General features: G+C 45.7%; 1 protein-coding gene and 1 pseudogene across 1 annotated transcript; both read left to right on the forward strand.

Annotated features, from left to right (window-relative positions):
• Positions 1-712: 712 nt before the first annotated feature.
• On the forward strand, positions 713-104,828 carry LOC144674236 (EVI5-like protein). Its single transcript, XM_078535670.1, has 7 exons — positions 713-754; positions 75,694-75,865; positions 79,300-79,489; positions 86,053-86,277; positions 90,336-90,410; positions 92,437-92,562; positions 104,692-104,828. Exons 2-7 carry the CDS (start codon positions 75,738-75,740, stop codon positions 104,779-104,781), a joined length of 834 nt encoding a protein of 277 aa, XP_078391796.1. The 5' UTR covers positions 713-754; positions 75,694-75,737; the 3' UTR covers positions 104,782-104,828.
• A 2,352-nt stretch (positions 104,829-107,180) lies between these two features.
• Positions 107,181-107,351, forward strand: LOC144674237 (U2 spliceosomal RNA; annotated as a pseudogene).
• The last annotated feature ends 36,828 nt before the right edge of the window (positions 107,352-144,179 follow it).

A 144,179-nucleotide genomic window follows, 5' to 3' on the forward strand; every position in this document is an offset into this window, starting at 1 on the left:
TTAGGTAAGGGACAAAGGGTATAAACGAAACCTATCCTGCCCATGTTCAGTGGTTGGTGGGTACATTGTGGACTAAACCCTGACTGCTTTCTCCCCCCACTGTAACCCTCTGTACTGACCCATTCTGTTCATACTGTACAATAAAGGATTCTGTAATATTCCTGTTACCTTTGGTGTCTGGACCACTCACTGGAAACTCTCTGTGGCTCTGAATTGGCTGGCAGGGGACCAGCACAATTAGTCAAAGGCTTTGACACTCTGATTTTTCTCTTTGTGTCTTCCAGTCCTTGATAGTGCCACCGCCCCCTCCCATCCCTCATTCCACCTCCACCATTTTGAGGGAACGCCTGGTGTCTGCTGGCTGATGGGAATCTATTACACTCTCCACGTTCAGCATTCAATCTTTTTAAGGGCTATTGGGAACTGCCGTGTGTTCTAATTTTATAATGGGCAGTTTGAGCGATGAGCTGTTAGGTGCAAGTTTTCAGGCTGGTTTTCTCCTGTGAGCTATACTATGTGTTGTAATTCTAAAAGCTGCATTTGTGTAGCAGTTTAGTACACCTGTGTGGAATGGAAAATGACATTATTGCACACATTCTTTATTGATGCTCCCTCAAACTCCTCATAGTAACTAAGTCAACTTGATTTCTTGCAGCTTTTCCCTGTGGTTGAGTCCTGGGGGCAAGACCTGGTTTTCCGATTTCAAGCTTCGTATGTTGGGAAGCTGGACAGATGTGAATGTGGAGTCTGTATGGTGAGTGAGCAAGTACGTTTCTGACATGAGCAGTGTTCTTTTTGTATACATGGATGACAGGAACCAAACAGAAGAGGTACCAGCGATCAGTCACAGTTCAGACCGTAACACCAAATGGTACCCATAATTAAAATAGATGGGCAGAGAGTTGTTTACAGCTCACCTCTATTTGTATAGATTTAATGAACTGCCACAAATCCTGTGTTTGATTTGAATGTTCAAACCTTGTCTGATGTTTAGAGAGCTTCCAGTTTAGAGAGCTATTTATCACTAGCTTTATTGAGCTTATTTTCTTGTGATGCTGCCCATAGTCAGTCAGAGGATGTTTCAGAAGGACAGGAGCTTTATACCATATGTGTTCCTGTAAGGGTCTGAGTTGTGTTAGCGATGCCCCACTTGAGTCACTTACGTGCTAATTATTTTTGAGCAGATTCTGCAGAACATTAGAGGATTCTAAATGACTCCTGAAGTTAATGAATTATTTTCTACAGGTGGGAATTATTCTGTACTCTGGAGTAATTGGTTGCTTTTCTCTGACATTCTCTGACTCTGATGCACTATTTGTCATTGTCTTCAACCTGCTGCCTTTGTGGCCGGCCATACAATGCTTTCCTATTGTCATTTCCCTTGGTTACACTTTTACCTACCCTGAAGTAAGAGTGAGCATCTTCAGCACTGGCTTCTCTTCCTATTCCTGTACCATACTTAATATTTTCCAATAATGTGTCCTTGGACCCCTTCTCTTCCTTCTCTACACACTGCACCTTGATTACGTAGCCTGCAGGCGTGGGGTTATAACCTTGGTAACCTATACAACTTGAGTTTGAGTGACCTGTATTCTATCCATTACATAGGTTGCCTACTTCCACCTCCAAGAACTATCAGCTTATGTGCCCCTGAAATCTTTATCACCTCCAGACTCAATTATTTCACTGTACTCCTAGCCCACCTGCCATCTTCTACCCTCCATAAACTTCATTTCATCTGAAATTCTGCTGCACTATCCTGTCTTGCTTGCCCAGTACCCTGACCCGGCTGACTCTTTAGTGCCTCAGTTTTAAAATTCTGAACCTCATGTTTAAATTTCTTCATGGTTTTGTGCCTCCCTATCTCCGTAACCTACTTCAGCCCTAGACCCATCTTTCATTCCCGAACTCTTTGTTCTCCTGACTCTGGCCTCTTTTGCACTTCCCCCTTGATTTAGCCCACCATCGGGAGCTGTGCCTTCAGCTTGTAGTTTATCAGGTAGACACGTGCAACAGCTTTCTTAAAACTTAAATCGGGGAAAAAGAATCCCATGTATTTCAAGGTATTGTCATGTTGTATGTTACTTTGTCCATCACACTAGAGAGAGACGGTGGATTAATGGTAATATCACTGGACTAGTAACCCAGGCTAATGCTCTGGGGACATGGGTTCAAATCCCGCCATGGCAGCTGGTGGAATTTAAATTAATTAAATCTGGAATTGAAAACGACTCTCAGTAATGGTGATCATGGCAACTATCACTTGTAAAAACCCATCTAGTTCACTAATGTCTTTTAGGGAAGGAAATCTGCCATCCTTGTCTGGTCTGACCTACATGTGACTCCAGGTTGACTCTTAACTGCCCTCTGAAATGGCCAAGCAAACCACTCAGTTCAAGGGTAATTAAGGATGGGCAACAAATGCTGATTTGCTGGTGACGCCCACATCCCATGAAAGAATAAATGAAAAAAAAACACTAGAACCATTACAAATACTTGCCGTTTGTACCCTACAGCTCAAGCCTGTCAACTTACAAGGAATAACAAAATTGTATTGCTGGTTGATTTTCACAATTCAAGCTGATATAACATGAGCATTTGACACACCCGCTATTCATGGCATTAACATGCAAGTATGTAATGGGAAGCATAAATGTGTAATAAATATATTGAAAATGGCCTGTTGCCCCAGGAGGCCTGAAATCATGTGTCATGACTTTAGGGAATGCTTGCCCATTATTAAGTTGATTTCTGTAAATGCCAGCTTTCTTTTAAGATAGGCTATCGCTCGGACACAAACTATCAATCCCTCGTCGGATTAAAGATATGGAATTAGTCAAGGCTTTCGAGATATGTAGAGACATGAATGATCAAATTCACCATTAAATGATGTAGGTTCAGTGAGATTGTAGGGTTCTCTGGTACAACTGGAACAATGTAAATCATAAAATTTGACATCCTTGCAGAGATCATTGACTTCTCTTGAAGGTGCAGCAGGTGGTAAAATTTGTAATAGAGCCAGGAATGAAATAACTTTGAGGAGAATTATTTTATGGTAACTGTGGCTAAAATTATTTTTGTGCCCCTGGTTTGTTGATATGAGGGGGGTGTGGTATTGTCACTGGGCTAGTGCTCCAGATTCCCAGGGTAATGCTCTGAAGACCTGGTTCAAATCCCACCATGGCAGATGGTGAAATTTGAATTCAATAAAAAATCTGGAATTAAAAGTCTAATAATGACCATGAAACCATTGTAGATTGTTGTCAAAACTCATCTGGTTCACTAATGTCCTTTTAGGGAAGGAAATCTGCCATCCTTACCTGGTCTGGCCTACATGTGACTCCAGACCCACAGCAATGTGGTTGACTCTTAAATGGCCTAGCAAGCCACTCAGTTCTGATGGGCAATAAATGCTGACCCAGCCAGCGATGCCCACAACCCATGAACAAATTAAGAAAAATGAGGAGAAATGTTTTCACGCAGCGAGTGGTTAGGGCCTGGAATGTGCTGCCCGAGTGTGTGGTGGAGACAGGTTCGATTGAAGCATTCAAAAGGGAATTAGACTGTTATCTGAGAAGAGAATGTGTAGGGTTACGAGGAGAAGGTGGAGGAATGGCACTAGATGAGTTGCTCATTCTGAGAGAAGGCGCAGACACGATGGGCCAAATGGTGGTTTCCTGTGCCATAATAATTCTGTGGTATGTGGGGCTGGCAGGGGAATAATTAATTTTTTTTATTGGCCCATTGACATCGTATTTTGTGATGTGAGCAAGTTGAGTTAACACCAGTCTAGGTTCCTTTTCCTACTTCCCTTGGGGAATGTCTGGTTTCCTTGTGGTGACTAGTGGTGATTGGGCATGTGAGATATCAGAAGTACAGTATTAATACCTTTCTTCAAAATAAACAGTTTTACTGAAAATTGGGAAATAGAGTTATAACTTCTGAATTCATTGCATCTGCCAAGAATGCAATCTTGAAGTAAAATTTCTATTTCCCACAATTAAAAATGAGCTCTTTGCCCTCTTCTTTTAACATGCAATTTAATTGTTGCTACCTTTGAATTGTTTTACATAAGAAACATAACATAAGAAATAGGAGCATGAGTAGGCCATTCGGCCCCTCGAGCCAGTTCCGCCATTCAATAAGATCATGGCCGAATCTGATCGTGGCCTCAACTCTGCTTTCTTGCCAATCCCTTGTAACCCTTGACTCCCTTATAGATCAAAAATTTGTCTAACTTGGCCTTGAATATATTCAATGACCCAGCCTTCACTGCTCTCTGGGGTATAGAATTTCAGAGATTAACAACTCTTGAGAGAAGTTGTTCCTGCTTGCCTCTAAATGGAAACCTCTTGTTCTGAAACCGTGCCCTGTAGTTCTAGATTTTCTCACAAGGGTCCTTTCAGCCTCTACCCTGTCAAGCCCCTCAGAATCTAGTCTGGTTTTAATAAGATCACCTCTCATTCTTCCTAACTCCAATGAGTATAGGCCCAACTTGCTCAACCTCTTCCCATAAGACAATTGTTTCATCCCTAGAATCAATCTCATTAACCTTTGCTGAATTCCCTCAAATGCAAGCATATACCTCCTTTGGTAAGGAGATCAAAACTGGTTGCAGTACTCTAGATGTGGTCTTGCCAACGCTCTATACAAATGTAGCAAGGCATCCCTACTTTTATAGTCTGTGCAATAAAGGCCAATGTCCCATTTGCCTTCCTAATTACTTGCTGTACCTGTATGCTAACTCTTTTATGATTCATGTACAAGGGCATCCAGATCCCTCTGTACCACAGCATTCTGTAGCGCCTCTTCATTTTAATAATATTTGACTTTTCTATTCTTCCTACCAAAGTGTCAACCTTGAAATTTCCCACATTATACTCCATCTGACAAATTATAGCCCACTTACTTCACCTATGTCAGTTTAGAGACTCTTTGTATCCTTCTCACAACTTGCATTCCTACCTATCTTTGTATCACAAGCAAATTTAGCTGCAAGACAGAAGGTCCCTACATCAAATGCATTAATATAGATCATAAATAGGTCCCAGCACTGATCCCTAGAATTCCACTAGCCACACTTACCAACCTGAACATGACCCATTTATCCTGACCCTCTGTTTCCTGTTAGTTAACTAATCCTCTATCCATGCTAATATATCACCCCCAATATCATGAGCTCTTACCTTGTGTTGTAATCTTTTATGTGGGACCTTTTTGAATGTCTTTTGGAAATCTGAATACACTGTCTACTGGTTCCTGTTTGTCGACCCTGCTTGTTGCATCTTCAAAGAAGTCTAAATTTGTCAAACACAGTTTCTTTTCATAAAACTATATTGACTCTGTCTGATTTGCATTATGATTTTCTAAATGTCCTGCTATTATTTCCTTAATAATGGATTCCAACAGTTTCCAAATGACTGAGCCAGTTAGCCTAACATCTTAGTTTCCTGCTTCCGGTCTCCCTCCTTTCTTGAATAACACTATTGCATTTGTGGTTTTCCAATCCACTGGGACCTTTCCAGAATCTAGAATTTTGGAAGTTTGCAGCCAATGCATCCATTATCTCTGCAGCCACTTCTTTTAAGACCCTAGGATGCCGGCCATTGGGTCCAGGGGACTTGTCAGCCTTTAGTCCAGTTAGCTTTTCTAGTACTTCTCTAGTGATTGTGATTGTTTTAAGTTCCTCCTTCCCTATTCCTCTTGATTTTCTACTAATATTGGGATGCCTTTGGTGTCTTCAATGGGGAGACGGGTATGCTTTCCAGGTCTTCAATGGGGATACGGGTATGCTTTCCATGTCTTCACTGGGGAGACGGGCATGCTTTCCATGTCTTCACTGGGGAGACGGGCATGCTTTCCATGTCTTCACTGGGGAGACGGGTATGCTTTCCATGTCTTCACTGGGGAGACGGGTATGCTTTCCATGTCTTCACTGGGGAGACGGGTATGCTTTCCATGTCTTCACTGGGGAGACGGGTATGCTTTCCATGTCTTCACTGGGGAGACGGGTATGCTTTCCATGTCTTCACTGGGGAGACGGGTATGCTTTCCATGTCTTCACTGGGGAGACGGGTATGCTTTCCATGTCTTCACTGGGGAGACAGGTTCAAAATACTTTTTCAAAATCTCAGCCAATTCCTTGTTTCCCATTATTAACTCCCCAGTCTCATCCTGTAAGGGACCAACATGTAGCTATTTTCCTTTTTTATGCTTACAGAAGCCCTTACTGTCTGCTTTAATATTTTTTGCTAGTTTATTTGCATTCTAATCTTTTTTTAAGTGTATTTTGCTGATTTCTAAAGTTTTCCCAACATTCTGGCCTACCACTGATCTTCTCAGCATTATATGCCATTTCTTTCAATTTAATATCATCTTTAGCTACTTCAGTTGCCCACAGATGATGCATCCATCTTCTAGATGCTTTCTTTCTCGATGGAATATATCTGAGAGTTATGAAATATCTGCCACTGCTTCTCTATCATCTTGCCTTTTAAATTACTTTCCTAGTCTTTTTGAGTCAACTTTATCTTCATATCTTTGTGATTGCCTTTATTTAAGTTTAAGACACATTATTTTCAGACCCAAGTTTCTTACCTTCAAAATGAATGTGAAATTTTATCATGTTATGACCACACTTGGCTTGGAGGATCCTTCACTGAGACCATTAATGAATGATCCTGTCTCATTACACATTACCATCTATGCTTAAAATACTGTTGCCTGGCTGGTAGCAGAAAAATATTGTTCCAAGAAACTGCCCCGAATACACTCGATGAACTCATCCCCCAGACTACCTTTGCCAATTTGATTTGTCCAATCTATATGAAGATGAAAACCTCCCAAGCTGATTGAGGTACCTTTCTTGCAAGGGTTCATTATCTTTTGATTTGCACTCTCTCTTACAGCATAGCTGCTGTGAACCTTAACCTTGTGCCAACAGACAATGCTGAGATTGAGCTTTTTTGGAGGCATTGTACGTGTTATTCTCCTATCAGTTTATGGGGTAGTGCATTATTACACCACCCTACAGGGTTGCTGTTTTGTGGAAGGTTGAATTGAACTGCAAGTTAAGAAATGTGCAGTTTACATGGTCTTTGTGGGATTTAGGGTGAAATCAGTGGCCGGTTCTTCGATGTGTTGTGTCATGAAGCTGCACGTCAGGTGGTTGCTCCTACCACAACCCTGAGCCAGCAGTGGTAAAGTCTAGACCATAAATAGCTGCATGCGCTGATTGGGCCAAGTGGCCTGTTTCTGTGTTGTATATTCTGTCATTTTATGCCTCTGTAACACAGTAGCCTGGACTAATAATCCAGAAAAGGTGAGATATAATTTGAATGTGGCAACTTGAAAGTTTGAGTTAAGTTTAAAATAATGCTGGTATCAGTAAAAGTGAGCATGTTGTAAAAAGCCAGTGAGTTCAATCATGTCCTTCAGGACAGGAACCTGAGGTGAATTTGATCTCATATAAAGAGAGAAAGTGAATTTATGTTGCAACCTCAATCTTTTGAAGCTCTTTCCAGGCAGTTAAGTGTAATCACTGTCATCATTTACATTGACAACTACCAATTTTCACATCCACAAACAAATGAGATTAAAGAGCAAATCTCAGTCTCGGTGATGTTGACAAATTGATGTTGGCCAGGGAACTGGGAGACCTTCCCTTCATTGTTCAGGTAGTGCCATGGCATCTTTTACATCTACCTGTGAGGGCGGACTGGGCTCTCTGTGACATGTCATCAGAAAGTTACCCTCCTGCATTGAGGTGTCAGTTTCAATTAGGTGCTCAAGTCTCAATAGTAGGGCTTGAACCCAGAACCTGCTGATCCAGGTGTGTGTGTTACCATTGTTTGGAGAGTTACACCGGTATATTGGTGGAAGCTCTCCATCGTAGAGGTGACAAATCTGAAGGTAAAACAACTGAACAATGCTGTGAAAGCTAACAAGTGCTGTTAGTGATATAGAATGAGTAGTTTTATTTATTGTGTAATCCCCACGCATGACAGGGAGCACATCAACGTCTAATGCATTTAAAACAAAACAATTATTCTGCAAAACTACTGTGACACACGCAGAATTTTTCTGTTGGTTCCTCTGTGGTAATGTCCATGATTTACCACAAAGCTGCCATTGTATACTAACTGGTAACTGTTTATTCACATCTGAAATTTAGAATAATTAGTTCCATTACAAGAAGTCATAAAAGTAGTTTTCTATACCAGTGAGCAGCCTCAGAGTAACACTAATTCTGTCTCCGAAATGGTCCATCTCAAGTGATTTGTTGCTTCTAGCCTTAGTAAATTAAACTCTAGTGGCCACCAGTACCTTGAAGGATCACTTTTCAGATTGACGGCGAGTTCTAATTCATCAGGTATCAAACATTTGAAAGTAAGATCTGATGCAGATAAAAATACACGAACACGCGAATGCTGAATGGAGGTTAGAAAGAGTGCTCTGGGTCTAGATAGTGTGCCTGGGTTGCAGCAGTGTGTTTGTGTGCATTGTCAGATGGAGATGGGGTTGGAGCAGTGTATTAGTGTGATGTGCAAGATAGGGACTGGGTTGGGGCAAAACAAAAACAGAATTACCTGGAAAAACTCAGCAGGTCTGGCAGCATCGGTGGAGAAGAAATCAGTCAACGTTTCGAGTCTTCATGACCCTTCGGCAGAACTGTCGAAGGGTCATGAAGACTCGAAACGTTGACTGATTTCTTTTCCGCCGATGCTGCCAGATCTGCTGAGTTTTTCCAGGTAATTCTGTTTTTGTTTTGGATTTCCAGCATCCGCAGTAGCTTTTAGTTTTTTGTTTTTATCACTGGGTTGGGGCAGTGTGTTAGGGTGCAAAGTCAGATGGGGCCTGGTTGGAGCAGTGTGTTTGTGTGATGTTAGATTGGTCCTGGGTTGGAGCAGCGTGTCAGTGTGCTGTGTTAGATGGGGTTTGGGTTAGGTCAGTGTCCTGTGTAGATGGGGTCTGTGTTAGGGCAGTGTGCTGTGTTAGATGGGGTCTGGGTTAGGGCAGTGTGCTGTGTAGATGGGGCCTGGGTTAGGGCAGTGTGTCAGTGTGCTGTGTTAGATGGGGTCTGGGTTAAGGCAGTGTGTCAGTGTGCTGTATTAGATGGGGTCTTGGTTAGGGCAGTGTGTCAGTGTGCTGTGTAGATGGGGTCTGGGTTAGGGCAGTGTGTCAGTGTGCTGTGTTAGATGTGGTCTGGGTTAGGGCAGTGTGTCATGTTAGATGGGGTCTGGGTTGGGGCAGTGTGTCAGTGTGCTGTGTTAGATGGGGTCTGGGTTTGGGCAGTGTGTCAGTGTGCTGTGTAGATGGGGTCTGGGTTAGGGCAGTGTGCTGTGTTAGATGGTGTCTGGGTTGGGGCAGTGTGTCAGTGTGCTGTGTTAGATGGGGTCTGGGTTTGGGCAGTGTGTCAGTGTGCTGTGTTAGATGGTGTCTGGGTTAGGGCAGTGTGTCAGTGTGCTGTGTAGATGGGATCTGGGTTAGGGCAGTGTGCTGTGTAGCTGGGGTCTGGGTTGGGGCAGTGTGTCAGTGTGCTGTGTAGATGGGATCTGGGTTAGGGCAGTGTGTCAGTGTGCTGTGTAGATGGGGTCTGGGTTAGGGCAGTGTGTCAGTGTGCTGTGTTAGATGGGGTCTGGGCTATGGCAGTGTGTCAGTGTGCTGTGTTAGATGGGGCTGGGCTATGGCAGTGTGCTGTGTAGATGGGGTCTGAGTTGTAGCAGTGCGTCAGTGTGCGGTGTAGATGGGGTCTGGGTTAGGGCAGTGTGCTGTGTAGATGGGATATGGGTTGCAGCAGTGTGTCAGTGTGCTGTGCTTGATGGGGTCTGGGTTAGGGCAGTGTGTCAGTGTGCTGTGCTAGATGGGGTCTGGGTTAGGGCAGTGTGTCAGTGTGCTGTGTTAGATGGGGCCTGGGTTAGGGCAGTGTGTCAGTGTGCTGTGCTAGATGGGGTCTGGGTTAGGGCAGTGTGTCAGTGTGCTGTGTAGATGGGGTCTGGGTTAGGGCAGTGTGTCAGTGTGCTGTGTAGATGGGGTCTGAGTTGTGGCAGTGTCCTGTGTAGATGGGGTCTGGGCTAGGACAGTGTGCTGTGTAGCTGGGGTCTGGGTTAGGGCAGTGTGTCAGTGTGCTGCGTTAGATGGGGTCTGGGCTAGGGCAGTGTGCTGTGTAGCTGGGGTCTGGGTTAGGGCAGTGTGTCAGTGTGCTGTGTTAGATGGGGTCTGGGCTAGGGCAGTGTGCTGTGTCGATGGGGTCTGTGTTGGAGCAGTGTGTCAGTGTGCTGTGTTAGATGGGGTCTGTGTTGGGGCAGTGTGTCAGTGTGCTGTGTTAGATGGGGTCTGGGCTATGGCAGTGTGTCAGTGTGCTGTGTTAGATGGGGCTGGGCTATGGCAGTGTGCTGTGTAGATGGGGTCTGAGTTGTAGCTGTGCGTCAGTGTGCGGTGTAGATGGGGTCTGGGTTAGGGCAGTGTGCTGTGTAGATGGGATATGGGTTGCAGCAGTGTGTCAGTGTGCTGTGCTTGATGGGGTCTGGGTTAGGGCAGTGTGTCAGTGTGCTGTGCTAGATGGGGTCTGGGTTAGGGCAGTGTGTCAGTGTGCTGTGTTAGATGGGGCCTGGGTTAGTGCAGTGTGTCAGTGTGCTGTGTTAGATGGGGTCTGGGTTTGGGCAGTGTGTCAGTGTGCTGTGTAGATGGGGTCTGGGTTAGGGCAGTGTGTCAGTGTGCTGTGCTAGATGGGGTCTGGGTTAGGGCAGTGTGTCAGTGTGCTGTGCTAGATGGGGTCTGGGTTAGGGCAGTGTGTCAGTGTGCTGTGTAGATGGGGTCTGTGTTAGGGCAGTGTGTCAGTGTGCTGTGTAGATGGGGTCTGAGTTGTGGCAGTGTCCTGTGTAGATGGGGTCTGGGCTAGGACAGTGTGCTGTGTAGCTGGGGTCTGGGTTAGGGCAGTGTGTCAGTGTGCTGCGTTAGATGGGGTCTGGGCTAGGGCAGTGTGCTGTGTAGCTGGGGTCTGGGTTAGGGCAGTGTGTCAGTGTGCTGTGTTAGATGGGGTCTGGGCTAGGGCAGTGTGCTGTGTCGATGGGGTCTGTGTTGGAGCAGTGTGTCAGTGTGCTGTGTTAGATGGGGTCTGGGTTAAGGCAGTGTGTCAGTGTGCTGTGTTAGATGGGGTCTGTGTTTGGGCAGTGTGTCAGTGTGCTGTGTAGATGGGGTTTGGGTTGGGGCAGTGTGTCAGTGTGCTGTGTAGATGGGGTCTGGATTAGGGCAGTGTGTCAGTTTGCTGTGTTAGATGGGGTCTGGGTTTGGGCAGCGTGTCAGTGTGCTGTGTTAGATGGGGTCTGGGTTGGGGCAGTGTGTCAGTGTGCTGTGTAGATGGGGTCTGGGTTGGGGCAGTGTGTCAGTGTGCTGTGTAGATGGGGTCTGGGTTTGGGCAGTGTGTCAGTGTGCTGTGTAGATGGGGTTTGGGTTCGGGCAGTGTGTCAGTGTGCTGTGTAGATTGTGTCTGGGTTAGGGCAGTGTGTCAGTGTGCTGTGCTAGATGGGGTCTGGGTTAGGGCAGTGTGTCAGTGTGCTGTGTAGATGGGGTCTGGGTTAGGGCAGTGTGTCAGTGTGCTGTGTAGATGGGGTCTGGGCTAGGGCAGTCTGTCAGTGTGCTGTGTTAGATGGGGTCTGAGTTGGGGCAGTGTGTCAGTGTGCTGTGTAGATGGGGTCTGGGTTAGGGCAGTGTGTCAGTGTGCTGTGTTAGATGGGGTCTGAGTTGGGGCAGTGTGTCAGTGTGCTGTGTTAGATGGGGTCTGAGTTGGGGCAGTGTGTCAGTGTGCTGTGTAGATGGGGTCTGGGTTAGGGCAGTGTGTCAGTGTGCTGTGTTAGATGGGGTCTGAGTTGGGGCAGTGTGTCAGTGTGCTGTGTAGATGGGGTCTGGGTTAGGGCAGTGTGTCAGTGTGCTGTGTTAGATAGGGTCTGGGTTTGGGCAGTGTGTCAGTGTGCTGTGTAGATGGGGTCTGGGTTAGGGCAGTGTGTCAGTGTGCTGTGCTAGATGGGGTCTGGGTTAGGGCAGTGTGTCAGTGTGCTGTGTAGATGGGGTCTGGGTTAGGGCAGTGTGCTGTGTAGATGGGGTCTGAGTTGGGGCAGTGTCCTGTGTAGATGGGGTCTGGGTTAGGGCAGTGTGCTGTGTTAGATGGGGCCTGGGTTAGGGCAGTGTGTCAGTGTGCTGTGTAGATGGGGTCTGGGTTGGGGAAATGTGCCAGTGTGCTGTTTAGATGGGGTCTGGGTTGGGGCAGTGTGTCAGTGTGCTGTGTTAGATGGGGTCTGGGCTAGGGCAGTGTGCTGTGTAGATGGGGTCTGGGTTAGGGCAGTGTGTCAGTGTGCTGTGTTAGATGGGGTCTGGGCTAGGGCAGTGTGTCAGCGTGCTGTGTTAGATGGGGTCTGGGCTAGGGCAGTGTGCTGTGTCGATGGGGTCTGTGTTGGAGCAGTGTGTCAGTGTGCTGTGTTAGATGGGGTCTGAGTTGGGGCAGTGTGTCAGTGTGCTGTGTAGATGGGGTCTGGGTTGGGGCAGTGTGTCAGTGTGCTGTGTAGATGGGGTCTGGGTTAGGGCAGTGTGTCAGTGTGCTGTGTAGATGGGGTCTGGGTTAGGGCAGTGTGGCAGTGTGCTGTGTTAGATGGGGTCTGGGTTGGGGCAGTGTGTCAGTGTGCTGTGTAGATGGGGTCTGGGTTAGGGCAGTGTGCTGTGTAGCTGGGGTCTGGGTTAGGGCAGTGTGTCAGTGTGCTGCGTTAGATGGGGTCTGGGTTAGGGCAGTGTGCTGTGTAGCTGTGGTCTGGGTTAGGGCAGTGTGGCAGTGTGCTGTGTTAGATGGGATCTGGGTTAAGGCAGTGTGTCAGTGTGCTGTGTTAGATGGGGTGTGGGTTTGGGCAGTGTGTCAGTGTGCTCTGTAGATGGGGTTTGGTTTGGGGCAGTGTGTCAGTGTGCTGTGTAGATGGGGTCCGGATTAGGGCAGTGTGTCAGTGTGCTGTGTTAGATGGGGTCTGGGTTAGAGCAGTGTGTCAGTGTGCTGTGTAGATGGGGTCTGGGTTGGGGCAGTGTGTCAGTGTGCTGTGTTAGATGGTGTCTGGGTTAGGGCAGTGTGCTGTGTAGATGGGGTCTGGGTTAGGGCAGTGTGTCAGTGTGCTGTGTTAGATGGGGTCTGGGTTAGGGCAGTGTGCTGTGTCGATGGGGTCTGGGTTAGGACAGTGTGTCAGTGTGCTGTGTTAGGTGGGGTCTGGGCTAGGGCAGTGTGCTGTGTCGATGGGGTCTGTGTTGGAGCAGTGTGTCAGTGTGCTGTGTTAGATGGGGTCTGGGTTGGGGCAGTGTGTCAGTGTGCTGTGTAGATGGGGTCTGGGTTGGGGCAGTGTGTCAGTGTGCTCTGTAGATGGGGTTTGGTTTGGGGCAGTGTGTCAGTGTGCTCTGTAGATGGGGTTTGGTTTGGGGCAGTGTGTCAGTGTGCTGTGTTAGATGGGGTCTGGGTTAGGGCAGTGTGCTGTGTCGATGGGGTCTGGGTTAGGACAGTGTGTCAGTGTGCTGTGTTAGATGGGGTCTGGGTTAGGGCAGTGTGCTGTGTAGATGGGGTCTGGGTTAGGACAGTGTGTCAGTGTGCTGTGTAGATGGGGTCTGGGTTGGGGCAGTGTGTCAGTGTGCTGTGTTAGATGGTGTCTGGGTTAGGGCAGTGTGCTGTGTAGATGGGGTCTGGGTTAGGGCAGTGTGTCAGTGTGCTGTGTAGATGGGGTCTGGGTTGTAGCTGTGCGTCAGTGTGCGGTGTAGATGGGGTCTGGGTTAGGGCAGTGTGCTGTGTAGATGGGATATGGGTTGCAGCAGTGTGTCAGTGTGCTGTGCTTGATGGGGTCTGGGTTAGGGCAGTGTGTCAGTGTGCTGTGCTAGATGGGGTCTGGGTTAGGGCAGTGTGTCAGTGTGCTGTGTTAGATGGGGCCTGGGTTAGTGCAGTGTGTCAGTGTGCTGTGTTAGATGGGGTCTGGGTTTGGGCAGTGTGTCAGTGTGCTGTGTAGATGGGGTCTGGGTTAGGGCAGTGTGTCAGTGTGCTGTGCTAGATGGGGTCTGGGTTAGGGCAGTGTGTCAGTGTGCTGTGCTAGATGGGGTCTGGGTTAGGGCAGTGTGTCAGTGTGCTGTGTAGATGGGGTCTGTGTTAGGGCAGTGTGTCAGTGTGCTGTGTAGATGGGGTCTGAGTTGTGGCAGTGTCCTGTGTAGATGGGGTCTGGGCTAGGACAGTGTGCTGTGTAGCTGGGGTCTGGGTTAGGGCAGTGTGTCAGTGTGCTGCGTTAGATGGGGTCTGGGCTAGGGCAGTGTGCTGTGTAGCTGGGGTCTGGGTTAGGGCAGTGTGTCAGTGTGCTGTGTTAGATGGGGTCTGGGCTAGGGCAGTGTGCTGTGTCGATGGGGTCTGTGTTGGAGCAGTGTGTCAGTGTGCTGTGTTAGATGGGGTCTGGGTTAAGGCAGTGTGTCAGTGTGCTGTGTTAGATGGGGTCTGTGTTTGGGCAGTGTGTCAGTGTGCTGTGTAGATGGGGTTTGGGTTGGGGCAGTGTGTCAGTGTGCTGTGTAGATGGGGTCTGGATTAGGGCAGTGTGTCAGTTTGCTGTGTTAGATGGGGTCTGGGTTTGGGCAGTGTGTCAGTGTGCTGTGTTAGATGGGGTCTGGGTTGGGGCAGTGTGTCAGTGTGCTGTGTAGATGGGGTCTGGGTTGGGGCAGTGTGTCAGTGTGCTGTGTAGATGGGGTCTGGGTTTGGGCAGTGTGTCAGTGTGCTGTGTAGATGGGGTTTGGGTTCGGGCAGTGTGTCAGTGTGCTGTGTAGATTGTGTCTGGGTTAGGGCAGTGTGTCAGTGTGCTGTGCTAGATGGGGTCTGGGTTAGGGCAGTGTGTCAGTGTGCTGTGTAGATGGGGTCTGGGTTAGGGCAGTGTGTCAGTGTGCTGTGTAGATGGGGTCTGGGCTAGGGCAGTCTGTCAGTGTGCTGTGTTAGATGGGGTCTGAGTTGGGGCAGTGTGTCAGTGTGCTGTGTAGATGGGGTCTGGGTTAGGGCAGTGTGTCAGTGTGCTGTGTTAGATGGGGTCTGAGTTGGGGCAGTGTGTCAGTGTGCTGTGTTAGATGGGGTCTGAGTTGGGGCAGTGTGTCAGTGTGCTGTGTAGATGGGGTCTGGGTTAGGGCAGTGTGTCAGTGTGCTGTGTTAGATGGGGTCTGAGTTGGGGCAGTGTGTCAGTGTGCTGTGTAGATGGGGTCTGGGTTAGGGCAGTGTGTCAGTGTGCTGTGTTAGATAGGGTCTGGGTTTGGGCAGTGTGTCAGTGTGCTGTGTAGATGGGGTCTGGGTTAGGGCAGTGTGTCAGTGTGCTGTGCTAGATGGGGTCTGGGTTAGGGCAGTGTGTCAGTGTGCTGTGTAGATGGGGTCTGGGTTAGGGCAGTGTGCTGTGTAGATGGGGTCTGAGTTGGGGCAGTGTCCTGTGTAGATGGGGTCTGGGTTAGGGCAGTGTGCTGTGTTAGATGGGGCCTGGGTTAGGGCAGTGTGTCAGTGTGCTGTGTAGATGGGGTCTGGGTTGGGGAAATGTGCCAGTGTGCTGTTTAGATGGGGTCTGGGTTGGGGCAGTGTGTCAGTGTGCTGTGTTAGATGGGGTCTGGGCTAGGGCAGTGTGCTGTGTAGATGGGGTCTGGGTTAGGGCAGTGTGTCAGTGTGCTGTGTTAGATGGGGTCTGGGCTAGGGCAGTGTGTCAGCGTGCTGTGTTAGATGGGGTCTGGGCTAGGGCAGTGTGCTGTGTCGATGGGGTCTGTGTTGGAGCAGTGTGTCAGTGTGCTGTGTTAGATGGGGTCTGAGTTGGGGCAGTGTGTCAGTGTGCTGTGTAGATGGGGTCTGGGTTGGGGCAGTGTGTCAGTGTGCTGTGTAGATGGGGTCTGGGTTAGGGCAGTGTGTCAGTGTGCTGTGTAGATGGGGTCTGGGTTAGGGCAGTGTGGCAGTGTGCTGTGTTAGATGGGGTCTGGGTTGGGGCAGTGTGTCAGTGTGCTGTGTAGATGGGGTCTGGGTTAGGGCAGTGTGCTGTGTAGCTGGGGTCTGGGTTAGGGCAGTGTGTCAGTGTGCTGCGTTAGATGGGGTCTGGGTTAGGGCAGTGTGCTGTGTAGCTGTGGTCTGGGTTAGGGCAGTGTGGCAGTGTGCTGTGTTAGATGGGATCTGGGTTAAGGCAGTGTGTCAGTGTGCTGTGTTAGATGGGGTGTGGGTTTGGGCAGTGTGTCAGTGTGCTCTGTAGATGGGGTTTGGTTTGGGGCAGTGTGTCAGTGTGCTGTGTAGATGGGGTCCGGATTAGGGCAGTGTGTCAGTGTGCTGTGTTAGATGGGGTCTGGGTTAGAGCAGTGTGTCAGTGTGCTGTGTAGATGGGGTCTGGGTTGGGGCAGTGTGTCAGTGTGCTGTGTTAGATGGTGTCTGGGTTAGGGCAGTGTGCTGTGTAGATGGGGTCTGGGTTAGGGCAGTGTGTCAGTGTGCTGTGTTAGATGGGGTCTGGGTTAGGGCAGTGTGCTGTGTCGATGGGGTCTGGGTTAGGACAGTGTGTCAGTGTGCTGTGTTAGGTGGGGTCTGGGCTAGGGCAGTGTGCTGTGTCGATGGGGTCTGTGTTGGAGCAGTGTGTCAGTGTGCTGTGTTAGATGGGGTCTGGGTTGGGGCAGTGTGTCAGTGTGCTGTGTAGATGGGGTCTGGGTTGGGGCAGTGTGTCAGTGTGCTCTGTAGATGGGGTTTGGTTTGGGGCAGTGTGTCAGTGTGCTCTGTAGATGGGGTTTGGTTTGGGGCAGTGTGTCAGTGTGCTGTGTTAGATGGGGTCTGGGTTAGGGCAGTGTGCTGTGTCGATGGGGTCTGGGTTAGGACAGTGTGTCAGTGTGCTGTGTTAGATGGGGTCTGGGTTAGGGCAGTGTGCTGTGTAGATGGGGTCTGGGTTAGGACAGTGTGTCAGTGTGCTGTGTAGATGGGGTCTGGGTTGGGGCAGTGTGTCAGTGTGCTGTGTTAGATGGTGTCTGGGTTAGGGCAGTGTGCTGTGTAGATGGGGTCTGGGTTAGGGCAGTGTGTCAGTGTGCTGTGTTAGATGGGGTCTGGGTTAGGGCAGTGTGCTGTGTCGATGGGGTCTGGGTTAGGACAGTGTGTCAGTGTGCTGTGTTAGGTGGGGTCTGGGCTAGGGCAGTGTGCTGTGTCGATGGGGTCTGTGTTGGAGCAGTGTGTCAGTGTGCTGTGTTAGATGGGGTCTGGGTTGGGGCAGTGTGTCAGTGTGCTGTGTAGATGGGGTCTGGGTTGGGGCAGTGTGTCAGTGTGCTCTGTAGATGGGGTTTGGTTTGGGGCAGTGTGTCAGTGTGCTCTGTAGATGGGGTTTGGTTTGGGGCAGTGTGTCAGTGTGCTGTGTTAGATGGGGTCTGGGTTAGGGCAGTGTGCTGTGTCGATGGGGTCTGGGTTAGGACAGTGTGTCAGTGTGCTGTGTTAGATGGGGTCTGGGTTAGGGCAGTGTGCTGTGTAGATGGGGTCTGGGTTAGGACAGTGTGTCAGTGTGCTGTGTAGATGGGGTCTGGGTTAGGGTAGTGTGCTGTGTAGATGGGGTCTGGGTTGGGGCAGTGTGTCAGTGTGCTGTATTAGATGGGGTCTGGGTTGGGGCAGTGTGTCAGTGTGCTTTGTTAGATGGGGTCTGGGTTAGGGCAGTGTGCTGTGTAGATGGGGTCTGGATTAGGACAGTTTGTCAGTGTGCTGTGTAGATGGGGTCTGGGTTAGGGCAGTGTGCTGTGTAGATGGGGTCTGGGTTGGGGCAGTGTGTCAGTGTGCTGTGTTAGATGGGGTCTGGGTTGGGGCAGTGTGTCAGTGTGCTTTGTTAGATGGGGTCTGGGCTGGGGCAGTGTGTCAGTGTGCTGTGTAGATGGGGTCTGGGCTGGGGCAGTGTGTCAGTGTGCTGTGTAGATGGGGCCTGGGTTAGGGCAGCGTGCTGTGTAGATGGCGTCTGGGCTGGGGCTGTGTCAGTGTGCTGTGTAGATGGGGTCTGGGTTGGGGCAGTGTGTCAGTGTGCTTTGTTAGATGGGGTCTGGGCTGGGGCAGTGTGTCAGTGTGCTGTGTTAGATGGGGTCTGGGTTGGGGCAGTGTGCTGTGTAGATGGCGTCTGGGCTGGGGCTGTGTCAGTGTGCTGTGTAGATGGGGTCTGGGTTGGGGCAGTGTGTCAGTGTGCTTTGTTAGATGGGGTCTGGGCTGGGGCAGTGTGTCAGTGTGCTGTGTTAGATGGGGTCTGGGTTGGGGCAGTGTGTCAGTGTGCTTTGTTAGATGGGGTCTGGGTTGGGGCAGTGTGTCAGTGTGCTGTGTTAGATGGTGTCTGGGTTAGGGCAGTGTGCTGTGTAGATGGGGTCTGGGTTGGGGCAGTGTGTCAGTGTGCTGTGTAGATGGGGTCTGGGCTAGGGCAGTGTGCTGTGTTAGAAGGGGTCTGGGCTAGGGCAGTGTGTCAGTGTGCTGTGTAGCTGGGGTCTGGGTTAGGGCAGTGTGCTGTGTTAGATGGGGTCTGGGCTAGGGCAGTGTGCTGTGTTTGATGGGGTCTGGGTTAGGGCAATGTGCTGTGTTTGATGGGGTCTGGGTTAGGGCAATGTGCTGTGTAGATGGGGTCTGGATTAGTGCAGTGTGCTGTGTTTGATGGGGTCTGGGTTAGGGCAATGTGCTGTGTAGATGGGGTCTGGATTAGTGTAGTGTGTCAGTGTGCTGTGCTAGTCGGGGTCTGGGTATTTGCAGTGTGTCAGTGTGCTGTGTAGATGGGGTCTGGGCTGGGGCAGTGTGTCAGTGTGCTGTGTTAGATGGGGTCCGGGTTTCAGGCAGTGTGTCAGTATGCTGTGTAGATGGGGTCTGGGTTGGGACAGTGTGTCAGTGTGCTGTGTAGATGGGGCCTGGGTTCGGGCCGTGTGCTGTGTCGGGGCCGTGTGCCGTGTGGGGGCCGTGTGCCGTGTGGCGGCCGTGTGCCGGGCTAGATGGGGTCTGGATCAGGACAGTGTGTCAGTGTGCTGTGTCTGATGGGGTCTGGGAAGGGGCAGTGTGTCAGTGTGCTGTGTCTGATGGGGTCTGGGAAGGGGCAGTGTGTCAGTGTGCTGTGTCTGATGGGGTCTGGGGCAGTGTGTCAGTGTGCTGTGAGATATAGATTCTGGGTTGGGGCAGTTAGTGTGCTGTGTTAAACGGGGTCTGGCTTGGGGCGGAGTGTTAAATGACGTCTGACTTGGCGCTGTGTATTATTGTGCTGTGTTAGATGAGATCTAAGTTCGGGCAATGTGTCAGTGTGCTCTCTCTGGGCAAGAAAGCAAATTTGGTTTGAATTTTTATCCGTTCACTGTTTTGCATGCACATTAATCAAAGGTAGATTGATGAAGTTTAGATGGTTATATTCATTCTCGATCTCCCAGGGTCAACCTTGTCTAACTTGTGAAATAGTCAAATCTATGCTGGTGTTTTGCACCGTAGGTGAAATAAAGGTTACTGTTGATTATATATTTTTTGTTGTCGATAGTGCTGGGCCCATGGTCATGCTTGTGGTGTAGGGAGTTTGCACAGTGTTCTGGCAAATATTCTTCCCTCAATAAAACTACCATTTGTAGTTGAATTCGTTCAGTTATTGTGGGATCTTGCCATGCATAAATGTTCTGTTAATTTTTCTTAAATAACAGTCACTGCGCTTCAATGTTCTTTAATCATCTGAGCATGCTGATACCTGAGATGCTGAAGGCTCTGGATACTGCAAAGGCCATGGGTCCTGGCAATATTCCAGGAATAGTACTGAAGGCTTTTGCTCCAGAACTTGCTGCAGTCCTAGCCAACTGCAACACTGGCATATACTCGGATATGTGGGGAATTGCCCAGGTATGCCCTGTATACAAAAAGCAGGACAAATCGAACCTGCCCAATTACTGTCCCTTCAGTCTACTCTCAATCTTCAGTGAAGTGATGGAAGGGGCCATCAGCAGTGCTATTAAGCAGCACTTTCTTAGCAATAACCTGCTCACTGACGCCCAGCTTGTGTTCCGCCAGGGCCACTCATCTCCGTTACAGCCTTGGTTCAAACATGGACAAAAAAGCTGAACTCTCGAGGTGAGGTGAGAGTGACTGCCCTCAACATCAAGGCTGCATTTGACCGAGTGTGGCATCAAGGAGCCCTCGCAAAACTGGAGCCAATGGAAATCAGGGGGCAAATTCTCCGCTGGTTGGAGTCATACCTAGCACAATGGAAGATAGTTGTGGTTGTTGGAGTCAGTCATCTCAGCTCCAGGACATTACTACAGGAGTTCCTCAGGATAGTGTCCTCGGTCCAACCATCTTCAGCTGCTTCACCAATGACCTTCTTTCCATCATAAAGTCAGAAGTGGGGATTGTAGGGGGTGGTGGTGTGTGTCAGCTTCACCTCTGACTTCTGAGTGGTTCGAATCGCTCCCACTCCCTGGGTTCTAGACCTTGGACTTATTTGGGGGTTGTGACAAAGTGCAGCAGACAACTGGTTTTGGTGCAAGCAAAAAACTGGGTTTATTGAAGTCACATATGAATTTATAACATTAGGATTACACTGAGATTATACAGACCTACAAAGTACACTTAGTTAAGAATGGGGAACACACGGCATAACAAGGGAAAATCACGCTACTAATCCCCTTACCCTTGTCCCACCCCCAAAACCTAACTAAATTGAACTGGGAGAGGTCAGGGATCATGCTCACCAACCAGGATTCCTTGACAGTTCTAAATCCAGCCAGGTAAGCCGGTTGCAGTTTTGGGGTACGCTCTTTGTGTCCTCTGGGGCCTGCCGTCCCCACGTGGTCCTGGTCTGTGGAATCTGCGAAAGTTCTTCAGTTGGGTGGAGGGCGCGGTTCTGGGTGGTCGATCTTCGTGGAGGACTACGCCTTGTCTTCGGTTGAGCCTGCCACCCTATGCCCCTCGCCGTGATGTTGCCTGCGGACCTGCAAACCTCCAGATCTCCTTCCTCCGCTTGGCTCAGCTCCCTGCTTAAACTCGGCTTCAACCACTCCCAACTGCTCAGTGCCCTGTGTCAGCTTTCAAAACTGCTCACCCTTCTGTGTCCCTGCCCAAAACAAACACTTCAGATCTCCTGGCCCAGTTATACTGTTTTTTTTCGAATTTCTTATCTCAATCCAAATCAAGGTTAGTTCTTTGTTTGATTTTGGTGGGCTTCCCCAGGTGATTGTTGTCTTGTTGTTTTTAATGGGCTTGCATGATGTTTATCATTGTCTTCCTGCCCCCGTAACTAGTCTTGAACTGAAAGCCATTGTATATGTGGAGTATTGATGGGTTTGCATAATTGCATTGATTGTGGTCTTCCTGCCTTAGTAGTTAGTAGCGATTATTTATGCAAGATTTTAATGGGCTTTAGTTTAAGTCTTTCCCTGGGTTGATTGCTTTAAAGGGAAGAATGCGTATTCTGTCCCCTCAGTCCAAAAGTCATATCCTTGTTGATATGAAAAATGTGGGAATTTTGAGAACCCTTCAGGATATTCGCTGATGATTGCACAATGTTCAGCACCATTTGCGGCTCCTCAGATACTGGAGCAGTCCATGTCCAAATGCAGCAAGACCTGGACAATATCCAGACTTGGGCTGACAAGTAGCAAGTAACGTTCGTGCCACAGAAGTGCCAGGCCATGACCATCTCCAACAAGAGAGAACCTAACTATTGCCCCTTGACATTCAATAGCTTTACCATCACTGAATCCTCCACTGTCAACATCCTGGGAGTTACCATTGACCAGAAACTGAACTGGACTAGCCACATAAATACTGTGGCTACAAGAGCAGGTCAGAAGTTAGGAATCGTGCGTCATACAATTCACCACCTGACTCCCCAAAGCCTGTCCACCATCTACAAGGCACAAGTCAGGAGTGTGATGGAACTTGCCTGGATGAGTGGAGCTCCCACAACGTTCGAGAAGCTGGACAATATCCAGGACACAGCCCCTGCTTGATTGGCACCACATCCACAAACATTCTCTCCTTCCATCACTGACGCACAGTAGTAGCATCTACAAGATGCACTGCAGGAATTCACCAAAGCACCTTAGCACCTTCCAAACCCATGACCACTACCATCTAGAAGGACAATGGCAGCAGATAGATGGGAACACCACCACCTGTAAGTTCTCCTCCAAGTTACTCACCATCTTGACTTGGAAATATATCGGCTGTTTCTTCACTGTCACTGGGTCAAAATCCTGGAACTCACTCCCTAATAGCACTGTGGGTGTACCCACACCAAGGGACTGCAGCGATTCAAGAAGGCAGTTTACCAGCACCTTCCCAAGGGCAATTAGGGATGGGCAATAAATGCTGACCCAGCCAGCAAAGTCCACGTCCTGTGAATGAATATATTTTAAAAAATTGGAATCCCAGAGGGTGTGTTGCCAGGGTGAGGGTTATTTCATGGCAGCTGGAGAGGAACTTAGAAAGGGAGGTAATAAATCCTGTGGTTATGGTCCATGTTGGAACAAACAACATAAGTAGGATCAGGAGGAGACCATGTTGAAAGAGCATTCAGAGTTAGGCTCATTATAAGACAGGACCTCAAGGATAATAACCTCTGAATTATTTCCCAAGCCACGTGCAAATTGGCAGAGGAGCAGACAAATCAAGAGCATTAATGTGTAGTTAAAGAGCCGGTGTGGGAAAGAGGAACCCCTTTATATGGGGCGCTGACACCAGTTCGGGAGCGGGAAAGAGCTGTATCAATGGGATGGGCTCCACCTGAACTGGGGTGGGACTCATATCCCAACAGAGAGACTAAATAGGGAGGTGGCAAAAATTTTGAACTAGCAACAAGGGTGAGGATCGATCAGAAATGAGGGCAGCCTGAATGTACACAAAACAGGGCAGGAGAAGACCATAAGACATAGGAGCAGAAATTAGGCCATTCGGCCCATTAAACATAGGAAAGAGTAAAATAAACGAGGACATTGATGGCATGGAGATAGTAAATTATAGAGCAGGAGCCTAAAAAGATGGTTAAATATAAAGTGAAAGGAAATCCTAGTAAAAACAAGTTCATGTCTGTATGGCAATACACACATTGTCCATAATAAATAATTGTCCCGGGGAGGTGTAGGTAATCGTGTTGGGAGGTGCCAGACGTAGTCGGGATTACTGAGTCATGGCTACTGAATGAAGTCTACTGAATCAAGACTGGAATTAAACGTTCCAGGGCATAATATGGTTAGAAAAAATGGAGGGGGAAAATGAGGTGTAGAGTAGCTGCACTTCTTTGGAATAGAAAATATGGACACAGCTATCAGTGAGAAAATAATAGAACCCAAATGGATAGGGGTAAAAGATAAAGGATCAGTCAGACTGATAGGTGTCGTCTACAGACCACCTAATAGTGGAAGGGAAATGGAAGCAGTATGCAGACAAATGAGGAAATTGAGTATAAAAAACATAAAATAATAATTATGGGGGAATTTCAACACCCCTGATGTTAATTGCACAGAAGAAGTAGGTAAAGGGGATCAGGGAATGGAGTTCCTACAATGTGTACAGGATTCCTTTCTAACCCAATAAGTAAAAAGTCCAATGTGGAATGATTTGCTATTGGATCTAACAATGGGCGTGAACCAGAGCAGTTAAGAGATGTAAGAGTAGGGGCAATAGTGACCATAATCCAATATGCTTTAAGATTACGGCAGAGAACGAGGTAAGTGTGATTAAAATCAAGTAAATAGATTGGAGAAAAACTGATTGTGAAGGGCTGAGAATAGAATTTGAGAATAAAATGAGCAACAATATTGGCAAACAATGATGTGGAATCACCATGAGAAACATTTAAAACTATGTTCAACAGAGTGCAGGGAAAATGTATTCAGCCAAAAGGAAAGAACAAACTAAACATTAGTGAGACTCCATGGGTGAGTAAAGACAAAGGAACAATTGAGGGTTAGGAAAGAGGCAAACCTTTAGTACATAGCAGAGTGGTGCCTGGTAAGAAAATATGAAGAAATTGAGAGAGAAGTCAAAAAAAATAATAGGGAAGCCAAGAGGAACTATAGAATTAAATTATCAACGAACATAAAATATATTTTGAAGCACATCAATAAAAAAGGAAAGCTGTGATGGGAATAGAACCATTAAGGCATAGACAATAATATTGCAGGTAATGATGGAGAGGTGGCAGAAAGATTAAATAATTATTTAGCTTTGGTATTTACCAGGGCGATAGAAGATGCAGACCTGACATTGAATGATGAGATGAGCAATGCAATAAGTGCACTTAGAGTTTTTTTTTCAAAACAAGCTGTATTGAACGAACTAAACGCATTCAGAGGAGAAAGCTGCTGGTCCAGATGGATTGCATCCACATATATTGAAAGATTTTGAGAAGAGATAGCAGAGGCATTACTACTCATTTAATTCATTAGAGAAATGTGTAGTGCCAGAGGACCAGCACATGGACAGTAATTCCTATATTTAAGAAGGGGGACAGAAAAGGTCCAGGCAATTGTATATCAGTCAGCTTGATATCAGTGGTAAGAATCCCTTCTAAAGGAGGTAATAGAAGAATATCTAGAAATGAAAAATGTAATAATGGATTTAAAAATTTCAAAAGGGGAAATCTTGCTTCACCAACTTTGATTTTTTTTTGGAGGAGGTAACAGAGTAGACAGTGATAATGTGGTGGATGTAATTTATGTGGCTTTTCAAAAGACCTTTGCTAAGGTGCCCCATAATGGCCTAATGAATAAGATTAGAGAATATGGAGTCAGGGGACAAGTGGCAGAATAGATTACTGGCTTCAAGACAGAGCAAAGAGGGACTAAAGGGTTGTTATTCAAAATGGCAGAGGGTGGGATGTTCTACAAGGATCAGTGTTGGGACCACTGCTGTTCACAATTTACATGTGCAATTTGGGCTTTGGAATCAAAAATACAACCTCTAGTTCATGGATGACTCCAAGTTGGAGGGAATAGTCAATACTGAGGAGGACTGCAACAAATTACAGGAGGACATTAATAAACTTGCAGAATGAACAAATCATTGGCAAAGAAGTTCAACACAGATAACTGAGGCAGTACATTTTGGTAGGAAGAATAGGGAGGTCACTTACTTCGAAGATGCTTTCAATAGAGTGGATACAGAGAGAATGTTTCCACTTGTGTGGAGGAGCATAACCAGAAGCCATCGCTATAAGACAGTCAGCAAGGAGTCCAACTGGTAATTCAGAAGAAACTTCTTTACTCAGAATGGTGAGAATGTGGAACTCGCTACCACAGGGAGTGGTTGAAGTGAATCGCATAAATGCATTTAAGGGGAGGCTGGACAAGCATAAGGGGGAGAAAAGAATTGAAGGTTACCTTGATAAATTTAAATGAGGAAGGGTGGGAGGAGGTTCGAGTGGAGCAGAAACACTGGTTTGTCTGGCCTGTTTCTGTCGTAAACCGTATGTAATCTTATATAATATATATTTTGAGAGAAATTGAAAACTGACAATATGGCAAAAATTGTTCTGATATTTCCAACTTTAACATTCCTCACCTTAATGAGCATGTAAGCACCCCAGACCTTTATTTAAAAAGATAATTTAACCAGTGCTGTCATAGAATGGTTGGTGGGTTTATTTTTCCTGCATTGAATTCATGATGAACTGTTTAACTGCTTGGGAAAGGGATAGAGCGATGATTCTCACTTTGCTTGCTACCTCAAATGTGACAACATGACAACGGAACCTGTCACAGATGTATCTGTCCATGGCAGTATTGGTAGGAGTGACCACAGCAAAGCCCTTGTGGAAAATGTGTCCTAATTTCACACTGTGAACAGCCTCCATTTTATTGTACAGCTCTACCACTGTGTTAAATGGGTTAGATTCAGAACAGATCCAGCAGCTCAAAACTACACATCAATACGTGACAAAATAGGGAGACAATCCTCGTCTTTTGTGCCATTTAGCTCGGTCAGCAGTTGATATCTTCAGCATGTTCCACGCCTGCAGTTACTAGTGTGAGAGAGGAGGCAAGAAAAGTATTTTTTATTCTTTCATGGGATGTTAGCATCACGAGCTAGGCCATCAATAATTGCCCATTCCTAATTGTCTTTGACAAGGTGGTTGTGAGCCGCTTTCTTGAACCGCTGCAGTCGATGTGTAGGTACACCCACAGTGCTGCTAGGAAGGGAGTTCCAGGATTTTGACCCAGAGACAGTGAAGGAACGGTGATATATTTCCAAGTCAAGATGGTGTGTGGCTTGAAGGGAACTTGCAGGTGCGGGTGTTTCAATGTGTCTGCTGCCCTTGTCCTTCTAGGTGGTAGAGGTCACGGATTTGGAAGGTGCTGTCTAAGGAGGCTTGTTGAGTTGTTGTGGCACATCTTGTAGATGGTATTCACTGTTGCCACTGTGCGTTGGTGGTAAAGAGAGTGAATGTGAATGGTGATGGGGTGCTAATCAGGTTGGGCAGTGAGTTTCTTACTGCAGAAGTTCCAGCTTTTGTAGCCACAGTGTTTATGTGGCTGCTCCAGTAAGCTTCTGATCAATAGTAACTCCTGGAATGTTGATGGTAGGGAATTTGACATTGGCAATGCTGTTTAATGTCATGGGTAGATGGTAAGTTCTCTTTTGTTGGAGATGGTCATTGCCTGGCACTTAAATGGCAAGTAACATTAACACCACACATCAGCCCATGCCTGAATGCTGTCCAGGTCTTGCTGCATGTGGGCACAGGCTTTCAGGTCTTGAGGCTACAGATTGTAGTTTAATGCAATTCTGCTGCTAGTCCTCAGCTGCTTATTGATGTGTAGCTTTGCGCTGCTGGATCTGTTCTGAATCTGACCCATTTAATACAGTGGTAGAGCTGTACAATAAAATGGAGGCTGTTCACAGTGTGAAATTAGGACACATTTTCCACAAGGGCTTAGCTGTGGTCACTCCTACCAATACTGCCATGGACAGATACATCTGTGACAGGTTCCGTTGTCATGTACCACAGATCCAGTCTGGCAGTTATATCCTTCAGGGCTCTGCCATCTCAGTCAGAAATGGTGCTACTCATGGTGATGGACTTTGCAGCCCCCCTCCTGGCATGTGTTCTTTGCCCTTACCATCGTCTGTGCTTCTTCCAATTGGTGCTCAACATGGAGGAGTACTGATTCATCAGCTGAGGGAGGTGGGGTGTGGGGTTTTGGTGGGTGGTGCGTAGTAATCAACAGGAGGTTTCCATGCCCATGTTGGACTTGGTGCCATGAGACTTCATGGAATCCGGATTTGATGTTGAGGGCGTCTAGGGTAACTCCCCCCTGACTGTGTACCACTGTGCCGCCACCTTTGGTAGGTCTGTCCTGTTGGTGGGACCAGGACACATTCAGGGCTGGCGATGGAGAAGTCTGGGACATTGGCTGTAAGGTATGATTCGGTGAGCATGGCTGTCAGTCTGTGGGATAGCCAGATGCTAGAGTGGCTAATGACCAAAGTTGCATAGTCGACTGGACTGGGTGTGCCTTTGTTATATCTAGTGCCTACCAGGGTGGCCTGTTCAGTTTTAGTCTACAACCTTTCCCCTGGTTTGATATAACCAAGTGGCTTGCTAGGCCTTTGGACGGTGGTTGAGTTAACCGAGCTGCAGTGGGTCTGGAGTCACGTGTAGGCCAGACCAGGTAGGGACAGCAGATTTCCCCCCGAAGGACATTAGTGACCCAGCTGGATTCTTACACAAATTCAGTAGGTTCATGGTCACCATTACCGAGAGTAGCTTTTCTTCACCCCAGACAGATTTGATGAATTGAATTTATTTCCCAAGCTTTTTGTTTATTTATGGGATGTGGGCGTCACTGGCTGGGCCAGGATTTATTACTCATCCCAATTGCTCTTGAGAAGGTGGTGGGTGAGCTGTCTTCTTGAACCGCTGCAGTCCATGTGGTGTAAGTGCATTCACAGTGCTGTTAGGGAGGGAGTTCCAGGATTTTGACCTAGCGGCAGTGAAGGAACGGCGATATATTTCCAAGTCAGGATGGTGAGTGACTTGGGAACTTCCAGGTGGTGGTGTTCCCATCGATCTGCTGCCCTTGCCCTTCTAGATGGTAGCTGCTGTGGACTCCTAGTAGCCATTGTCTTTCTGGATCCCTGACGTAGTCGAAAGGGCAGTTTCATACTGAGGTTTTAATTGGGGCTAGTTTTTATCTGTCAGAATTTCAAAATTTAACCTGAATCAAACCCATGTCTCCAGCCTAACCTTTCGCTGCTTGTAGGAATGCTAGTCACAGTGTGAATGACCAGATAGAAACATGTCAAATGCTGTCTATACCTTTATTAATCTTGTATCTGAATGACTAGGTTAGAGTAGAACAGAATAGTTCAACTGAAGAAAAATATTTGATTTTTTTTTAAAAATGCTGTAAATGAATGCCTTGCTGGAACTGTCTCTCTCTCTCTCTCTCTGGCACGAGCTGCTTCGGTCCTATACCCTTTGCTTCTAATGTTTTATGTGGATATATATATGTTCATATATATGATTTTATATGTTGGAAGATTTCAATTTTACTCAAATGTGTTGTGGAATTGTAGCTTCCAGTAATAACCTGTTTGAGGGAAAAGAAATGTTACACGTGTATTAATAAATAATGCACAGACTGGCATTATAGCCCTGGCCTCAATTGTGAAGGCTTGGCAATTTATATATGACCTAATGTTTAAATATCAGGAGCACAAGGCAGGACAGTACATATGCAGGCTGTAAAGTTACTGATGTTATGTGTATGCCTGACTGAGACACGTTTGAGAAGTGATTAAAGTATCAATTAGGGAGTAATATCAAATATTACTCACTGCAGACTCATTGACATTCACTGAAATTGGGGGGCAGGGAGGTGGGGGCTAGTGGATTTTGAGTTTCATTGTGAGTGGAATGTAGTAAAGGCCAGCTGTGTCCTCTCAGTGTATGCACTACTGGTGTTATCACTGCCAGTTGGCTAGTTACATCGTCACGTCAGTGGGTCACCTGTCCCTTCAGCCAGTACACGGACAAGGGAAAACACCATGTCTTTGCCAATGGGGATGCAGTATTTTCAGTAGCTCTCACTAAATGCCTGATGTTACTGACTGGTCAGTACACATTATACACGGGTTGAAACTGTCCTCCTCGTATCACTACCACACGGAAGCAAAATACTGCAGAAGCGAAATGAAAACACTTAACGTTCTAAGTCTGTGATCTTCCATCAAAACCTTTCACTGTCCTGCATCGTTGTGCTAGTTTACGGAGTTGATATTTCTTTAGCATTCTGTCCCCCTATTGCTCACTTGTCTAACTTGTAGTCTTCAGCTGCAATGTTACATCCTTGGAGAAGTTCAGATCAACTCAACATGTCATTAGCACTAATTGAGTGCAGTGTAAAAACAATCCTGAGACCTAGAATGAGAGATCCAGACAGCAAAATTGAAATTTTCAAGACGATTTTATGAGGTGAGGGGGCTGAGGGACAGGCAGGTGAATGGAGTTGAGATGTGGATCAACCATGAAGGAATTGAATGGTGGAACAAGCTCAAAGAATTGAACGTCCTGTTACTGCATATGTTTATGGATATCATTGTAACCTCTCAGTATGAGATTTTTTCCTTCAAGAATATACTTTATTCATAAAATACCTAAGAGCATTACAAAATGTTTCAAAATGGCCTTCACAGTGCAATGCTATTCAAATTATCTGCATATATCATGTTACACTCTGAGGTGCTTCAATACAATTGTGAAACGTGTAATATTTAGAGAATACATTCATTGAGGGTCATACAGCAGAGGAGATCGACACAGTTCCAGCCCCTCGGTGCACTTTGGCTGAAAGGCCTTAGACAGCAACCTTTCCCCATTGCACCTCTGCGGTGGCTGAGATACCCTGACAGGGACTGGGGGTCTCGCTGTCACCTCACAGTATGAGATACCCTGACAGGGACTGGGGGTCTCGCTGTCACCTCACAGTATGAGATACCCTGACAGGGACTGGGGGTCTCGCTGTTACCTCACAGTATGAGATACCCTGACAGGGACTGGAGGTCTCGCTGTTACCTCACAGTATGAGATACCCTGACAGGGACTGGGGGTCTCGCTGTTACCTCACAGTATGAGATACCCTGACAGGGACTGGGGGTCTCGCTGTTACCTCACAGTATGAGATACCCTGACAGGGACTGAGGGTCTCGCTGTTACCTCACAGTGTGAGATACCCTGACAGGGACTGGGGGTATCGCTGTTACCTCACAGTGTGAGATACCCTGACAGGGACTGAGGGTCTCGCTGTTACCTCACAGTATGAGATACCCTGACAGGGACTGGGGGTATCGCTGTTACCTCACAGTGTGAGATACCCTGACAGGGACTGAGGGTCTCGCTGTTACCTCACAGTATGAGATACCATGACAGGGACTGGGGGTCTCGCTGTTACCTCACAGTATGAGATACCCTGACAGGGACTGGGGGTCTCGCTGTTACCTCACAGTATGAGATACCCTGACAGGGACTGGGGGTCTCGCTGTTACCTCACAGTATGAGATACCCTGACAGGGACTGGGGGTCTCGCTGTTACCTCACAGTATGATATACCCTGACAGGGACTGAGGGTCCCGCTGTTACCTCACAGTATGAGATACCCTGATAGGGACTGGGGGTCTCGCTGTTACCTCACAGTATGAGATACCCTGACAGGGACTGGGGGTTTCGCTGTCACCTTACGGTATGAGATACCCTGACAGGGACTGGGGGTTTCGCTGTCACCTTACGGTATGAGATACCCTGACAGGGACTGGGGGTCTCGCTGTTACCTCACAGTATGAGATACCCTGACAGGGACTGGGGGTCTCGCTGTTACCTCACAGTATGAGATACCCTGACAGAGACTGGGGGTCTCGCTGTCACCTTACAGTATGAGATACCCTGATGCGGACAGTTCAATCTGTTTTAAGTCGTTCCCTGATCTAATTGTCAGACCCAATGGGATCTGCTAAGTGCAAGTTTTTATGTCCATGTCCTGGCTGGATTGAGAATTCAATGTGTTTTTAAAAAAATAAGAACTCTGTTTTATTCTAGATTCTGTCCCATCCTGGTAAAAGTGACTTCCACATTCATGTTTTACCCCTCTGTCATCTGACCCTATCCAGTGGTTGCCCCTGTTGTACTCTGATTCCCTTCAACCCTATACAAAGTAAGTTCATAGATCTTTGCCTTCCTATGCTTACTTTGGACCCTTTATACCAATTTATTATCTCCGACTTATTAAAAACCCCAGCAGGAACTCTGAGCTGGTTTTATTTTGCCTTAGTGTCCTTTTATTAATTAAAAAAAAATGTATTCATACATGGGATATGGGTGTTGCTGGCTAGGCCAACATTTATTGCCCATCCCTAGTTGCCCTTGAGAAGGTGGTGGTGAGCAGCTTTCTTGAACTATTGCAGTCCATGTGGTGTAGGTACACCCACAGTGCTGTGAAGAAAGGAGTTCCAAGATTTTGACCCAGTGACAGTGAAGAAATGGTGATATATTTCCAAGTCAGGATGGTGAGTGGCTTGGAGGGGAACTTGCAGGTAGTGGTGTTCCCATGCATCTGATACCCTTGGCCTTCTAGTTGGTTGAGGTTGCAGGTTTGGAAGGTTCTGTTGGAGGCTTGATGAGTTGCTGCAGCACATCTTGTAGGTGGCATATGCTGCTTCCATTGCGTGTCAGTGGTGGATGGGGCGCCATTCAAGTGGGCTGCTTTGTCCTGGGTGGTGTTTCTTGTGTTGTGGGAACTGCACTCATCCAGGCAAATGGAGAGTATTCTGTCACACTCCTGACTTATGCCTTGTAGATGGACAGGCTTTGGTGAATCAGGAGGTGCGTTACTCGCTGCAGGATTCCTAGCCTCTGACCTGCTCTTGTAGCCACAGTATTTAAACGGCTAGTCCAGTTCAGTTTCTGGTCAATGGTAATCCCCAGGATGTTGATAATGCGGGATTCAGTGATGGTAATGCCATTGAATGTCATGGGGAGATGGCTGGATCTTCTCTTGTTGGAGATGGTCATTGCCTGACAGTTGTGTGGCTCAAGTGTCACTTGCCACTTGTCAGCCCAAGCCTGAATATTGTCCAGGTCTTGCTGCATTTGGACATGGACTGCTTCACTATCCAAGGAGTCGTGAATGGTGCTGTGTGCAATCAGCAAACATCCCTACTCCTGACCTTATGATGGAAGGAAGATCATTCATGAAACAGATGAAGACTTTTTCTCATTGTCTGCTTATTCTCCAGCTGCCTGCCTCTTTCACTATCCATCCATTACTGTGTTATGCCATCTATCTGTTTTTTGACAAGCAATCAAGTAGCCAGCCATCTGCTTCTATCTGTCATCTCATTTAGCAGGGCTTGTTGATTGATCTCTCTGACTGTTAACTGCTCTGGAAAGGCAGCAGTCTGAAATACCCAAACTTTCAAAACCTGCCATCAGGGGCCCAACAAAGAGTTAACTTTTCTTTTTGGCTGTCACTTTCTAAAACATTTTTTTTGGAAAAATATACTTTATTCATAAAATATCTGAAAGAACATTACAAAACATTTCAAAATGGCCGTCACAAAAAGTGCAATCACATTCAACTTTTCCCCATACAATCAATGAACATTACAGACATTTCAATGTAGCCATTACAGTCAGTGCAATGGTATTCGAACCATCGACATAAATCATGTTGCACTCTGAGGTGCTTCAATACAATTATGATACATTTAGTATTCACTGCATCCGTTCCTTGTGAGTCATACAGCCCGAGGGGTCTGTACAATTCCCAGCCCCTTGGTGCACTATGGCAGAAAGGCCTAAAACATTTCCATCCAGCTATGTCTAAGATATGTTTGTGAGCACAGCAAATTGTCAGTAAGGCTTGGAGACTATTGTCTTGGGCAGGTACTCTGTTAGAGTGTGATTAGTCAGATGTTTTGATTCCAGTGAGGAGATGTTCATACAAGATATCTCAAATATACACAAGTTAATACATGGAAGTGTTAGCCTAACTAGTCCATGACAGCATTTATTCACAAGGAGTAAATAGTCCTGATCACATTTACCCACACTGTTCCCATGTCCATTCAATGCCTTTTCCTTTGACCCTCTAGCCCAGTAGTCAAAGGACCCCTTTTCAAATGGAGTCGCAATTGTAGACCTCCCCCATCTAATCTATAATGCTATACAATACTCATAATGTAAAAGTGCTATAAAGAGTTTTTAACAATGCGTTTAAGAAAACTGGTATTTATATACAAATGCCTGAAATGGGTGTGCCTGTTTCTTCACTGCAGAATCTGTCTATCGTCGGTGTAATGTTTGTCTGACAATGACCCCTGTAAATCCTTCTCCACCTCCAGGCAGGATCTCTGCCTGTCTTTGTTTCTCTCATGGCAGAAAATGATGTTTCACAAATGTATGTTGTTGGGAAAGGTCACAATATTACCATTGCTTCTTTTACTTTGCATTGTTTCTTTTAGGGGAGGCAGTGGTGTTGTGGTAATGTCACTGGACTAGTAATCCAGAGGCCCAGTCTAGTGTTCTTGGGAGATGGATTCAAATCCCACCACCGAATTTGCTGGAATTTAAATTCAATTAACTAATAAATCTGGAACTGAAAGCTAGTCTCCGTAATGGTGACCTTTATCATCGATTGTCGCAAAAACCCATCTGGTTCACTAATGTCCTTTTTAGGGAAGGAAATCTGCCATCCTTACCTGGTCTGGCCTACATGAAAGCCCAGACCCACATGCTTGACTCTTAACTGCCCCCTGAAATGGCCTAGCAAGCCACTCCGTTCAAGGGCAATTAGAGATGGGCAACAAATGCCAGCCTTGCCCGTGATGCCCACATCCCACGAAAGAAAAAGAAATGACCGTTCTAGATCCTTCACAGCAGGAGATGGTTAAAACCAGAAGGTGTTTGCTCCTAAAATTTAATTCTCAGTGAGGACAATTCCTCACAGGACAATTCTATCCGCTCCTCTCCTGTTTCTGCACTTGGGCAACAAGATGGCACAAGTGTTGAATGCTGAATCAGGTCGTATTTAACTGTGTTTCTATTTGTAAAGCAAACACTGAGATGCTCTGCTAAAGTTGGAAGCTGAGCAATGACCCTTCCTTTCACACATTCGACCGTCATTGTGTTTGCATTCAAAAGCTCAGTCAGTCGCAGGAACAGATCTGAAACTCCGTTGCTCAGCCCAGTTTGCCAAACCTCAATTTTCTTCCTAAATGTGGCACTTTTGTCACTTGCTTCAAGAATGGTTGCATTGCTCCCTTGCATTGACAGATTGTGTTTTTCACAGATTAATAATGTCGACAAGTTACGCAACTCCCTTTATCCACAATTAGGGACGTTTTCGATGAATGCAGGATTATGCACAATGAAAAGTCACCAGCTTCCTCTGAAGCTCAAAAAACTTCTTCCCAAGAGGCCTGCCACGAGTTAACCAAAATACTTCAGCGTGAAACCATTTTTCAGATCATGCACCCATCTCTGAACACTGCTTTGAGAACAGGCTTGAAATCACAGGTCTGTAGTTGGACAGAACTTAGAGACTTTACAGCACAAAGGAAGTGGCAGTGCTAGTGAGGAAGAAAGCTGTAGGATGATGCAAAGAGATATCTGTGGACTGGTCAGGTGGGTAGATAAAAAAAGGCAAATGGAATTCAATCCAGAGATGTGTGACGTAATGTATTTTGGGAGGATAAACAAGGCAAGGGATTACACGATAAATAGTAGGATACCCATTATGTCTGTGCCAACCAGAAAAGAAACTAATCCCATTTTTCAGCTCTTTCTCCGTAGCCCTGTAGGTAACAGCTCTTTTAACTGCTTAATCAAGTACTTTAAAAAAAAAAATGTAACAAGGGTTTCTGCCTTGACTGCTCTTTCAGGCAGAGTTCTGGATCCTTACTACCCTCTGATTCTTCTACTAATTAATTTAAATATATGACTTCTCTCTGCTGAGGAAAATAGGTCCTTCCTATCCACTCTGTGCCCCTCATAATTTAATCCATCTCAATTTAAATCACCCCTCAGCCTTTCTCTGTTCCAAAGAATACAGTCCCAACCTATCCAATCTTCCCTCAGAACTCAATTCTCCAGTCTTGCCTACAGAACTTGTGTTTCTAATGTTATTGTATTCTTCCTATAATGTGGTGACCAGAACGATACGCAGTATTCCAGCTGAAGCCAAACTAGTATTTTCTGCAGTTCTAACATAGCTACCCTGCTGATGTCTTGGCGAATAAAGAAAAGTACCTCATATTTCTTAATCACCTTGTCTACCTGTTCTGTGACCTCCAGGGATCTCTTGGACATGCACTTTAAATGTCCCTCTGTTCCTCTACACTTCTCAATATCTGACCATTTATTGTGTATTCCTTTACCTTGTTTGTCTTTCCCCAACCTCTCACTCCTCTGGACTGAACTCCATTTGCCACTTCTGCCCTCCTGACCGGTCCATTGCTATCTTCCTGTAGTTTACAGCTTTCTTCCTCACAATCAACCATGCAGCCTTTTTTGTATCACAGAATCACAGCGCAGAAGAGATCCTTCGGCCCATCGAGTCTGCACCGACACGTGAGAAACACCTGACCTACCTCCCTAATCCCATTTACCAGCACTTGGCCCATAGCCTTGAATGTTATGATGTGCCAAGTGCTCATCCAGGTACTTTTTAAAGGATGTGAGGCAACCCGCCTCCACCACCCTCCCAAGCAGTGCATTCCAGACCATCACCACCCTCTGGGTAAAAAAAGTTTTTCCTCACATTCTTCCCCCCCCCAAAACCTCCTGCCCCCTCACCTTGAACTTATGTCCCCTCGTGACTGACCCTTCAACTAAGGGGAACAGCTGCTTCCTATCCACCCTGTCCATGCCCCTCATAATCTTGTACACCTTGATCAGGTCGCCCCTCAGTCTTCTCTGTTTCAACGAAAACAACCCAATTCTATCCAACCTCTCTTCATAACTTAAATGTTTCATCCCAGGCAACATCCTGGTGAATCTTCTCTGCACCCCCTCCAGTGCAATCACATCCTTCCTATAATGTGGCGACCAGAACTGCACACAGTACTCCAGCTGTAGCCTCACCAAGGTTCTATACAACTCCAACATGACCTCCTACTTTTGTAATCTATGCCTCGATTGATAAAGGCAAGTGTCTCATATGCCTTTTTCACCACCCCACTAACATGCCCCTCCGTATCATCTGTGTTGCTCTTAGTTGAGCCTCCTACATTTGTCTATATCAGAAAAAGCAAGGAATCCAGTCCTGAGCCCTGTGGTATCCCATTAGAAACAGCTGTCCAGTCACTAAAGCTCCCATTGACCATTACCCTTTGCTTCCTGTCACTGAGCCACATTTAGTGCCAACCTGCTACTTTCCCTTGGTTCCCATGAGCTCTTATATTTCCGGTCAGCCTCCCATGTGGGGACACAAATTGTGAAAGCTTTCACAGCTGTATTTAGCACAGCATGTAATTTAGCTTCCATTCTTTTTAAATTATGGGCGTAGTGATGCAACATACAATTTGTGATGATTACCTGTGGGTTTATGGCTCTTGTAATAACACCAGTCAGTGGCAGCACTGTCTGTACAAACCAGAACACTGTTCTCCTACCTAAGTGATTCTGATTCCATGAAATCGCAATAACTTGAATATTTCTTCACCTGCTACTCACTCTGGACTGTGAGCGATGAGGAGGGTGTTAAGAGGCTCCAAGACAATTTAGACAGGTTGAGTGGGTGGGCAAATACATGGCAGATGCAGTGTAACGTGGTAAAGTGTGAAGTTATCCACTTCGGTAGGAAAAAACAGAATGGCAGAGTATTATTTAAATGGTGATAGATTGGGAAATGTTGATGTACAAAGGGACCTGGGTGTCCTTGTACACCAGTCACTGAAAGCAAGCATGCAGGTGCAGTAAGTAGTTAAGAAGGCAAATGATATGTTGGCCTTCATTGCTAGAAGACTTGAGTATAGGAGCAAGGTTGTCTTAATACCAGCTGTACGGGGCCTTGGTGAGACCACACCTGGAGTATTGTGTGCCGATCTGGTCTCCTTACCTAAGAAAGGATATACTTTGAATGGAGGGAGTTCACCAGACTGATTCCTGGGTTGGCAGGATTGTCGTATGAGGAGAGATTGAGCCGACTAGGCCTGTATTCACTGGAGTTTAGAAGAATGATGGGGGTGGGGGGGGGGGCGCGAAATCTCATTGAAACGTATAAAATTCTGGCGGGCTGAACAGACTGGATGCAGGGATGATGTTTCCCCCTGATTAGGGGGCCTAGAGCAAGGGGGTAACAGTCTCAGGATATGGGCCATTTAGGACTGAGATGAGGAGAAACCTCTTCACTCGGAGGGTGGTGAACCTGTGGAATTCTCTACCACAGAGGGCTGTGGAGGCCAAGCCACTGAAAATATTTAAGAAGGAAATAGATGGATTTCTGGACTCTAAAGGTGTCAAGGGGTATGGGGAGAGAGCGGCAGCATGGCATTGAGATAGAGGATCAGCCATGATCGTATTGAATAGCGGAGCCAGCTCGAAGGGCCGAATGGCCTACTCCTATTTTCTATGTTTCTAAGAAAATTTCTCCCAAACAAATGTAATGAACCATAAACGAATAATTGCACCGCCCTACCAACGTCTGTCGTCTCATTGACCTGAATAGCAAACTGCTCGCATTTGTGAAGCCTTTCTGTTGATTGGCATCTCATATCTCTGGAAAGTTCCTCGATTCATCGACTAGCCGTGTTGTTAGAAAGTGGGATGGCCTCCAGCTTTTATGCTGCATCTTCGTGACCCATCACTTTGCAGATTTTTACACCAGCTGGCAAAATTGGCCCTTCCCGATTGTACGGGCTTTCTTGCTTTGAGCAATCTGAAGCACTTTAGAAAGGATGCTTTCAGGGCCTTTTCTGAATTAGATTTACTGATGACTATTGCTTTCTTTCATTCATTCAAGTCTTTATCAATTTACCTTTATGTTCTGATGCCTCGTAGTGAGATATCACTTCAGTTTTGCAGGTTTCGTTCCTTGGTTGGATAAAATTTCTAAGCACATGACAGATTGTAGCCACCCATCACTGAGCTTCATGAATTTAACTTTTATATACCTCTCCTCATACTTTCTGTTCTTTATTTCCTACTACTGGACTCAGCACTGCCCTTGGCTTTAGCTGAAATACTTACAATAGTAGTATGTTTTAAAATAACTTAGTCACACTGTCCAAAATCATGAAGCTACCACGCACTGAAAAATCTTAGTTATGGGCCTCCCACAGAAGGCTTTACTGCTCTTCCTTTTACAGATGACCAGCGACAGCTGGCTCTATTTCACATCTGGCTCTATTCCACACGAACTCTGGCAGCATCTGTGGAAAGAGAGCAACAGAATTAACATTTCCGGTCAAATATGACTCCTCTTCAGGACCCAGATTTCAGACCTCCAGCATCTGCAGTATTTTGTTTATCCTCCCAGCATCCACCCTGTCAAACCCCCTCAGAATCTTATGTTTCACTAAGATCACCTATCATTCTTCCAAACTCCAATGTGTATAGGCCTAACCTGCTCAATCTTTCCTCATAAAACAACCCCTTCATCCCAGGGATCAGCCTAGTGGACATTCTCTGAATTGCTCCCAATGCAAGCATGTCCCTCCTTAAATGAGGAGGCCGAAACTGTGCACAGTCCTCCAAATGAGGTCTCACCAATACGCTGTGTAGTTTTAGCAGTAGTGGTTCCTTACTTCATCTCCCTTGCAATAAAGGCCAACATTCCATTTGTCTTCCTGATTACTTGCTGTTCCTGCACACTAACTTTTTTGTGCTTCATGTGCAGGGACACCCAGATCCCTCTGTACTGCTGCATTCTGTAGTCTCTCTCTATTTAAATAATATTCTGTTTTTTGCTTTTCCTGTCAGTGGTCAGCCTCACATTTTCCCATATTATACTCCACTTGCCAAATTTCTGCCTGCTCACTTAACCTATCGGTATCCCTCTGCAGACCCTTTGTACCCTCCTCACAACTCGCTTTCCTACCTATCTTTGTAGCCAAATTTGTTGCTGATAGAATATAGTTGGTCTCTTCATCAGGTGTCATGGACGCTTTAAAAGGTGTTTTTCAAAGTAGCTGTGAACTGTGTATTTGTGTGAGTGTGCATCTTTTACCCTCGGAGTGATTAATTCAATGTAAAAATAACCCAGCAGCAAAGCCTTTTTACTTAAAAAGTTAGTTTATTTCACTCTACTGCTCTGAAGTTATTTAAAAGGTCAAGTTACAAACAGAGATTAGTTAAAAATGAAGATAAAATGATACTTAAACGTAAATCGAGATTAGTCCATATTCGGCGTAGGCCTGGTTTGTTAAAAGTAGAGGTGCTGTGTTGTCTGAAGTGAAGGTCTTGAGGTTGCAGAGTTGTCTCTGCAGCTGCGATGGCTTCCACTGTTGAATTGCCAGAGGTTGCTTTAACAGCTTAATAAGTGGAACCAGGTGGGGGAGAGAGGGGTTCCTTTAGTTCTCTTTCAAGGAACTGCAGTGTGGCCCTTTTTTTAGCCTAGCTGATTCCAGCAGTTTGGCTGTTCTTATTGGTCACACTCTCCCCGCGTTGAAGCTCTTGTCTGCTTCTCTGATGATGTTTTTTGTCTTTGAGCTTCGTGCCCTTTTCAGTGCCTTTTGCTGGAGCTAAGCTGGCTGCTGCTATGATATGACTTGTACAAAATGCCAAGTCATCTCCTGAATAAGGCATTGACACTTCAAATGACCTTTCTCCCACCTGTGATTCTTGGCTAAAAGCAAAATACTGAGGATGCTGGAAATCTGAAACAAAAACAAAATGCTGGGGAAACTCAGCAGGTCTGACAGCATCTGTGGGGAGAGAAAGAGAGTCCATATTACCCTTCTTCAGAGCGGTTCTTAGCTGTTGTCCTGACCAAGGCACAATTTACATTCTTACAATGAGGTGTCAATGAAACTTTATCTGCTGGACGAGACCGCAGTGAACGATAGTTAAATTAAGGATTGTCTTTTATTTTCTCAGAAGAGGAGACCCAGCCTGGAATGTACAATTCTGTCTGGTAGCTTGAAGCCATTTTGAAACAGTCTTTAAACTCAGTCCAAGGTTTTAATTTAACTTTTAAAACAGTTTTTCTAAAAATTTGTAATATCATAACTGTGCACCATAACAGAAGTTATTAATAAAGATAGAATATGGAACCATATTAATAATCAGGTTTACCAGATTGAAAAGGGGGAACGTATCGCTAAAAAGTAATAGTAGAAAGCTAGATAAACTTATTGAACAAGCTGCTTCTCCTAGTCCAGGTATATGTATGTTCATTACGCTTGCTTCAGTTTCTCAGATGAATTTATACACCATTGAAATGAACATGCATTCTGAACAGACATTCGCTGAGCCCTGTGTACATGATGCTGCTTTGCAATATGAGTCCTGGGGAATGGATAATGAATGGAGGAGAGGACTCTTGGCGCAGGGGACGGAACATCTGAGATTAGATGTTCTTTTAGCCTCCAGTTTAGAGCACTATTGCATGCACTATTCTTTACAGTATTAAAGCTCCCTCTACCCTGTCACAGCAATGTCTCTCCTATCCCACCAGTTGAATTAATCGTAGATTGCAGATATGAAAGAGTCATTCTTATTTCACCTCCCAATCCTCAGGCAATCTTTATTTGTGCTTGTTTCAGGATCTAAATGAAAGCTAATTGGTTTGGAGTAGTGATGTCACATAATTAGGTGGACTGCAGTTAATGTAAATAAACTGATGATTTACATCAAAGGTTCTGATATCTTTTTTTCTCTCCAGATCCCTTTGTTTGGTCTGTGATTGGGGAGGGAGAATTGTACTGTCAAATATATGTGTAAGATGAATGCCAGCTTTGGCTGGTGTAAGGGACGGTACATAAAGAATGTGTGTTTAATCTGCAAAATCTCATCACTTTGCAAAGAAAAAGGCCAATAGGATGAGTTTAAACACGTATATTTCCATGTGGAGCAGGTGAAATTGTGTAGGTCTCAGCTGCACCTTTACATTTTGCCCAAGCTTTGACCTTGTTTCGAGTTAGCTTCCTTTACTCAATCGGCCTCTGTTCAGTGCAGTGTGCCTTTTATGAGAGAGAAACTTCCTATTGGTCAAAGCCAATACAGCAGGTTGCTCAGGTGACTTACCTTTTCATTTTCTTTTTGTTATGCATGTGAATTCCTCAAAACTGCATTGTAGGAAATAACAATGTTCTGTAAAACCATGAAGGACAGCCACCTCTCTGGAATTCTGCTCCCGTACTGTCGAAATCTTTAGATTCTGCTGCTGGTGTTAGTTTACCTCATTATTTGTTCACAATAATAGAATCATAGAATGGTTACAGCATAAAAGGTTGTCATTTAACCCATTGAGCCCCTGCTAAGCCTCTGCGAGAGCAGCTCGCTGAGTCCCACTGCCCTGGCTTTTCCCTGTAGCCTTGCACATTCTTTCTCTTCAGATAATTATCCAGTTCCCTTTTGAAAGCTTCGATGAATCTGCCACCACCACATACTGGGCGGTGCTTTCCACTTGCTGCATAAAAAAGTTTTTACTCATGTCGCCATTGCTTCTTTTTACAAATTACTTTAAATTGGTGCCCTCTGGTTCTGGCCTTTTCCACCAATGGGAGTAGTTTCTCCCTATCTGCTCTGTCCAAACCCCTCATGATTTTAAACACCTGTTAAGCCTCCTCTCAATTTTCACTACTCCAAGGAGAACAGCCCCAGCTTCTCCAATCTATCCACGGAACACAGAATTATTCTTGTGAATCTTTTCTTCACCTCCTTTAATGCCTTCACATCCTTCCTGAAGTGCAATGCCCAGAATTTGGACACAGTGCTCCAGTTGAGGCTAAACCAGTGTTTGTAGAGGTTCCTCATGCCCTCCTTGCTTTTCGCCTCCTATCTCTATCCTTTGCCTCTATTTATGAAGTCCAGCAATCCTGTATGCCCTTTTAACCATTTTTCAGCCTGTTCTGCCATCTTCAATGATTTTGTGCACGCATACCCTCAGCTGTCTCTGTTCCTAGACCCCCTTTAGAATTGTAACCTTTATTTCTTATCGCCTGCTTCATCTTGCTCTTCCTACCACAACGTATCACTTCACACTTCTCTGCATAATTTTTTACATGTCGCATGTCCACCCATTCCACCAGCATGTCCTCCTGAAGCTCATCACAATCTCCAAGGTTCATGTCATCTGCAAGTTTTGAAACTCTGCCTGGTCCACCCAAGTCCAGGCCATTAAGATTAGAACAAGAGAAGTAGAGGCCCTGGTTCTGGCCCCTGGGGAATCCCGCTAACTATTTTCCTCCGACCTGGAAAGCAACTGTTCGCCATTGTTTCCTGTCATTCAGCCAACTTTGTACCCATTGCTGCCACTGTCTGTCCCTTTTATTCCATGGTATTCAACTTTGCGACAAGCCTATTGTGCGGCACTTTATCAAACTCCTTTTGGAAATCTGTATCCACCGCATCAGTTGCGTTACCCTCACCGACTATCCCCGTTGCCTCAACAATCGGAAGGATTCCAGTTGCTGATTTTACATCCAGCGCCCTGCTGGGAAGCCTGTGGGTGTCTGGAAAGGAGATGAGGCTTGGCAGCGTTTGAGCACCGCACCCGAGTTTCAGTTGCCTGTTGCTGCTTCAGCTATAGAGAAGGAGGGGAGGGGGGTGGGGTGCGCTTCAGCAGTGAGAACGTTTCCAAAGAGACATTTAAAAGAAGAGTTTATGGTTTTCAGGGGCTCCCCAGCATGTTGACATTTAGTCTTTCTTCTAAAAGTACAGAAAAAAAAATCAACAGGAAGCCACAAACTGTTTTCTGTTTAATATTGCCTGCTTTAAAACAGCTTTTAGCCTGAATCTGCATAATTCTGTAGATAAAGTGCTGATGAAGTGTTGACACTTGGCATTGTTCCTGAGGCAGCAATTATGAAGCTGTGGAAATGGAGCTCGATCAGGGGCTTATCTGTGTTCTCAGCTCTGCAGGAATATTGCAGTAGACAGAAGATCATCAGCCCATTTGTCGGGGTGGCTGTTGAGTCAATATGCCAGACCTGAAACGACCATGTTCTGATCCACTTCTAACCCATTCCCATTTTTATTTCTTGAATTTTGTTACAAGGAGCCGATGGGGTGTGAATCATTTAGAAGGTTTTGCCTATTTTAAATGTGTGAAATGCTCCAAGAGCAGTAGAGAGAGAGACTGCTGTTTGCTGCTGTGACGAGGAGAGAACATGTCCATTGTACCATATTTTGATGCTTATTCAGCTGCCCCACATTAACTAGCTCACTAGCTGCTTCCAAGCATGTCAACAGCAACCCTTGCTCTGCAGTTCCTTCAACATTTCAATTCAGACATCTGTTAAAATGAAATCTGTGCATTCACCACTGTGTTCCGTCATGCCAAAAATGATACTTTTGGTCATAGTTTCCCTTGTTTTCACTTGGCTTTCTGTGTTTTAAACCCCACACCCAAAATAGAGATCACATCTTTAATTCAGTGTATTTACTTTGAGACAAAATATTGGATTTATGTAGCTTTCAGGTCCTGTTTGAAGGGCGCACAACATTTTGACATACCCCTGTGAAATAATGCCATGGAATCTTTTTACAGGTTTAACATCTCATCCAAAAGACGGCATCTCTGACAGCGCAGCACCCCGTTAGTATTGCATTGGGGTGTCAGTCTTGATTTTTGTGCTCAAGCCCTGGAGTGGGACTTCAACCCACAACCTTCTGGCTCAGAGGGGATTAGTGTATCCTCTCAGCTCTGGTATCAGCCCTGTGAATCTTTTTTGCACCTTCTGCAGTGTCTCTGTATCCTTTTTATCTTATGGAGACCAGAACTGTGCACGAATGTGGCCTAATTATGATACAAATGCAAATTGCTCATCTCTAGACACCTAGTGTTGTATCACACTTTGCTATCTCACCTACATTACTTGCTACTGTAAAATTTATTTCTGAATTTGTGATTGGCTGAGTTATTTTAAGTCACATGAGACATGATAGAATTCTGTGTCGTACCCCAGTAACAAATTTACAGTAAAAGGGTGGGGAGTGTTTAACCTGTGGTGTGCTGCACCCTATTTATGAAACATAAGGTTAAGCTGTAGACCACAGGGGCATTTTCTTCAATAAGTAAGGAAGTATGAGAAATGAGCCTAAATTCTAATGGCTGTGTATCTAGTTACAGATTGCACTGCCTTTTAAAAAGGCTATAGATTTGGGTAAAGGTTGTTAACTTATCTTGCTTGGATCAGGTGCACGGTGTGGTGATCTCTTTAAAAAGGGTAGAAAATAATTTTCCAAAGTTTAAAAATGAGTGAGCGGGGTCATCTTATAATTTTCCAAAGTGGTGGGTTAAAAATTAGTTCCTAGGTTCTGGGGACTTTGCTCTTTGGTTCACCTTTCTTGTTACAAATGTTTATCTGGCGGCAGATCCTTCAGGCTAAGTGTTCAGGAATGGCGCACAGCACCTGGGAGCTGAACTGGTTGAGTTCCTCTGCCCTTTGAGTTTCACTGCACGTTAGCATTTATCTGCCTCCATTTGTTGCGAGACACTTCCACACGGCTGGTTTTCTCCAATTAGAATTCTGGCCTTTTGTCTTTTTTAATGAGTTAATGGGCTGTTAGATGCCCATTTTATAAACTATTTACATTTTAACTTAATGTGAGCATTAAACTATTAGACTTGTTCAATTGGATTCGGTTCAGATTTACAGTCAGCTTGAAATCCTCTTTCTGAATGAATAGATTGAGTGGTGTAGAATGGAGCAAGGAATTAATTTGGAATGACACTCTCGAGACTGTATTTTAGGCTTATGTAACAGTACGTTTAAATCAAATGGCAAGCATCCCATGTGAGAGGTGTTGAATATGAACGCACGTTGTGTCTTGGTTACCCGTGATATGTCTGGAGGGGCTGAGATTCTTGAGACAAAGCAGAGAAGCTTTCTGAGTGTTGGAAACCTGGAATAGGAACAGAAAATGCTGGAAGTATTCCGCAGGCCTGGCAGCATCTGCGGAGAGAGAAACAGTTTGTGTTTCAGCTCGCTTGGCTTTCTGCAGAACTGATGCTGCTGGAGCTGTTGAGTACTTCCAGCATTTTCTGCTTTTATTTGAGTGGTAGGCCCATCGCTGAGTGAAGCACGATGCTGCAATTAAATGTGCTATTTCTGGGGGAAAGAGGCAAGAGAGGGGAATAATTAGTGGTTGACTCGATTTATCAGACAAGAGGAAAGAATAGATGCTAAATTGGATACCCTCACCTGTATTTTGGAAATCAAATGTTAGGACCATGTAGATTTGAGTATTCACAATTAAAACGACTGTATCTAGATGCCTCCCCACTCCAATCCCCACAGCCCTCCTCTTGATTCTGCCTTCACAGTGTCTTTCTCTGTAGTTTCTCCTCCATTTCTTTGCCATTCTTTACAATTACCTGCCCCCTCCCACCTCTGCCCCCCTACTGCATCTGAGCACCTGACTAAGTTCCTCATCCTGTGTTTTGCAAAGTTAACATGGTTCTCTATCCCTACATCCTTTCAGTCTCCTCTGTAGAGTCACCCTCAACTCTCCCATTATTTCCAATTATTTCTCTGAGCCCAGTTTCTTTTCCAAGAGTGATCCAATACTAAGACTACCTTCCTTCACCTCTGAAGTATCACCTGTCACGGGCTCCACCACTCTCCCCGCCCCTGCAGAAACCCTGTCCTCTCTTGTATCGCTTCAAAGTTCGACTCAAGAATGCTCCCCTTGCTGGTTTCCACCATGCACAAATTGCAGCCTATTTGTAGCGCACTGCCACATATTCTCATGTCTACAAAAGCACTGTACTCGCAACATCCAAGTCCTCTGTGTCCCAGTGAATTGATGTTAAAGCCTCTGTTCTCTCCTTTGCCTCCATGTGGACTCCCCATCCTACTAGGGACAATCTCCTTTCCACCAAGCACGTGGCCTGCAAGCACCACCTGCTCTAACAACAGTTTACTTCCATCACTGGCAGTTCTTACTGTTACTGCCCCCTGCTAGGGGATGCCCCCCCCTGCCTTAACCACCCCCATTCTATCACTACTCCCTCCTTGATCTGTCACAATTTCCTCCTTTTCTCAAAAGCTACCTTACAAAGTTTGCTTTGAGCATGCTTTTGTGTCTTCCACTCTTTTTGTTGCATTTTTATTTTGTTACCTATCTTGTAAAGAACCCCAAGAAAGATCCTTCCGTGTATAAAGGACGCTGTAGAATTATCAGCTGCTGCTGCTTGTAGCTACTCCGACCAGGAGATCTGCCATATGGTATGTCACACAATGTCTTGCACCATCCTCTCTCTCTCTCACTCTCTCTCTCTCTCTCTCTCTCTCTCTCTCTCTCACACACACACACACACACACACACACACACACATTGTAGCTCATTGGCAACTAACTTGTCATCAGTATACAATTCAAAATCCTAAATGGCGAGTGATCTTGCCTGGGTGGGAGGGGGGAAGTACGGCCTTATTGCGAATTGGGCAGCTTTTGCACCTTATCGCCACCATGTATTCTTAAGTCATTAAGTTACGCTTAAATTAATTAGTGTTGAGATATTTTCCACTTTTTTGTTTGCGTTGTTTAAAAGCTGGCACCAGAGTGGCGAGGTGCAGTGTTGGCAGCTGGGTGCCAGCACCCCAGTTGGAGCGGTAGGTGTGCCAAGCCTCAGCAGCTGCAACTCCGCCACGATCTGTTATCTCACCTTAATTAATGTGAACCGAGGACTCCGACTCTGACCAAGTGTTGGACGGGTGTTAACTGAAGTAGTTAATGAAACAGGTAAGTGAAGTTAAAGCAAACATTATTACCAAGCTGACTGTAAAAGACACCCAGAGCTGGATCGGAGTGAACTGTTGCCTTTTTATCCAGAAATGTTGAATTTACACCAAACAGATGGAATTAGGATTGTTTGAGGCCAATTAAACAGTTGCAATGATTGGAGTCCATCTTGCTTGCTTCTGTGTGATTCTCTGTTGCTCATGCTGCACATCTCATGCTTTTATGTTTATGGAAATGTGTGTTTACCAGGAAAATGCTGATTCACACTCACTTTACTCTTATCTCTTGTTTTCCAAATGACAAATCAGTTCGCTTATTATCTGCTCTCTTGACTCTGCTCTTGTAGGTGCATATTGGGTTATAGTTAGGTACCGTGCAATTCATCATTTGTTTTGAGTTCTGGGTAGAAAAGTTACTGGGTGAGGGAGTGTAATCCAGGGACCTATGATTTTTGTAAAAGCAAAATACCATGGATGCTGCAAATCTAAAATGAAAACAGAAAATGCTGGAAATACTCAGCAGGTCTGGCAGCATCTGTGGAAAGGGAAAAACAGTTAATGTTTCAGATGCGTGACCTTTTATCAGAACAGGGAAAAGTTAGTATAATAGGTTTTAGTAACTGAAAAGATGGGAAAAATAACTGAAGTGATGTTTGTGATAGGGTACAGGGCACGAGAGATTAAACGATGCAAGGGTTCATGGCCAAAGGCAGTGGTAATGGGGCAAGCTGGGGATATGGTTCGGAGGGACCGGGGCATGCGTTAGAAACTGGAAGGAGCGAGTGTCTATGGTGCAAAGGAAACTGGGCATGTGGGAGCGACGCTCCCTCTCCATTGCGGGTAAGAACCTGGTCATCAGGTGTGAGGCACTCTCGCTGTTGCGGTATGTGGTGCAGGTCTGGCCCATTCCAGACTCCTGCGCGATGGCGATCACCCGAGCCATCTTTTGCTTCATCGGGAGGTCGAAAATGGATCGTGTCCGCAGGGACGCGATGGACAAGCCTCTAGATAAAGGGGGGAAAAACGTGCCCAACGTCGCCCTCATACTGATGGCCACCTTTGTGTGTGGCTGCATCAAGCGGTGCGTAGACCCTCAGTACGCAAACACCAAGTGTCACTATGTGCTGAGGTTCTACCTGTCCCCGGTGTTGTGAAGGATGGGTCTGGCCACGCTGCCGCGGAACGCTCCAAGTAGTTGGACCGTGCCGTACTACTTTTCCCTGGTGGAAACATTTATGCAGAGAAACAGCTTTGACCACAAGTCCATCAGGCAGTGGTTGGCACATCACGTCTTAGAGGCCCTGAGGGATAAGGAGAGGGTGGATCCTGTGGGATGGTTCCCCGAGCAGACTGTCAAAGTCATTTGGCAGAATGCCTCATCGCCAGAACTTTCTAACAAGCACCAAGATGTAGTTTGGCTGGTGGTGAGAAAGGCCCTCCCCGTCAGATCCTTCCTACACGCCAGGAGTCTCACCCCCTCTGCACGTTGCCCTCGAGGTGGCTGTGGTGAGGAAGAGACCATTGTTCACCTTGTGTATTGTTCCTTTGCAAAGAAGGGCTGGAGAGAGATGCAGTGGTTTCTGTCGAGGTTCATCCCGAGCAGTTCTGTGACACAGGACTCTGTGCTCTATGGGCTGTTCCCAGGGACACACACCGAGACAAACATCAACTGCAGCTGGAGGATCATCAACTCGGTGAAAGACGCTCTTTGGTCTGCCCGAAACTTGTTGGTCTTCCAGCACAAAGAGTTGTAGCTGACTGAGTGTTGCGGACTGGCACATTCCAAGGTCCAGGACTACGTGCTGAGGGACGCACTAAAGCTTGGGGCAGCCGCCACAAAGGCGCAATGGTGAAGGGTCGCTGTCTTAGACCTTTCTGCCACAGCGCACCGAGAGACTGGGAACTGTTTACATCCCTCGGGCTGTCCAGCTCACAATGAATGTCTGCATTGAATACTAATTGTATTATAAATGTATTGAAGCACCTCAGAGAGCAACATGATGTATGTTGATAACTCCAGTATCATTGTCTGATTGTCTGTTATGACCATATTGAAATGATTGTAATATTCATTGATTGTATTAAAGCACTTCATGATCCACGTGGCAAAATTGAATCTGATTGCACTTTTTGTGATGGCGATTTAGAAATGTTTTGTAATGTTCTTCCAGATATTTTTTGAATAAAGTACATTTTTACAAAAAAAAAATTTGTAATGGGACAAGTAAAGAGACAAAAGATGTGCCGAGAGGAGGTGTGAATGTCAGGATCATGGGCAACTACCATCTGAAAGCAAAACAGAGTAAAAGAAAAAGCGAAATGAGTGAGAGCGAAACTGATCCAGCAGAGAAAAGGGAAACAAAAAGGGGAGCAAAGGCTATGATTCAACATTGTCAAACTCTGTGTTGAGTCCAGAAGGCTGTGAAGTGTCCAGTCGAAAGATGAGGTGCTGTTCCTCCAGCTTCATTGTTCTCGCTCTCCGGCAGTGTTCCAGAAAGGCCAGAGTGAGAGCAAAGTGAAGAATTAAAGTCACCCAACCTGGGTGGTTTGGTCCCCCCCAGTGCAGAGGAGACCATATTGTGAGCAGCAAATACAGTAGACTAGATTGAAATAAGTTCTAGCAAATCAGTATTTCAGCTTGGAGTGTTTGGGGCTATGGGGCATATTGGAGGAGATTACAGAGCAGGCATTGCCTCTCCTTGCAATGCTTGCATAGCAAAGTGCCATGGGAAAGGGAGGGGGTATTGGAGGGGACTGAGGAGAGGGGCCAGGGTGTCGAGGAGGGAATGGCCCCTTCAGAATGGTGAAAGGGATATGGAGGGGAAATGTGTTTGGTGGTGGCAGAGGATCATCAGTTGAATATGGAGGCTGGTGTTATGCAAGGTGAGGACAAAGAAAACCCTATCATGATTTTGGGAAGGGGTCAGAGCAGAAGCGCAGGAAATGGGATGGACAGAGTCTGGGGCTGTTAACCACAGTGGGGAGAAATCCTTGGTTGAGGAAAAAGGAAGACATCAGAAGCACTAGTATGGAAGGTTGAATCATCAGACCATATGTGACGGAGGCAGAGGAACTTGGAGAATGGAACAGGATTCTTAAGGGAAGCCTGGTGGCAGAGCATGTAGTGAAGGTAGCTGTGGAAGTCAGTGGGCTTATAGTGAATATTGGTAGGTAATTTGTGTGTCTCCTACAGTTCGTGCCCCATTCAGCCAACAATCTGGGGCTCTATAAGTTTGTGGTTCATGCAGGTTTTGTATATACATCAGAGTTAATGTAACATTGTGTTGCACCTTCTTTGTAAAAGTAAATAGAAGCTACTGTTTAGTTCAATTAATACTGTATGGATGTGCCGCTTAATGGGCTTTACACACTCATGATTTAAAACTACTTTTTTAATATAGATTTGCAGTTCCTGTGCATGTGCTCGGTTGCTTTACCCCATCAATTCTGCTGTTACTGTGTTCCAGGCACCATAATCTTTACTTGACTTCTGGTGGCTATTTATGGGGCTGATGCATATTCGTCTCCTGGTGTAGAAAGCACACATGCATTAGTAACGGACTGCTTGCAGAGAATTGCAGAATAATGGCTTCTTTCAGACTGCTTACAATGGTGGTATTTATTGCGTGAGATGGTTGTAATAGTTGTATTGTAAATTGATACAATTGCAAAATTATTTTTGTTCTGATGATTAGAATGCTTGACCCTTGATTGAAATCCCTCATTTTATAGTCATTCCCACACAGGAGGAGGCCATTTGGCCCATTTTGGCTTTTCTTGCAAATCCCAACATTATTCGAGGTGACGTAGTCAGTAACGTGGACGTGGTATTCCTGACTTGAATTTTTACGAACACCATAAGAGTGAATAGGGATGGAATGTTCTAATTATTTGCAGACAGTTATCACTGCTTTAAGGATTCCCACATGTAGTAACTGTGGCGCAGTCGGTAGCAGGCTTGCCTTTGAGTCAAGTTTTTTGGGTTACCACTCCAGGACCTGAGCACAAAAAAAGTCAATGTTGACATACCAGTGCTCTGCTGAGAGTGAAGTTTTCTTTTAGATAAGCTGTTAAATCGAGGCCTCATCTGTCTCCTAAGGTGGACATAAAAGATTCCATGGCACTGTTTTGAAAAAGAGCAGCAGAATTTTTCCCAGTGTCCTGGCCAATATTTATCCCTCAATCACAACTTGCTATGTGCAAATTGGCTGCCAAGTTTCCTATATTACAACAGTGATTACACTTCAAAAGCACTTCATTGGCTGTAAAGTGCTTTGATATGTCTGGTCATGAAAGGTGCTATATAAATGCAAGTTTTAAGTTGCTGAAACTATTCGATCATGGCTGACCTGTTTATTATCTCCACCTGCCCTCCTCAGCCCTGTAACCGTTAATACCTTGGCCTAACAATTAATCAGCCTAAAGTTGTCATTTACAAATTACCCCGCAGTCATTTACAAATATGTTTAAAACCTCAGGCCCCAGTACATATCCCTGGGGTATACCATTATATATTCTGTATATATTCTGTCAACTTGAGATGGAGAATCTCCTTACTCTCTGTCTCCTGCCTCCCACACAGTACTCGGGAATGAGTCACTCGGGACAAACAGGCTGAGCACAAGCAGTGGTCCCTTTAAGATGGAGTGACTGAGCAGCAATCTTAAAGGGACTGCACAGTGCAACAGAAGGGCTTGCACAGCGCAGGGAGTTACAGGGGAGCATTGCTCCTAACCAATTTCCAATGTAAGCCAATGGATTGCCTTCAATTCCAAGTGTTCTCATTTTTAAGCCTGCTATGTGGCAACTTATCAAGTGCCTTCTGGAAATCCAGATAAATAACATCCATAGACACACTCTGATATACCAGGTTTGTTACCTAAAAATTTTGACTCATTTCATTTGGTTTGACTTACCCAAGTTCATGCTAGTTCACTCTGATCAGTTTATATTTATCCACATGCTCAGTCACTCTGTCTCTAATACCAGATTCTAGTAACTTCCTTAAACTGACATTGGACTAATAGGCTTGCATTTTTGCATGTATCTTTCTTATCTTTAAATTTTGTTTTATGTTCATGGGATGTGTGAGTCACTGGCAAGGCCAGCATGTGTTGCCATCCCTAATTGCCCTCTGAGGTAGTGGTGAGCTGCCACATTGAACCACTGCAGTCCATCTGGAGAAGCTACACCCACAGTGCTGTTAGGAAGAGAGTGTTCCAGGATTTTGACCAGTGACACTGTGGTGAGTGGCTTGGTGGGGAACTTGAAGGTGGTGGTGTTTCCATGCACCTGCTGCCCTTGTCCTTCTAGCTGGTAGAGCTTGCAGGTTTGGAAGGTGCTGTTGAAGGAGCCTTGATGAGTTGCTGCAGTGTATCTTGTGGATAGTACAGACTGAAATCACTCTGCTGGTAGTTAACGGGGTGCTGATCTAGCAGGTTGCTTTAACTTGCATGGTGCTGAGCTTCTTGACTGTTGTTGGAGCTGTGCTTATCCAGGCAGGTGGAGAGTATTCCTTCATGCTTCTGACACGTGCCTTGTAGATGGATGGTAGACTTTGAGGAGTCAGTTACTTGCTGCGGAATGCAGAATTCCCAGCCTTCGACTTGTTCTTGTAGCCACGGTATTTATAGTCCAGTCCACTTTCTGGTCAATTGTAACTTCCAGGATGTTGATGGTGGACCTTCAGCAATGGTATGAATGTCATGGGGAGATGGTTTGATTCTCTATAGTTGTATTGCCTGGCGCTTGTGTAGCACGCCTGTTATTTGTCATTTCAGTCCAAACTTGAATATTGTCCAGGTCTTGATGCATTTGGTTACTGACTACTTCTGTATCAGAGGAGTCGTAAATGGTACTGAAAGTTGTGCAATCTTCAGCAAACATCCCCACTTCTGACCTTATGATGGAGGGAAGGTCATTGATGAAGCAGCTGAAGATGGTTGGGCCTAGGACACTATCCTGAGGAACTCCTGCAGCAATGTTCTGGAGTTAAGATGATTGAGCTCCAATGACAATAGTCGTCATCTTTTGTGCTAGGTATGACTCCAGTCAGTGAAGAGTTTCCCCCTGATTCCAATTGACTTACCTATTTTGGGGGCTCCTCGGTGCCACACTCAGTCAGATGCTGCCTTGATGCCAATGGTAGTTGCTCTCACCTCACCTCCTGAATTCAGCTCTTTCGTCCATTTTTGGGCCAAGGCTGTAATGAGGCCTGGAGTCTGTTGGCCCTAGTGGAACCCAAACTGAGTGTCAGTGAGCAGGTTATTGCTAAATAAGTGCTACTTTGTAGCACTGTCGGCGATCCCTTCCATCACTTTGATGATCGAGAGCAGACTGATGGGGCAGTAATTGGCTGAGTTGGATTTGTCGTCCTTGTGGCTTGACCCTTGTCCTTTGCACTCCTCATTGAACCACGGTTGATGGGGCTCCTGGGTATATGTTGAGGACTCCCAGGGACACACTCTCCTGACTGTATACCACTGTGCCGGACATCCAGGGACACACTACACCACTGTGCTGGACATCCAGGGACACACTACACCACTGTGCCGGACATCCAGGGACACACTACACCACTGTGCCACTGCCTCTGCTGGGTCTGTCCTGCTGGCGGAACAGTACATGCCCGGGGATGGTGATGGAGGAGTCTGCAACATTGACTTTCAGGTATGATTCTGAGAGTGCAACCTTGTTAGGCTGTTGCTTGATTCGTCTGTGGGACAGACCTTCCAATTTTGGCACGAGCCCCCGGAGTGAGTGGGGTTGATTGGCCAGGGTTGATTGGCCAGGGTGTGCATTTGTTATTTCTGGTGCCTAGGTTGGTGCCAGATGGCCTATCTGGTTTTATTCTTCTTTGACTTTTCTGTAGCAGTTTGATACAACAGAATGGCTTGCGTGGCCATTTCAGAGGGCAACTAAGAGTCCAACCACATTATGTGGGTCTGGAGTTGCATGTAGTACAGACTGGGTAAGGATGGCAGATTTTCTTCCCTAAAGGGAATGAGTGAACCAGATGGGTTTTTACAATAATCTGGTACTTTCGTGGTCACTGTTGCTGAGTGACATTGGCAGATTTACAATCCATGGAGACAAGTTTCTGAGCCAAGAGTGTTTTGGAAGATTTTAACTGACTCATCAGCAATGTCTTGCCTATTTTAATGTGCCGAGGTTGGAGCCATTGGGTTTCTGGAGATGTGTCTATTTTTAATGTCATTGATTTCTGCATTACCATTTTAACTTGAATTCATCTATGTAGTCCCTTCCCTTGATCTTTAATTTTCCGGTACTTTATCCTCATCCTGTGAAGACCAGTCCAACGTAGCTATTTTATAAATTAGTGCACCTCCTTACGTAGTCTCAGCTACAAGTCTGGGTTTGCAGTTCTGTTCCTTCTCTCAAGCCCCTGTTAGTATAGAGATATTTTATGTCTGATAGTATTGATACACCAGCCAGTGCTGGCTCCATGTTTAATGTCCTTTACTGGCATGTTGCCACCATGTTGATTGTCTGTACTCCGTACACTAGTGTGTGGTGAGGATGCAGAAAGCCTGCTACCTTTACGATGCATACCTGATAATATGTCAGTGTTGATTGCTGTAGTTAGGGTTAGTGTTTTATAGGCTCTCTTGAAGCAGCAAGACTACGTGATGGTTCAGAACTGCTGCCGATTTGCTTCCAAAGTCAGCCTATATCAGCCTCGGCCCTGAGTCACAAACCACAAATTCAGAATTTCTGTACTGGTCTATTGCGGTCATTTTCGGTGGGTAATTCCATCCCCACCGACTGTAAAACCTGACTCGATGTTTATATCTGTGCACTCCAATTGTCTGGATGTGACATGAAAACATAGAGCTATATATCCAAGTTTGCTGGTGGCACAATAAACAGTGTAGCTGGGAGCAGAATTGCAAAGGGCCATTAATAGATTAAGGAACTGGACAAAACTGTGGCGGATCAAATTCAAGGTGGGAAGCTGTGAGGTTATTCATTTTCTATCTAAGAAAGATAGAACAGAGTATTTTCTAAATGGTTAGAAGCTAAGAACTGTGTATGAGCTGAGAAGGATCCAGGTACAGAAATCATTGAGCTGGTGAACAGTGAAAAAGGTTAATATAATATTTAAATTTGCAAATTGAAAATATGATTCCAAGTTTAAAAACATAATAAATGTAGTAACTGCATCCTAGGTTTCTTGGCACTGCACCTCAGGAAGTGTATATTGGCCAGGCCAGATTCACCAGAACTTGGACTAAAAGGTTGTGTAGATCAGGCTTATGATTTCTTGAATGTTGAAGATGTAGGAGTGATCTAAATGAGGTGTTTCAGATGACTAAATGGGTTAGTTGAGAAAAACATTCCTGGAATTGGGTCCCAGCTGCCATTTCTAAAGGTTGACAGAGTCTTTCCGAATCTGAAAATCCAGCTCATGATTCCTGGCATCACCTCTGAACAGCCTAACTCTCTTATTTTAAAATTGTACCTCTTTGTTCTGGACTCCCCACCAGAGGAAAGTTTCTGCATAATGAGGCTTAGCTGATAGCCCAGACATCCGTTAGTCTGTTGAAGCAGTTGCGCCTAAGGGAAAACATTACTTGATTGACAACTTTTTCTCTTAAGTCTATTGCTCAGTGTTTATTTACACAAGATAGAGGTGTCAAGTGCTTGCAGTTCCTACTATTGATACTTTAAAGGTCTGGTTGATTGACACTTTTACAGGGCTGTAGTAAAAATAATTGTTTTTAAGAAAGTTACGAATGAATGACTTTTAAAGCTTTTTCACACTTCACGGGGCTCTCTGGTTCTGTACAGCGTGTGTATTGGGTGAATGGGCACGGAAGTGCTGTAGATTGGCATGGAGGGTACAAGGGGCCTTGGGTAGGTGAAGGGGCATAGGTTGCCATGGGAATGCTTAGAGGGGCATAACTTGGCATGGAGGGTGAGGGGCCATGGGGGATGGGTGGAGGGGCGTAAGTTGGCATGGCGGCTGCATGGGGAGTGTGAGGCGGTGTGTGGGCTAGAGGGTTGTTTTCTGCTTTATTGTTTTTATTACAATTGGGGTGAAGTCCAAGAGCACTGACATGGGCCTTTAAAGCAGTTCATCCAAATGGAAGTGGGTCTGACTCCCAACACCACCCCCCTCTTCATTCCCACCCCGGACAGAAATCCTGCCTTTGCAGGCATTTTCTCCCAAGGCAGCCGGGCCGAGCCGGGAAATTTCCTGAATCCTGTTACCTGCCTCGAGGATGAAAATCCAGCCCCCAGGTTTTCATACAAAGTTGTTGGAAATTTAGAACACTCTCTTTAAGTGGCCTTTTGACTTGAAGGGAAGCATGCTCAAACTGTGCTATGGCTGACCCCTATTGCTGTATTCTCAGTGCTGAGTGTAGTGTAGATCACAGTTAGTTTTAATAACGTCACAAAATTTTTCCTGGTTGATTCCTTATGCACCATTGGCACAAGCCTGGGTCAGATCTCGAGTCTCGGCATATTGGATTCGCTGTGGGTTGGTGAATAGAGAGAAGCTGAATGATGGAAGAGTGCCTACCTTATCGGCTGCTTGAGCAAGTTATTGTGAGCAAGGCGTTTCGACTTGAGGAAAGTTATAGGTCATGGAATAAAAGGGACAGTAGAACATGGATACAAAATTGGCTGAGGGGTCGGAAACAGTAATGGTTAATGGGTATTTTTCGGGCTGGAAGAAGGTTTATAGTGGAGTTCCCCAGGGGTTGGTATTGGGACCCTTGCTTTTCCCGATATATATGAATGATCTAGATCTTGGTATGCAGGGGACAGTGTCAAAGTTTGCAGATGACACAAAACTTGGGAGAATTGTAAACTGTGAGGACGACAGTGTAGAACTTCAGAAGGACATTAACACATTGGTGGAGTGGGCAGATAAGTGGCAGATGAAGTTCAATGCTGAGAAGTGTGAGGTGATACACTTGTGGTACAAAGAACATGATGAGACAGTATAAAATAAAGGATACTATTCTAAAGGATGTGCAGGAGCGGAGAGACCTGAGTGTATATGTACATAAGTCACTATGGACAAAAGAGCTGAACTCTCAAGGTGAGGTGAGAGTGACTGCCCTTGACATCAAGGCAGCATTTGACCGAGTGTGGCATCAAGGAGCCCTCGGAAAACTGGAGTCAATGGGAATCGGGGAAAACTCTTTGCTGGTTGGAGTCATATCTAGCACAAAGGAAGATGGCTGTGGTTGTTGGATGTCAGTCATCTCAGCTCCAAGACATCACTGCAGGAGTTCCTCAGGGTAGTGACCTAGGCCCAACCATCTTCAGCTGCTACATCAATGACCTTCCTTCCATCGTAAGGTCAGAAGTAGGGATGTTCGCTGATTGCACAATGTTCAGCACCATTCGCGACGACTCAGATACTGAAGCAGTCCCTGTCCAAATGCAGCAAGACCTGGGCAATATCCAGGCTTGGGCTGACAAGTGGCAAGTAACATTTGCGCCAGGCAATGACCATCTCCAACGAGAGAGAATCCAACCATCGCCCCTTGATGTTCAATGGCATTACCATCACTGAATTCCCTACTATCAACATCCTGGGGGTTACCATTGACCAGAAACTGGACTAGTCTTATAAATACTGTGGCTACAAGAGCAAGTCAGAGGCTAGGAATCGTGCGACGAGTAATTCACCTCCTGACTCCCCCAAAGACTGTCCACCATCTACAAGGCACAAGTCAGGAGTGTGATGGAATACTCTCCACTTACCTAGATAAGTGCAGCTCCCACAACACTGAAGAAGCTGGACACCGTCCAGGACAAATCAGTCTGCTTGATTGGCACCCCATCCACAAACATTCGCTCCCTCCACCACCAACGCACAGTAGTAGCAGTGTGTACCATCTACAAGATGCACAGCAGGAATTCACCAAGGCTCCTTAGACAGCACCTCCCAAACCTACGATCACTACCACCTAGAAGAACAAGGGCAGCAGATAGATGGGAACACCACCACCTGGAGGTTCCCCTCCAAGTAACTTACCATCCCGACTTGCAAATATATCGCTGTTCCTTCACTTTTGCTGGGTCAAAACCCTGGAAACCCCTCTCTAACAACACTGTGGGTGTACCTACTCCACATGGACTGCAGCGGTTAAGAAGGCAGCTCACCACCACCTTCTCAAGGGCAACTGGGGATGGGCAATAAATGCTGGCCCAGCCTGCGAAGCCCACATCCTGTGAATGAATAAACAAAAAAGTGACAGGACAGGTAGAGAGGTGTTTCTAAAGCATACAGTATTCTAGGCTTCATTAATAGAAGCATAGTGTACAAGAGCAGAGAAGTTATGAACTTATATAGGGTACTGAATATGAACACTAAGCATGAATTCTTAGATGAACACTGGTTAGACCTGAGCTGGAGTGTTGTGTACAGTTCTGGGCACCACACCATAGGAAGGATGTGAACCCATTGGAAAAAGTGCAGAAGAGGTTTATGAGAGTGGTTCTAGGGTTGAGACACTTCAATTATGAGGAAAGATTGGAGAAGTTGGGACTGTTTTCCTTGGAGAGGAGACGGCTAAGAGAAGACTTGGTGGAAGTTTTCAAAATCATGTGGGGCCTGGACAGAGTAGATAGGGAGAAACTGTTCTCACTCGTAAATGGATCGAGAACCAGAGGGCACAGTTTTGAAGTGTTTTGCAAAAGGAGCAAATGCAAGGTGAGAAAAAACTTTTTCACACAGTGAGTAGTTAGGGTTTGGAATGCACTGCCTGGAAGTGTGGTGGAGGCAGGTTCAACTGAGGTATTCAAGAGGGCATTGGAAGATTGTTTCTATTTAAATAATGTGCAGGGTTATGGGGGAAAGGCAGGAGATTGGCACTAAGTTAAAATGCTCAGACAGCTGGTGCAGACACGATGGGCTGAATGGCCGCTGACACCGTAACAATTCTGTGACTCTGATTTGAACAGGAATAATGAAGAGGTGAGGTTTGGATGGGGGATGAGAATGCATTTAAGGACCTTAAGAAGGAATGGGGAATGTTAATAGGTCAAGAGGATGGAGAGGTGAGGCTGTTTTGAAGAGGGGATGATAACAGCAGCTTTTGAGATGAGTGTGGCAATGTTTGAGGAGTTGGGGCTGTTGATATTGACCAGTCGTAGATCAAAGAAATGTAGTTATGTAGTAAGGAGTTGGATTGAAGTTTGTCAAAGTACAAGTCAAGTAGTGGAGATGGATTTCATGGTGGTGAATTTGATGTGGGGGAAGGGTCTTTCTTTGGCTTAAATTTTAAGACTAGGAGAATATGACTACGATGAAGAATTGTTTAGATTTAGTTGAGCAGCAAGAGTGTTTGGACAGAAACTAAACCTGGCAGTATCTGACTGAAGTTGTGTAAGTTTTTCCAACCAGTACCTGACTGACTGACCCCAGTGGATATACAACATCTGGTCCTGTACAATCAACCTATTTCTAACTTGGAGAGTACACAGTGATAATGAATCATTTTGTCTTTGTTAGATTTTTTAATATTCTCTAATCTGCTGCTTGCAATGTCCATAACGTTGTAAATTAGGTTCTGTGAGGTAAGGGTGGGCAGGGGTGGGGTGGGGGAAGGTTATTGGGTGTTAGAATTGTCATTTTTTTTAGTCAAAGGTATAAAAGTATAACTTGATGGAATTTATCTCTAGTTATTCGATTTGTTCATTTACATATTGGCATCGAGATATCTTGGAGATTTACAGCATAGACAAACAATGCATTTATCTTCCATTGAGTGGCTGTTAATCTGATGTGGATGGATATATTTATGTAATGCTTGTTGTTTCTCTGTGTCTTCAAAGCAAGTTGAATGGTACATTTGTGGCTAACATTATACAATCAGTTTATAAGCAGCAGGAACTCTGCACTAACTAAATCAAAGGCCTCAGTTCAGGTTTCACTGTCTTAGGTGAACCCTTTGTTTCATTGGTTAGTGTAGTTTTGACATTTAAAGGAGCATAGTAAAAGTTTGAATTAATTTAAAAATACTTGGATTACTCCAGTGCACTTGAGGTCCAGTTTAATCCCTGTCGGTTTATATGCCTTGGACTGATACAGATAAATATATATTATCAAATGGCAGCATGTGATATGTTTCAGTAAGCTGAATATAGTGTAAGGGTTCTCTGTCTGACCCCTGTGTTTCACCACATTTATCTAGTTATTGAGCAGGTCAAAGTACACTCCGGTTCATAGGGTACAATTTTTGCCTAATGTGCTTATAGTACTCCAGTGGGCATCCTTAAATGATGAGTAATTAGAAGCATTCCTTTCCTGGATTGTCCTGTGTCCAAAGGGAAGTGTGCTAGGTAATGCTTTGGATCAAAGCTTATATTTGTGTTCTGAGTGTTTTTTTTTTGGTAATTCAGAATGGGCAGATGATTAATTAATGGGAGAACTTCAAAACAACTGTCCAGTTAAAAATAAGTCACTGATATCTCCAAGAATTCAAAGTGAACTTTTTAGGACAGACTGTTTGATTTCAACTGAGAGACACTATGGATTTGTTATCATTTCAGCCTTTTAAAATTGCAATGCAGTGTAATTTTAACATCAGCTTGGAAGTTCCTTTCCTATCCAATCTGGAGTAAATGTATTGATTTGTTTTTGGCTCACTCCTGTTCTGAATAATTCAATCTGCAGGTGCAGTCATTCTGGGGAAAAGGCAGAAGAGGCAGAAACCATTGGTCTCTTGAGCTGTCACCATTCAGCCGTTTGGATTCAGTCAGACTGACCACACCATCATTGTAATCCAGAATTGGAAGATCCCCCTTTCCCCCTCCCCCACATCCACTTTCTCTAGGCATGTTTGCTGAAGTGAAGGTGACACTTTTGATTTGGAAGTTTTCTGCTCTTTCTCCTTCGCTCGAGGTGTTCACTTCTTGCTGGTATACTGATCCATAGATGCTGATTGCCCTCGGTTATCTCACCCACACAGCAGTTACTCACTCTGGTGAACCCTTGCAGTCAATGTCTGCAAGCTATTGCAGGACTGGTGTGCGAGGGAAGAGGTGCTTCATTGCTAAAGATGATATGGTTGAGGCTCCTATCCACCTTTATAGCAGGTGGGTCGTGCCCTCCCAAATCTGGGGACTGCAGAAAATGTTGTGCCTCTGTCATTGTGCTGGCTGAGATTCCAGCCCCCCTGCATGTTTAAAGATAATTTATTGTGAATCTATTTAAATTGACTTTTGGCTGAAATCAGGAGCTCAGTGTGTTGGAGTTGTTGGAATGAACTGGTTTGCTCTCTCTTTGTGACAGCATTAATCACTTAACAGAAGCTGTGTTACACATTCAGACTTTGAACCCAATTGGGTGTGAAATGGTGGAAATATGGAGGAAGCAGCACTAAGAAAAGCTCTGCAATAAAAGAACATCCACGCCTGTGATGGTACAAAACTGATTTTAATTCACTGCTGTGAGACAGTGTCACTCCTGCCTAGACTGCGCATGAATTGCTTGCGCTTCAGTGTTTCACAACCTGATATCACGGGTACAGTGTCCTACATAGATCACACTCCAAAGCAGCTGTTCTTCAGCTTGTGTTAGCTGGATATGTGGAGGAGTTTTGCTGCTTCATGTTTGCCAACCTGAAAGTGACAGACTCTCAAAAGGTGCTTATTCTGAACTGCAGTATGAAATCTGCCTGTGAGTGAATTAACAAGCCTATTGCTTAGTCCCTGAAATGAGGAAACTGAAGTTTTATAGGTGTTGATTAAAATGGGGCTGCAGTATCTTTTTCTCTGTGTATTACTAGCTGTCGTCATCCCAGTTGGTTTGTAAGAAAATGCAGCCTGATTACTGGAGCTTTATTGAATGTTGCTTTTGGTACAGTAACAGTGGCATTTCATACAATTCTGTCTTTGACTCAGTGCAGCATTTATATCGGTGCTATGGATTTTGGTGAGTTGAGAGGCCACTTTGAATATAAACTGGCAGTTTGTTGTGGGGGTGGCGGTGGGGGGAGAGAGACTTGATTGAGTGTGGCAGATTTCTGAAGACCTTTAAAACTGACCTGCATCTTTGAGCTGGTGCTGATTGGACAGCTCCTATGAATTTTCAGCCTTCACTGTACTTGCGGTGTTTTGACTTTGGGTTCGGCCCTGCCAAGCTATCCAAGAAAATGTCATTTCATTTGGAAAATTGGGAGATGGAAATGGACTCCTAGCTTTAGAAGCTGTTTCCTGTGAGGCTAGCATTGCACGAGCAGTTGCATCTGCTTGGGTAGGTTAATGGAGATGCTGGTTTTCATAGGTGAACATGGCGCTGTGATCGTACTTCCACCTAATTTAAGTTAAACAGGATGAATGCAAGCGAAAGCACTGGCTTCATCGCTTTGGCACCGAAATTGTTCCTACTTCTCCATGGGCCCAGCTTATTCTGCTGTGATTCTGAACATGTCGTTTGACTGTCCAGACAGTGGCAAATGTTTGGATAGTTCCTTCACTTGTCACCACAATTTCCTGCAGTAAGAGTGTCACTAAACGAGATGTTGAACTGAGAGAACCATATTGAACAAGGTGAGAGGAGACAGTGATGCGTATGAATGCTGGCGGGAAGTTACTGAGTCTATAAATAGTTATATTCACAAAGCAAGGAGCACTGACTAGCAAGCTCAGTGCTTTGTGGGATTTGTTTGAACTTGCGATTTCCATTCGAGTGTGACTGTATTTCTCAGGGGGCGTCTGTGTGTCTGTCTGTGTGTCTGTCTGTGTGTCTGTCTGTGTGTCTGTCTGTGTGTCTGTCTGTGTGTCTGTCTGTGTGTCTGTCTGTGTGTCTGTCTGTGTGTCTGTCTGTGTGTCTGTCTGTGTGTCTGTCTGTGTGTCTGTCTGTGTGTCTGTCTGTGTCCAATCCTACATAGATCACAGGCCCAAATGCCTGAACACATTGAAACTTGCAGATTCGAATATGCTCATAGGCAGTAAAGTAGCTCAGATACAAAAAAGCACTCAAACTAGATATATCTGGTGTTGCTCTTTTATTCCTGTAGTGCTTTGTGTGTAATTTCAACAACTTCATTTATCCAAGTGCCCATTAAGTCTTGGGAGTGAGGTGATCCTCATTGATGGTAGAGGCAGCACCTCAGTGCAAAAGACAAGGCTGGAGAATTTAGAAAAATCTTCAGCTGGAACTGCCAAGTGGATAATCCATTTCAGCCTCCTCCCAAGGTCCCCTGTATTACTGATGCCAATCTTCAGACAATTTGATTCATTCCACATGATATCAAAAATGGCTGAGGGCACTGGATACAGCAAAGACTCTGGGCCCTGACAGCATCCTGGCTGCAGTACTGAAAACCTGTGTCCCAGAACTAACCATGCCTTTAACCAAGCTGTTTCAGTATAGCTACAACACTGGCATCTACCCAACAATGTGAAAACTTGATCGAGTCCCTGGAGAAACATTTGACAAAGGGGCATGACTGATATCCTGGGATATGCTATTTCCCAGACAATGGGGATAGATCAGTGAACATTTCCATGTTCTCTCGCTCTCCTTCTCAGCTTACTCTGATATTCAGGGTTTATTTTATCTGTGCAGTTTTTAGGTTTTATAGATTTGGGGAAAGGTTTCCCTCTGCCCTGGCCCACACCCCACCTCATCCTTCCAGAGCTCAAGTTTACCCAATCTCTTAGCTCACCCTGTTAGCATTTCAGGACTTGTCTTGCTTTTCTGAGTATAGTTTCTAGTGGCTGTTTTTCAACTGCGTAGCGCTCTTATTAAGCGGCAACCAGTCTATATGGGGTCTGCCCAGTGGCACAGTTAGCGCATTGGCTTCCTCATCTATATTTATAGATGGATAAATATAGAATGATGCATGTTTTATATATTGCCTGCAGAGGCTCATTCCAAGCGCAACACAGTTAGTCCCACTCTCTCCCCATACCTCTGCAATTCTTTCTCCTTCAAGCATTTATCCAAATTGCTTTGGAAGGCTATTATTGAATTTGTATTTACCATCCTATCAGGCACATTGACGTTGTCTGTACGTTAAAGTGATGCCTGTAGTACTTCAAGGTCTGTCTGCGTTAATCCAGTTTGTTACTTATATTATTGACTTCTCAACTATCCATTTATCAATATCTGCTGATTTGAAATTGTCAGACTGCTTGTCCAACATTGAGTGCAGAAATTTCCTCTAGATGTTAGGTTAGAGTTAGACTCAAGTCATTGCCTCCAGGTCCTCAGCACCAGCTCAGTTCACTATCCACTGATTCCGTTCCTCTCCCTGGCAACTGACTGAGGCGAAACCAGATTATTTGCAATTGGAGTCATTTTTGACCCCGAGATGAACTTCCGACCGCACATCCACATTGTCACTAAAACTGCCTGATTCCACCTCTGTAAGGTTGTGCGATTCTGTCCTGCCTCAGTTCATTTGCTGCTGAAACTTCATTCATGCTATTGTTTTATCGCTAGACTTGAATGCTGCTAATGCATTCCTAGTCGACCTCCTACTTTTACCTTTGGAAACTTGAGGTTATCCAAAACTCTGCTGCCCGTGTCCTAGCTTGCACTAAGCCCTATTCGGCCACCACCTCTGTGTTTGCTGCCCTACACTGGTTTCCAGTTAAGCAATGACTTGATTTCCCATCCTTGTTTTCAGATCCCTGCATGGCTTCACCCTCCCTCTGTCTAATCTCCTCCAGCCTACAACCTGAGACATCAGCGCTCTCCTAGCCCTGACATCTTGAGCAGCCCCCATATTAATTGCTCCATGCCTTCAGTTGCGGAATTGCTTAACTCTGGAATTCCCTCCTGGATTCTCTCTGCCTCCACCTGTCTTTCCTACTCTTAAGATGCTGTCTAAAACCTACCTCTTTGACCAAGCTTTTGAGCATCTGCTGTAAGATCTTTGTGGCTCAGTGTCAAATTTTCTTTGATGACACTTCTTTGAAGTGGCTTGAGATGTTTTTGTGTTAAAAATGCGATATAAATGGTGTTGCCATGTGCCTTCCCAGTTCCATAACTGATCTAATTCACTTGTATCTTTCATCAATTACCTCACTATCTAAATTGCTTTATTCTTTATTAATTTTTGTGGCAACAGCAAATTCTGACCAGCTTCTTATTTGTTTTGGTTTCTAGGCCAGTTCTGCAGGTTGAAAACAATAGGATTGGAAGCACAAAACCCCATGGGACTCTCCTGTCTTCCTCTTCCTGTTTGATCTATTAACTCTTAAATGTTCTGTTCCTTATTTCAACTAGTTTCATATCCAGTTACAGAGGCTAGGGAGATTTCCCAAGCAGGATGTTCCCCTTCCAGGTCCCCACTGACTGCTTCCCCAAGTATCCCCCCAGCTTGTCCCTCTGAATAAAGGGCATCATTTTACTTGTAACTGACCTGTTTGTGACCTATTGTTGCCTGGATTGGTGTTGCAGGTCTTTTTCAATATGGGTGTATTTTGACTATTTCTGACCCTGCCACCCTCACCCCAGAGCTAACTGAATGTTCCTTTAGAGTTGCTGGTTTCCTCCCTGGTTGTCTCCTCCTTAAGGCATATGCTGTTCACCCTTTGATCTGTATCTGTTGATCCATATCCAAGTTAACCCTAAGCCGGCCCCACCCCAATTTATCGGGGGTCACGGACTATGAAATCCTTTAGGATGCTCTGTATGCTACAGAAATTGGTGAGTTGCTTTTATCCTTTACAGTTGACACCTGTAAGAAATATTCATATAACCTGGAGATATTTTGCTGTCTTTACTACACTGTTGTGCTCACTCTTGCAGATCACCCCCCACCTGATTTGGCCATCTGATTTTTTTTTTAACTGACAGTATTTTTTCCTTAAGTTGTGCCTCTGAAGTACTCCTTCCAAAATGCTCAGCTTGAAATTGTTGCTGTAATAGTGTGCAAACACTTAATATACAGGAATTTGATAATGACACTATTCCTATGATGTTAGGAACATAGGAAGAAGATGTTATGACTCCCGTAGAGACTAATAAATATTTTTAAAAAAGGAATCCCCTTCACGTCAATGGAAAGAAAACCACGGGACAAGATTTCACCTTTTAAAGCTTTTACTGTGACAAGCCAACTAAAATCAACATAATTCAAACATAAATTAGCAAGTGAAGGATATTTAAAAATGAAGTAAATTTCACTTCCAATAGCTGATATGACAAAAATACGCTTCACTAAGTTACAAACACTTGTGTTACTTTGCATGTAAATGTGGTACCATGTGCAATCTTAGTCTTTACAACTGTGCCTTCATTATATAGGATCTGGCAGTTCCCACGCAATCATTTCAGCCTTTGTGTTGCATTCATCCACAGCTGTATTCTATCAGAAGTCACCAGAAATGGCTAACACCGACAAGGTGCTCAACTACAAAGCCCCTCTCATTTGGGTCACAACAGTCTTAATGGCACAGGACCCCAAGAGACCCCCCTTTCCAACCCTTTTAAACAGTCTAGTGGGCTCGAGCAACATCGAAACGGCAGCAATGGGTCTGTCCAATCCACAATTCCTTGCTCTTCCTTTCTTCAGTTCTTTTGGATCTGTTCTGAACTGCCAAACAGAAAACTGATTGAATTGGAGAGATCCTTGCTTGTTTCCCCCCTCAAATTCTGGGTGTGTTCTGAAGTGCCAAACCAAAACACAAGCTGAAGTTTGTACCAACACCACTACAATTAGCTTTTTATTTATCCTTTGCCTTTTAGCTTTTCATTTCCATGGCAACCTTGGGTCAAAGGAGCATTTCTTGGAACCTAATTATCATAATCAGGAAAACAATTTGCCCTGTTTTTCGGTATACTCCCCATTTCACCTTGGTCTTTAAGGGACTATGACACAAAAAGAAAATACAGTCATCACATAGAGGAAAGGCACTCAGCTCCTCAAACCATTCAGTTATGCTTTGGCTGACCTTTATCTCAAAAGACAGGACTACAATAATAGTTATTTCCAAGCTCTCTTTCATTAGTGACCTAGTTCATGTGCACTCTCAAACCTCACATTATTCCTGAAGTGCAGTGCCCAGAGTTGGGAACACTACTCCAGTTGAGACCAAGGAAGAGTTTTATGAAGGTTCATTATAACTTTGCGTTTGTACCCTGTGCCTCACAGAGAACCTAGAATTGATCATCTGCCTATTATCATTACATTTTGTGAAATTCTGCTTGGTGCAGATTGACTGCCATGGCTGTGTTTGCCTACAGTACAACAGTGACCACATCAAACGTATTTCATTGGCATTTGAGGTGACATGAAGATGTGAGAGGCTTTCTGTCAATGAAAGTTCATTATTTCTACTTCATATTTTAATTGTTATAAATTAAGCAGTGAAACCATATAAACTAATGAACTCACGTGAATTGTCAACATGTAAATTGATCAAATTATTGAACAATCAACCACCTATGCAAACATGACTCAGGAAGAGAAACCGTGTATATGGTGAGAAAAGCAATGTTATTACATGAATCACATACTTGTATTTGGTGAACCTGTTTTCTGCTATTAACTAGGTCATATGCTTTCCACAAGGTTTAAAATCAATAGTAAGCTTGGCGGTTCCCACCTAAAACTGTTTCCCTTCAAGCCAAAGCTCCCTCAGTTGTTTCATTCCACTCAGCTGTCTCCTAGGTTTCAGCGCATCGACACTGAGTGTATTGATTTGTCTTTGCCTGGGAATATATTCAGTTGAAGGGCTTAAATATTGATGGAGCTGAGCTTTGCTCTTGTGTTTTAAAAAAAAAATGTTATCAGATTCCCTCACTGAGCTTAGAACGTTTTGAATGTCTGTTGGCCTTTCATTAATAGATAATGGATCACAGAATCTTCACTCTGTTAGCGTAGTATCCACAAAGATATGAGATGCCCCTTGTCGAAAACATCTGAAAACACAGTGTCAATATATATATTTTTGTTAGTGCTGGTTGAAAGAGGATTGTTTGCCAGGACACCAGGAAGTGCCCTTGCTCTGTCAATGTTGTCATGGGATCTTTAACATGAATGACTGGACCAGACCTTTTGGGCCTTGATTTACTGGGCACGGGGGAGAGGAGTTATAGAGGGAACCAGAAGTCTGACCGTCCTAAATGCAAAAACAAAAGGGCTTTCTTTGTGAGGAAGCGGCTAGATTGATGAGCTTGCCTGTGTCTTGGGTGGGGAAGCCTTCAGAAAAGGGTGCAGCCCAGGATCAGTTTTTTTTGGAGGGGTGATGGGGTGCGGGGAGAAGGTGCATGGTGGAAGGGGGACGAGGTGTTTATGGGGGAAGGGGATGTTCGGGGATTGGAGGTGAATTTGAGGTTGAGGTGAAAGTTGGAGTTGCTGAGGGCCAGCGACCATTGGGTTTGTGGGTAATGGGGTGGTGGAGGGGGGGACGTTTTTGGGGTGTAGGAAGGAGATTGTTGAATTAGGGCTGGAGGGGGTGGGGGGTGGGTTTACAGATTTGGTTGCTGGACCTGCAGGAAGCATTCCTGCTCTTGGTCTGCAAGCAGTTCTGTAAAGGAACTTACCTTCTGGATTCCAACTTTCTCACCTCCTTTTATCTGCCAGGCTTCCTGAGGCCTGGGACACCCGGCCCTGGGAGCTTGGAAACAGAAGCACTGTTCAAATGAAAGCACAAAGCCTCCTCGGAGGATTTAAATGAGTGAACCGTCTCCTGAGAAACAGTTCTGTTGCCTGCCTTTCGTTCACCTTTGCTAAAACTGGATGTGGGCGGGGAAGTGGCAGGTTGGGTTTGTGTTTCAGATTTTTAACCTAATATCCTCTCTCCTGACCCATACCCACCCGTTTTTAGCAGTTGAGGTTTTAGTGGAACCTCTGGCGATGTAGCACTCGGCCTCCAGGCCAGCACTGGATTATCAGCTTAGATGAACTCTTTGTGAAACCTGGTGACTATAGCCAGAGTACAGCAAACTGAACCAAACTGGCATTTGGCTGGACATCACTGTTGTAGGTGTTGACCTTTTTTAACCCTTTGCTCACTGATATCAAATTGTGATCTTACAGTACATACAGAAATCCAACTCGAGATTTAAAGAAATGCTGGACTGTATGATGACTGTGCTGATCCCAAACCTGATGGTTGTAGTTTGTGTCATGCTGCTTTGTGTAATGTGCGTTTTCTGGACATGGCTTTTAAATATTTATGTCGTTATCATTGTGGTAAGTATTGTGTTTACAGCTTAGATACTGTAGAATATGTGCAGGTGGCAGTGAAATATTATTCAGCCTGGCTGGAACTTTCAAATGATTTTATTATTCGATTAACCAAATTGAAAGTGAATAAGGGACCACATTTCAAGGGAGGAAGCTGATATTTATATTTAAAATGATCTTGGGCTGAGTTTTGGAACTAGGAAGTTAATTGATCTCTGCACCCAGTTATCAGATTGTTTGCTTGAATTATAAAGGAAATTTTCAACAAAGATGTGGGGCTCCGAGCAAAGGCTGAGCATCCTGATAGGTAAAGCTTGCAGCGCTGGTCTGGAAGGGGCGTTGTTTCTCCATGTGGAGCTAATGCCTTGTTATTTCCCCCATTGTTCCTTAATATGGTTTTGAGATGTGTATATTTCGTCCTGAGTATACTGTACTGAGTATTGAATGAAGGACCTTGTAAAAAATCACTTCCCTTAACAATGCGTACAGTGAGGGAGCCCAGGACTCGAGGTATGGAACTTGCGGCCTTACTGACTGCTGCCTTTCTAACCCTTGCTGATGAGGTGCAGTACAATTGCCTGACAGGTGTCGTTTTCAGACTTTGCAGAATAGGTCACTGTGACCAAAGCAGGTTCACTGTGCAGCTGATCATCAAAGTAGCCACAGGTCAGAAAGTCACACAGCAACTTTATTTTAACTCCATCTCTGTTTGTGAATGAGCTTCATTTTTGCAGGATGAGGGGCTGTTGGCCTTTCCTGTATTTATCGGTCAGGCTCAACATCAGCTTAAAAGAAAAAGAGAAATTTGCATTTATATTTAGAGCTTTTCACAACCACTGGATGCCTCAAAGTGCTTTACAGCCAATGAAGTACTTGCAAAGTGTAGTCACTGCTATATTGTTGGAAACTTCCTTTCACTCTTAACTTGACAGCTAAAGAATGGAAACAATTTGCCAAATCTGGCTGGAAAAATATCAGTGAGTTCCTGTCCACACCATTATTACTGTGCAATTCGGTTGAGGGGGTAAAGAGAGAAATCTTGAGTTCAATCTCTATAACTTACTAATAGATTTAAGCTGTTCTGCCATTTTGCCTCCTGTAAACGGCATCTTGCCCTTGGCCCCCCCTGTTATCTTTAAGAACTTGCTAAATTGGCATGTTGGTTGCCCACTAAACTCACCGCCAAAAGTTAGGGCTCAGAATGTAAGTACCCTTTTAATGACCTGATGATTGTTAATGCAATTCACACCCCAGACCTGAAAGGCAGCAATTTAAATTGTTGAGTCGCATTCCTGCATGTAACCATGTCCAGTAGAGCACAGGGTGAGCTGCTGTGGCTCAGTTCATAGCACCCTCGCCTCTGAATCAGAGGGTTGTGGGTTCATGTCCCACTCCCGGAAACCAAGAACTGTGATTGTACTCGAAAGAGTTGCAATCTGTGACTGTTGATAACTCGAAAGAGTTTCAGCACATTAATTCTACGCTGGCTTTTTCGAAGAGGCAATCCAGTGAGGCCCACTCACCTCTTTATCTATATCCCTGCATCTGCCTTGGCCCCTTGTGCTTGTAGATGAGGGTGATGATGCCTTTCCTCATGGATTCTGACATACTACCGGCCAGGAGCATACTCTCGTACACTTCTAGCAGGTCTGGGCCGATCCAGTCCCACAGAGCCGAATACAACTCTGCCGGCAAGCCGTCGCTTCCGGGAGTTTTACTCTACTCGAAGGACTCAAGGGCCTTAGTCAGTTCGTCAGGAGTTAGCGGTTTGTCCAGGCTCTCCCGTGTACTGTCATCTAAGACCTCCGTGATAAAGGACTGGGAGGCCATGCTGTCTGTGGGCTTCACGTCATACAATCCAGCATAAAAAGATTTGCTGATCCTCAAAATGTCGGACTGCGATGACTTTACTGAGCCGTCTTCTTCCTTCAGGCTGCTGATCACAGAGCTCTCTCTGTGTACCTTTTGGAAGAAGAAACATGAGCACGTCTCATCCTGCTCCACGGAGCGGACTCTGCAACGGAAGATGATCTTGGAGGCCTCCGAGGGAAAGAGCGAGGCTTGCTGGCTCTTCACCTCTTGGAGTTGCTCCTTGACATCGACCCCCCATCGACTGCAGCCGCAGCAGGTTCTGCATGTTTTTCTGGATTTGGGACATTTCCCTCTGTTCCTTTCTAGCTTTCTGGACACCTTTGAGGATGAAAAACCTCTTGATATTTCCTTTGGTCGCTTCCCACCAGTGTGTCAGGGACTCAAAGAGGGGTTTCACGGTTCTCCAACCTTTGTAATCCCTCTTGAGCTCCTCAATGTTCTTTGGGGTCAGCATTTGCATGTTCAGCTTCCATGTCCCCTGGCCAACCCTCTGGTCTTCCTCTAAGTGACAGTCAGCCAGTAGGAGGCAGTGGTCAGAGAAGAACACTGGCTTGACGTCGGTGGATCTGACAGCGAACGCACGGGACACAAACAGGAAGCCTATCCTGGAACGGATGGACCCGTCTGGCCGCGACCAGGTGTATCTATTGTATCCATGCTGCTATTGTCAACTTCATCACCTGAGCTTCAATTTTGCCAGAAGTCCAACATGTAGCATTTTATCAAACGCCTTTTGAAAATGCTGAAGTCGTTCTGAAATTTATTTTTCCCTTTTGGTCCATTTTACACTCTCTATTCATCAGTCTTTCGTTTCCCCTTTTACTTTCATTTTTCATTCCTTTTCCAGATTTGATTCTCATTCACTCTCTTTTCTGTTCCCCTGTTACCTAATCTTTAACTCTCACTGGTTAAGGAAATAGATTAATAGTCTGCTTGTTCACTGAGATCCCAGGTGCCCCACTGCCCTCACACTTCCAGTAACTTAGCTTCAAGCTGACAGGAATCTTTACTGACTCACACTGCGAGATTTCCTGCAACATCCTGCCCCCGCTGTTGCTGATACTTTATTTCTCTTTCGCTGAGAGTATATATAGTCGCTTGGCAGTACAGAGCTTGAGTATTGCTGAAAAAAGACGTGCTGTTGAAGCTTTGCGTCCTGCACTCATCAGGACAGGTTTGCTAGAATACCAAATCTCACAGGATCAACAATGTAATGGGACATGAGAAGAGAGTGCTGATTGTTTAGCAAGTGGACTGAGTGAGGGAGGCATTGTCATGGAGAATGCACCAGAGACCAGTTAACTGCTAAGCTTTTGTTTAAATTCAAACCAGGCAGGTCGACTCTGGTCAAGGCATTGCCAAGAGGAATGAACAAGGGAATGGCTGTCCCCCAAGCTTTCCTTTAGGTTAAAAAGGCGTAATACGTGACCATGCTCGTTCTGTTTGCAAAGGACAAGGCCCTTTGTGTGAATATGTAGCTTGTAGCGTATACAAGTGAGCCAAACGGCTCAAAAATATTGTGGTGTAAATGGATGAGACCAAAATAGCATGGATACTGATAGGACTAGCTTCATCGAAGGCTCTGAATAAACATGGCGCAAAGTGATTAGCAACAATCAAATGTTGTTTTCTTTTAAATAACTGGATAATTATTTAGCCTAACTACCTGTGCAGTTTCTTCCCACCATACTCAGTGTAGTTACGTAACCAGGTAGTCAAACATGTTGCATATGTGTGTAGCACAAGCACGGCAGATAGTTTCTCCTGCCTAAAACTTGCTGGTGGGGGATGTGGGTGTGTGTACAATCCTGTCCAACCGCTGCTAGGGAGGGGTGTGTACACCACACTCCCTATCCCTGCTGACGAGGGAGTTGGCCCAGGTTTGAGCCAATGATTGCATGGGATTATTTTGAAGATGACAAGAGAAGTCCTTCCCTAACTATTAATTATCCTTCAGGCGACATCACTGGAACAGTTTACCTGGTGATTATCCCGTTGCTGTGTACAAATTAGCTGCTGTGTTTCCTGCATCATAACAGTGACCGCACTTCAAAACACTTCATTGGCTGCAAAGCACTTTGAGAGTTCTGCTGGTCCTGGATAGTGCTGTATAAACGCAAGTCAGTCTTTTCATGGCACTGAATCCTGCAGCTGGTTTTGATCTGCAACCCGCTCCCTAGTTATTCCTCTCTGTGCATAGTGCATCACATTCTTTCAGAACAGATCAAAGGGCTATTCTTCTAGTTCTAGTCTTCACGCTAAGATTAATATGATGTGCCACCAAAGAACATTCCACATAATGTGGGGACGAACCAAATACAGCAGAAAAGGCAGGGGGTGCTAAACCCAGCCTTGCATCTTACACTGACCTCTGTCCTGTGGATTGTCCAGGCTTTGTGATGCAGCACGTACCTGTGACCAGTGCAATCACCCGTGCAGCCGTGCTTTCAGTGTGCAGACTATTGCTTCCTGACCTGACTTGTACAAAAATGGAGAGTGAATGTTTAATTTGTGTGAAGGACCTGCCTTGGGAGCAGCTTGCAGTCTTCAGATCTGCTGGCAATTTACTTTCTTCCCACATGATGAGCTTTAAACCCCGTCAGAAATAAATTAAGGTATGTTTTCTGTGGCCTGAATTTCTTGGAACGGTGCAGTTAACAGTCAAAGGTTCTATTCCCGATCGGCTACTTTGCCTGAATGCCCCCTCTTTTAAATACTCCAAATGAATGGACGTTTTTTCAGTACCTGCTCTTCCTTTCTCTCTGCTCCTGAACCGCAGCTCCGCTGGTCAAAGAATTGGTTCAAAGTGATTGATGCAGCTATCAGAACGTGAATTAAAGAACCAAAGTCAGTCATTCACCCCTCCCCTCGAGCCTATTCCACTATTAAGTTAGATCATGCCTGCTCTGTACTTAATCTCCATGTACCTGCCCCTGATACTCTGACCTAAACACCTCTAACGATTGCTGTCTTCAAAATTTCATTTGAGCCCCAGAATCCCCAGCCTTTTGAGGAGAGGGTTCCAGATTTCCACTGACATTTATGGGGGAAAGGAAGGAAGTGCTTCCTGATTTCACTCCTGACTGCTATAATTTTAATGTTGTGCCTCCTTGTTCTGGACTCCCTCACCAGAGGAAATAATTTCACCATTCTGCCCTATCGCATGCTTTTATCATTTGAAATGTCTCGGTGAGATTTCCCCAAGATCATACAACCAGTTCTCTTAACTTAACCCATTAAGCCCCTATGCCATTGTACTGAATCTGTGCTGCGCCCCTTCCTGAAGTATGTTGCTGACAGAATGTGGATTCCCAATGGGACTTCAATCACTCCTCAATCCACCACTTTATATTACCACCCTCTCGAGAAAGAGGCCAATACGCCATTGGCCATTTTGATTGCTTTTTGTTCTCATGCTGTAGTTTTTAGTGACTTGTATTCATACACGCCAAAATCCCTTTGCTTGCACACAGTTCCTGTTCTCAAGTCATTAAGAAAACAATCCAATTTTAGTCTCTACCATCCATAGATACTGCCTTATATAGGAATGGCTTCTCTAATCAGGCTCCATGTTTTGGAACAATTATTGCCTGGTCCCTTTGATGGTGTTTCTGTGGCCAGGAACTCTGGCTGTGTGGCTCTGGCTCTCGCTATAAGTCTATCTTTTGCCACAGTGGCTCAATACATTGTACTCTTGCCTTGTGCCAGCTCAACATGCGATTTGAGATGTAACGGTTTAAGTCCATTTGCTAAACTTGCTGTAATTCTGTTGTCAGCTGGCTACCTTTTTTCCTGGGTGTAACCTTCCAGCAAATGGAGTCAGGGCTGGAAATAGGACCAAGTGTAATCTGGGCAAAAAAAAACTTGGACTGGAAGTAACAAAAATACATCACTTAACCAGCAATGGAATGGGTAGTGTGGGCCTTGTTGATACAAATAGACTAGGCCACATCAATATTGCAAGAATGCCTGAAGGCAATGGCTGTACTACTTGTGCAATGAAAGTGCTGAAAAATGTTCAGCACTTTATTCTATGAAAGCTGCAAGCTTCAGTGCATTAATATTTAAAATTGGTTCACTTTGCACTTGTTATGAAAGACTTCAAAATAGTTCACCCCCACATGGCTATTTTCAAATCCACGTGTGCTGGTACCCAGCAGTAATAGTAACCGCACCAATTCAGGGGACTCTTTTGCAGTCATGGATAAGGGAAAATGAGGCTTTAAATGGTGGCCAAGGCTCCGTGATCACACTCCTGCCTGTGTGAGTGAGTCAGAAAGCTGTGCTTTTAAACCCCACTCTAGGACTTGAGCATATAATCCAGGATGACCCTTTGGGGCAGTACTGAGGGAGTGCTGCACAGTCAGAGGTGCTGTCTTTCAGATGAGATGTTAACCCGAGGCTCTGCCCTCTCAGATGGACGTGAAAGAACCCATGGCAGTATTCAAAGAAGAACAGGTGTCAGGAGCCAATATTTATACCGCATCCGAGGCAAAGCCGATGACCTGGCCATTAACTGCTGTTTGAGACCTTGCCATGTACAAATTGGCTGCTGCCTTCCCTGCGTTATAACATTGACTACAGTTCACAAGTACTTTCAATGGATGTAAAACACTTGATTGTCCTGAGGTTGTGCAAGGCATTATATAAATGTAGGTCTTTTTTATTTACTTGCCTGGTCTAGTTGAGGAAAGAAATCTGTTAACTTGACTAATTTTGGTGTGGAGTGCATCTCTTTTACTTTGGGGTAAACTGGCTGCACCTAGTATATACCAGAGATTATCTGATGGTTGTCAATGTTAAGCTCTCTATTCTCCATCTCTCCTAGATGATATAAATTTTGCCGGGAAACAGTGCTTTACCTTCTGATGGATGAAGACCCTAACACTGCAAAGCCTTGTTCCCATGGCGAGCCCGGCAGTCAGTCCTGATTCTTCCTCCTCTGATAACCTCAGTCCAGATGAGCTGGAACTACTGGCGAAGTTGGAGGAGCAAAACAGGTGAGGGTTGTTTGTAGGAGAACACAAGGTGGGTGACATTGTAGCAAGGAAGCTTCCAATGCTGCAATTTAACCAGAGCTGTGTTTTCTGAATTAGAACTAAGCTGGGCTCACTATTTGGGTCAAGCCTGTGGCTTGAATCTTTATTTCTTCTAAGCCCGTTCTTGATTAAAAAGCATGGAATAAAAGGGCAGTCTGGTCGCTCCGGAGATTCTGAGGATTGTTTCTTTGCCACGGTAGGTGTTTTGCTATCCCCTGTGGTAGCCCTATTAGCTTGTGTGCTGAAAGATTTTCTTCATCAGAATGATATGTGAGCTACGATTGCAGTATCTTTCCTGTTCATAATTTTTGGTGCATTTCCTTCAAGGCTTATTATACCAGTGAGGGTGACTGTCCGGGGTAACCTGCAGTAACGGCTTCCGCTGTCTCCATTCTGTGATTTCTATTGTGATTCTGTTCGCTGATTATTTTCTAGCGGTGAAGTACAATTTGCAACATTTAATGTTGCTTTACAGTCATGAAATGTCAAGGACTTTATTTTGGCACTTTGTTTTGCAATTCTTAGTGTGAAAGTCTGATATTATCCTAAATTAAATTATTCTCCATAAGACAGTCAGGAAAAGAATCCTCCTGAGCTCGGTACAGTGTGTGTCCTGGAGATGCACTGTACACTGTTTGTGCAACAGGAACATACGAGCACACGGATTAGGAGCAGGAGTAGGCCATTCGACCCCTCAAGCCTGCTCTGCCATTCAACAAGATCATGGCTGATCTGATTGTGGCCTCAACTCTATGTTACACCTACCTCCCGATAGCCTTAGTTACTGACTAGCAAGGGAGTCAATCTACTTCTGCCTTAAACATATTCAATGACTGTGCCTCCGCTGGTCTCTGGGGAAGAGTTCCAAAGACTCATGACCCCCCTGAAAGAAAAAAAAACTCTTCTCACCTCCATCTTATAAGGGGCGACTCCTTATTTTTAAACTGTGTCCCCTAGTTTTAGTCTCTCCCACAAGGGAAAACATCCTTTCAGCATCCACTCTGTCAAGTCCTCTCAGGACCTGGTGTTTTAATAAGATCACCTCTTGTTCTTCTGAACTCCAATGGATACGTCCAGCCTGTCCGACTATTCCTCGTAAGGTAGCCTCCCCCATCCCACTCAGTCGAGTGAGCCTTCTCTGAGCTGCGTCTAATGCATTTATGTCCTTTCTTAAATAAGTAAACCAAAACTGTACACAGTACTCTAGATATGGTCACATGAATGCCCTGTACAGCTCTAGCAAAATAATCCACACTTTTATATTCCATTCCCCTTGCAATAAACAACATTCCATTTGCCTTCTTAATCACTTGCTGTACTTGCATGCTAACTACTTGTGATTCATGTAGCAGGACACCCAGATCCCCTCTGCATTGCAGAGTTGTGCAATCTCTCTCCATTTAAATAATATGCTGCTCCTTCATGCCAAAGTGGACAAGTTCACATTTTCCCGCCTTATACCCCAAAGGAGAGTTTACCTCATAATCATTCTTATGTCATGAACTGAGACATGTTGCTAAGTACCATCTGATCATCGTACACCTCGTTTATTGTTTCACAGTTGTATGGCGAGCGGCCAGTACAGGATATTGACTTCATCGCGGATGGTTGGATTGGGTTATTGAGTTTGAAGAAAACAAATACAAAGCTTTGTGAATAAAGATGGGAGACATTGATGGGAAGGAATCTAGAGTACCCGCTGTAAGTCAGAAGGTCAGGAGGAGGACCTAGCCATGAACTTTATCATCAATTTAAGCACCAGATGTTTTGGTAGGCTCGATTTATGTGGGATAGATTGGGAAATCTGTGCAGTGTGGCGATGATAGAATCATATAGCATAGATGGAGGCCATTTAGCTCCCTGTGCCTGCCTTGCTGGCTCTTTGAAAGAGCTGTCCAATTAGTTGCACTCCCCTGCTGCTTCTCCACAGTGCTGCCAATCTTCCCTTTGCAATCATTTACCAATTCTGTTTGAAGGTTCCTGTTGAATTTGCTTCCACCATCCTTCCAGGCAGTGCGTTCCAGATCATCATAACTCGCGACATTTTTTTAAAAAAAAATCCTCTTTGCTCCTCTAATCCTTCAGCTAATTTTCTGAAATCCGTGCCCTCTGGTTGCTGACCCTCCTTGTGGCAGCCGCCTGCTCTAATAAACCCCTTTAGTAACTTTGAATGTCTAAGCCTTCCACTGACCACCTCTGCCCTAAAGAGAATAACTTCAGCTCTAGTCTTTTGACATGCAGTATCTGAAGTTCCTCATCCCCTGGTACCTTTCCAGTAAATCTGCTCTGTTCCCTCTTTAAGGCCTTGACAAAGTTCCTTAAAGCACGGTGCCCAGAATTTAAACTCCATCCTCCAGCTCGGGATGATTCGGTGATTTATAAAAGTTTATCGCAACTTGTTTTGCTCTATTGATAAAGGCAAAGATCTTTAACAGCCTCACTAACTTGTTGTGCATGAACAGTTGCGTATGTGATTTTCCCCCTACGCAGTCCATTTCTCCCTTTAAAACTATCCTTTAGTTTATATTACGTTTCCTAATTTTTCCTTCCAAAATGCATTGCTATTGGGGAAGGAATTGAAAATCTGACCCTGGGTGTGCATTATTGTATTGCATTGCTTCAAACCTGGAGAGTGCTGCACACACACACCTTGATAAATGTTACGCAGAGGCTGGTGAAAGCATAGAGTGAACGTCCCAGGGAGGCTGATACTGCAGGAAAACCCGAGGAAGATTTGGGTAGATGTTGAGGCAGCAGACATTGGGAGGTATTATTTAAGACTGTCCATCTAGAGTGTGCAGTGTTCCCCTAATCCTGCCCCTCCCTGGAATTAAAATGCTGCAGTGCCCATCTTTTGACCCCTCTCGCGTTTTAGCTGACAGGGGCCCTCTGGTGACAGAAATCCAGTACTGCTTCAGTGTAAAACATACTGTACCTGGGCGGTTTCATTTTTGATCTATTCTCCGTGAGCCAGTGCGTTGACATATTTCTGAGCCGGATAATATAGACCCAAACATTATTGGGAGCACCTATAAGCCTCGCCTCCATGGTGAGCCATGAAATAGCTGATACTGGGTTCAGCTGAAGCTGCGCAAGTTGTCAGAGGATTTTGTTTGGGATATGTTTGAGTGGGCATGCAGGTGAGATAGGAGCCGCAGGTTGTTCCCTATTACTGGCACTCACTATTGTGGTTTCCTTCAACTTTTACGTTGACTGCCGATTCCTGTCATTAATGCGACACAACATTCTCATTGAAGGACTGGCCGTTGTGACTGCTGCACCAGTTTCTAGTGTGAGGGGAATTACTGAGACGTGGTGTGCATTTTACAAAACAGTAATATCCCATTACGAGTCCAGAAACCCCCACTGGAATTGTCTCTCTCGACTTTTGCTAGGTTGCTGGAGGCCGACAGTAAGTCATTACGGTCGGTGAATGGGTCGCGACGGAACAGCAGCGGCTCACTGGTCTCCAGCTCCTCAGCTTCGAGCAACTTGAGCCACTTGGAGGAAGACACATGGATCCTGTGGGGCCGGCTGATCAACGAATGGGAGGAAGTGCGCAAAAAGAAAGAGAAACTGCTGCGGGTGAGTGACACAGGGGGTGCGGCTTGTTATTTTGCCAATATTATTGATGAAAGGCCTGTGGCAATTCCTGTTCACCAGCCTGCTGCCAGAACCACCATGTAATTTTACCGTTTCCAAAATGGTAAAGCAGATAATCAGCCTCCAGATCTTGCTGGTATCAATCAGGTCAAGGGCCTGGCAGTTTTATGAGAGCAGAAAATGCTGGGCCAATATATCAGGCAGCTAAAAGAAGGGAGAAGTAGTTGAAAGTTTGGTGGAGCCCATCAAAATGTTACCTCATCCTCCTCCAGAAGCTAACTGGCTTGCTTTACATTCCAGATGTTTTCAGTTTCTTATCATGGCTTTCCAACGTTCATTTTTTTCCTTCAGCCTATCAGACCCCATAAACCATAAAGTCCCCGTTACTTTGCAGTGGGACTTAACTCCTGCTCAGCACCCTCCCTTCCAATCTGGTTTCAATTGATCAACTTGGGAAATTTGAAGAAATTACAAACTTCATTATATTCCATATCATTGCATTAAATGGTTATAGAGTTGAAAGACTGTTCATAGAGTATAACAGAACAGGAGACCTTCGGCCCATCAAACCTGCCCTGGCTGTTTGAAGGAACAATGCAGTTTGTGCCACTCCTCCACACCCCTTTTTTCTCCAAGCGTTTACCCAATCCTCTTTTGAAGGCTGCTTTGTCCACCGCTGTCAGGCAGAGTTTTCGAAACCCTAGCCACTTGTGTAAAAATATATGTCCTTATGTTGGTCCCGGTCTTTTGCCATTCACCTCAAATCCGTGTCCCTGATTATTCCCATCGGCCATTGGAGAGACAGCAAATCAAGATAAACAATCTAAGGCCTTTATGATTTTGACCAGTTCTATCAAATCTCCTCTTGCCTTTCTCTGCTCTAAGGAGAACAGCTCCAGGTTAAGGGGAGATGGTGGTGTAGAGGTAATGCCATTGGACTACTAATCCAGAGGCTAAAGCTAATCCTCTGGGGTGGGGTTTCGAATCCCACCACCAGTGGAATTTAAATTCAATTAATAAAATCTGGAATATAAAGCTAGTCTCAGTATTGAAGACCATGAAACTGGAACCGTCTTATTCACTAATGCCCCTTAGGGAAGGAAACCTGTCCTTACCTGGTCTGCCATACATGTGACTCCAGACTTGACTCTTAAATGCCTTCTAAATGGCCTAGCAAGCCATTCAGTTCAAGGGCAATCAGGGATGGGTAACAAATGCTGGCCTTGCCAGTGACACCCACATCCCATTAAAGAATAAATTTTAAAAAACGCAGCTTCTCCAGCCTAACCATGTAATTGTAATCCCTTATCCCTGGATCCAATCTAGTTCATCTCCTCTATACCCTCTCCAAAGCCTTCCCAAAGTGTGGTGTTCAGAATTGGACTGGTGAACTTGTGTTGAAGGTCTGGCATAACTTTTTTTATGGGATGTGGGTGTCATTGGCTGGGCCAGCATTTATTGCCCATCCCTAATTGCCTTTGAGAAGGTGGTGATGAGCTGCCTTCTTGAACCGCTGCAGTCCCTGTGGTGTAGGTACACCCACAGTGCTGTTAGGGAGGGAGTTCCAGGATTTTGACCCAGCGACAGTGAAGGAACAGCGATATGTTTCCAAGTAAGGATAATGTGTGGCTTGGAGGGGAACTTCCAGGTAGTGGTATTCCCATCTACTTGCTGTCCTTGTCCTTCTAGGTGGTAACTTCCTGGCATTTGTACTGTATGCTTCTATTTCTAAAACTCGGGATCCCACGTGCCTTAGTAATTGCCTAGTTAACCTGTCCTGCTGCCCTCAAAGATTTGTCCACAAACACACTCACCCTGGCCAGGTGTGCCGCCTTTTAGACTTCATTTAGGATTGAATGTTTCTCCTCATTCTTCCCACCAAGACTTACCACTCCTCACTTTTCTATATTGACTTTCATCCGCCATGGGTTTGCCTATTCCATCAGCCTGTCTGTGTCATCTTGAAGTTTATTATTGTCTTTCTTGCTGTTCACTACACTTCCAGGTTTTATGTCAACTACAAATTTTGAAATTAGGCCTTGTACCTCCAAGTACAAGTCACTGAGGTATATTAGAAACAGCAGCGGCCTTCATACTGAACATTATACACTTACCCTCCAGTCTGATTCACTACAACTGTTTTCTATCCCACAGCTAATTTTGTGTCCGTGCTGCTGCTGCTGTCGCTTTTATCCCATGGATTTAATTTGCTAACGAGCCTAATTTGTGGCATTTGATAAATCGCCTTTTGGAAGTTCATATTTAAACCGTGAGCTAAAGTCTCATCATCCACTCTGTTACCTCATTAAAAACTTTAATCAAGCTAGTCAAACATAATTTATCCTTAATAAATCTGTCCTGGCTCCTCTTTATTAATCCATGCTTATCCAAATGGCTGTTAATTTTCTCCTGGATTATTGTTTCTAAAAAGCTTCCCCAGCCACTGATATTAAAGTGACTGACCTGTAATTGTCAGGTTTCTCCTCCTCCACCTTTTTGAACAAGTCCTGCTGCCCTCTGGCACCACATTCTAAGGAAGATTCAAAAATTTTGGCCAGCGCCTCTGCAATTTCTACCCTGGTCTTCCTCTGGAACCTATGATGCATCCTGTTTGGGTGAGGTGACTTATTCAGTGAGTGCTGCCAGCCATTTTGATGCTTCCCCTTTGTTTCATCTCACCCAATATCCTGGCAATCTCCTACTCTTTCGGGTACCATGCTCTAAGAGGGTGTTGATGACAATGGACTCCCATTGGATTGGTCCATGACTGTGCTTGGCAAATAACTGCAGTGGTTTACTGTTGCCTCCTGCAGTATGGCTGACCAGGAAACACTCCCACTCTTACAGCCTGCCATCAGGTGTATTGGAAGGATTTACAAGCTGATAATCTGGCTATGTTATGAACATGCCTTCTGTGGTCATCAAGTCTGGAGTGAGACTTGAACCTGGAGCTTCAGGCCCAAAGGTAGGGACACTACCCACTGCACCACAAGACCCGTCTTAGTTAAACTAGCTTTGGCAAAGTCCTCTTTCTCGGAAAACACCTCAACCATGCATTCTGCATCCACCAGTTGATCTCCATTTTCATCCCTACTCAGCCCCACTGCTCCTTGAATAACCCATTTGCTGTTAATGTGCAGATTGGGAATTGGAAGTCCAGCAATTGCATGGGTGGGAATCTAGCTCTAAATGTTTTTTTTTGTAGTGAGTTTTTTGCTCAGAGATGCAGCTGTTTGTATCCGGGTGTTTGTCTGTATTTTATATCCTGTGGTATTACAGGAAGCAGCACCTGGCTTTACGCACTGAGAATGGAAACTACCTGCTGTCACTTGCCTCCTGGAGACTGGCTCGAGTGGCATCGGGGCTGGGTGGGGGGTGGCGAATATGAAGGGTGGATTGCTGGCTTTGGGGATATAGCGAGAGAGGGAGAGAAAATCTCTTTCAAAATCAGATATCCAGGAATCCTACAGCTGTTGTCCAAAACACAATAGTTTACTTTAACCTTTCATTTGTGTATTCCTCAGAAAAATTCTGAATTTGTTAACCACTTGGGATGACATTCAGCGAAGGTGATCCTTTTAACGTTCTCGCATGAGGCTGAAATTCCAGGGTCTGTCAGCATTACCACACTATAGTCTTCTGCGTGTACAACAGTAGCTAGCAGTTGCTTTGTAGTGCAGAGCTTGAATATTGCTGAAAAGAGAGCAGAAGCTTTTCACCCTGCACTCATCAGGACAAACACAAGAATGCCAAATTTCAAATGATCACAACATTGTAAACTACAGGAGAAGAGGGTGCTGATTGGTTGGTAAGTCAACTCTGATTGGCCAAGGCATTGCTGTGGAGAAAGTAACAGGGAACTATAGGCTCCCAAAGCTCCTGGGTAATTGAAAAATGGCACAAGGCTTGAACATATTTGCTTTGTTTGCAGACAATGGGTCCCTGCTTATGAAATATATGTTGCTTCTCGCAAGTGTAAATGAGCCATATTGCGAGCTCGACATTACAGCCTGTGCACTGGCTACTATGAACAACTGAAGGAAGGTGCTGTGTGATTCGATCAGCTAATCGCTGGGATGGAAGGCTTGTGTTGCACCAGCACTGAAATTCTGACACGATGTTGCTCAATTGTGTGGCAGGCAGAATGTCTTTTTGGACTGACGGCAGTATTCTGTTCGTGGAAAATACATAGCTGTGGCATAGTAACAGTATAAAATGGCTTCCTTAACCTGTTGTTTAAATTTTCTCAATTTACCAACCAATCAGCATCCTTTTCTCCTCGTGATCATTTGAAATTTGACATCCTTGTGTTTGTCCTGATGAGTACATGACCTAAAGCTTTAGCACCTTGTGCAGAGATCTGTTTGCTAAAACATACTTACAGTCGGCTCACAGCTCTTAGTCACCTGCCCCAACACTGACACACATCACACATCCACCCTACCCTAACAGAGTTAGTCACTGAATGACCATACAGAGATCTTTGATAAAGACAGTGTCATGTCCATAAGACATGAAAGAGATCCTAAACTGAATCAAATTGTACTTTCTGCACATTTAATAATGGACTTTGCTGGAGCAAAAACATGGCTGCTGCAGGTCACATGATTTGTACGGTGGCTACAGTTCTGGAAGCTTCCAGCAGCAATTAGAGGACAAAGCTCAACCCTCATCCTCATGGAATCTCTCACCTATCATTGTGTGAACCCATTAGAGTCAATGAAATAAGGCAGCAGCATATGTCCTGTCTGCCCAGCCTGGACTTATAACAAGAGAGAGCCATCGAAACTTGCTATATGTGTGGAGGTGCTAATAACCACCATCTATCTCCTAAGGTGAATGATAGATTTTGACCAGAGGCATAGAAACTGATTGTTACCCTGAAAATGTCTCATCAATGGGCAACATCACATGACCTAAACTTCTTTAGCCTTTGGAAAGTTTTAATGTTACATTCCTGAACTCCAAGGGCAGTCTGCTATTAACATCCAACCTGTCAACATCAAAGCAGGACTCCAGGCTGACAACAAAGCCTGTCTCAAGTCAAAACCTTGTTCTCTGGAAGATTCCTGCCATTGCCTGTAGAGTGGACCAAGTCTCTGGATACCAACCCCAACTTGCTGCGTCAGCACCAACTTTAAAGGAATTCTGCAACTCCTGCTTTCAGCTAGCTAAACCCACCTGAACTTTAACTCCTAAGGTGAAGGAACCCTCAGTGGACTCTGACATTCTGGACTCTTGACATTCATGTGAATTAATATCCACATCTTTGTTTTTTTTGTTTTAAGTTATTCCTAATTGTAAAACTCTTTTCTTTCCTATCTCCTGTGTATGCAGTTGCGACAATCTCCCCTGTGTTTGAATGCATGAATAAACAATACTTCTGATTTAACCCTAAAGAGAGTTTGCTGCGAGTCACTTTTAAATTAACTTCGCAAACAGAAGTCTGGGGAAACACGCCAAAGCCTATTTCAAAAATTAAAACACCTCTGCTTAGGACATAGGGCGAGAAAAATAAAGGAGTTTAATTTCCCCACTCTCCCTTGCCCTAACAACAGTATTATGGTGTGTGGGAGAGGGGATAGACTTGAGATGAAATAACTCTTATTCCTAATGCACCCAAGAGGGTGGTGGGGTGAGTCGGGATGGGAAGGGTTTGGAGTAAAGTGTTACAGTGAGTTTGAGAACCATCAGACTGTGTAACAGTGAGGGATACAGTTTCAATTCTTACCAACTCTGGAGTTATCAATCTTCGGTGGCCCCTGCTGTAAGAAAGTGCCAACCAGAGCTCGAGTATCATGCACAAGGGAAAGATGATGTTGTCATTGGGGTACTCAGGACTGCAGTGAAAGATTCTTGAGCAAGTTACTAACCTGACTGTTGCCTGCGGATGCTCATGCTCCAAAGTTCCCCCACCACGCCGATAATAGAAAGACTTAATGAGCTTCAGTTCAAAACGTCACTTCATTTTATTTCTGGTTGAAGGTCAAATCTAGAAAGTGTAGAGGTGATCTTGCCAGGTTAGTAAGGTGCTGAGCACTATGTGGGAGGGAAAAGCTGGAGGGGTTAATGAGCACATGCTATTCTCCCACCCCGTGGGCAGCTCTGAAGGATTTTGCTGACTGCATGGTTGGTTATGATTTGAACATTGTGTTCATATCTGATAAACAATATGTCATTCTCTGTAGGCCTTTCTTTTTGTCTTAGTGGGTAATTACAGAATGGAAGGGTTCTGGGTTGGCATACTGAAGCCAATAGCAATAACCCTTTCTCTGGATACTGATGCTGTAGCTGTCCTCAGTGGCTCTAAGCTAAGGAGGGGAAAATGGCCAGGTCTTCTCCTTAAAGCTGTCCAGTAACCTCTGCTGGAGTTGCTCAATGTGGTTGATTTGCTCGGTGTTTGGGCTTCTGTGTAGAGTAGTTACTTGGGCAAAGGGCTGCAGGGTTTCGCTGCACAGGAAACATTAGCCCAGTGCCTTTTCAGGTGGTAGAAGGGAAATTGGATAAGAGGGGGAAGAAATGAAAGAAATGTCTCTTCTTTTCAGGAGCTTATTCGGAAAGGAATTCCGCACCATTTCCGGGGGATTGTCTGGCAGTTACTATGCAATGCGACTGACATGCCGGTGAAAAATCAGTATTCAGAGTTGCTAAAGATGACCTCTCCCTGTGAGAAGTTGATCCGGAGAGACATTGCTCGCACGTACCCAGAGCATGAATTCTTTAAAGGACAAGACAGTCTCGGACAAGAGGTGCTGTTCAATGTCATGAAGGTGAGAGATGAGACTTAACTCCAACCCAGTTATGATTTCCTCATCCCTTTGCTGAAGACTTGTTTACTCCAACCTTGATTATTCCTATTCTCCTCTGGCTGGCCTCTCAGTTTTAGCCCCCTGTAAACTTAAGCTCATCTAAAGCTCTGCCCATATCTGAATTCACATCAAGTCTCATTCATCCATCACCCCAGTGGTCACCGACTTAAATCGTCTCATGGGTCCAGCAGCACCCCAAATTTAAAATTCTCATCTTCTGTTCCAACCCCTTAATGGCCTCGCTCCTCCCTATCTCCATATCCTCCTCCAGCCCCAACAACCCTTTGAGAGCTGTGCACTCCTTCAATTCAGGCTCTTGTCCATCCTCCACTTCCTCCATCTCACAACTGTTGTCTGTGTCTTCAGTTGTCTTGGCCCTAAGCTCTGGAATTCCCTCCCTAAACCCCTCTGGTTCTCCGATCTCTCCTGGGTTTACTATATAGATGCAAGCTTTTGAAGGCAAGTTGCTGGGTTATGGAAACATTTTGTTGGGGAGTCCAGTGTCTTGTAAATTATTCATGTTGGATTGATTGAATTTCTAAAAGTACACCTCACAACGAGCAGGCATGCACACCCTGAAGCCTGTTTCCAGGTACAGCAGCTGCTTGGCCTGGATGTTGAATGAAGCTTCACTTTGTGACCTTTGTAACTTCCCCAGTTACAACATTTTGGCCAAAAAGGATGTGTGGTTTAGATTTGCTCTATAAATTCACCAAGAGAATCTCTCCCGTGGTGAAACAGTAATAGAGTAAATGGGAGCAGAAGTTGTGAAGGGACATTGATTGATTAAGGAAGTGGGGAAAATCTGTGGCAGATGGAGTTCAGTGTGGGGTGGGTGCGAGGTCATCCACTTTGGACCTGAAAAAGTTAAATCGGATTATTTACTAAAGGCGAGAAACTGGGAACTGTGGAGGATTATTTCCTCTGGTGGGGGACTCTGGAACAAGGGCCCACAACTTTAAGATTAGAGTTGGGCCACTAGGAGTGATATAAAACAGTGCTGGAAATACTCAGCAGGTCAGGTAGCATCTGTGGAGGGAGAAACAGGTAACATTTTAGATTGATGACCTTTCACAAGAACTGGCTCAGAAAGGCCATCAACCTGAAATATTAACTTGATTTCTCTCTCCACAGATGCTGCCGGACCTGCTGAGCATTTTCTGTTCATAATTCAGATTTCCAGCATCTGCAGCATTTTGCATTCAGGGGTGATATCAGGAAGGCCTTGTTCACACACAATGGTGGAAATCTGGAACATTCTCCCCCAAAAAGCTGTTGAGGCCACTGTGGCTATTCAGAACTGAGATTGATAGATTTTTGTCAGGTAAGGTTCGTGTTTGGAACAAAGGTGGATAAATGAAGTTAAGACACAGATCCGATTAGAACCACATCAGTCCTAATTCAGACAGGTCTGCAATTTCTCAGGATATCCTACTTTTTAAAAAAAGTCACAAGACTTTGCATTCCTCAATTCGATCCCAACCTGAAATAACGGATACTGGAAAGTGAACTACATTTCCCAACACTGAAGAGGCCATCACTGACACCCCCTCAATGTTGTCTTGCCTCTGTGTGCAAGGAACATCTACCTTTCTGTTAGATAGCTCCCTAAAGGCTGCTCTAAAATGGTAACTTATCATATGGGGACTCATGCTTACACCGTGGGCTACAAAGGGTTATGTGCTATGCCACGGCATGTAAATGAAGTTCTAATTATATTAAGATGCACTGATGAAGGGCATTGTTTAATTAAGTACTTAGAACACTTATAAAGAGAGACTGCTGGGACACTTGGTTGGTTGTGTAAGGGGGATGAAAGTATCCCTACGGAGTCTCACTTGGGTTCGGAGCTGTACTCCAGACATAACAGGAATGAGTGACAATGCCAAGTAACGTGTTAAAACAACAATTTTATTGAATAATGAATGATTATTGAATAATGAAAATTAAGATAATGATAGTGATATAACAATTATAATTGATTTAAAAAAAAAAGTAAAAATAAAGATAACTTTATTGAAAGGAGAAAGCACTTTATATATTAAAAGGAAGAAAGGCAACTCTAATAATACTATATTACAGGCATATATATTATTTATATATTATATATATTTATTATTTTACAAATGTTAACCTCAAACTGGTCTGCTTACAACAACTCCCCAGAATGGATAACTGCAAATTAGTCTGTCCCACGACAGGAACCTAATTCGGTAAAATTCCCTTTGGTTCATATATCTCAAAGTCTCCAAATAACCTCACAGTGGATGGGTACTGCAGTCAGTCACTCTGTTCCTGGCCATTCCCCCAGCAGCCTCCAGTGGTTGACTATCCCACTCTGGCTGCAGCACTGAATCCTGGAAGCAGCGTCCCTTTTAAGCCAGATTTCTTGCTCCACTCCAGTCTTTCGCGACCTTGTTCAGATCTTCTCAAAACAGGCCTGGTAAACACATGTCCTTATCAATTCTCCTCACAGGCACTGCAGGCTCTCAACAAATTTGCCTATTCAAGTTGTTTACACATCCTTTGAACTGCCATCAGTCAGGCTGCATGTCCATCAATCAAACTTCATCTCCTGATTCCACACCATAGTTGACCGCCCCATGTAAGCCTAATCATTGTCCTGGTTGTAGTTCAAGGATCATCGAATACAGTAAGTAAAGGGACTTCTGATGAATAAAAAAATAACTTTTTCCCCATTAGATTACTAAAATAACAGAGTCGTAAACCAAACAAGAGCTGTGGATGGCCCAACATGGAAAACAAGGTCTTGGGAAAACACGTCCCTACTGATTTGTGCTTTGATTAACTAATCAATAATAATCACAGCTAGGTTTAGATCAATGTCTCCAAAGTAAGATTCAATACAAAATAACTTTAAATATTCAACCTAGACTTAAAATCAAGAGCAAAGCAGAAATAAAATGCAAAAATACAAAATTGCAACAATTAGTGGCTGCTGTCCTCAGGCCTACAGTAGATAGGAAGCAGACGGATGGAATGCTGCATTCTGTAAATAAACCTATTATCAAGAAAAGTATTAGTGTCTAGCCTCGTACTTCTTCAAGTGGCTTGGGATTGGAATAATACAGCACATCTTTAAATTATCGACTCAGTGCTGGGAAATGGAATGATGGATACGGGGAAGTGAATTCGATGTTGGGATCTCATTGAGGGCTGCAATGTCATTTCAAATTAAACAAATTTCACCCTTAGAGTAAACACTAGACAAACAAGACTAGAGTCATTTAATTTGCAGCAGAGAAAGCAGCTGTTCACCAATTCTTGAACTTGAGCCGTTCAAGCCATAATTCATTTCACTTTTACTTCCCGGTGTACTTTTATACTCGATTTGAATTACATCGACAACACCAAATAGAGAAGTTAGCACTGAAAGAAGTCGAATTCAATGAATTTGAATCAAAAGCAGTAAATTTAAGCTTAAAAGCTGGTGTGTGTAACTCTTACCTGTGCACCCTCACGGGTTGACGGTATTCCAGAAAATATACAATGGTTAATGTACCCAAGGAACTCAGTGTACCAAGGGATGGCCTTTTCCCTAGATTCTGTCACGTGTGACTGAGCAGCCTGACTGACATGTTACATACTGCGACAATGGGCTATGGGCAATGGAGGTATGTCTGACTCATTATCACTTTATTATTAGCACACGGATAATAGTCACATTGACAATTGTCAAGGAATAACCCATGGAGGGTTTTGCATCGTCATAACCTGCAAGGTGAAAACTTAACATTTACTAAGCTGTACTCTTAAGATCCATTATAGTGCAATCTCGTTCATGTATACCAGGTAGTGCAAATAATTGAACAAGACCTTGGATAGGTTGGTTCTATAGGCCCTTGTTAGTTTGACAGACAGAGCTTCCAATATTCCCATTATTGTTAAGCAGCAATATAACTGTCTATTAACCATCACTGTGCTGCTGAGTCACCATGTGGTGTAAGTATCTGAATTTTCTCCCAGGTTTGAGACTGCATTCAGTTGCTTTGTTACAGGCATACTCTCTAGTTGACCGTGAAGTTGGATATTGCCAAGGAAGTGCATTCGTTGTGGGGCTGCTCCTCATGCAGGTTAGTGTGAATAATTTCTCCAGTGATGTACCAGGGTCAGCAATTCCTGCTGAACATTGTAATGGTATGGCGCTTGTGTCTAAGTATCTTAGTGTAAGGTCTCGACCCTTTCCCTGGTGTTTCAAGGATCAGCTTTGTTAGAGCAATCTTTTATTTCAGATATTTGATCCATATGGATTTCAGCAAAGCCTTTGACAAGGTCCCACATGGGAGACTTATAAAGAAGGCAAATGTGCATGGGATACAGGGTAATTTGATAAGGTGGATTCAAAATTGGCTTAGTTGCAGGAGACAGAGTGTGATGAGAGAAGGATGCTTTAGTGACTGGAAGCCAGTGTCCAGTGGCGTACCACGGGGATCTGTGCTCACCCTATTATTTGTCATTTATATAAATGACATAGATGACTATGTGGGAGGTAGGATTAGTAGGTTTGCGGATAACACAAAGATTGGCCGGGTGGTTAACGGTGAGGTTGAGTGTCTTGGGCTACAGGAAGATACAGATGGGATGGTCAAATGGGCAGGTAAGTGGCAGATGGAATTTAACCCTGAAAAGTGTGAGGTGATACACTTTGGAAGGAGTAATTTGACAAGGAAGTATTCAATGAACGGCATGACACTAGGAAGTTCTGAGGAACAAAGGGACCTTGCCGTGTGTGTCCATAGATCTCTGAAGGCAGAGGGGCATGTTAGTGGGGTGGTGAAAAAGGTATATGGGACACCTGCCTTTATCAATTGAGGCATAGATTACAAAAGTAAGGAGGTCATGTTGGAGTTGTATAGAGCCTTGGTGAGGCCACAGCTGGAGTGCTGTGTGCAGTTCTGGTCGCCACATTATAGGAAGGATGTGATTTCACTGGAGGGGGTACAGAGGTGATTCACCAGGATGTTGCCTGGGATGAAACATTTAAGTTATGAAGAGAGGTTGGATAGACTTGGGTTGTTTTCGTTGTAACAGAGAAGACTGAGGGGTGACCTGATCGAGGTGTATAAGATTATGAGAGGCATGGACAGGGTGGATAGGGAGCAGCTGTTCCCCTTAGTTGAAGGGTCAGTTACGAGGGGACATAAGTTCAAGGTGAGGGGCAGGAGGTTTGGGGGGATGTGAGGAAAAATTTTTTACCCAGAGGGTGGTGACGGTCTGGAATGCACTGCCTGGGAGGGTGGTGGAGGTGGGTTGCCTCACATCCTTTAAAAAGTACCTGGATGAGCACTTGGCATGTCATAACATTCATGGCTATGGGCCAAGTGCTGGTAAATGCGATTAGGTAGAAAGGTCAGGTGTTTCTCATGTGTTGGTGCAGACTCGATGGGCCGAAGGGTCTTTTCTGCTCTGTGATTCACATAACCAGGTGTTCTGCACACAGGATGGAACTTGCTTTGTGCAGTATTAACCCAGTGAACAGGCCTTGACTGATGCTCCTGTATGAAAGCAGTGTGTAGAGTGTGTAATCCATCTAGCCCATTGAGATTAAACAAACAATCAGAAACTTGCCAGGTAGTCAGCCTAATTTTAGGGCATTATTATTCACAGCAGGCATCCTGTGAAAGATGCTGCCTGAACTACACCATCATAAAACTGAAATGCTGTCAAAGAGTAGTCGAATATTTATTCATTGACATTGTCAGGATGTAACAACCAGTTTTATGTGGATCTTTTAAAAATCTCATTCTAGGAGCCCTGTGAGTGCTCCAGGTGTTTATTCTGTTAAATGTTATAGCAATCTTGTAGACCTAGTAATCCCATTTCAAATAGAGTAACAGAATAGCCTCAGGGGAAGAATTTAAAACCCACATTTTATTCTCGCCATAACTATTTCCCACAGCTCTTCCAAGGGATTGTGTAAAGAGCTGGAAGCTTCTTTTACACCTTCTGTATTTGCTTCTTTGACAATGAAATCTTCCTCAATAATCGCTGCTCTTTAGCCAATAGCCTTATGGTTTAATTTGAGCCTGTGCAGAAATGAAATTGTTTGCACGTTTTCCCGGTGCCTCGCCTGCAGCAAATTTCTCTTTCCTTTTATAGATGCCCGAGGAAGAAGCCTTTTGTGTGTTTGTGCGTTTGATGCAAGAATATCGATTGCGGGAGCTCTTCAAACCCAGTATGGCAGAGCTGGGACTCTGCATCTACCAGTTTGAGTACTTAATACAGGTAACCAGCTGATTCCTACAAAGCCAGGCGTTGCATTCGAGAGAATTGAGAGAGAAACACTTGGAGTAAACTGAGCAATCCTTGCTCACTCACAAAAGCTTGGAGGTATTTTTCAAGTAGCATTTTAAAGGAGGAAAGCCAAGTTCAGAAGCAGCGAAGTGTAAAGAGGGAATTCCAGAACTTGGAGCTGAGGCAACTGAAGGTCTGGCCACCAACGGCAGAGCATTAAAATCAGGAACGCACAAGGGAATTAGATGAAGACAGATATCTGAGGGCTGTGGGGTTGGAAGACATTGCAGAGGTAGAGAGGGACGAGACCACGAAGGGTGAGAATTTTACAGTCAAGGTTCAGGTCAGCGAGGACAGGGGTGATAGGGAAACGGGACTTGGCGTGAGTTGAGAGGCAGGCAGCAGAATTTTAGATGACCTCAAGTTTACGGTGGGTGGAACGTGGGAGAGCAGCCAGGAGTGGGTTGGGATAGTCAATTCTAGAGTTAGTGAAGGCATCAATGAGGCTTTCCAAAGCAGATGAGCTGAGTTGGGGGTGAAGTCGGGCAATGTTGCAGAGGTGGAGATAGGTGGTCTTAGTGATGCAGGAATGAGAGGCTGGAAGTTCACTGCATGTGACACCAAAGCTGTGAACAAGACTGGCTTATTCTGAGACTGTTGCCAGGGTGAGGGATGGAGTTTGGAGCATGGACCAGAAACAATGGCTTCAGTCTTGCCAATGTTTAGTAGGAGGAAATAATGAATAATGAATGCCTGGAAGTGATTGCAAGCTATGTTAGAAATCTGAACTCCTAAATGAGATTAGATGTAAAATTACTGTAATGCGGTGCACCACAGAATGGATGTACGGGGCAATTGACTTCTGTTTTCTTCCTAACAAATTTATCCTTTCAAGCCCGCAGCAGGGTAGGATTACAAGACTGAATTGATAACTCCCAGTTATTTACAAGAGCCATAGAGTCAATTTATGGCACAGGAGGAGTTAATTTGGCCCATCTAGTCTATGCTGACTGTCCGTGGAGCACTCAGTCCCATTCCCCCGCTCTATTCCCCAAACCCTGCAAGTTTTTTTCCTTCAAATGCTCGTCCAATTTCCTTTTTGAAATAGTTCATTGTCCCTGTTTTAACCACACTTGTGAGCAGAGTTTTCTAGGTCATGACCACTCACTGTGTACAAAAGCTCTTCCTCTCGTTTCCCCGCATATCTTAGCCAAAACCTTAAACCTGTGCCCCCTAGTCCTTGCACTATCAGCTAATAAGGATCAGTTTTTTCTGACCTTAAGACACTTTTTATCCAATTAGACACTGACCCTCTTATTCCATGCATCACAATTTTGTTAACCAGTCTTTTATCTGGTACTTTTGTCAAAGGTTTTCTTAAAACCCATATAGCTGACAAACCATTGCATTCCCTTCATCAACCATCTCTGTTACTTCAAAGAATTCCGTTAGTTTGTCGAGCACAATCTGCCTTTTGCAAATCTGTGCTGGAACTTAATTAACCCAAACATCTCCAAGTGCCTTCAGTCACTAAAACCCTCCTCATAACTGATGTTGAATTGACTGGCCTGCAGTTGTCAGGACTGACCTTGCCTTTCTCCACTAAGGGTGTCACATTTGCCACACTCCAATTCTCTGGCACCTCACCCATATTAAGGGATGATTGGAAAATTATGGCAAGCCCTTTCTCTATCTCCACCTCCACTTCCTTTAGCAACCTGGGGTGCAAGCCGTCCAGATCAGATGACTTATCGACTCAAAATGTAGTCAGCCTATGCGATACCTCCTGTCTCTCAATTTTCACCCCATTCGTTACCTCTACCAATATTTTGTCAGCTTCCTCTTCTTTCATAAACACTAATGCAAAGTACTCATTAAGTATTCTAGCCTTACCCTGTGCCTCTGAGCATACATCACCCTTAGTGCCTTTCGGACCCACTCCATCTCCTACCCGGTGACTATTTATGTGCTACTGGAAGATTTTTGGGTTCCCTTTTACGTTGACTGCCATTCTATTCTCATACTCTCTCTTTGTCAGTCATATTTTCCTCTTCACTTCCCCTTAACCTATTGTATTTGATCTGTTTCTTGCTTGAAGAATTCACTTGACATGCATCATACACCCTCCTTCCTTTTTTGTTTCTTCGTTTTCTCTGTATCTCTTGTCTTCCAAGGAGCCTGGGTTTTGGTTCCTGTGCCTTTCCCTCCTGTTGGAATGTACAAAGTCTGTGCCTGAAGCATCTCTTGCTGAAAGATCACCCATCGTTCTGTTACAGTTCTTTCTGTCTTTCTTTGGTTCCATTTTGCCTTGGCTGAATCCCTTCTGATCCCATTGAAAATAGCCTCTTTCAATTTAGATGTTCTACCTTACATTGCTTCTTGGTCTTTTGCATTACTAGTCTAAATCTTACGATATGATGATCACTCTTGCTCAAGTGTTCCCCCAGAGACATTTAGTCCACTTGGCCTGCCTCGTTTCCCAGCACCAGATTTTTTAAAAAAAATTAATTCACGGGATGTGGGCTTCGCTAGCTGGGCCAGCATTTATTGCCTATCCCTAGTTGCCCTTGAGAAGGTGGTAGTGAGCTGCCTTCTTGAACTGCTGCAGTCCATGTGGTGTAGGTACACCCACAGTGCTGTTAGGGAGGGAGTTCCAGGATTTTGTCCCAGCGACAGTGAAGGAACGGCGATATATTTCCAAGTCAGGATAGTGATTGACTTGGAGGGGAACTTCCAGGTGATGGTGTTCCCATCTATCTGCTGCCCTTGTCCTTCTAGACGGCAGTGATTGTGAGCTTGGAAGGTACTGTCTAAGGAGCCTTGGTGAATTCCTGCAGTGTATCTTGTAGATGGTACGCAGTGGCGCTACTGTGTGTCGTGGTGGACGGAGTGAATGTTTGTGGATATGGTGCCAATCAAGCAGGATGCTTTGTCCTGGATGGTGTCAAGCTTCTCGAGTGTTTTGCAGCTTGCACTCATCCAGGCAAGTGGGGAGTATTCCATCACACTCCTGACTTGTGCCCTGTGGATGGTGAACAGGCTTTGAGGAGTCATGAGGTGAGTTACTCACTGCAGGATTCCTAGCCTCTAACCTGCTCTTGTAGCCACAGTATTTATATGGCTAGAACAGTTCAGTTTCTGGTCAATGGTAACCCCCCCCAGGATGTTGAAATTGGGGGATTCAGTGATGGTAATGCCATTGAACATCAAGGGGCGATGGTTAGACTCTCTCTCGTTGGAGATGGTCATTTCCTGGCACTTGTGTGGCACAAATGTTACTTGCCACTTGTCAACCCAAGCCTGGATATTGTTCAGGTCTTGCTGCATTTGGACATGGAGTGCTTCAGTATCTGAGGAGTCACGAATGGTGCTGAACATTGTGCAATCTTCAGCGAATATCCCCACTTCTGATCTTATGATGGAAGGAAGATCATTGATAAAGTAGCTGAACATGGTTGGGCTGAGGACACTACCCTGAGGAACTCCTGCAGTGATGTCCTGGAGCTGAGATGATTGACCTCCAACAACCTCAACCATCTTCCTTTATGCTAGGTATGACTCCAACCAGTGGAGAGTTTTCCCCTGATTCCCACTGACTCGAGTTTTGCTAGTGCTCCTTGATGCCACACTCGGTCAAATGTGGCCTTGATGTCAAGGGCAGTCACTCTCACCTCACCTCGGGAGTTCAGCTCTTTTGTCCATGTTTGAACCAAGGCTGTAATGAGGTCAGGAGCTGAGTGGTGTCAGTGAGCAGGTTATTGTTAAACAAGTGCCGCTTGATTGCACTTTTGATGACCCCTTTCATTACTTTACTGATGATGGAGAGTAGACTGATGGGGCGATAATTGGCCGGGTTGGCTTTGTCCTGCTTTTTGTGTACAGGCCATACCTGGGCAATTTTCCACATAGCCGGTTAGATGCCGGTGTTGTAGCTGTACTGGAAAAGCTTGGCTAGGGGTGCGGCAAGTTCTGGAGCACACGTCTTCAGTACTATTGCTGAAATATTGTCAGGGCCCATAGTCTTTGCAGTATCCAGTGCCTTCAGCCATTTCTTGATATCATATGGAGTGATTCAAATTGGCTGAAGACTGGCATCTGTGATGCTGGGGACCTCTGGAGGAGGCCGAGATGGACCATCCACTCGGCAGTTCTGGCTGACGGCCACAAGCTTATCTTTTGCACTGGTGTGACTGAGCTCCCCCATCATTGAGGATGGGATATTTGTGGAGCTGCTGCCTCCAGTGAGTTGTTTAATTGTCCCCCATCATTCTGGTTGTGGCAGGCCTACAGAGCTTAGATCTGTTGGTTATGGGATCATTTAGCTATCACTTGCTGCTTGGCATGCAGGTAGTCCTGTGTTATAGCTTCACCAGGTTGACACCTCATTTTTAGGTATGCCTGGAGCTGCTCCTGACATGCCCCCCTGCACTCTTCAATGAACCTGGGTTGAACCCCTGGCTTGATGGTAATGGCAGAGCAGGGAACTTGCCGGTTTATGAGGTTAGAGATTGTTTCGAGTACAATTCTACTGCTGCTGATGGCCCACAGAGCCTCATGGATGCAGTCTTGAGTTGCTAGGTCTGTTTGAAATCCATCCCATTTAGCACAGTGGTAGTGCTACACAACACAATAGAGGGTATCCTCAATGTGAAGATGGGACTTTGTCTCAACAAGGACCGTGTGGTGCTCACTCCTACTGATACTGTCATGGACAGATGCTTCTGCAGCAGGTAGGTTGGTGAGGATGAGGTCAAGTATGCTTTCCCCTCTTGTTGGTTCCCTCACCACCTGCCACAGACCCAGTCTAGCAGCTATGTCCTTTAGGACTCGGCCAGCTCGGTCAGTAGTGGTGCTACCGAGCCACTCTTGGCGAAATGGACATTGCCGTCTCCTACCCAGAGTACATTCTGCACCCTTGCCACCCTCAGTGCTTCTTCCAAGTGGTGCTGAACATTGGTGAACACTGATTCTTCAGCTGAGAGGGGTGGTAGGTGCTAATCAGCAGGAGGTTTCCTTGTCCATGTTTGACCTGATGCCATAAGACTTCAGAGTCCAGAGTCAATGTTGAGAACTCCCAGACCAACTCCATCCTGACTGTATACCACTGTGCTACTGCCTCTACTGGGTATAATCCTGCCAGTGGGACAGGACATAACCAGGGATGGTGATGCTGGTGTCTGGGACATTACCTGTAAGCTATGATTCAGAGTATGACCATGTCAGATTGTTGCTTGACTCGTCTGTGAGGCAGCTATCCCAATCTTGGCACCAGCCCCCGCAGGTTACTAAGGGGAACTTTGCCAGGTCGACAGCGCTGAGATTGCCATTGTCATTTCCGGTGTCTAGGTCCATGTCGGGTGGTCAGTCCGGTTTCATTCTGTTTTGACATTTTAGCGGTTTGATACAATGAGTGTCTTGCTGGGCCATTTCAGAGGGTATTTAAGAGTCACATTGCTGTGGATCTGGCGTGACATGTAGGCCAGAGCACTAAGGAGAGCGGGTTTCATTCCCTGAAGGACATTAGTGAACCAGGTGGGTTTTTACAACAATCAACAATGGTTTCATGGTCATCATTAGAATTATAATTCCAGATTTTTATTGAATTCAAATTCCACCATTTACCGTGATGGGATTTGATCCCGGCTCCCCAGAGCACTATGCTGAGTCGCTGGATAACTAGTCCAGTGACAATACCGCTTTGTCACAACCTCCCCCAAGTCACATCCTTCCCAAACGCCTGCATTCTCACCCCCTCTGCACGTTGCCCTCGAGGTGGCTGTGGTGGGGAAGAGACCGTTGTTCACCTCCTTGTGGATTGTGCCTTTGCAAAGAAGGTCTGGAGAGAGATGCAGTGGTTTCTGTCGAGGTTCATGCCGAGCAGTTCTGTGACACAGGACTCTGTGCTCTACGGGCTGTTCCCAGGGACACACACTGAGACAAACATCAACTGCAGCTGGAGGATCATCAACTCGGTGAAGGATGCTCTTTGGCCTGAAACCTATTGGTCTTCCAGTGCAAAGAGTTGTCCCCGACGGATTGTTGCAGACTGGCACATTCCAAGGTCTAGGAATATGTGCTGAGGGACGCACTAAAGCTCAGGGCAGGGGCTGCAAAGGACTCGTTCATGTCACAGTTGCTGGAGCAACATTCTCAGAAGCTGTGTGAAGATTTATGGAGCGTGCGCAGTGCATGGTCATCATCATCTTCCTGCAATTGAGTGACTATTAGGGCCTCCCCTGCGTCTCCATGACAGAAGCATTCTCACATTCTGCCATAAGCCAGACGGGAGCCAAACGTTCACAAATGTGATGTGAGGGACTATGGTGTCTCCTCACTGCATGTCATCATCATCCTCCACAAATCTAGCAACTATGAGGGCCTCCCGAGCGTGCCTGCCTCGTCTAGCCTGTGCGAGGTCCTCATCCCCGTCATCGCCGCCTCCGAGGACCTCCTCAGCCTCATCCCCTTCGGCGTCCTCCTCATCGGAGGAGGTCTGCAGCTCCTCCAGCTCCTCCTCAGCCAGCTCGTCTCCCTGTTGGAGCGCCAGGTTGTAAAGGGCACAGCAAACGATGACCCTCAGCCACCAGTCACCTCAACGGCAAGGCTGCACTTGCCCCCCACTCCCCCTCACCCACAAAAGTCGCCTCCGAGGCAGGGCAGCACATACCCCCGACCCCCCCTGTGCCCCTGAAGCCTGGAAAGCAACAGGCAACCCCAGTGAGCTGTTCACTCACCTCCAGTTTACCCAAAGTGCAGCCGCCAAGTGCACGTCACCTCTGTGCTGTTGTGAAACACGTCAGCGTGCTTTCCCGCTGACGTGGACGGATGATCCAGCGGGGGTGCAAGAGCCTGGCGGGATGGCCTGATAATGATATGCTGGTGTATTACAATGAGGTTCCCGATGACCGATGGTGGGAAACGCGGCCTGTCGTTGGCGGGCTGAGCGGACAATCACAACCTGCCTTCCCACCATCGTGAAACCGATCGCGCCACCTATCATGCCCACCACCAGCGGGCACGGAAAATTCAGGGACAAATGCGGGTTAATTAAGAAGAGCCAGCATGGATTTCTTAAGGGAAAATGGCGTTTCCCTAACTTGCTGAAATTTTCTGAAGAGGTAACAGAGAGGGTTGGTGAAGGTGATGCTGTTGATGTGGTGTACATGGACTTCCAAAAGGCATTTGATACAGTGCCACACAGACTTGTGAGAAAAGTTATATCTCATGGAATAAAACAGACAGTAGCAATGTGGATAGAAAATTGACTGAGTGACAAGAAACAGAGAGTAATAGTTAATGGATGATTTTAGGGCTGGAGGCGGGTTTGTAGTGGAGTTCCCCAGGGGTCAGTATTGGACCCTTGCTTTTCCTGATATATATGAATGGTTTAGACCTTAGAGTAGAGGAAAATTTTTCAAAATTTGCAGACGATACAAAACTTGGAAGCAACTGTGAACCGTGAAGAGGGCAGTGGAGAACTTGAAAAGGACACAGACTAGTTGGTCGAATGGGCGGATATGTGGCAGATGAAGTTCAGTGTGGAGAAATATGAGCTGATGCATTTTGGTAGGAAGAACATAGAGAGACAGCACAAAATAAAGGGGGCGTCGACACAGATGGACCTGGGTGTGTATTTGCATAAGTCATTAAAGGTGGCAGGACAAGTTGAGAGAGCAGTTAACACAGCGTTCAGTATCCTAGGCTTTATTAATAGGGGCTTGTATAAGACACGAGTTAGACCACAGCTGGAGTACTGCGTACAGTTCTGGGCACCACATTTTAGGGAGGATGTGAAGGCATTGGAGAGAGTGCCGAAGAGGGATGTGGAAGATCAGTTACGGAGTAAGATTGGAGACGTTGAGACTGTTTTCCTGAGAGAAAAGAAGGCTGAGAAGAGAGTTGATAGAGGTATTGAAAGTCATGAGAGGTCTGGAGAGAGTAGATAGGGAGAAATTGTCCCCACTTGTGAAATGATCGAAAATGAGGGGATACAGATTTAAAGCAACGGGTAAAAGAAGCAGAAGTGACATAAGAGAAACCGATTTCACACCGTGAGTGGCTAGGGTCCGGAATGCACTGACTGAGAGTGTGGTTCAATCAAAGCATTCAAGAGGGAATTAGATAATTAGTTGAAAAGAAACAATCTGTAGGGTTATTGGGTGAGGGCAGGAGAATGGCACTGGGTATTGAGATGCTCATTCAGAGAGCCAGTACAGACACGATGGGCCGATTGGCCTGCTTATGCACCGTAACCATTGTGTGATCGTGAATTTAGACGCTTGTCAGCAGCTGTGTAAAGTCTATGAGCTTTGAGCTGGGAGCTTGCTGTACTTTTAAGAGCGGTATCAGCAGCGGCAGCAGAGAACTGGTTTAAAATGTTGTGAGGTAAAAGCTGCAGTGGAGTGAGAGAGAGAGAGAGAGAGAGTGGTGGAGAGGTGTATTTGCAAGTGAATGGTGCTTTTGTATGAACGGTTTTCCAGGATTTGGGGCTCCATTGTCCAAAACAACTTCTTTCACTGCCCAAAATAGGCTAAAGACTGAACTCAATGGGCAGAATTTTTGGCTTGGTGGGCGGGCGCGTGTCCGATTCGCTCGAGCCTGAAATGAAACATGTTGACATCAGCCGAGCGTCCCAACGTCAACGCGCACTCTCGCGATATTTCGGTGCATCATTAAATATTGGCCTACGCTGCACCTGCAGAACAAATGAAGCAAACTCAGGCCAATAACACAAAATCAAATGTCATTTAATGTTGCAGGTGACAGATTCCTGAACTGAACATTAACCGGTGTTGTTTGTCACACCATTAAAAAACTCAAAGCAAAATGGGGGAACAAAACATCACCCGTGACAAGACCATCTTGTGCTTAAGGTGCTTTAAATTTACATTTGTGGGTGCTATGTCTAGGTGCTGCCCCCTCGCTGGCACTGGCATTGGAGGCAGCCTGCTGACTCTGCTGCCTTGTTGGCCTGGGTGACCTTGGCGGTCGTCCTCTGGCCAGTGGAGCCTGTGCTGTCCCCACCTGGGAGGGAGCGGCCAGTGCCATGGCTGCCATCTCCCCAGTCGCCGCAGCCTCATCAGATGCCACGGTCACTGGCAGAGGGGCAGAGGGGCTGCTGCCATCATCCGTAGAGCCCTGAGAGGAGCCCGCAGAGACAACAGGCAGCTCGTGCGCCAACGTGAGGTCACTCAGGACCTCCCTGCTCACCATTGATGGACGGGCACCTAGCTGGTATACTGGGTACCCCATCCATCTCACACACGGACACTGACCACCTGAGGTCATTGCCGGTGTGAGCGCTTGCAGGTCCGAGTGTATCCCCAGGGACCCCTGATCCTGTCCCTGGGGCAGCCTCTCCCTGACAGTCACCACTCTCTCCTTGGCTGAGGCAGTGCGCTCAGTGGTCATGCTCCGCATGGACTCCTCCATAACGGAGACCATGGCACACATACCCTCATAGATCTCCGCTAGATCCTCCCGCACACCCCGCTGGACGTCCAGCATCTGCTTCCTAATGGACGACTCCAGAGGCTCATCATCAGCCTTCGACTGAGCATCGTCCTGGTCTCCAGCAGTCCTCCGACTGCCAGCACCCTGGGCACTCTCTGCCTCTGCCTGCACCTCAAACGAGTGTGAAGTTCCCTCACCAATGTGCACTGAGATACTGGACGGCCATCTAATGCTGGTATCTGCGCTGGTGCCTGCTTGACAGAGCGGGTGTGAGGCAGGCGCGTGGGGAACATGGTGATCTTCCGGGGTCAGGGGTGGCCCTTCAGGGTCCTGAGTGCGAGCGCCTGCTGCTGAACCCAAAAGGGAGAAGATGAACATGTCGTTAGTGAAAGTCATCAGACTCTCACTGTACATGCCAGGCACCCTGGTGAGACAACGGAGATCTGCTTCATGGTGCCCTCGTCTTTTGATTGTCAATGGGGACTCCAGGTTCGAGGCGCACATCAATGAAGAGGCTACACTAGAATGGTTGCACAAGCTGAAGTTCTCACCTCAGTGCGCTGCACTCTGACCTTCGTCTGATACCCCAACCTCACCATGGCTGGTTGACCGAGGTACTTGCTGCCCCTCGAGTTCCAAGGCCTTCTGCTTATAGTGAGTGAGGATGAGGAGGTGTGGGGTTCCCCGCCAGTCTGTGACCTCTCAATATTGTTATGGGATGTCTTCTCCTGAAAGTATAGAGGAGCAGTGAGTCCACTCTCTACCTGCAGCGCCATTGCAGCCAGTCCAACCCCAGCTGAGGACCATCTCGCAGGGCACATCCGATTCGTGGCATTCGACCCGCAAGGCACTCAGTCCATGCAGCCAGGGCTCACCCCCTTGGCGAACTTCGGCATCATTGGCAGCTGCCACTGACTGTAACACCCCTGAGGTCCATGGGGGATGGCCAGCCCCTAACTGTTCTCCACACTGACCCATGCCAACATGCTACTCATGGGCACTCATCCTTCCTAAGAATGGGTTTGGGTGCATGCCCAGTGCTCTTATTACCATTGCCACTCATTCCTTCCAGTTTCTAACACATGCCCCGGACCCTCCGAACCATATCCCCAGCACCTTCAGGCCGTCAGCCCTGACGGTGAAGGGGACAAAGGATCGGTCAGCCCAGTTCCCAAAGAACATGGCCTCGCTCTTCTCACGATTTACCTTGGCTCCCGAGGCCAGTTCAAACTGGTCGCAGATGTGGATCAGTCTGCGCACCGACAGTGGATCCGAGCAGAAGACGGCGACATCGTCCATGTACAGGGAGGCTTTGACCTGAGTGCCTCCACTGCCTGGGATCGTCACTCCTCTTATGCCCGGATCCTTCCTGATGGACTCAGCAAAGGGTTCTATGCAACACACAAACAGGACAGGCGAGAGAGGACAGCCCTGCCTGACTCCAGATTTAATGGGAAAGCTATCTGTTTCCCACCCATTGATTGAGACTGCGCTACTGATGTTAGTGTAGAGCAGTTGGATCCAGTTGCGAATTTCGTCCCCAAACCCCATTTTGGAGAGCACATCCACCATGTAGGTGTGCGATATTCTGTCAAAGGCCTTCTCCTGATCCAAGCTGATGAGGCAGGTATCCACACCCCTGTCCTGTACATAGGCAATCGTATCCCTGAGCAGCGCCAGGCTGTCAGAGATCTTCCTGCCTGGCACAGAGCAGGTCTGGTCAGGGTGGATCACCAATTCCAGAGCGGATTTGACCCGATTGACGATGACCTTGGACAGAATCTTATAGTCCACATTCAACAGTGAAATGGGTCACCAATTTCTAATTTCCTCCCTTTCCCCCTTGTGCTTGTAGATGAGGGTGATGATGCCTTTCCTCATGGATTCTGACATACTGCCGGCCAGGAGCATACTCTCGTACACTTCTAGCAGGTATGGGCCGATCCAGTCCCACAGAGCCGAATACAACTCCGCCAGCAAGCCGTCGCTTCCAGGAGTTTTACTCTTCTCGAAGGACTCAAGGGCCTTAGTCCCTGGAACAGAAGATGATCTTGGAGGCCTCCGAGGCAAAGAGCGAGGCTTGCTGGCTCTTCACCTCTTGGAGTTCCTCCTTGACATCGACCCCCATCGACTGCAGCCAGAGCAGATTCTGCATGTTTTTCTGGAGTCGGGACATTTCCCTCTGTTCCTTTCTAGCTTTCTGGGTGCCTTTGAGGATGAAAAACCTCTTGATGCTTACCTTGATCACTTTGGAGAGAGAAACTGAGTGAACTTTTCAGGTGAATGACCTTTCATCACAACCTGAAACGTTAACTCTGTTACTCCACACAGAGGCTGAAAACCTGCTGTGTATTTCCATCATTTTCTGTGTGTATTATCACAGAGATATTCTGTTTCTGCTCATTACTGAATATTCCAAACACTTTACTCCATGAAGCACTTTTGAAGTGTTGAAATGTGTTTTGCTGTTGTAAGTGTGGCAGTTATTTTGTACCCAGCAAGGACCCATATACAACAACGGGATAATGACAAATAACCTCTTTTAACTGATGTTGGTTGAAGAATAAATGTTCAGCAGGAAACCAGGGAGAATTCCCCAGCTTGAATCGTACCTGGGATCTTTTTCAGCTACTTGTTAAAGCCTTGATTTCCGATCTCCTCCAACAGGACTGTCAGCTTGGATTAAGTGCACAAATCTCTGGAGTGAGATTTGAACCCACAACCTTCTGCTTGAGAGGCTACAGAGTCAGCAAGTGAAGCACAGGAGAAAATGGAGCTGGATCGTGAGTTTGGAGCTATAGTCAGCTGAATGGAGTGTCTCTTTAAATCTCTGCGTAGCTCTTTTCACAGACATTCTGTAAACAGCTTTTGGCTGGGTGGGTGGGGGAGGGGGGGAAGCTGTGTTGTTTTTTGCAACTGTCCCTAACCTGTTTGACCAGAATTTTCTATTTTAAATTCAGAGTTTAGCGACATGTCCTCTTTGTTTTCAGTTGTCTCACTGCCCCCCTCACATCAGTGTCTTAGCTTTTCACATTGACTTTTTTTTGCTGATGTCTTGAAAATCTTTAATGTTTCTTTCCATTCCCTGGTGTAAATATCATCTCAGTCGTCTGCACACAAGTTTACAGCACAGAAACCGGCCGGGACAATTCCGGTTCGACTGTCATCTGGAAATTGGGCCCAAATAGCGTTTGAAAGTGCACTGGTATGGTTATGCTTCGAGTTACCGTTAATTAAATTGCACAATCAGAAAGGAAAAATCTAAGATCAACCAACGCAATCAGGCAGAATAATAGAAAGCAATCTTTTCTTTGTTTTCCATAAGCAGCGTTCCTTGAGCTATTTAATAGAGGCAGCACTGATGTTGATTCTATTGCTACCACTGAAAATACTGTAACTCCTTCCGCTGACTGGAAAGGCGTCAGCAACAGTTGCGCCTGCGCACTCGGGCCTCACTGTTGAATAGAAAAGTAGAGAGCTGATGCTTCAGTTATTCAGGGCATTGGTGTGACCCCATCTGGAGCACTGTGTACACTATTGGTCTCCTTATTTGAGGAAGAATGTCAATGCGTTGGAAGCCATTCAGATACGGTTTACCCAACTAGTACCTGGATTGGGCGGATTGCCTTATGAGGAAGGATTGGACAGGCTAGGCCTGTATCTGCTGTAGTTCAGAAGAGTAAGAGGCGACCTGATTAAAACATACAAGAAGCTGAGGGGCCTTGAGAGGGTGGATGTGGAGAGGATGTTTCCTCTTGTGGGAGAATCTTGTATTTGGGGCCACTGTTTAAGACAGAGGTGAGGGGAAATTCTTTTCTCTCAGAGGGTCGTGAGACTTTGGAATTCTCTTCCTCAACAGGCGATGGAAGCAGAATCGTTGAATATTTTTAATTATTGAGAAGTAAGTGGGTGAAAGCTTATCGAGGGTAGGGGGTAATGTGGAAATGAGGTTACGATCAGATCAGCCGGGAGCTTATTGAGTGGCAAAGTGGGCTTGAAGGGCTGAGAAGCCGACTCCTGTTGCTAATTCATATGTTCATGTGTTTTTGTTAGTAACATGAAGAGGTTTTCACCCTCAAAGGTATTCAGAAGGCAAGAGAGAGAGGGAGAGGCTGGGGGAACGTTTCCTGTCTCCAGAAAAACCTGCTCCAGCTGCAGTCGATGGGGGTGGATGTCAAGGAGGAACTCCAATAGGTGAAGAGCCAGCAAGCCTCGCTCTTTGCCTCGGAGGCCTCCAAGATCATCTTCCGTTCCAGAGTCCGCTCCGTGGAGCAGGATGAGACGTGCTCACGTTTCTTCTTCCAAAAGGTACACAGAGAGAGCTCTGTGATCAGCAGCCTGAAGGAAGAAGACGGCTCAGTAAAGTCATCGCAGTCCGACATTTTGAGGATCAGCAAATCCTTTTATGTCAGATTGTATGACGTGAAGCCCACAGACAGTACGGAGTCCCAGTCCTTCCTGTCCTCCATTACAAAGGGCTTTGATGACAGTACATGGGAGAGTCTGGACAAACATGGTGGATGTGCTCTCAAAATGAGATTTGGGGAGGGATTCCGCAACACGGCAGGAGTCTCACCCCCTCTGCACGTTCCCCTTGAGGTGGCTGTGGTGGGGACAAGACCGTTGTTCACCTCCTTGTGGTTGTGCCTTTGCAAAGAAGGTCTGGACGTCGGTGATAGACGCTCTTTGGTCTGCCTGAAACTTGTTGGACTTCCAGCGCAAAGAGTTGTCCCCGACCGAGTGTTGCAGACTGGCACGTTCCAAGGTCCAGGACTACGTGCTGAGGGACGCACTAAAGCTTGGGGCAGCCACCGCAAAGGCGCAATGGGGAAGGGTCGCTGTCTAAGACCTTTCTGCCACAGTGCACCCAGGGACTGGGAAATGTTGAGAGCCCCTCGGGTTGTACAGCTCCAAATGAATGTCTGCAGTGAATACTAATTATATTGAAGCACCTCAGAGAGCAACATGATGTATGTTGATAACTCCAATACTTTTGTCTGATTGTCTGCATTGACCATATTGAAATGATTGTAATATTCATTGATTGTATCGATGCACCTTGTGATCAATGTGTAAAAGTTGAATCTGATTGTACTTTTGTGATGGTGATTTTGAAATGTTTTGGAATGTTCCTCCAGATATTTTATGAATAAAGTATATTTTTCAAAAAAAAATCTGTTCTTATCAGTTTAATATCCGATACGTCCTTTATCTGGGGACCAAATATTAAATTGATTTTTGGAGCAGGGAGATGGAACAGGATCTTTCTCCGTCCATTCCACACATCGACCTGGTATTGCAGCGTCTTCAGGAATGGTGCAGTTTTGCCCTCTACAGGGTGAAAGGGAAACTGAAAAGAAGAAAAAGTCATTCAGAGCATTGTCCTGCTTTCCATCATTGATCTGGTTGAACTGAACTTGTGCTGAGTGGCAGGACAGGCTCATTGGTGCCAGACTGAGTGATGCCCCCTTTACCTTTAATTTCTCCTTTAACTCCTCTCAATTCCTCCAAATAAAAGGTGTGGCCATGGGTACCCGCACGGGCCCCCGCCATGCCTGTCTCTTTATGGGGTATGTGGAACATTCCTTGTTCCAGTCCTACTCCGGCCCCCTCCCACAACTCTTTCTCCGGTACATCGATGATTACTTCGGTGCTGCTTCATGCTCTCGTCGGGAACTGGAAAAATTTATTAATTTTGCTTCCAATCTCCACCCCTCCATCATTCTCACATGGTCCATCTCTGACACTTCCCTTCCCTTCCTTGACCTCTCTGTCTCAATTTCTGGTGATAGACTGTCCACCAATATCCATTACAAGCCTACCGACTCCCACAGCTACCTTGTCTACAGCTCCTCACACCCTGCTTCCTGTAAGGACTCCATCCCATTCTCTCAGTTCTTTTGCGTCCGTCGCATCTGTTCTGATGCTGCTACCTTCAAAAACAGTTCTGCCACCACCAAACACACCTTCCCTTCACCCCCCCTGGCGGCATTCCGTAGGGATCGTTCCCTCCGGGACACCCTGGTCCACTCCATCACCCCTACTCCTCAACCCCCACCTATGGCACCTCCCCATGCCCACGCAGAAGATGCAACACCTGCCCCTTCACTTCCTCTCTCCTCACCGTCCAAAGGCCCAAACACCCGTTTCAAGTGAAGCAGCATTTCACTTGCATTTCCTCTGACTTAGTCTACTGCATTCGTTGCTCCCAATGCGGTCTCCTCTACATTGGAGAGACCAAACGTAAACTGGGCGACCGCTTTGCAGAACACCTGCGGTCTGTCCGCAAGAATGACCCAAACCTCCCTGTCGCTTGCCATTTTAACACTCCACCCTGCTCTCTTGCCCACATGTCTGTCCTTGGCTTGCTGCATTGTTCCAGTGAAGCCCAACTCAAACTGGAGGAACAGCACCTCATCTTCCGACTAGGCACTTTACAGCCTTCCGGACTGAATATTGAATTCAACAACTTTAGATCTTGAACTCCCTCCCCCATCCCCACCCCCATTTCCGTTTCTTCCCCCTCCCTTTTATTTTTTCCAATAATTTATATAGATTTTTCTTTTCCCACCTATTTCCATTATTTTTAAATTTATACCTTTTATGCCCTGTTAGTCTTATATCACCCCACCCCCACTAGAGCTGTACCTTGTGTGTCCTCCCATCCATTCTTAATTAGCACATTCGTTTAGATAATACCACCACCTTCAACACCTCTTTGTTCTTTTGTCTCTGACATCTTTTGGTTATCTGATCCTATCACTGCTTGCTTGTCCCTACAACCACACCCCCCCCCGCCCGACTTCTCTCCCCCCACCCCCCCACCTTAAACCAGCTTATATTTCACCCCTCTCCTAGTTTTACTCAGTTCTGTTGAAGGGTTATGAGGACTCGAAACGTCAACTTTATTCTTCTCCACCGATGCTGCCAGACCTGCTGAGTTTTTCCAGGTAATTCTGTTTTTGTTTTGGATTTCCAGCATCCGCAGTTCTTTGTTTTTATATCTGAATGATGCCCCCCGTTGGATTTTGGTGCAACTGCAGGGCTGCTGCTGGTTTGCACTTGTGCTGCTTGTCAGGGTGGAGCCCGGGACTAGACGATGCCCCCTGTTGGATATTGGTGCAACTGCAGGGCTGCTGCTGGTGTGCACTTGTGCTGCTTGTCAGGGTGGAGCCCGGGACTGGACAATGCCCCCTGTTGGATTTTGGTGCAACTGCAGGGCTGCTGCTGGTGTGCACTTGTGCTGCTTGTCAGGGTGGAATCCTGGACTGGAAAATGCCCCCTGTTGGATATTGGTACAACTGCAGGGCTGCTGCTGGTGTGCACTTGTGCTGCTTGTCAGGGCGGAGCCCGGGACTGGACGATGCCCCCTGTTGGGTTTTGAAGCTGTTGCAGGCGCTGCTTCAGGGAGGCAGCATCAAGCAAGAAAGGTCCTGATGCTCAATGCTGGCTGTCGGGTCTTCAGCCCGTGTTCGGCCACACGCAGCAAAACGGACGGTGAAGCCAGAGGCCGGGGAAGACGGGACGGGCGCATGGGTTTCTGGGTTATCGCTTCTCGGCCTTTTGGCTAAGATCAGTTGTAGTGAAGCGACGGCTAAAACCAAAGGAGCCCCAAACCAGGGGGTACGTAACACCGTTCGGGTGACAGTGAAGGACAGTGAAGGAGAAGCACCCATGGATCGGGCCTTCTTCATCAAGCGGATCCTGTTGAAGGCGTTTGGATTGGAAGCGGAGGAGATCTACTCCCTGCAAGACTTCCCCAGCGCTGGATATTTCGACGTGACCTTCAGGAATGTTGCTGCCTGCGTCACGTTCCTGAAGGTGTTCGAGAAGAAGAGACACCAGCCGGAGATGAAGATCCTGACGGTGGAGCCGCTCTTTGCTCTGCCGTTGCAACGGGACCGTGTGGTGACGGTGCATCTCTACAACCCCCACGTCGCTGTCGCCGACGTGTTCACCTTCCTCGCCAGGTACGTCGACAAGGTTGGGAGCTGCACCGAGGTTAGAGACGCCTTCGGGATTTGGACCAGCAAACGCCAGGTTAAGGTCACGCTCAAGACCGACGGTAAGGGAGCCGTCTTCCACCCTCCTTCCAGATTTGCTATCGGGGGAAGCCGTGGCTACCTGGTCTACGCTGGACAACCCAAACTTTGTCACTCATGCGGCAAGTCTGGTCATGTGGCGGCCAACTGCAGCGCCGCCCTCTGCAAGAACTGCAAACAGGAAGGGCACCAGACAAAGGACTGAAAACAGACTAAGTGCTGCAACCTGTGTGGCGAGGCAGGTCAACTCTACAGGACCTGCCCCAAACGCTGCCTCACTTATGCACGGGCAGCCAACGCCAATGAGGGGGAAGCAGAAGAAATGCTTCGTGTCACTACTACCAAGGACTCTTGTAACACTCCAAACACCATGGCCCCCAGTGAGAGCAACGGGACAAAGGAGGACACAGAGAGAGAAAAGGTGGAGGATAAGATTGAGGCAGCAGACAGCCAATCAACAGCACTGCCCCCTGAACCTCCCACTCCTCAGGAGAGCGAATCAATGGAGGAGGAAGCAGCGGAAAATCAGCAGGGGGAGTGGCAGCTGGTGAAGAGAGCCAAAAGGAAGAAGGGGCTAAGAAGGGACCAAGCCACTTCCCAGACAAGTGGCAAGAGGCGTCTCCCATCCGACACGGATGACAAGGACAGCTGCTCTTCAGACGAAGAAAGGTAAGGGCGGCACCTACAGAAGAAGCGGAAAAGCTCTAGGGAGTTGGAGGACGAGACACCCGAGCTCCAGAACATTGGCGACAATGAGGAGACCAGCGCACCCCGACTTTGCCCACAACCTGAAGAGGCCAGCTCACCCCAACCCCAGCAATCTGGGAGCAGTGAAGCGCTCAGCGCACCCCAGCTCCGGGAAGCCGGGAGCAGCAACGCCCCAGAGGGGGAGAGGATTGGAGAAGCTTCTCCAACAGAGGACATTTCAAATCCCGTCCTCTACACGAACCCCCAGATGCCACCTGAGCAGAACATCTCCAATGGGGAGGTTCAGGACAGTTTCCTCAGCCTATCCAAAGTGAGGCAATTTGTGAACACTATGGGTATGCAGGAGCAGACCAAAGGCCTCGGACTCTCAGAGACAACAGGTTTGGTAAGACACTAAATGCTTTAAAATGGGTGTAAAGATTGTATCCAGAAATGTGCGTAGCATTAAATCTACTACTTGATGTGTTGCGACCTTGGACTACCTTGCCAAGGTCAAAGCTGACCTGTTGTTTCTGCAGGAGTGTGCGATACCACTTCTCATCTCCTGCAGGGGTCCAAGTGAGGCCTCACCCTCCCACTTCAATCCAGCTTCACTCTCTGCAACATCAAACATTCCAGTTAGAGAGGGGAAAGGGGGACGTCCAACATCTAGAGGATCAATGTCCCACCAGCTTCAGGTACAAGATCTCTCCTTCCTCTGGGACCTAACCACAACTCCCTTGTGGCACCACAGTTACCCACATGGCAACAGGCACAAATGTCAATGCTCGATTCCTCCAATGGGGTCAAGCTAAACAAGAGAAAGAGCCCATCAACCAGGTTGTGCATCACATCCCCACACAACATCCCTGAGGGAGAGAGAGGGGGAACTGACACATTCTGCACCTTCTGGAAAGTACAAGCTTTGTTCCTGGAATCCCTCTGATCCAATGGAGCAACTTTCAGGTGACAGGTGATGAAAATCTGAGGGACACATTCAACACAAGTCATGATTCAGTGACTCCCTCCCAACATGGAGACCCCAATGATCAGCTTCCTCTTACCAAGGAACGGTCATCTCCAAGGAAACGGAACACATCCAGGTCAAAGCGGAGCTTGTCCAGCTCCCGCTCGTCTCTTGGCAACACAAAGGTTGAAAAGGGGTCCTCAGCTTTGCTGTCCAGGAGGCAACTGAAGAAAGATTAAAAAGGGACAGGAAGTGAATCAAGTGAAGCCATTGAGATGGGACCAGCTGGAGAAAGCAGAGAGATCCTTGCCCATTGTGGTCAATGAAGCTGTATCTCCGGGTGGAGTCCTTGTCTGGGCTCAGTGTAGCTACACAGCGGTCAATGTAGAGCTTCAGGGGCATGTGGTTGATCATTGAAACAGAGGCCTCAATGTGAATGAGCTCACCCAGGTAGTAGACAGTCGAAGTGCGCTCTGTAAGCCAGTCACCTGAAGTACAAGAGGACAAGGGTTAGAAACAGTGGCTGTAACTCCCAGTGAGTGACTACAGGAAATCACTCCCCATCCACCCATCACATACCATTCATTAGGCGCAGAGAGAATGACAGATGCCCTTCTCCAGACTTGGTGGAGCTGAATGGGATCCAGGTGGGCTTGATGGGGTCACTGCTCACATTGCCCTTCCTGGAAAGGCAGGGGAGTCATTTTAGGACATCTTCAGAGACCACCAGCAGCTGTAGATCTTATTGACAAAGCGAATAAAGATTCTCACCTCAAATAACGACACTCAATGGGAACGACAGCTCCATTCGTTCTCACAATGACAGATCCATGATACTCTGGGGTGTGGTTCAGGTGGGTGGTGTAGATGAGGAAATCTCCAATCATCTGAAAGAATCAGGTGAAGGAATGAAGAACTGATCTGAAATGAGAATGTTCTCCACAGGGGTTAACAATGAAGTCATCCCATCCCCTGAAAACAATTCTGAGGGGGATGGACAGGATCAGTGTGAAGAGGCTGCTTCCCCCCAGCCGGAGGAGAGTTGATTATTAGGGGTAGGCATCTCAGGTCAGGGGGTCACTTAAGATTAATGTGACAGGGAATTACTTCATACAGCAGGTGGTGAATGTTTGGGATTCTATCCCAGAGAGCTGTGAATGCTCAGTCACCGAGTACACTGGAGACAGATGGATTTATTTTGGGGAATGAAGGGAATGTTATGATGTGGCAGATGATGCTAGTCAGGTGGATCAAATCTACGAGGGAAACTTGATTAGGCACTCAACTGTTTTGCAATTAGTATTTTATTTTGAGATCAGTGCCCGGAATTCAGGAACAGCAAAGACTGCCACAAATTCAGGAGGTTTAGATAAAAATGTAAACATTTAAAGAAAAGATTAAGCACATCCATTATGTCTACAAATTACTATAAGAACTCCCAAAATTCTGATTAATCTGGCTCCCAGTGACACCTTCATTAAGGCAACAGTTAAAAAACAGATTTGTACAGACCCAGGCAAAGCAACACCACCTGGACAGGAGAATTCAATACGAGTTGACACATCCTTGGTTCCTTTAGACAGGAACTTGATGCAGAGGCTGGAGGCTTCTCACATTTATGAAAGATCTTAGGATGTCTTCAATACTGACTCAGCCTCATCCTCTCTACAGGTAAATTCCATTGTTCCCATATCTTGTTGCAACTTCACTTTTCATAATATAAAAACTTTAGTACTAATTTATCAGTAACCTTTTGAAAAAAATTAACACTTCAGCTTAGTTTCTGAAAGCTGGGTGTCACATCCCACCATTGCTTGGAAATTCAAGCTATCCAAATTTATATAAAAAAGCAAATTTTCATCACATCTCATTCTAAACCTGGTTCGATTAAACTGGACTGAAACCTCCAGTTGGATTGATCTGAATGAGGGGAATAGAGCTGAAAATCCTCAAAACAACAAAAGGAAAAGCTTGGAGGATCCAAAGAGAAGGTTCAAGACCAATGGGGCTGATGTCATAGGTTGGAGAGACTCAGGGATCAGTTAAAGTAAAGTACAATACAAGATAGAAAGCTAATTTGTAGTTTTATAAAGCAGGAGACAGCTATCTCCTCAATATCATTGACATCTCACCCAGTGTTGGAATGAAGAGTGGGGAACAACCTACAGCCCAAGCTTAGAGCAAGAGCTGAGGATTCCCATTACCTGCAACCTGCTGCCACACTCATGGAGTCCATAGTCAAAGAGGACAGTGTGGTTCTGAGAGTAGATCCTGGTTGGCCGACAACCTGCTGTCCCCGGGGTCAGGTCAGCAGCTTTGATCAGGTGCCTGGTTCCAAATAAATCCAGCTGGACCCTGAGCAGCAGCTTGTCCTCTCCACACTGCACCATCACAGTCTGCAGTGGAGACACACTTCCACCCTCAGACACACGGAAATGGGAACCAAAGGGAGGCCCAGGAGGAGAGACTGTCTGAGGCACAGGGGTGGCTTTGACTCTGCTCCATGGAAACCTCTGGCCCAGAAACAGTTGCCAAGTATCAGAGCCACAAACAGCTCCAGCTAACACCAGCACTGGGAACAAAGGCCTCACTACAAAATCACCCATGATACCAAACAACTCAACCATCCCTTCAGCCACCGAGCAGCACCTTTTATACACACAAGCTGCACTCACCTGACACCAATGAGACCGGAAGCAGCAACATTGAACCAATTAACCAGCCCCAAACTCCACAATCTCCACCAATGACAGAACTCATGGATTTATTACCAGGAAGGCTGATTTTATTTGGACCAATAGGAGTTGGTCTGGGGGGGGGAATGATGTCGATGAACAAAAGGGAAGGTGCGTGATAGGGTGGAGGGCAGGAGAGATTAAAGGATAAAAGGTTTCATGGTGCAAAAGCCAAACGCAGTGGTAATGGGTAAAGTAAAGAAACAAAAGATGTGTCCAGATGAGGTGTGAATGGCTGCATAGCAACCGTCTGAATGTAACGTAGAATCGTAGAATTTTTACAACACAGAAAGAGGCCACTCGGCCCATCGTGTCTGCCCCGGCTGAAGAACGAACCCCCCCCAGCCTAATCCCACTTTCCAGCACTTGGTCCGTAGCCCTGCAGCTTCCGGCAGTTGAGGTGCATATCCAGACACCTTTTCAATGAGTTGAGGGTTCCGGCCTCTACTCCCCTTTCAGGCAGTGAGTTCCAGACCCACACAATCCTCTGGGTGAGAAAAGGTTTTCCTCATCTCCCCTCTAATCTTTCTATCAATCACTTAAAATCTATATCGCCTCGTCAATGTGCTCTCTGCTAAAGTAAATAGGCCCTTCCCATCCAGTCTATCCAGGCCCTTCACAATTTTGTACATCTCAATCAAATCTCCCCTCAGCCTCCTCTGTTCCAAGGAGAACAACCCCAACCTCTCCGATCTTTCCTCATATTTGCAATTTTCCAGCCCAGGCAACATCCTGGTAAATCTCCTCTGTTTCCTCTTGAATGCAATTACATCCTTTCTGTAACAAGATGACCAGAACAGCACACAGTACTCAAGCTGTGGCCTAACTAATGTTTTCTATAGTTCCAGCATAACCTCCCTGTTCTTATATTCTACACCTCGGCTAAGAAATGAAAGGATTCCATCAGCCTTCTTAACCAAATTCTCAACCTGTCCTGCTACATTCTGGGATCTGTGGACATTCACTCTAAGACCCCTCACTTCCTCTACACCTCTCAGTTTCCTCCCATTTATTGTGTAATCCTTTGCCTTGTTTGACCTCCCCAAATGCATCATCTCACACTTCTCTGGGTTGAATTCCATTTGCCACTTTTCTGCCCACTTAACCAGTCTATTGATGTCTTCCTGCAGTCCACCGCAACTCTCCTCACTATCAACCAATTTTTCTGCAAACTTCTTGATCATTCTACTTTTATGCCCAAATCATTAATATAGACCACAAAAAGCAGGGGGCCCAGTACTGAGCCCGGCAGAACCCCACTGGAAACAGCCTTCCAGTCACAAAAACATCCATCCTTTGTTTCCTGCCACTGAACCAATTTTGTATCCAGCTCGCTACGTTCCCCTGGATCCTATGGGCTTTTATTTTTTTAAGCAGTCTGCCATGTGGAACCTTGTCGAAAGCCTTGTTATAATCAATGTGTATCACATCAACTACACCACCCTCATCAATCCTACTTGTTACTTCCTCAAAAACTTCAATCTAATTAGTCAGATATGATCTGTGTACTATAGGCCCCCAAACAGTCAGGGAGAGATAGAGGATCAAATATGTAGACAAATTTCAGAGAAGTGTAAGAATAATAGGGCAGTAATGGTAGGGGATTTTAACTACCCAAATATTAAGTGGGATAGTTTCAGTGTGCAAGGTAGGGAGGGAGTAAAATTCTGAAGTTGCATCCAGGAGAACTTTCTTAGACAGTGCGTAGAAAGCCCAGCAAGGGAGGGGGCAGTTCTGGACCTAATATTCTGAAATGAGCCCGGGCAGGTGGAAGGCATATCAGTAGGGGAGCATTTTGGAGATATTGACCATAACTCAGTTAGATTTAGGATAGTTATGGAAAAGAATAAGGTTGGGCCAGGAATAAAAGTTCTAAACTGGGGAAAGGCTAATTTTACTAAGATGAGATGCGATTTGGCACAAGTGGACTGGGAGCAGCTACTTGCAGATAAAACTGTCAGAGCAGTGGGGGGTCTTCAAGGAGGTAATAGCAGAAGCACAGGGCAATTATGTTCCCGTAAAGGCAACGGGTGGGGGGAACCAATCCTGGAGAACCCTGGATGTCAAGAGGCATAAAGGTTAGGATGAAGAAAACAAGAGAAGCTTATGGCAGATACCGAGGGCTCAATACAGCTGAGTCCTTCCTGGAATGTAAAAAGTGTAGAGGGAACTTAGAAAGGAAATTAGGAAAGCTAAGAGAGTGCATGAGAAAGCATTGGTGGATAGAATAAAGGAAAACTCAAAGGGGTTATTTAAATATATATAGGGTAAGAGAATAACTAGGGAAAGAGTAGGGCCAATTTGGGATAATAGAGGTAATCTGTGTGTGGACCCGGAAGACATGGGTGCAGTCCTCAATGAGTCCTTTACGTCGGTCTTCACAATGGAAAAGGACGACTCAGATACAGATATCAGGGTGGAGGACTGTGAAATATTAGAGGAAATTAACATAGAGAGCGAGGGGGCACTTGCAGGTCTAGCGGCCTTAGAAATGGATAAATCCACAGGCCCGGATGAGATATATCCCAGGCTGTTGAGGGAGCCAAGGGAAGAGATTTCAGGGGCCCTGGCAATAATTTTCAAATCCTCTCTGGCCACAGGTGTGATGCCAGAGGACTGGAGGACTGCTAAAATTTTTCCAATATTAAGGGAGGAATGGATAGATCAGGAAATTACAGGCCAGTCAGTCTAACCTCAGTGGCGGGGAAGTTACTAGAAAGAATTCTGAGGGGCAGAATATATCTGGCCTTGGAGAGACAAGGATTAATCGGGGACAGTCAGCATGGGTTTGTTAAGGGAAGGTCGTGTTTGAAAAATTTGATCGAATTTTTTGCGGAGGTAACCAGGAGTGTTGATAAGGGTAATGCATTTGACTTTAGCAACGCTTTTGAAAAGATCCCCCATGGCAGACTGGGCATGAAAGTAAGAGCCCATGGGATCCAAGGCAAAGTGGCATGTTGGATCCAAAATTGGCTGAACTACAATGTCAGCATTCTCCCCCTCTTTTGTTAAGACAGACGCAAAGTATTCATTCAGACCCACACCCACATCCTCCGCCTCCACCCACAGGTTACCTTTTCGGTGTTTTATGAGCACCACTCTTTCCTTCGTGATCCTCTCACTCTAAATTGATCAATCATCTTTGTGTTGATTTTGCTTGCCAATATTCTTTCATGCCCTCTCTCTACTGTCCTAATTTCCTTTTTGATTTCACCCCTCCGCTTTCCCTACTTCTCTCAGCTTGATCTCTTTGTCTAAATCATTAACAGGGATTGTAAATAGTTGAGGCCCCAGCTCTGATCCTTGCAGAAATCCCCTAGTTAGCGGCTGAGAAAACGAAAATGTCCCGTTTATCCCTACGCTCTGCTACTTCTCCATTGTCCAATCATCCACCCATGCTAAATGGATGCATGGATCCATGTCAGAAGTTTAATGGTTAATTTGAGACAATGTCAGAAGAGTAAAAATACAATTTTAGAAGCAAACAAGCTCTAACAAAATGGCCCAGGGAACTTGTTTTCAATAACATCCATTGCATCCGTGATCCCGGGCTGGAGTAACAGAGAATTCCTCTGAATACATTCAGAAATCCTTGGATATACTCATCAGGTCTGACAGCATCTGTACAGAGAGAAATCGAGTTAACGTTTCAGGCATCAGAACTGGACAAGTTTGAAATGTCATCGACTTTAAGCAACAGGAGGGTGAGAAAAAGGACAATAGGGAAGCTCTGTGATTGGGTGTAAGACAGGGAGAGATTAAATGACAGAAGAGCTAGTCGTGCAGAGTCAAAGGGAGTGGAAATGGGACAAGTAAAGAAACAAAAGATGTGCATCGAGCAGTTGTGCTGCATTCCGAATGTGAGAACAAGAGTAAGAGTGAAACATGAAAAGAAATGGAGACAGAGATTCCAGTCTGTAATGGTTGAACTCAGTGTTGAGTCTGGAAGGCTGTAAAGTATCCAATTGAAAGATGAGGCCGGAGTCTTCCGAGGAATGTCAATCACTGTCGGATTGCCACTCCGCTCCAACTATCCTCCAGCACACCGGAGCGCGGCGTTCCTGACCAGGTCTTCCCATCCCGGCTTCTCCAGAAATGCGGAGCGAGCCTGAAATGGAACTGCTTCTTCCTAGCGTCGGATCGTTGGGGGAGGACAGGCCACGCCCCCTTTTTACAACACCAGCTCCCGGATTTTTTGTTATTCATTCACTTGATGTGGGCTTCACTGGCTGGGGCAGCATTTATTGCCCATCCCTAGTGGCCCTCGAGAGGGAGGTGGTGAGCTGCCTTCTTGAACCACTGCAGTTCATGTGGTGTCGGTACACGCACAGCGCTGTTAGGAAGGGAGTTCCAGGACTTTGACCAGTAAGTAAAGAGTTTAAATGTCCCAAAGCTTCTTTGGAAAGCTACAGAGAGAAGGTAAGTGAGTAATGGGGGTGGGCGGGCAAGGGGGTAGGTTGTGTGAGGTAAATGGGTAAGGGGATAGGATGTCAGGTAGGTAAGGTGGAAGCTGGGTAGGTTGGCAGGTGGGTGAGGTGGGCAGTTTGGCAGGTGGGTAAGCGGGTAGCTGGGGCAAAGGCTAGTCAGGTTGAGTCGGGGGAATAGGGTGCGTCGGCGGAGTCGGGTGGAGCAGCTAGTCAGGTCGAGTTGGGGGTGTTGGGAGGTCAATGGGGAGTCAGGTGTCAGGGGGTAGTTGGGGGTCACGAGGCAGTCAGGTGGGGGGGACATGGTGAGTGATTGGTCGGTCAGCTGTGCAGTTACCCAGGAGTTAGACTAGGTTTTCATCGGTCTAACATTTCCTGGTTATCTATTCAGGTAAGTACACGGGAACTGTTTGAAGTTGGAGACTTTTGCGGAGGGTCCCAGTGAGCAGGTGAATTGCCCATCAGATGTTAAAACTTCCCTGGCAGTTCCCGTGGAGTCAGTGCGTTGGGACTTCCGATAATGTCCCATGGCGCATCTTCCGGGGTACATCCATCCGGACTCCGACTATCCGGAGATCAGAAGCTCTCTGCTGAGGAATTCAGAGCTGGAGATTGCCTGTGAAATCAACCTAAAAACTGAAAGCTGCCTCACAGTGTTTGACAAGGAGTTAAATACACCGCAGTGTTTATTAAAAGTTCATCTCATGGGGTTTGTTACTGAGCCCCCAGAGCAGGACAGGCCCAGGCTCCAGATTATGCTGTGTTAGCTGAAGTCTCCTGGTGTGATAGCGAGCCAAACGGAGCACGGAGCTCCATCCTGGGCCTGCGTTGAGTGAGCTGATCCCGTGCCAGAGATCACCCAATGCCCTCCCCTACGTCCTGTCACCATGTGGAAATCTCCCAATTCCCAGTTCCATGTCACCTTGGCAACAGGCCTCTCCCCTAATTCTTTTTCACCATGGGAACAGGCCCCACCCTCAGTCTCCCATCACTATTGGCCGCAGGCTGTACCCTCACTTCACTGTCACTGTGGGAAACAGGACCCACCCCCATTCCCTATCACCATGGGGAACAGGACATGGCCCCTGCTGGAAATGTGAAATAAAATGAGAAGGTGCCTGAAGCTCTCAGTGATTCAGTTTTTCTGATCAATGAATGAGTCGAACAATTTGGGTGAAGGGATACTTCAGCATATCCTTCAGATGTTCTCTAAACTTAGTCTGGGTCACGGCATAAATACAAGTGTTTGTGCAGCAACTCAGGAGCTGCAGCATGAAGCCCAGTTCCAGCACAACTTCATCAATCCAAACAGAATCATATCCCAAATCCCACATCCGGTACCACACGGAATAAACCATTAACGTCGTCCATAACAGGATGAAATTTGCCGAGATAACAAACAGTAAAATGATGGATTTCCTTCGACTCTCCATCTCTGGGTCTCTGGGACTCTCCCCACTGCTGTCAGCCCGGAGTCTCCTGCGGGCTCTGCTGCTCACTAAAATGTGTCTGACAGTGAAAACATTGAGCAGCAAAATCACAACAAATGGGACCGCTGGGTTTAGAATATTATGGAGGAACTCGATTGATCCCCAGACTTGAGAATACTGAATACCCCCTGTTACATCACAAAACCAGGGGACATTCAACAGCAAATATTCACCTATGAACATAAAATACCAGAAAATGTTCTTTAAACAGCTCAGCACAGTCACTGTTCCCACAACCACAGTCGCTGTTTTCTCAGTGCAATATTTACTTTTCAGCTTCTGGACACAAATGGCCACAAATCGGTCAATGGTGAAAGTGACAGTGAACCAGACAGAACAGTCAGTGGCTACATAAAGGAAAACAGCGTGTATGTTACACACGGGAATGGAAAACAGGAACTGGAACTGCTCCCCATAAACAATTGGTATGTGTCTTAATATCAGGTCCAGGATAATGACCAGTAGATCTGCCACTGCCATGGCCACCAGGTAGCAAGTAACACATTTGGAGAGACCGCACTTTTGCTGAGACAGTATTCTAATCGCCATTAAGTTAACTGTGAAGAAGGAAAATAAAGTGGGGTAAAATACATCAGGTTGAGAACAAAGTTACTAGCTTGATTGAGAACTTATTAAGGTTTTAACATTTGTTATTGAATTCAGTCATATATTGAAATGAGGCCCAAACAATCCTCATCCACCACCACTCTCCTCTGTCTGGCTGAACTTGTTCTCCCACTGAATAACTTTTCCTTTAACTTGTCTCACTTCCTCCAACTAAAAGGTGTGGCTATGGGAGCGGAGCAGAGGCAAGTCAGGAACCAGGATCAGCATAAATAGATACTTGGGCTCAGAGCACAGCCTTTCTTGCCTGAGAGTGGAGCAGAGGCAAGTCTGGAACCAGGAGCATTTCAGCTTCTGTAGAAGCTGAGTGGTAAAAGCAACTGTGACATCACATGAAACCAGGAAGCTGATTGGCTGGTAAGAGCTTGGTGTAAGGGTTAGTGTGTTAAAAGCCAGCTTAGGATGCAGGAGTTAAAGTAGGTCTTGTAAATAACAAGAAGTAAAACTTTAAAATAAAAAATATATATACAACAAAATAAGTAAAATAAAATAGCTAAAATAAAATAATTAAAATAAATACTTAAAACACATACCCGTGTAATTAAGGAATGTGTAACTTTTAGTTGTAATTGTGGGTGATGCTAGCATTTAATAAACACAGTACTGTACTATACGTGGGAAATATTCCAAATTAATTAAGAAAATAATTTTTTTAAATGAGTAATTTAGAATAAATTATAAAATAAATACCGTAGTAAATGCTTCATACAACGTTTAAGGTATGTCAGCGCAGCTCGGCCATGTGGAATGTACATCCTGTGGGATGTGGGAAGTCGCGCAGGCACAGAGTGGACTCAATGATCATATCTGCAGGAAGCGTCACTAGTGGCAGAAAGTTGAGCTCTGATTTGGGGAGCTTGAGTGGCTGCTGGAGTCACTGCAGTACATCCACAAGGCCGAGGATAACGTGGATAGCACTTTTAGAGAGGTAGTCACACAGCAGGTTCGAAGAACACAGAGAGGGAATGGGTGACCGCCAGAGTATCTAGGAGAAACAGGCAGGTAGTGCAGGAATCTGCTGAGGCTACCTCACTCTCTAACTGCTTTTCCATTTTGGATACTGGTGAGCGAGATGGTTCCTCGGAGGGCGATATCAAGAGCCAAGTTCATGGCACCACAGGTGGCTCAGCTGCACAGGAGGGGAGGAGGAAGGGCGGGAGTGCTATAGTAGTAGGGGATTCCATAGTTAGAGGAGCAAACAGGCATTTCTGTGGCCATAGACATGACTCCAGGATGGTATGTTGCCTCTCTGGTGCCAGGGTCAAGGATGTCACAGGGCAGCTGCAGAACATGCTTTTGGGGGAGGGTGAACAGCCAGAGGTCGTGGTCCCCATTGGTACCAATGATATAGGTAGGAAAAGGGATGAGGTCCTGAAACCAGATTTTAGGGAGTTAAGAAGATAATTAAAAAGCAGGACCTCAAGAACAGTAATGACAGGATTATTCCCAGTGCCACGTGCCAGTGAGCACAAGAATAGGAAGATTGAGCAGTTCAACACGTGGCTGGAGAAATGGAGGAGAAGGGAGGGCTTTAGATTTCTGAGGCATTGGGCCAGGTTCTGGGGGAGGTGGGACCTGTACAAGCTGGACGATCTACACCTGAATATGACTGAGACGAATGTCCTCGCGGGGAGCTTTGCTAGTGCTATTGGGGAGGGTTTAAACTAGATTGGTATGGGGATGGGACCCTGAGGGGAAATTCAGAGTGGAGAGGAGAAAAACTGGCAGTGGGGAGTAGGGAAGCATCAACTGATACCAAGGATATATCAGCCAGTTGTATCAAGGTTAATAGAACCTTGGAGAGTTTGTTAGAACTAGAGTAGGCAACAGCAAGTCATTAGATGGGACCAGAATGAGGGGGAAAGGATAAAAAGCCTAAATCAGGGCTAATGTGCATGTGTGTGAAAGCACGGAGTGTGGTTAATAAGATTGGTGAACTGCAGGCACAGGTTAACAAATGGAATTATGTGATACTATTGTTATAACAGAGACCTGGCTCAAAGAAAGGCAGGACTGGGCTAAATATTCCTGGTACAAGGTGTTTAGGAGAGACAGGAAAGGAAGAAAATGTGGTGGTGGGGGTTAGGGTGGCAGTGGGAAGTGGCAATTCTGGTTAAAGATGGCATTACAGGATTGGAGAGAGAAGATGTTCCAGAGGGGTCAAGGACAGAATCTCTCTGGCTGGAGGTAAGGAATGAAACAGGTGCAGTAACATTGATTATATACGACACAGACCACAAACTAGTGGAAGGGATATGGGGAAACAAATTTGCAAAGAAATTATGGAGAGGTGCAAGAGTTATAGAGTAATCAGAATGGGAGACTTCAATTATCCGAATATGGACTGGGATAGGAATAATACAAAGGGAAAAGTAGGCAAGAGTTCCTGGAATGTGTTCAAGATAATTTTCTGCATCTGTATGTTTCCAGTCCAACTAGAGGACATGTACTTTTGGACCTGGTTCTGGGGAATGAGTTGGCCCAAGTGGATCAAATATCAGTGGGAGAGCCTCTAGGGGACAGTGACCATTGTATCATAAGGTTTAGGTTAATCATGGAAAAGGACAGGGAACAATCCAGAACGGGGATAATTAATTGCGGGAAAGCCAAGTTCGATGGGATGAGAAGGCATCTGAGATGAGTGAGTGGGAATCAAATGTTGGCAGAAAAGACGGTGGCCGACAATGGGCCACCTTTAAAGAAAAAGTATTGCAGCAAATGTCAAGGGATATTCCCTGAAGGGGAAAGGTAGGACAAATAAATCCAGAGAACCCTGGATGATGAGAGAGATAGAAGATGAAAAGGAGGAAGTGCGCACACAACAGATGTCTGTTGAAAATACAATTTAAAATCAGCCTCAATATGGCAGGACCGGGGGGAAATGAAAAAACTAATAAGAAAAGCAAAGAGAGAGCATGAAAAGAGGCCGGCAGCGAACAGAAAAGGAAATCCCAAGGTCTTCTACAAGCATGTAAATAATAAAAGGGTGGTAAAAGAAAGAGTAGGGTTGATTAGGGGCAAAAAATGGGACTTGCATATGGAGGCTGGAGAAATAGTGCAGGTGTTGTCCGAGTACTCTGCATCTGTCTTTACAAAGGAAGAGGATCCTACCCAGGCCAAGGTGAGAGAGGAGGTAACTGGTACACTAGAAAAACTTACAATCAAGAGGAAGGAGGTGTTGGAAAGACTATCTTTACTTAAAATAGATAAGGTACCAGAACCGGATGAGATGCATCCAAGAGTACAGAGAGACGTGAGTGGAAATTGCAGAGGAAATAATGATAATCTTCCAGTCTTCCTTAGACACAGGGGAGGTGCCACACGACTGGAGAATTGCAAATGTTACACCCTTGTTTAAAAAGGGGTGCAAGGATTAAGCCGGCAACTACAGAGCAATCAGAATGACCTCAGTGGTAGGGAAACTTCTGGAAACTACAGGATGGGGTAAAATCAATAGTCACTTAGACAAGTACATGATAATGAGGGAAAGCCAGCATGGATTCATTAAGGGAAAATCATGTTTAACTAACTTGCTGGAATTTTTTGAGGAAGTAACAGAGAAGGTTGATAAGGGAAACACTGTTGATGTGGTGTATATGGATTTTTAAAAAAGGCTTTTGATACAGTGCCACACAACAGACTTGTGAGAAAAATTCTAGGTCATGGAATAAAAGGGAAAGTAGGCACTTGGATAAGAAATTGGCTGAGTGACGGGAAACAGAGAGTAGCGTTAAATGGTGGTTTTTCTGATTGTGAAAGGTTTGTAGTGAAGTCTCCCAGGGTCAGAGTTGGGACACTTATTCTTCATGATATATATTAAGGACCTAGACTGTTGTGTGCAGGGCATGGTTTCCAAATTTGCAGATGATACGAAGATTGGAAATGTTGTCAACTGTGATGGAGATAGTCTTGAACTTCAAAAGGACATAGACACGTTGGTGGATTGGGTAGACAAGTGGCAGATGAAGTTCAATGCAGAGAAGTGGCAGGAAAAAGATGGTGAGACCATCTAAAACAAAGGGAGGTGCAGGAACAGAGGGACCTCGGTGTATGTGTACATAGGTCATTGAAGATGGCAGGGCATGTTGAGAGAGCAATTAATAAAGCATATAGTATCTTGGGCTTTATTAATAGGGACATTGAGTACAGGGGTAAGGTGATCATGCTGAACTTGCATAAGACACTAGTTAGGCCTCATCTGGAGTACTGGGTCCAATTCTGGGCACCATACTTGAGGAAGGACGTAAAGTCATTGGAAAGAGTACAAAGGAGATTAATGAGAATGATTCTAGGGATGAACAACTGCAGCTATGAGGATAGACTGGAGTGATTGGGACACTTTTCCTTGGAAGAAAGAGGGCTGAGAGGAGACTTGATAGAGGTATTCAAGATCCTGAGGGATATGGACAGGGTAAATAGTGAGAAACTGTTCCCACTCAAGAAAACATCAAGAACCAAAGGGCACAGATTCAAAATAATGGGCAAAAGGAGTAGAAGGAGGAAAATTTTTTGCACCCAGAGGGTGGTGGAGGCAGGTTCGATCAAGGTATTCAAAAGGCAATTGGATTGCTAACGGAAAAGAGAGAATGTACAAGGTTATGGGGATAATGCAGGGGAGTGGGAAGAGGTAGAATGTTCTTTCAGAGAGCCAGTGCAGACTCGATGGGCCGAATGGCCTCCTTCTACACTGTAAAGATACTGTGATACTGTGGGTACCCGCATGGGCCCCAGTTATGCCTGTCTTTTTGTGGGATATGTGGAACGTTCCTTGTTCCAGTCCTACTCAGGCCCCCTCCCACATCACTATTTTCGATGCATTGATGACTGTATCGGTGTCGGTTTGTACTCTCATCGGTACCTGGAAAACTTATCGATTTTGCATCCAATTTCCACCCCTCTCTCACCTTCACATGGTCCATTCTGACACTTCCCTTCCCTTCCTTGACCTCTCTGTCTCCATTTATGGAGGTAGAATGTCCACCAATATTCATTACAAGCCCACTGACCCCCACAGCTACCTCGACTCCAGCTCCTCACACCCTGACTCCTGTAAAGACTCCATCCCATTCTCTCAGTTCCTTCACCTCCGTTGCATCTGTTCCGATGGTGCTACCTTCCAAAACGGCGTATCTGGCATGTCATTCTCTTTCCTTAACCGATTATTCCCCGTCACTGTGGTTGACACGGCCCTCAACCATGTCCGACCCCTCTCCCACACCTCTGCCCTCACCGCTTCCTCTCCCTCCCAGAACCATGATCGTGTCCCCTTTGTCCTCACTTTTCACTCCACCAGCCTCCGCATTCAAAGGATCATCCTCCACCATTACCGCCAACTCCAACATGATGCCAACACAAAACATATCTTCCCCTCACCCACCCCCCCTACCAGCATTCCGTAGGGACCGTTCCCTCCCTACACCCTGATCCACTCCTCCATCCCCTTCCCACGGCACCTTCCCATGCAATCACAGAAGGTGCAACACCTGCCCTTTTACCTCCTCCCTCCTCACCGTCCAAGGGCCCAAACACTCCTTTCAGGTGAAACAGTGCTTCACTTGCACCTCCTTCAATTTGGTCGACTGCATTCGCTGCTGCTAACGCGGTCTCCTCTACATTGGGGACACCAAACGCAGACTGGGTGACCGCTTTGCGGAACACCTTCGGCCTGTCCACAAGCATCGGACAGAGTCAGCATGGATTTACGAAAGGGAAATCATGCTTGACAAATCTACTGGAATTTTTCGAGGATGTAACTAGCAGAGCTGATCAGGGGAAGCCAGTCGATGTGGTTTATTTGGGCTTTCAGAAGGCTTTCAACAAAGTTCCACATAAGAGATTAGCGTGAAAAATGAAAGCACGTGGGATTGGGGGTAGTGTATTGAGATGGATAGAAAACTGGTTGGCAGAAACAAAGAGTAAGAATAAACGAGTCTTTCTCCGAATGGCAGGCAGTGACTAGTGGGATACCGCAGGGATCGGTGCTGGGACCCCAGCTATTCACTATATATATTAATGATTTAGATGAGGGAATTAAATGTAATATCTCCAAATTTGCAGACGACACAAAGCTGGGTGGGAGGGTGAGCTGTGAGGAGGATGCAGAGATGCTTCAGTGTGATTTGGACAAGCTGAGTGAGTGGGCAGATACATGGCAGATGCAGCATCATGTGGATGAATGAGAGGTTATCCACTTTGGTAGCAAAAACAGGAAGGAAGATTATTACCTGAATGGCTATAAATTGACTGGAGGATGAGGAGCATGATGGACGCTGGGCTATTGGAGGACTGGTGGATAGGAGGTTGTTCGAGTGGGAGAATCAGATCCTCTTTCCCTCCCCCTACCCGGATTTTAACCTAGCGACAGATTTAAAGATAAATCTGTTGAATGAGTTAATAAATTTTATTTATTCTGAGAGGGGAATGTGCAACGAGACCTGGGTGTCCTTGTACACCAGTCGCCGAAGGTAAGCATGCAGGTGCAGCAGGCGGTAAAGAAGGCAAATGGTATGTTGGCCTTCATAGTGAGAGGATTCGAATACAGGAGCAGGGATGTCTTGCTGCAATTATACTGGGCCTCGGTGAGACCATACCTGGAATATTGTGTGCGGTTTTGGTCTCCTTATCTGAGGAAGGATGTTCTTGCTATAGAGGGAGTGCAGCGAAGGTTTACCAGCTGATTCTTGGGATGGCGGGACTGACATATGAGGAGAGATTGAGTCGATTAAGATTATATTCTCTGGAGTTCAGAAGAATGAGGGGGGCTCTCATAGAAACCTATATAATTCTAACAGGGCTAGATATGGTGGATGTAGGAAGGATGTTCCTGATGGTGGGGGAGTCCGGAACCAGGGGTCACAGTCTGAGGATACGGGGTGGACCATTTAGGACTGAGGCGAGGAGAAATTTCTTCACCCAGAGAGTGGTGAGCCTGTGAAATTTGCTACTACAGAAAGTAGTTCAGGCCAAAATATTGTATGTTTTCAAGAAGGAGTTAGATCTATCACTTGGGGAGAAAGGGATCAAAGCATATGGGGAGAAAGCGGGAGCAGGGTTGGATGATCAGCCATGATCATAATGAATGGTGGGGCAGGCTCGAAGGGCCGAATGGCCTACTCCTGCTCCTATTTTCAATGTTTCTATGTTTCTATGACCCAGACCTTCCTGTCGCTTGCCATTTCAACACACCATCCAGCTCTCATACCCACATGTCTCTCCGTAGCCTGCTGCAATGTTCCAGTGAAGCTCAACGCAAACTGGAGGAAAATCACCTCATCTTCTGATTAGGCACTTTACAGCCTTCCGGACTGAACATTGAGTTCAACAACTTCAGACCATAAACTCTCTCAACCATCTCTAATCCTTTATTAATCCCACTTTCTTTATTTCAATTTAATTAAAATTTTTCTTCTTCTTTATTTTTATTTATTTATTTTTATTTATTTATTTTTATTTATTCATTGATTTTTCCCCCCACCCCTGCTCCCACAGGGCTTTCTGTCACTTGTTTCTATGTTGTGCTTTCACAGAGCGCTGACCCTTGTTCTGCTATTAACACATTCTGCCGCTATCAGCACCTCCTTTAGTCCTCACAAAAAAAGCAGCTCTGAAGAAGAGTCACACGGACTCGAAACGTTAACTCTGCTCCTTGCTCCACAGGTGCTGCCGGGTCTGCGGAGCTTTTCCAGCAGTTTTTGTTTTTATTTCAGATTTCCAGCATCTGCAGCATTTTGCTGTCATTTCATTGAAATGATTGTACCTGAAAGAACAAATGTTCTTTCAAAGGGAAGGTCTATGATATGATGGAAGGCAGGACAGATTAAATGCTAAAAGGATGATACTGAAATTGTTGATGATGTCAGTGTTGATCCAAATGCTCCTCTCCAGCCTTTCAATGTCTGGCTAAAATAATTAAAATTCCCCAAGCGCCCCCGGTAATGATGTAGATCCATGGACCGGAAACATTAGCTCTGTTTCTCGCTCCATAGTTTCTTCCAGCCATGCTGACTATTTCAACAACAATAACATGTTTACACAGCACTTTCAGTGTATTAAAACATTCCAAGACTCTTAACAGGAGCATTATAAAACAAAAGGTGACACTGGAGCCACACAAGGAGTCCACAGCATTAAGCTTTGTCTGAGTGCAGCGAGTTTAAGTGTTTAGCTCCGGGAATTTGGGAAGTGAAAGAATTTTAAGGATTGATTCCTTTCTAAAATCTAGTTGAGTTTGCATTTTATGTTTAACTTAAGTGTAACAGTAAATTGTAGTTTCTTTCAGTGTTAGTCATTTATTCTTTCATGGGATGTGGGCATCACTGGCTGGACCACCATTTATTGCCCTTCCCTAATTGTCCTTGAGAAGGTGGTGTTGAGCTGCCTTCTTGAACCGCTGCAGTCCATGTGGTGTAGCTTCACCCACTGTACTATAAGGAAGGGAGTTCCAGGATTTTGACCCAGCAATAGTGAAGGAACAGCAATATAGTTCCAAATCTTAATTGTGTGTAGCTTAGAGGGGAACTTGAAGATGGTGGTGTTTCTACGCATCTACTGCCCTTGTCCGTCAAGGTGGGAGTGGCTGTGGGTTTGGAAGGTGCTGTCGAAGGAGCCTTGGTGAGTTTGTGCAGTGCATCCTGTAGATGGTACACACTGCGGGCACTGTGCATTGGTGGTGGGGGGAGTGGATGTTGATGGTGGCGAATGGGGTGCCAATCAAGCCGGCTGCTTTGTCCTGGATGGTGTCCAGCTTCTTGAGTGTTGTTGGAGCTGCACTCACTTCGGGAAGTGCAGAGTATTCCATCACACTCCGGACATGTGCTTTGTGGATGGTACAGGCTTTGAGGAATCAGGTGATGAGTAACTCACTGCAGAATTCCGAGACCCTGACCTGTTCTTGTAGCCACAGTATGTTTTTGGCTGGTCCAGTTCAATTTCTAGTCAATGGTCAGCCCCCATGGGGTGGAATTTTCCATGCCCGCTGGCACTGGGTGTGATCGGTGGCATGAGCGGACAATATGGCCACGATGGCGGGAAACCAGTTCTCGACCGTCCGCTCAGCCTGCCGACAGCGGCCGTGTTTCCCGCCATCGGACATCGGGAACCTCATTGTCATACATCAGCCCATCATTTTCCGGCCAGGCCGCTGGAATCACCCTTCCCCCAACACCTCTCCCGCTGGATTGTGCGTCCAGGTCGGTGGGAAAGCACGCCGACGTGTTTCACAACAGCACAGAATCGACCTGCACTTGGCGGCTGCACTTTGAGGGGAATTCGGAGTTGAATACCTCGTATTAGGGAAACCTGTATGAAGTGACCATTCCTCTGAAATTCAGACAGTTCAGGCACAGCCACATTGATATGATTGGGGTCGGGCTCCGAGCTTATCTGCCCACTCAAGCAACGCAGAGGCATCAAAGAGCCACCAAGTTCTCCAGAGCTCCCCCCAGCACAGACTGCACATTCAGGAGCACTTTAGTGGACTGCAGAGCAGTTGGACTGCACACGTTGTACAATCTCCTCGCTAAAGCTGGCCATGGAGCAGTCACTGCTGGAGGTGTTCACAGCCTCTTGCAATGTAAACATCCCGGTTTGGACCAGCCTCCCCCATGGTTCAAGCTAACAGGGCAGCCATGCAGCGCACTAATCTCTGGCCATCCAAGTGGGGATCAGCTCTCTCCGGGAAATGTCAAGGGGCCGTCACACTTAACCAGGACAGGTTCTTAGTACACCCATGCTAACCAGGTGTCTCTCTCTTTAACCCAGCAGGAGGAGTACATTAGGATCATGGAGCCTGGCGAACTAGCTGTATGCCTGATGGCCTACAGAGAGCGAAGACGACGGAGGAGAGAGTGACTGAGGCTCCTGGCTGCGCAGAGGCAGGAGCAGCAACCTCAGGAAGAAGTGGGGCTGTGGCTCCCGCACACGCAGCCCAAGAGCCAGAGCAAGCCCTGGCTGGTTGGCGCCTAGCGACACCCAGGGTCTATAGACGCCGCCTTTCATTCCTGCAGATGACCAAGAACCAATGTCTCCGCAGACTGTGCATTTCTAGGGAACTGGTTGGTCACATCTGCCAGCTACTGCAGGATTTGGCACCACGGGGACATGGAGGGCACCCACTGCCAGTGGCCATGAAAGTGACCACAGCGCTCAATTTCGACGCCAGTGGCTCCTTTAAGAGCTGCACAGGTGACCTCTGTGGGACATCACAAGCCTCCACCCATAAATGCATCCATGAGGTCACGGATGCCATCTTTTCGAGGGCACACAACTTTGTCCATTTTGCCCGGGACCAGGAAAGCCAGGATGCAAGAGCAATGGATTTGCCCAGACCTCGGGTTTCCCACTGGTGCAGGATGCGATCGACTGCACTCGTGGTGCTCAGATATCCGTCACAACACACGGTGGACTACATCAACCGCAAGGGGTTCCATTCGCTGAATGTGCAGCTGGTGTGCGACCACCAGAAACACATCCTGCAGGTGTGTGCTCGGTTTCCAGGGAGTGTGCACGATGCCTACATCCTCAGTCGGTCACAGATCCCTGGAGTCTTCCAGGATCCACTGAGGCTGCAGGGATGCTCCTCGGGGACAAGGGCTCCCCGCAGAGTCCATGGCTGATGATGCCGAGCGGCAGCCTCAGACTGCAGCAGAGCGACAGTATAATGAGGCTCATGCTGCAGCTCGCAACTTGCTGGAGGTAACCATCGGGATGCTGAAGGTGAGGCTCCGGTGCCTGGAGTGGTCTGGTGGAGCCCTGCAATACAGTCCACAGAGGATGTCACACATCGTCATCGTTTGCTGTGCCCTTTACAACCTGGCGCTCCAACAGGGAGACGAGCTGACTGAGGAGGAGCTGGAGGAGCTGCAGATCTCCTCCGATGAGGAGGACGCTGAAGGGGATGAGGCTGAGGTGGTCCTCGGAGGCGATGATGACGGGGATGAAGACCTCGCACAGGCTAGATGAGGCAGGCACGCTCGGGAGGCCCTCATAGTTGCTAGATTTGTGGAGGATGATGACGACATGCAGTGAGGAGACACCATAGTCCCTCACATCACACTTGTGAACGTTTGACTCCCGTCTGGCTTATGGCAGAATGTGAGAATGCTCCTGTCATGGAGACGCAGGGGAGGCCCTAATAGTCACTCAATTGCAGGAAGATGATGATGACCATGCACTGCGCACACTCCATAAATCTTCACACAGCCTCTAAGAATGTCTGACTCCTGTCTGGCCGAGGGCAGCTCACTTGTTCTTTGTGATCAGGGTCATATCATAGAGACGCAGCCATAAAACTGTTAAAGTATCTGATCCTTTATCCACCTTCAGCACCTGTTGCTGTTGCTGTCCATCCTGCGGCCAGAGCGGGCGTAGAGGACATCCTGGCAGGTCTCTACGGCATCCAAAAGGTTCTCGAGGAACGTGTGGCTGAATCTGGGGCTGCAGTTCTCTTTAGTTTCAGGGCCATGTCTTCCATGCAGCAGTGGTGGTCTGGATGAACTGAGATATGTGCTTGTGGCTGGACTTTAAACATGGCGCCTGGCGAGATGCAGCGGCTGGGTGATGGCAGGCGGGTGAATGGGAGCCCGTTCGCCATGGAAACGGCGGGTTTCCCAGGAATGCAGAAATAATGTGCCGGGTTTGGGATGATACAGTGTGAAAACCCGACATCGAGGCCCATGGGTAAAACATCATTTTACCCACCCGCTACCGCACTTAGTGCCATCCTGGGAAAATTCCACCCATGATGTTGATAGAGGGGGGCGGGGGGTGCAGTGATGGTAATGCCATTGAATATCAAGGGGGGATGGTTAGATTCTCTCTTGGTGAAGATGGTGGGCATTTGTGTGGAGTGAATGTTACAAGCTCTCTACTAAGAGGTAGTTGTACATACGAACATACAAGTTAGGAGCAGGAGTAGGCCACTCAGCCCCTCGAGCCTGCTCTACCATTCAATAAGGTCATGACTGATCTGATTGTAACCTCAACCCCACATTCCTTCCTACCCCTGATAACCTTTCACCCCTTGTTAATCAAGAATCCAGCTAGCTCTGCCTTAAAAATATTCAGACTCTTCTTCCACCGCCTTTTGAAGAAGAGCGTTCCAAAGACTCCCTACCCTCTGACAGAAAAACGTTCTCCTCATCTCTATCTTAAATGAGCGACCTCTTATTTTCAAACAGTGACTCCTAGTTCTAGATTCTCCCACATGAGGAAACACCATCTCCACATCCACCCTGTCTAGACCCATCAGGGTCTTAAAGGTTTCAAGCAAATCGCCTTTTACTCTTCGAAATTACAACCTTTCCTCATAAGACAACCCACCCATTCCCAGTATTAATCTAGTAAACCTTCTCAGAACTGCTCCTAATGCATTTACATCTTTCTTTGGATAAGGAGACCAGTACTGTACACAATGCTCCAGATGTGGTCCCTCCAATGCCCTGTACAACTGAAGCATAACCCCCCTACTTTAGTGATCAATTTCCCTCACAATAAATGATAACATAGTATTAGCTTTCCTAATTACCTGCTGTACCTGCACACTAAGCTTTTGTGATCCATGTGCTAGGATTCCAAGATCCCTCTGAATCTCAGAGCTCTGCCCTCTCTCACCATTTAGTTAATAAGCTTCCTTTTTATTCTTCCTGCCAAAATGAACAATTTCACATTTGCTCACATTCTAGCCCATTCGCCAGATCTTTTCCCACCCACATAACCGATCTATGTCACTTTGTAGCCTCATGTCCTCTTCATAATTTACATTCTTACCTATCTTTGTGTCATCAGTAAATTTAGCAACCATTCCTTTGGTCCTTTCATCCAAGCCATTTATATAAATTGTAAAAAGTTGAGGCCCAGCACTGATCCCTGGCACACCGCTCGTCATATCCTGCCAACCACAAAAAGACCCATTTATGCCTACTCTCTGCTTCCGGTTAGTCAGCCAATCTTCTATCCATGTCAATATGTTACCCCCTACCCCATGAGCTTTTATTTTCCACAATAACATTTGATGTGGCACTTTATCAAATGCCTTCTGGAAATCTAAGCAAAGTTCATCCACTGGCTACCCTTTATTCACAGCATATGTGACTCCTCCAAAGTGCTCCAATAAATTGGTGAAACATGATTTCCCTTTTACAAAATCATGTTGACTCTGCCTGATTGCCTTGATTTTTTTCTAAGTGCCCTGCTGTAACATCTTTAATAATAGCTTCTAACATTTTCCCTATGACAGATGTTAACTGGCCTGTAGTTTCCTGCCTTCTGTCTCCCTCCCTTTTTGAATAAGATAAATAAATAACCTTTGTTATTTTGCAGTCTAATGGAACCTTCCCCAAATCTTGGGAATTTTGGAAAATTAAAACCAATGTATCAATTATCTCACTAGCCACTTCGTTCAAGACCTTAGGCTGAAGTCCATCTGGACATGTGGATTTGTCATCCTGCATTCCAACAATTTGCTTAGTATCACTTCCCTGGTGATTGTAATTTTCCCAAGTTCCTCCCTCCCTTCCATTTCCTGATTCACAGCTATTTCTGGGATGTTACTTGTCTTATCTACAGTGAAGACTGAAGCAAAATGCCTGTTTAATTCATCCACCATCCATTATTTTCCACTAGCAATTCCTCAGACGCACTTTCTATAGGACCAATGCTCACTTTGTTAACTCTTTTCTTATTTAAATACCTATTGAAGCTCTTACTATCTGTCTTTATGTTACTAGCTAGCTTTCTCTCATACTCAAATTTTTCCATCCTTATTAATCTTTTTGCCATTCTTTGCTGTTCTTTATATTCTTTCCAATCTTCAAGCTGCCACCCATCTTTGCGTAATTATATGCTTTTTCTTTAAGTTTGATACTGTCTTTAACTTTATTAATTAACCACGGATGGTGGGCCCTCCCCTTGGAATTTTTCTTTCTCATTGGAATGTATATATTCTGTGTATTCTGAAATATCCCTTTAAATGTCTGCCACTGAACCTCTATTGACCTATCCCTTAACCTCATTTTCCAGTTCATTAACTAGCTCTGCTTTCATGGCCTAATAATTGCCTTTATTTAAGTTTAAAATACTAGTCTTGGACGTAATCATTTGTCCCTCAATATGGATGTAAAATTCAATCATATTATGATCACTGTTACCCAGGGGGTGCCTTCACTAAGAGGTTATCAATTAATCCTATCTCATTGCTCAATACCAGGTCTAGTATAGCCTGTTCTCTGGTTAGTTCCAGAACGTGCTGTTCTAAGAAACTATCCCGAGAACATTCTATGAACTCCTCATCTATGATACCTTTGCCCATTTGACTTTTCCTGTCTATATGTAGATTAAAATCCCCCATGATTATTGCCGTACCTTTCTGACAAGCTCCCATTATCTCTTCCTTTGTACTCTGTCCTACTGTGTGGGGGGCCTGCAAACCACTCCCACAAGTAACTTCTCGCGTTTATCATTCCTCCTCTCAATCCAAACTGCATCAACATCCTGGTTTCCTGAATTTAGGTCATCCCTCTCTAATGTGCTAATATCATCTTTAATTAACAGATCCACCCCTCTAGCTTTTCCTAACTTCCTGTCCTTCCTAAATGTCACACACTGTTAAATATTCAGATCCCAATCTTACATCATCCTGTAGCCATGTTTCTGTAATTGCTATCAGATCGTATTTATTTGTTTCTATTTACGCTATCAGTTCATCCGTTTTGTTTTGAATGCTACGTGCATTTAGATACAGAGACTTTAGTTTTGTCCATTTATTATTTTTGTAGTGTATAGCCTTATCTGCTGATTTACTCTGAGTGCACTCTTTGTCCCTTTCTGTCATGGATGGTTTATCATTTCCCACATTAATAGCTTTCCCTCTTGTCTTATCTCTACTCTTTGCTTTACCACATTTTCCCAGATTTGATGCCTTGACCCCACTATTCAGTTTAAAACCATCTCTACTTCCATAGTTATGCAGCTCACGAGGATACCAGCCCCAGCACAGTTCAGTTGTTGACCGTCCCAATGGTACAGATCACACTTTCCCCAATACTGATGCCAGTGCCCCACAAACCGGAACCCACTTCTCACACACCAGTCTTTGTCCCACACATTCATTTCTCTCATTTTACTTGTCCTAGGCCAATTTGCATGTGCTCAGGTAATAATCCAGCGTGTAATAGAGTTGATCTTTCAGACAATTTTCTTTGTGGACACAGTTAACTTTATTTATAAGACAGCAGCAACTACTTACAGATGTGTATCAAACTCCATAACTAAAGAGGAACTCTCTACTAGAGGTTCCCCATGCTGCTCACACATTGGTTTACACAGGTCATGTGATCTTACAAAACAGGATTATTCTTAAAGCTGCAGTCCTATGTTTATCCAAACTATAATTGCTACATTCCTCCCCCTTTAACATTTCTGTACATTTTGCATTTACAAGGATATTTATCTCATGAACTTAGAATACTTACACAGGTCATGAAATTACAAGTTCAGTCTTTCAGGTGGTTTTCTGATCCATAGCTTTACGACTTCAATTCTTTTGCAGGGAACACATTCTCTGGAACTGCATTAACATCAGATACCTCATTAGGCACATGCAGTTCAGTGTCTTCCACTCTAACAGAGGCATTGGTCATGTCTGTCCTTGGTTGAGCGACTTCAACAGGAACCACTGGTTCAGTAATGGTTACATGTGGAACATTTTTTTTTGGGGTATCTCTCTTCTTCTTAAATGATCCACATGTTTACTGCTGATCCGGCCTTCCACTTCCACATGGTACAATAATGGCTCAGTGACGGAGCTCACTCTACCAGCTATCCACTTCAGTCCTCGACCGAAAGTCCTTACATATACTGCTTCTCCAACAGTAAATTGTAGCTCACGATTATGCAAATCATGAATCTCTTTTTGGATTCCTTGACTTTTCTCCACCCTCCCCTCCAAAATTGGGAAGTATCAGGCTTAATCTTGTTCGAAGACAACGCCTCATCAGTAATTCTCAGGGGTTGCTCCTGTTGTAGTGGGGGGGGTGGGGGGGTTGTTCTGTCGTGAAATAGGAAATGAGCAAGTCTAGTTTCCAGTGATTCACTTTAACTTTTTCATTCCCACTTTAAAAGTTTGTACTGCCCTTTCTGCCAGTCCGTTAGATGACGGATGGTCCAGTGCAGTCTTCACGTGGTTGATATCATTGATGTTGATAAATCATTGAAATTCAGCGCTCATAAACGTAGTACCATTATCTCAGACAATTACCTCTGGCAATCCATGGTTGGCGAAGTTCTGGCGTTGGTGATTTTACCTCATAAACCATAGAACCATAGAACACTACAGCACAGAAAACAGGCCATTCGGCCCTTCTAGTTTGTGCCAAAATACTATTCCGCTAGTCCCATTGACCTGCACCTAGTCCATAACCCTCTAGACCTCTCCCATCCATGTATCTATCTAATTTATTCTTAAAACTTAAGAGTGAGCCCGCATTTACCACATCAGATGGTAACTCGTTCCACACTCTCACCACTCTCTGAATGAAGAAGTTCCCCCTAATGTTCCCCCTCAACCTTTCCTCTTTCACCCTAAAGCCATGTCCTCTCGTGTTTATTTCTCCTAATCTAAGTGGCAAGAGCCTACTCGCATTTACTCTGTCTATACCCCTCACAATTTTGTAAACTTCTATCAAATCTCCCCTCATTCTTCTACGCTCCAAGTAATAAAGTCCTAACCTGTTTAATCTCTCCCTGTAACTCAACTCCTTAAGACCCGGCAACATCCTAGTAAATCTTCTCTGCATTCTCTCAATCTTACTGATATCCTTCCTGTAGTTAGGCACACAATACTCCAAAGATAAAAACAAAAAGCTAAAAGCTACTGCGGATGCTGGAAATCCAAAACAAAATAAAAACAGAATTACCTGGAAAAACTCAGCAAGTCTGGCAGCATCGGTGGAGAAGAAATCAGTCAACGTTTCGAGCCCTCATGGCCCTTCAGCAGAACTGAAGCATAGTTTCAACAAGGGAGAAATATAAATTGGTTTAAGGTGGGTGGGGGGGAAGAGACACATTGAGGGTGTGGTGTGAGCAGATAATCAAAAGATGTCAGAGACAAAAGGGTCAAAGAGGTGTTGAAGGTGGTGGTCTTTGTCTGAGAAAAGTGCTAATTAAGAATGCAAGACAGGATATTCAAAGTACAGCTCTAGTGGGGGTGGGGTGGAAAGACTAAAGGTTTTAGTTTTAGATTTAAAAATAATGGAAATAGGTGGGGAAAGAAGAATCTATATAAATTATTGAAAAAAAAAGGCGGGTGGGGGGGGAAAAGAAACGGGGTGGGGATGGGGGGAGGGGGAGTTTAAGATCTAAAGTTGTTGAATTCAATATTCAGCCCAGAAGGCTGTAAAGTGCCTAGTCGGAAGATGAGGTGCTGTTCCTCCAGTTTGCGTTGGGCTTCACTGGAACAATGCAGCAAGCCAAGGACAGACATGTGGGCAAGAGAACAGGGTGGAGTGTTAAAATGGCAAGCGACAGGGAGGTTTGGGTCTTTCTTGCGGACAGACCGCAGGTGTTCCGCAAAACGGTCGCCCAGTTTGCGTTTGGTCTCTCCAATGTAGAGGAGACCGCATTGGGAGCAACGAATGCAGTAGACTAAGTTAGGGGAAATGCAAGTGAAATGCTGCTTCACTTGAAAGGAGTGTTTGGGCCCTTGGACGGTGAGGAGAGAGGAAGTGAAGGGGCAGGTGTTGCATCTTCTGCGTGGGCATGGGGAGGTGCCATAAGTGGGGGTTGAGGAGTAGGGGGTGATGGAGGAGTGGACCAGGGTGTCCCGGAGGGAACGATCCCTACGGAATGCCGTCAAGGGGGGTGAAGGGAAGATGTGTTTGGTGGTGGCATCATGCTGGAGTTGGCGGAAATGGCGGAGGATGATCCTTTGAATGCGGAGGCTGGTGGGGTGATAAGTGAGGACAAGGGGGACCCTATCATGTTTCTGGGAAGGAGGAGAAGGCGTGAGGGAGGATGCGCGGGATATGGGCCGGACACGGTTGAGGGCCCTGTCAACGACCGTGGATGGAAAACCTCGGTTAAGGAAGAAGGAGGACATGTCAGAGGAGCTGTTTTTGAAGGTAGCGTCATCAGAACAGATGCGACGGAGGCGAAGGAACTGAGAGAATGGGCAATACTCCAAAGTTGGCCTCACTAATGTCTTATACAACCTCACCATCCCAACTCCTATACTCAATACTTTGATTTATGAAGGCCAGTATGCCAAAAGCTTTCTTTACAACCTTGTCTACCTGTGACGCCACTTTCAGGGAATTGTGTATCTGAACTCCCAGATCCCTTTGTTCCTCCACACTCCTCAGTGCCCTACCATTTACTGTGTATGTCCTACCTTGGTTTGACCTTCCAAAATGTAACACCTCACACTTTTCCGCATTAAATTCCATCTGCCATTTTCTGGCCCATTTTTCCAGTTGGTCCAGATCTCTCTGCAAGCTTTGAAAGCCTTCCTCGCTGTCCACAACTCCTCCAATCTTAGTGTCATCAGCAAACTTGCTGATCCAATTCACCACATTATCATCCAGATCATTGATATAGACAACAAACAACAATGGTCCCAGTACAGATCCCTGAGGCACACCACTAGTCACAGACCTCCAGTCTGAGAAGCAATCATCCACTACCACTCTCTGTCTTCTCCCACACAGCCAATTTCAAATCCAGTTTACAACCTCTCCATGGATACCAAGTGTCTGAACCTTCTGAACTAACCTCCCATGTGGGACCTTGTCAAAGGACTTACTAAAGTCCATGTAGACAACATCCACAGCCTTTCCTTCATCTACTTTCTTGGTCACCTCCTCGAAAAACTCTACAAGGTTCGTTAAACACGACCTACCACGCACAAAGCCATGCTGACTATTCTTAATCAGCCCTTGGCTGTCCAAATAATTATATATCCGATCTCTCAGAACACCTTCCAATAATTTACCTACTACTGACGTCAGGCTCACTGGCCTGTAATTACCTGGTTGACTTTTGGAGCCTTTTTTAAACAACGGAATAACATGATCTTCCCTCCAATCCTCCGGCACCTCACCCGTGGCTAAGGACATTTTAAATATTTCTGCCAGGGCCCCTGCAATTTCTACACTAGTCTCCCTCAAGGTCCGAGGGAATATCATGACAGGCCCGGGGGATTTATCTACCTTTATTCGCTGCAAAGCAGCAAGCACCTCCTCCTCTTTAATCTCTATATGTTCCATGAAACTACTGCTTGTTTCCCTTCCTTCCTTATACACTATGCCAGTTTCCTGAGTAAAGACTGATGCAAAAAAACTGTTTAAGATCTCCCCCATCTCGTGAGGCTCCACACATAGACGACCACTCTGATCTTCAAGGGGACCAATTGTGTCCCTTACTATCCTTTTACTCTTAATATACTTGTAGAAACCCTTAGGGTTTACCTTCATATTATCTGCCAAAGCAACCTTATGTCTTCTTTTTGCCTTCCCGATTTTCTTTTTTAGTATTTTCTAACATTTTCTATACTCTACAAGTACTCATTTGCTTCTTGTTGCCTATACCTGCTATACACCTCTCTCTTCTTCTTAACCAGATCGCCAATATACCTTGAAAACCAAGGTTCCCTATGCCTGTTAACTTTGCCTTTAATCCTGACAGGAACATGCAAACTCTGCACTCTCAAAATTTTGCCTTTGAATGCCTTCCACTTACTGAACACATCCTTGCCAGAAAACAACTTATGCCAATCCACTCTTCCTAGACCCTTTCTCATTTACACAAAATTGGCCTTTCTTCAATTTAGAATCTCAACTCGAGGACCAGACCTATCCTTATCCATAATTAGCTTAAAACTAATGACATTGTGGTCACTGGACCCAAAATGTTCGCCTACACATACTTCTGTCACCTGACCTGTCTGGTTCCCTAATAGGAGATCAAGTATTGCATTCTCTCTCGTTGGTACCTCTACATATTGATTTAGAAAACTGTCCTGAACACATTTGACAAACTCCAAGCCATCCAGCCCTTTTACAGTATGGGAGTCCCAGTCAATATGTGGAAAGTTAAAATCTCCTACTATCACAACTTTCTGTTTCTTACATCGGTCTGCTATCTCTCTACAGATTTGCTCCTCTAATTCTCTCTGACTATTGGGCGGTCTATAATACAACCCTATTAGTGTGGTCACACCTTTCCCATTCCTCAGCTCCACCCATATGGCCTCTGTAGACGAGCCCTCCGGGCTGTCCTGCTTATGCACAGCTGTGATATTTTCCCTGACTAGTAATGCCACTCCTCCCCCTTTCATCCCTCCCCCTCTATCACGTCTGAAACAACGGAACCCCGGAACATTGAGCTGCCAGTCCTGCCCCACCTGCAACCAAGTCTCACTAATAGCAATAATGTTGTAATCCCACGTGCCAATCCACGCCCTAAGCTCATCTGCCTTTCCGACAATACGTCTAAGTGCTTGGAATGAAAGATGATTCCGAGGCAAGGACCAACGTAATCTCTGTGCAATTGCACCCAAGGTCTACCAGGACACTCCCATGGGTGTAACGGGACTGCCACTGGTAACTCTTGCAGCTGTTGACATTGCACACAGTGTTTTACCCCCCGTCCAATATCACCGTCCATCCCCGGCCACCAAAGATAACTTTGCGCTATCGTCTTCATGCGTGAGATTCCTGGATGGGCATGTGTAGCTCTACTAAGAGTGGTTCCCTTCCTTGTGAAGGAACTACCACTCGTACACCCCATAATAGAATACCATCTTGACTGCTCATCTCGTATCTTCGGTTGCAAAATGGCTTCAATTCATCAGAGACTGATTTCTGGGACCAGCCATGTAACACTTAGTCTCTCACTCGAGACAGGACTGGATCACAATTCATCCAGTTTCTTATCTGCCTGGCACAGACTGGCGAGGAATCTGGGAAATTCATCACTAATATGAGTGCTTGAGGAATTGGGATGTGGTCATTGTTCTCTTGTAAAGGAAGGCGACTTAGGGCATCGGCATTTGCTATATGAATCCCTGGTCTATGTACAAATGTTATTCATATGCTGCCAAAATTAGGGCCCATCATTGTATATTCGTGCTGACGCTATGAGTGGTATAGCCTTTTCCTCACTAAAGACCCAAAAGTGGTTTGTGGTCTAATACGATCGTGAAATGTCGCCTGTGCACGTATTGGTGGAATTTTTTACGCCAAAAATAATGAACACACTTTCCTCTTGGAGCTGAGAATATCCTTTTTCAGCTGTGATAAGTGTCCTGGATACATAGCCTAATGGCCTCTCGGTGCTGTCATCCATTTTGTGAGATAGGACCGCTCCCAATCCATAGGGGGACCCGTCACAGGTTAGCACCAATTCCTTTGTCTGGTCATAATGCACTAACAAATTTGAAGAGTATAAGAGCTGTTTTACTTTCACAAAGGCTCCTTCTTGGGGTGACTCCCAAAACCAACCCTGTTTTTTTTCCTAGCAGAGAATGTAGAGGGGCTAGAACTGTGGAATAATTTGGTAGAAATCGCCCATAATAATTTACCATCCCTGAAAATGCTTTAAGTTCAGAGATGTTCTTAGGTGCAGGTGCCTCTCTTATTGCTTTACCTTTCTCCACAACAGGGTGTAACCCTTGGGCATCTACCCAAAGGCTCAAATAAATGACTTTGTTTGCCTGAAAAGTGCATTTTTCCTTCTTCAGGAACACTCCTGCTTCCATAAATCGTTCCCAAACTTCCTCCAGGTTCGCCAAGTGTTCCTTTTCTGTGAACCCAGTTATCAGTACATTGTCCAGGTAGACCATTACTTGAGGTAGGCCCTGTAGTAAGCTCTCAATTGTCCTTTGGAAAATGGCACAGGCCGAGGAGACACCGAAGGGCAGGCATGTATGTTGATACCCTTTGTGGGTATTTATGGTCACAAATTCCCGGGAGGCATCTTCCAACTCCAGTTGCTGATATGCATGACTCATGTCAAGCTTTATATACGTTGTACTTCCTACTATAGGTCTTCAATCTTGGGAATGGGGTACCTGTCCAGTTTGGCTGCTCCGTTGATTGTTAGTTTATAGTCCCCGCAGATCCGGATGGTCTGGTTTGGTTTAAGGACAGGGACCTTGGGTGCTGCCCACTCTGAGAACTGGACCAATCTTGATACCCAGCCTCTCTAGCCGGTTCAACACAGCATCAAACTTCTCTCTCAGGGCGTATGGCACCGGTCTTGCTTTCAAGAAGCGAGGGGTTGCTTCTGGGCCCACATAAATCCTGGCCTGTAGGCCTTGGATTTTTCCCAGTTCATCCTTGAAGACAGTGTCATATTCTATTAGCAGCTCGAGTGGTCTCCCTGCTCGTAACTGGAAGATTTCGGACCAGTTTAATTTAATCTCTTTCAACCAATCACACCCTAGAAGGCTTGGTCCTTCACCTCCTACCACCATCACTGGTAGCTGTGCCGATTGGTGTCTAGAATGAACAGTTGCTCTAGTGATACCTATTACCTGGATTTCTTCATCTGCATATGTTTTCAACTTGGCAGATGTTTGTTCCAAATTTAATTGTTGATCACCTTTATTTAAATATCTGAAAGTGTGTTCTCCTATAACAGTGGGAGAAATACCTGTGTCTCCTTCCATTTTTAATTGTTTACCATTCATTTGCACTGTGACAATAATTGGCTCTGTCTTTCCAACTTTCATGTTGAATAATGAATAAATGTCAGAATTGGTTCTTTCCGGCTCTTCTACACTACAGACTTCATTGAACTTCGATTGTTGTTTGGAGGCCTGTTTAAATCTCACTTTGCAATGTTTCAATATGTGTCCACTCCTGTGACAAAAATAACACTCGACTTTCTTAAATTGCCAATCGCTAGAAGAATGATTGTTTCCATGTCGATACAAATTCGTTTTTGATTTTGTTGCTGAGCGATTTCCTCGCATTTTTTGGTTTGCAGGGGCTGTTTCCCACTTCGTAGCAGAGTTCCGGCTTTTCACGCCACTTTCTGCTGACTGTTCCCGCCCAACTAGGAGGACAGTGCTATTTTGTGCCCCTTGAATTGCTTGTGAATCCCTTCCGGAGCTTTCCATCACCAGCGCTATTTCTAACGCTTTCTTAAAATCAAGATCCACTTCAGCCAGCAATCTTCACTGAATAACATCC

Source organism: Cetorhinus maximus, unplaced genomic scaffold, assembly GCF_964194155.1.
Source record: "Cetorhinus maximus unplaced genomic scaffold, sCetMax3.hap1.1 HAP1_SCAFFOLD_594, whole genome shotgun sequence".
NCBI classification, from domain to species: Eukaryota; Metazoa; Chordata; class Chondrichthyes; order Lamniformes; family Cetorhinidae; genus Cetorhinus; species Cetorhinus maximus.

Coding starts and splice junctions, on each gene's coding strand:
- LOC144674236 (XM_078535670.1), top strand. CDS start 75,738: ATGAAGACCCTAACACTGCAAAGCCTTGTTCCCATGGCGAGCCCGGCA. Junction 86,278..90,335: donor TGCTGTTCAATGTCATGAAG/GTGAGAGATGAG, acceptor GCTTTGTTACAG/GCATACTCTCTAGTTGACCG. Junction 92,563..104,691: donor AGTTTGAGTACTTAATACAG/GTAACCAGCTGA, acceptor CTCCTCCAACAG/GACTGTCAGCTTGGATTAAG.